The sequence below is a fragment of the Pristiophorus japonicus genome, chromosome 4 (assembly GCF_044704955.1).
Source record: "Pristiophorus japonicus isolate sPriJap1 chromosome 4, sPriJap1.hap1, whole genome shotgun sequence".
Classification (NCBI taxonomy): domain Eukaryota; kingdom Metazoa; phylum Chordata; class Chondrichthyes; family Pristiophoridae; genus Pristiophorus; species Pristiophorus japonicus.
The window spans coordinates 87,409,288-87,553,466 of NC_091980.1; the positions used below are offsets into that span (position 1 = coordinate 87,409,288).

The 144,179-nt window shown below is 44.5% G+C and overlaps 1 protein-coding gene across 3 annotated transcripts; it reads left to right on the forward strand.

Annotated features, from left to right (window-relative positions):
- Positions 1–6,627: 6,627 nt before the first annotated feature.
- nsg2 (neuronal vesicle trafficking associated 2) lies at positions 6,628–112,358 on the forward strand. 3 transcript variants are annotated; one of them, XM_070877264.1, is made up of 5 exons: positions 6,628–6,742; positions 7,776–7,942; positions 8,450–8,569; positions 99,888–99,998; positions 111,205–112,358. In XM_070877264.1, exons 2-5 carry the CDS (start codon positions 7,814–7,816, stop codon positions 111,406–111,408), a joined length of 564 nt encoding a protein of 187 aa, XP_070733365.1. In that variant the 5' UTR covers positions 6,628–6,742; positions 7,776–7,813; the 3' UTR covers positions 111,409–112,358. The 3 variants fall into 3 exon arrangements, with proteins under 3 accessions (XP_070733365.1, XP_070733366.1, XP_070733367.1); XM_070877265.1 differs by having other exon boundaries at positions 6,628–6,725; XM_070877266.1 differs by lacking the exon at positions 6,628–6,742 and adding an exon at positions 7,131–7,170.
- The last annotated feature ends 31,821 nt before the right edge of the window (positions 112,359–144,179 follow it).

Genomic DNA, 144,179 nt, shown 5'->3' on the forward strand with positions numbered 1-144,179 from the left:
ATTGTCAACTACGACACTGATTTGACTGCTCAATTACCTGAAGCATCACGAATACTGCTACCAATGCTTTGACCAATCTGCTATTCAAACTTTTCATGAAGACACACACCAATGAATGATATTTATTCCACTTTTGGTTTTTTCAAATTACATCACATGGCTATTCGCAGAAGTGGAATCATTGCCAGGAGAGCCCAGGATAATTTGGAATTAGAGACACAATACTGACTGGTCTGTTTATATCTGTAGGATAGAAATCTTTTCTACTTTGTTTTTACACCAATGATAAAGTATGCTATTGGACACAAAATAGCAGCCTTCTCTGTAAAATATAGCATTTACAACTGATTTATTTAGTGACAATGCTTTGCAAATTTAGCATTTTAAATATAAATTTTCTTAGAATTCCAATATTCAATTCCATTATAGTATAAGGTTTTGTGATCTCCATAAGTGTGAATTTATCTTTTTAAGGTCCACTTTCCACAATCTAAAACATTTGTTTTTCCTTTACATTTTATCTGTCTGAATCCTTTCAAGCAATTGTATCTATTATTAATTTTGTGTTACAAACATTTATATTGTTTTTTTTTCAAAGGCTTACAAGTTCTGTTCACTTAAAATGTATGAGATAACCAATTACAATAATATTCTGGAAATACTGATGATATGTTCTTGATACCTAGTTTCCTGTCTATTCTCACTTCCTTATAATCACATGCTAAATAGACCATTGTAAAATTATTTTTGCAACTTATAATTATTTGAAATAATGTATTGATGTTCAAAACCATACTACTCTTAAGCACCACTGTACTTGATAAGCTAGGGAAACCTTAAATACACCTTACTGATATGAATGAATTACTTTTAAAATGAAGAGAATGAAGATAACATCTAAATATCTGAGCAGCTTTTTTTATTCAACTGCTGTTTATGCAAAGTAAATTTTATAAATTCTACTTTCTGTTTGTGTAGATTGTGGTTTCATATGTAGCTTGGTAGATCAGTAGTCCAGAGGATTCCCAGTTAGTCATGATCCAGTTAAGCTGTAAGTTTGCTGGAAAATTGAACCTGGTATACATTCACCTGTGATGCAATTGTAGAATTTGAATAGCTGTTGGAACAAATGTTCTTTAAGGTGCATTGAATTTTATTGATGTGCACTATTCCAAGGCATGTATGTGTGCACAATATAATCATACAGTGACACTGATACTCAGAAACAATGGTCGGAATTTTCCCATCAAAAAACGGGTGGGTTGGAGTGTGGGGGCAGTTAAAGTGTTTTAAAAATGGGAATCCCTACCTGCCTCCGCCTCCAACGGCCCACTTTTGATTTTGCCGGAGGCAGGATGGGGGACAGGCAACTAACCCACTCCCAAGGGACGTTACCTCATTTCAGTATTGTAATAAGACTAGAAACCGCTATTACAAGTTGAGCGTGCGAAATCCGGAGTTCCGAAATTCGGAATGTTCTGGAACCCGGACACAGGAACGATCCATGGCGGGGTTGTCCAGAATCCAGAAAATGTTCTGAAATCCGGACATGCCTTGGACCTCGGCCGTTTCAGCCGCCACCCCGGACCCTCCCCGCTGCCTCCGCCTCAGCTGCCGCTGGACCCCCGTTCCCATCGTCTTGGACCTCGGCCACCGCTGGACCCCCATTCCCGTGGCCTTGAACTTCGGTCGCCACCCTGGACCCCTCTCCCGCCTTGGTTGCCGCCGGACCCGTCCTCCCCCCGGCCTTGGCTGCCACCATATCCCCCTCCCCCACCTCGGCCGCCGCCAGCCCAACCCCCCCCCCCCCCCGCCTCAGCAGGTGCCAGATCCTGCCAGCTCAGCCTTGGCTGCCGCTGGACACCCCCCACCCCACCCCCCCCCCCACCTTTACCACGGCCCAGGCATTTCCAGATTTGGGACGTCCAAAAGACATTCCAAAATCGGGGAATACTCGAAATCTGGAATGGCCTCAGTACCTAGGTTTCCGGATTTCGGATGCTCTATAGGTATCCCCATCCATTTTGATTTTAGCTGCCTGGGGACGGGTTTCACACAATTCATGAAACCCCGCAGTTAAACAGAGGCAGGAACTGCTGCATCCAGAAGGTAGGTGGCTTTATACCTACCTCCTGGATCCAGATTCCCTGCCTGCCCACCCTCCCTGATCAGAGACCCCCTCAAGAGGGCTGTCCCCCCAAAATGATGATGAAGCCAGACACAATCCTCCGGTGGCCGGCTCCAATTCTCCTATCCCCCCCTAGTGTTTCTCCAGGATCATTGGCTGGCAGGATCAACAAGAGCCCAGTATCATGAGAGGTTAACACCACTTAAAGATAGCCTCCAATGCTTAATGGGGTAGTGCATTGTGGCTGGAGCAGCTGCTGGAAGTTGTTGAAGAGATTTTGACCTTGGAAAGAAGGAGGAATGGCACAACAGGGAAGAGCGCGTTTAAGGATTTTGGACTCTGCACTCGAGGTCTTGGTAGAGGAGGTGGAAAGGAGGAGAGATGTCCTGGAACCACAGTGGTGGAGGAGGCCCTCCCGGCACATGGTCAAAAGGCAGTGAAAGCAGAATGCGCTGGAGGTCAATGCCAGGAGTCAATCCCCAAGGACCTAGCTGCAGTGCAGCACGAAGTTCAGTGACCTCACACTGCCAGCTATTCAAACAAGACAGCCACATCACCCAAACAAATTGCACAACACTCACTGACACACTTCTCTCTCTCTTGCAGGACAAGTTGGCGCACAACTGGAGGCAACAGGAACTAATATGAGGGGAACAGGTGTGCCTGCGGGTCCTAACCCCTATGGAGGAGATGGTGCTGGCCTTTATTAAGATGGCCACGCTGAGACGATGGCCAGCGGCAGGGCTGAAACCATCGAAGATGACGGTATTCTCATGCCTAATCCTCACTTTTCACATCCCACTTCACCCTCATCCCGCACTCAATTCTGATTTACAAGCTGCAGATGGTGCAAGCATGCACCTCTTATTATCCCCCTCCCCACTCCTTGGACCACAACATTACCCTTCTGCCTTTTTACTTTTAGATACCCAAGAGATGCAACCTGACCAGGCAGCGGAGGAACACCAAGAAGAGAGTGATAATGAAGTCAACACCATCAGTTCCTTTCACACTCGCATCCACCAGCTCAGATACTGACACTGTGCATATCTCAGAGGCTGGATTGGAGGCGAGAGCTGCATGTGGTGAGACACCAGGCGCGAGTGGGCTGAAGTCAGGGCAAGGATAGCGCACATGCCAGTGTGCCAGAGGATGAGGTCGCAGATGGGTTCTGCTACAAAAGACACGGATGAGGACTTTGATGGGGCAGCCTAAGAAGAATGATGAATGAAACTGTCCTCTCAGGAAGACAGCATTTGTCCTCCCACCCCTGCAACTTTGCCAGTGCTCTTGCTGTTGCCTGTCAACCAGCCTGCCCAGACTGCTGCTGCCCATGCCAAGATTGTGCAGTCGGCAGCTGGGCCTTCTAGGCCCAGAGCTGCTCAAGTTGCCCTCCAAGGCCATTTGCAGTCTTCTCCACTGAAAGTCAGCAACCTTCCACCAGCCATGCTGCACCACTGGGGTAGCACTTCATAGGAGCACTAGGACAGGCACTAAGGGAATCTGAAGGATGATTAGTTGATTTTTGTATGCGATATGGCATGATTTCATTTCTGAATTTGGTTTGGAATGTTTATTCTGTGGTGGCTTTTATTCTTGCATTGTGGCCAAGTGGATGCTGTGATGGTCAGTGACAGAGGGAAGGTAAGTTGTGGAACTGTTGGTGTATGATGAATTGGGGCTGCGGTTACTGGCATCACACTCAGATGAGTACTTTATGGACTGCCTGGCCAGAAAGAGGCTGTCTATGTTGGCTCCTCCCTCCTTCCTCCCCTTCCTCTTCTTCCTTCTCCTCCTCATGCTCCTGCTTCTCAGCTGCTCACCGTACAGCTGGTGGTAAGGGTTGTGCCCTCATTATTGTGCATCATGCAACAAACTACCACAAATCTTGACACCCACTCGGCTGAGTACTGCAGAGCTCCTCCAGAGTGGTCCAGGCATTAGAAGCGTTGTTTCAGTATGCCAATGGTCTGCTATATCACATTTCATGTGGCAGCATGACTTTCATTGCATGCATGCTGTGCACATGTGCATGGGTTGCGCACCAAAGTCATCAGCCATGTCGTCAATGGATAGTCCTTGTCGCCCAGTAGCCACCCCTTGGTTTGCCATGATGGCTCAAATGTAACTGGCACAGCAGACTCGCAGAATGAAGGCATCATAAGTGCTCTCAGGATGCTGGGCATTGACTTGCATGATTCACTACCTATGTCACACACCAGCTGGCCGTTGAGGGAGTGAAATCCCTTTCTGTTCTGGTATAAGGCAGAGTTGACATGCAGCATCTGCAAAGCTATGTGCTCACAGTCAATGGCACGCTGTACCATGGGGACGCCTGCAATCCTAGCGAAGCTGTGTGCTTGCTCCACCTGCAGGTCCCTGGCAAGAGGGAATGAAATGTAGTTAGCTCTCTTTAAATAACAAACCTCAGTGACCTCCCTTGCATAATGGACAACAAACTTTGAGATGTTGCAAATCTCTCCAGCTCCAGCCTGGAAGGAGCTAGCTATATTAAAGTTCATGGCGTGGTCACCTTCACTGTTACTGGCAATGCGGTCCTTGCCCTGCTCTGAGTTTACAGTTGTGGCTGCAGCAAGTGGCAAATTTCAGTGAGGACGTACTTTCTGAAGCGCAGACATCTGACACGTTGTTGCTCGCTGAGGTTCAGGAGAAATGCTCCCTGAGTACCCTGGGTGGATATGGCCTCCTGCTGCGAGTTCTTCTTCTCCTCTTCCCTCTTTCAGCAGCTTGTCCTGTCTGCATGGCCTCTGTTCATTCTCCAAATCATGCTGTATTCCAAGGGTAATGCCCACTAGTGCACCCATGTGTAGGAGCAACTGATTTGTGCAGAAGCCTTGAAGTCAGCAGAAATTCCTTCAGCTCCTACCACACCACTCCCTGTAGACTTTTGCAAGTTGAAACAACTATAGAAAGCACCAAACATTTGTAGAATCACCGCAACAGCCAGAAGAAATCAACCAGCAATTAACCGGTAAGTTGTTGATCGCTTTTAATGGAGATGGTCAATGGGGGTGGGTGGTCCTTCCTGCTGCTGAATGTGTTCAGCTGTGCGAGGTTCAGCGAAGGTGTTCGCTGGAGCATTGAGCTCCAAAATAGCACTGCTGATTGACGTCATAATTTGCCTGCTCTGCGTGCGCTAATGCCTGCACCAATATAGCGTCTGGCGCGATGTGCCCCACAAGTGTGTATGCACGCCATAGACGTGATTTTGGAGCTCTAAGGGTACACGTCGTGCCCAAAAAACAGGTGCTAATGAGCCCAATTTCTCACCGACCCACCTTAAAAGGCTGTTTCTTTCCAAATCTTTACATGTAGAATTAGACCTGTCTACAAGAACATTTGGGACTAACTTAAAGTGCACTTGATGAAGAGTTGGCCTCTGTGCAGGTTAAACACTAAACCGTCAATGCATTGCTTGGAATTTCAGATGTTCGCCGTACAGATGGTCAGATTAAAATTACAGATATGTATGTGATGCCAAATTGATTTATGCTTGTCACAAGTTTATATAGGACCAGGAGTAGGTTTAAACCTACTTATGTACCCCATATGCAATTTAAATTTACATAAATATATATATAATGTAAAATGTTTTTAATTTACTATCTGAAAAAATGGTGAAATTCTTGCCAGATGTGCTAATTTACAGCCATGGAGCGATGGATACGAAGGTCCAAACTCGGACAGGCCAGGGCAGGGTGAGATTGTGCTTCAGTTGTACTGCGTGTTGAGGATGAGTATGAAAAGATTGATAACTAAGGACTCCATATCCTTATACATATAAGTATGTAAAAAGTGGACTTGTGTCTGTGTGTATTAACTTTTGGCATCCCTTTCACATTTTGAAAAGGAGGGGATGGGAGGGGATTTGCAGTTCTGTTTCAAACAAAAGTAAAAATTGGTTAGATCTCAATATTCACTAGCTTCCGGGTCATTGCTGAATTCTCGTCAAGTCTTCAATTTGGCGAACCATTAGTTGCCATTATATACCCTCGATGAAAGAAATACCTTGTTCCGCTTTCAACTGGTTGAAACTGTAAGTCAGTCTCAAAATAGAAATGGGTGGCGATGCACACATTGTTATTTGGGGAGTAGAGTTTTTTTACCACTTACTTTGCCCTAGTTTATTCATATTTCATTAAACCTGTATTTCCCTCTAATTTTTCCCCAATTGTTTAATATCCCCAAAGCAGGGTAGCTCGCTGCAATGATCCTGAAACAACACACCGTGACAATTTAGAAAAGTTTTCTTTTAAACTTTTAAGGAAATATGGGCTCTCACTAAACTATAGTTTTTAAATATTGTGATTTTTAAAAATTAAAAAGACAGTAATTGTTTCGATACAGCTAGTACCAGAGTTTTGCTGGTAAATGCAGTAGGCGGCGTTGTTTGTACAATGCAGAGTGGAGCATTAAGGGCTCTGGGTTGGACGTCAGTATCCCGCAGCGCACGGAGCTTTCACTTTCAGCACCAAAGCTGTTCAGTCTGCGGCAGGAGCGCTCTCTGGTCAGAATCTACTGCAAAATCCTCCCTTACCGAAACGCCATCTTGTAACATCAGGTGCTTTTTGTAAAGGTAAAATCACCTATTCTGTAAGTATACATCAAAGGAGCATAGTAGTAAAACCACTTTACACATTTTCTCGTACGTACTTCGGACGGTCCGGTTTTCAACGGACGTCACGTTTCTCCAAAGTGAATATTCGATTGGCATTTCCAACGTGTAAGGTGTTTGAGTAATAAGTTAATCCGCGTTATAATATACTGTAACGGCTGGCTTTGACCGATCGCAGAACAACAGCATTTATTATTAGTGATTAATAATCGTCGTGTTGCAAATTAGGCAAGTATAAATGATACATCGCGGACGCCAGATCAGAGCAGGTGCTGTGCTGACGGCACGGTACCAAGGACAACAGAAAAATGGCTATGGGATATGCTCATCCACTTTGTGCATGTTTTTTTTTATTACTTTGGGAAAGGGGAGGCATGCGTGTTCTCCTTTCAATCCTATCCGAAATGTAATTCTCAACAATTCTTCAAGTTGTAAAGAATCTTAACGTGAAAGCTTTAAGGCGATGTATCGATAACAATGCAGTCATCGCAAGGAGTGCAGCTCCCCAGAAACGAAAATGCGAATGCTGCTTTCCATTTTACTTCGTAAACACCATACGAGAAACGAAATGAATTCAATAGTGCATCCTTTTTTTCGCTATTGAGATTCTATTAATATTCAATTGCACATAATCCTGATATCGATATGTATAGAATATTCCTATCGTCTTATTTTTGCTACTGGCTAACACCTATCAGTTTTGAGTCTGCTATACATCTGTGATGTTGCGGTGACCGTGAGGGTTAAATTATATTGTTTTATTTAACATATGGTGCTTTATAAATCGCTTTGGGATTTATCGCAGCACAGTATGGGCACGAAAGGGAGTCGATTAGTATTCCAAGCTCGTCCTTGCCGAGTCCTGTATGAAGAGGATGGCATTGTACTGAATTCACAGCTTGGATTAAAAAGGAGCTGCTCTTGGAAGATTTTCTTTTCTGAAGGAACCAACTCTTGTTCTTCCTGCCCTGTGTCAAAACATTGTTTCCTTTTCTGTTTTTGTTGTTGCAGGTTTTGGAAAGCACGTTAAGCAGCCACCCTCGTGAATAATGGTGAAGCTGGGGAGTAACTTGAATGAAAAAAATACCAAACAATCTTGTAGCGATGATAATTTTCACACCGTCCCCTTGATCACACCCTTGGATGTGAATCATCTGCAGTTCCCTGCTCCAGACAAGGTACTGGGCTACTTCAGGCAACTCACTGGCTGAAGCAATACGTCCGCTTTAATGACACTACAGCATTTGAGCCAAACGTATTCTTTCTTGAATAGTACTAATGTATTTCGACAAATTCACAATATGTACAAAGAATAAAACATTTCCTATGAGTTTATTTTGACTATTTAGCTATTCCGAGTAGCCACGGACGTGTTCAGTTTTTCCGGGGTTGTTGCGGGTCAATGAAAAGTTAAGTAAAGATGAATGTAAATTGACTGAAACACATAAGGTTATTAGGTGCTGACCCCAGTGAATACACAGTGGAAGAACGCGTCTGCAGAGGGGAATGGGAATGGGGTGGGGCAGGAGAGTGTGGATTAACGATACATTTTCAGAATATATTCTAATGCGCGGTGCATTTCGACAATGGCATAATTTTATATTTAATGAAATATTTTCAGTAATTGTAACGATTAACCGTACAGGTTAAAGAGACCGACACGCCCTGATTTTCTTGTCTCCTAGGTTGTGGTGAAAACGAGAACCGAATTCCAGTCGGATCAAAAGAACAAAGGGAAGCTGCGGGTACCGAAAATAGCTGAATTCACAATCAGCTTCAACGACGGGGTATCCGAAAGGCTCAAGGTAAAGCTTTAAGCACTTGTTCATTTTATTGTTAGGCGGTAAATCTGAAAATATATTTTAACGCAATATCCATTATCTCCGGCTCAGTGCGAGGATTAAGTAGACAACTAATCGAACAGTCTTATTATTATAATTCGCAATCAGAGAAATGTATTTAACACAGTGCAGTGACTTGGCTTGAGCAATCTTTTTTTTACTTTTTCAGAATCAAACACATTCGATATTTTTTAAATAAAACTGAACGATGTATCTCTCTTCCTATAATGATAGCCTTTTAACACCAACTTAAAAAAATCGCAGTCCTATTAATGAGACAATGTTCATAGTTTTGTCATGTATCAAAGTTATGCAAAATGTACTATAAAATATACAGAGTAATAATTTAAAGATATTAGCTGTCAGATAGAATCATTGATATTGCAAATGGATTGAGGTGGTTTCATATCGTCTGGAGATATAACCAATGGATTAAAATAAAATTAATATTTCACATGCAATTGGTATCTAGGAAATGTATAATAAGCATGGGAGTGTATTCAGTTATTTCTTTTCTTAGATTAAGTATGACAAAGTAGTATGAATTCTAATCAAGCACAAAGCAGGTAGGTCACACAAAGCACATTTTAAAATGATCTAGTTATGTATGCAAACTAATGCCAGTGGGGATCTGGCATCCAGTGTTCTCTTAGAAGGGCAGGAAATTACCCTGCTTGCTTCCTGTTTGCCCCAGAGGGCCAGCTTATTGGTCCTACATCCAGAAATAAATATTGTGGCAAAGCAACATGGCTAATAATAAAAAACAAAAACAAACAGAAAATTGCTTTGAGTTTCTTTTGGACCAATATTATTCTGTACTACCATTATAAGTTAGAATATATTTGTGCATATTCACCATTTTTCTGCAAATTCTACTGGTTTTCAAGTATCACTAGCCACTTTTGGAATTTAGTGTGAGTCCATTGTTTTCAAGTGATTATTATAGGCAGATAGTCTCTGAATACAGGTTTAAGTCAGAATCATTGTTATTGATACTGATATTGGTCACTATAGCCAGTTAATCATACTGTGCAAGAAGTCTCTTGAAACAGGTTTCGCTATAGCTGCATTTCACATAAATCTATTTTTTTAAGTTCAGCAATAGATTCAAGTTTTATTAGCTGCACATGGAACTTGTATTGCAGGTACATGAAGAGCCAAGATTACTGTTTCTACCTCCTTTTCAAATACCTTTATTTTGGCTAATACCAGATTAGTTAAAGCCATTCCATACAGATGAATTAGTACTCAACAGGGATTCTATTTTCAATCCAGTTTCAAGGGCATACTCAAGTTGACTGTTCCAACTACTCGATGAAGGTATTGTCCGAACTCCATGAATCAAATCACTAGATCACTCCCAGTATGAGGCTAAAGCAAGCAAGAAAAAAATCTGGACTTGGACATGATAAAAGTTGCATTTCTGAGAAGAATAAATATGGTCCGGGATAGTCTCAGACCTACCTGAGGAATCCATACTGTTTATAAATGAGTTAATATTGTCATGACAAGGAGTAGCTCTACAGTATCTTCCACAACAAAATGGAATTGCAAACATTTTCCCAAACCACCAAGAACAGGTGTTAATATTAATGAATAACTTCAGCTAATTAGAGTCCAGATATGTGATTGAACACTAGAAGGTAGATTAAAACAAAGTGGTGACTGAAACACATATCTAATGGGATATCATAATACACTTAGCTGGATGAATCCTATTTGCCTTGACATAATTTTATTAACTGTCTCAATGTGTAAAAATAATGCTATCTCATGACACTGTCATTAAAATGAATCTGATTATAGAAGCAACAAAAGTGGGAACACAGAAACAAATCATATAACAAATACTCGTGCGTAAACAATATATTTCACACAGCTAAACAAACAAACACACTGTTATAAGTTCCTTGCCAAATGTATTATATAAATTATATAATATAAATCTAAGTTGTATTTATTTAGATCCACGATTAATAATGAGAGTGCTTCATGCAGCTTGTAAAACTGCTAAGTAAAATCATGTAAAACATCATTTAGAAAACATTTGATATAAAACGGAAGATGGCGCATCAAAGTCCCTCTTTACTGAAGGCTACTGCATTAAAATTAAGTATCACTCATTCTACGAGACCATTATTCTCAGCATCTCTGCCTTAATATGCTGCTTTGTTGTAGATTTTTTATTTTCAGTACAGACTATCTGGATATATCATTTTCTCATATCTTTGCATATATTTTATTAATGAGAGTGAGATGGAAAACATAATTGCTAACTTATGCTCTGATGTCACATTGAACATGAAACCCCCTACACATTCTAAATAATATACATTTTTATACATATATATATTCCTGTTTATTTAAAATGTTATTACAAATCACTACATTCATAGGGTGCAATGAGGTGCAATAAAACCTGTATGGAGCCGTGAAATGACCAGAACGGCTACATTTTGTTAATAAATTCTTCTTTATTCTGCAGCTGACTTACTGGATAGTTTTGATTCTCACATTAACTTAATGCAAAGACAGGGATAACTTTCTTAAATGCACAGATACACTAGTTGGATTAAAATATATATAACTAAAATATCCGCATCTACTGCTCATTCATAGAATGCGAGAAAGCAACACGTCTGTGTGTCCAGATGGCACAAAGTAAATTTATGTGCCAAATTTCACACAAAGCATGGGCTATTGATTTTTTTCTGTTCTTCTTGCACACTGGATAATGCAGCTATCATAAGACATTTACCAGGCCTGTCCACTCATAGAAACCTAAGATTTGCATACTGCTCTGTTGGGGGTTCTTACTGTTTGACATAAGATTTCTTTGGGCCTGAAGCATGGTGTGACCTCATTGCATGTGCCACTGTTGGGCCCAACCTGACAAGCTCTTATGAAATCTGGTAGTAGTGGCTCCAGGTCCTTGTCTTCTGTTTTCTCTGGCTACATAGCACAGTATCAAGTGTTCCAACTCTGCTCCTGGCATCATTCCAGAGGAGTCGGTCCTGATGCAGATAGCCGCTGAGAATGTTCATGCAATGTCGTTATACAGTTAGCCATACCAGCCACAGTTTATCGGCAGAAATTGAAATTATGTGATTAATAAAAACTTGTTGAACAAAATGGAACATTTATATTTTATCTCCTCCACCATACTAAAATTCAAAATAGATTGCAGTGACATCAGTAACAATAATAGAGATGTAATAATAGTTAAAGAAAGAAGGAACGTGCATTCATATGCAATGTCTTTCACAACCTCAGGATATCATAAAGTGTTTCACAGCCAATTAAGTATTTTTGAAATGTATTCACTATTATGATGTAGGGAAACACGGCAGCCAATTTGTTCACAGCAAGGTTCCTCAAACAGCAATGAGATAAGATTACATAGGATTACATGGATTATATGGCACAGAAACAGGCTATTCAGCCTAACCAGTCCATGCAGTGTTTACGCTTCACTCGAACCTCCTCCCGTCTTTCCTCATCTAACTCTATCAACATAACCAATATAATCAGATAATGATTAGATAATCTGTTTTAGTGATGTTGGTTGAAGAATAAATATTGGCCAAGGCACTAGTAGAACTCCCTTACTCATCTTTGAATAGTGCCAGGAATCTTTTATGTCCAGCTGAAACAGGCAGGTGAGATCTTGGCTTAACATCTCATTTGAAAGAAGATAGCATTCCCACAATGCAACACTTCTTCACTAGATTACATGCTCAACTCTCTGGAATGGGGCTTGAACTTCTCGCTCAGAGAAAACAGTACTACTAGTGAGCCAGAGCTGACACTAATCAATTAATATCTCATCATCATAGGCAGTCTCTCGGAATTGAGGAAGACTTGCTTCCACTCCCAAAGTGAGTTCTTTGATGGCTGAACACTCCGATACGAGAGCCACATGTGGGACAGACATTTGTCGAGGGAAGGGGTCGGTGGGGCTGGTTTACCGCACGCTCCTTCCGCTGCCTGCGCTTGGCCTCTTCATGCTCTTAATATCTAATTAATATCTAATAATTAATATCTACATCTATACATATCTTTAATATAAAGTAGTGTGTCTGTGTGCACTTCCTGTCATATGAAGATCACATATCCTGCATCACATTCTGGTGTTACACTCCTCATAGACTAATCATGCAAATTTGGGTAAAATGTCATATTTGTATATCAAAGTCAAATCAAAACTTAAAGCCAGAAAATTCTGCTAGTCGGTTAAATAAAGAAATTGAATGAATTGCTCAAAATCCTCTTTTCAAAAATCTTTTGTCCACCTTTTTTCCTATATGGATTCAAAATAAGGCTCATAATATGATAAAGACACGAAAAATTACACATTTCACAATAACACAATTAAACCAAATCCCCCAAATTATTTTCTGTGTCTGAGTAACTTCATTACTCAGCCTTACTCAAAAGCCTGGCCTTTGACTTGATATTTTTGCCCAAAGCTATCAAGCCTTCAGCTGAAGAGAGTTGTTGCAGGATGAGTGTGTGCACTGTTCTCCGTATCCTGGGGTGCATCAATTGGATTTTGTCAGCCAACAGGAAAAGTGTTTCTTTTTAGATTTTAACGATCAATTTGGATGATTTGCCAAATTAGTTGTAAAAAGGTCGAGGACAAATTTCAATAGCTTCATTCATGCAGAAATTGACATTTTTATCTGCAAAGAGGTTGTTGGAGAGAGAGGGGAAGAGAGAAACGGACAGAAACAGCTAAAGATCACTTTAAATACAGAAAGCATTGATGGCACACCTGTATTTGCCTTTGTTCAAATTCCAAAATAATCTACTTATTTTTTTCTCAGTGGAAAAATTAGGTTATATCTTTATGTATGATAATATTTCAGCTGCGTGTTTTAGAAAATTCTTTGAACACAAATAGGAGGGTGAATTTAAGAAGGTTTTGAGTTAACGTTTCAAATAAAACCTACTAACTTTTATACTTTAGGAAGCGTATCAAACTGATAAAGGCAAAAGCTTATAGACAGCAGGATACTAAACAATTGTCCTGTCTATTGTTTCCATTTACAATTCTAAAACCAAATCACTACTTACAAAAGATTTGTTTATACATTTGCATTAAGTAAGGTAACAACTAATTTACTTTTTGATTCTGAGAGTGAAATCTCAAGATAACAATGTAAACTAAGAATTTTGAATTTTTTGTATGAGCAAACTGATTTTTTCTATTAAAAATGAGGGCCGATTTTAGCTTAGTCCACCTGGCGGGAACGGGATGGTACTACCATTAAAATTGGAGTGCTACACTTATCACCCCGTTCCCACTCTGATTCCGTCTTCCAGCATTTGCCTGGGGTCTTCACAAGGGTGACCCAGGCAGCCACCTGAATCAGGCAGGAACCTCATTAAAATGTACAAATCAGGATTCTATGATATCCATTAGACCCCGATTGCAGTTTCATGGTACAAATGGGCAGAGCATGCACAGTCACACTCTGCGCTTTTGTACCGGGTGGTGAGTGGTCCTCAAATGGATTGCTGGCTGCTGCTCACAAAACCGACCAGGAAATGTCTAATTTCTTTTTTGGTGAGGCAAGAGGAGCAGGAGTGCTCCTTTTGGCCCCCCCAAAATATCTACTGTTGTCAGCCTGTCCGAGGCCCCCCCCCTGCTGGGATTGTCTGCTGCACCCCAGGCTCCGATTGTCGGCTGGCTCAGCATGGCGAGCTGCAGTGGGGCAGCCATTCGGTGTGCTCAGCTTGCTGGCAGAATATAAATGGGGATTGGGCATCTAAATGTTTACTTGACAGCAGTTGGATTTTGTAACCTTAAAGGGAGACAGTTAACATGGTATAAAACTCCTGACATAAACTGTGCAGTTATCTGACTTACAGTGATAAATGCTGTGGGAGATTCACTAATAAAATATTAAAAAGGTACATCGGCACATACAGGCATCACACTCCAGATGACACATTTCAGATGTCACAATTTGTTACAGAAAGAAATAAGAAAGAAAGACTTGAATTTATATAGCACCTTTCATGACCACCGGACATCCCAAAGGGCTTTACGGCCAATGAAGTACTTTTTTGAAGTGTAGTCACTGTTGTAATGTAGATAATGCGGCAGCCAATTTGCGCACAACAATCACCCACAAACAGCAATGTGATAATGACCAAATAATTTGTTTTAATCATGTTGATTGAGGGATAAATATTGTCCAGAACACCGGGGCTAACTCCTCTACTCATCTTCAAAATAGTGCTATGGGATCTTTTGCATCCATCTAAGGGAGGTTTAACATCTCATCCGAAAGATGCAAAACAATATTAAATGCTGGGTGCTTCAGATCTGCAATCTGAAACTGACAAGCACATTCTAATCTGCACAGTTCCCTGATGAAACAACAATTAATTCCCAAGTAATCTCAGGCAGTGTTCATTTATAACAATTGTAGTCCGAAAGACACAGGCCAGTTTAAAGTTTCCAACTTAGTGGCAGAATAATACTTTGTGCATTACATTATGACAACATATGATTTATAATGATATATCATTTGATAAGCAATAACACAGGAGATCTGCTAGTATATATAAAAAGTCTTACATCCACTGCAAGTGTGTCTGACACACTTGAGATATCACACTTCAAAGGGTCAAATATATTAAAAAAGATAAAACAAAAGTCAGTTCTTTCTGTTCTTTTGGAAAGTGCCATTGGGCTTTACCAAGGAGCTACTAAACTATCAAAAAACAATACTCACCTCTAATTGACTTCAGGTGGTCTCTATTTACCGTAGTAGACTTATGGCCTTAATGAGACAGGCTAGATTATATCCACCTTTACTGCAGAATAATATGTTGTGTGTTACACGGTATAATGTTTCTTCCTTTATAAAACAGAAAATCCTCCAACTTACAGTCAGCAATACCAAGAGAGATTTGATAGTATAAATAAATGCGATATAAAGGGGGTGAAATTCAACTTTGATGGGAACATAAAATGGGCAGTACACACCCCACCCAATTTTCCTTTTCATTGACTTCAATGGGCAGGAAAATCAGGCAGTGAGTTTAACAGGCAGCCGATCCATTTGTTTCGCACCCCTGCCAAAGTTTCACTCCCAAATACTCTGCCAATATTCCATGGTTCAACCTTTAACTGTTTAACATTACACTGATTTCCTGTATGGATTTCTCTTAACTATAGTGTTGACGGAACCATTCTATTCCCAAGAAACTTTTGTTATTTTGAACTGAAAATTAAAATTTTTAGACTTATTCCCAAGGAATGGGTTACTGTATGGTATTATATTATATGTGTTATATACACAGCGAACTATTAGTATATATAAGAAATAGATTATATATATATCTCAATATATGCAAAATCATTTTTGCAAATAGCTAATTACCTTTTCTTATCCAGTGTCATTATAGAACATTCAGCAGGAAAGAGGCAACAGCCATGAATGTCAGATAATTATTACTACTTGATGTCAGACAAGCACATTTCTGTGTCACACATAAAAAAGTATGAATACAGAGAACTAAAACAATCCTTTTTTTGCTAGTTTCAGAGAAATTTCCTGAGCAATAGAGCATAAAGTCTGATTCACCTCAGCATCTGCTTACCAGTAATAAGCCTCTAATTGACCTTAAACTATGTCTCTTCACGATAATTAGACTATGTAGCGTTAAAGAAATACACCAGGTACATAGAGCTCTACCTTAGGAATTGAATAATGCATTGTCCATTACATGGTATGATGCTTCTATTCTTAGAAACATTGTTATCCCTGAGCAACACCATGGGAGATCAGCTAATATAGTGTCTGGTAATAAGATGTAACCATCAATATTTTTGACTATGTTGTCAAAACAAATCCCTGTTTTGTTTTCCACTGGTTAGTGATATTTTAGCTAAGCACGAAGACCTGATTACAGCAATTTTTCAGACTTATTACTCACTAGAAAAGTGTTTGAGGACTGAGGACATATTTTACATGTATGATAGAAATAGGCATTCATTATGTTCATCATATTCACAAAAACATTAGCAGTATGCGATGGAGGAAGGATTAATTGTCTATGTACATGCTTTTATATATTTGTGAAAATATATTTTCTGATGGGGTAATAAAAAAGCCTTTTGAAAATGAGAATTATAAACTGCAGTTCTAGATAGGTTCCACAATCCAAAAATATTTTATTGTGCATTCTAAGGTGTGCCCCTCAAATAATTTAAATCCTATAACAGCTTAATCTGATAGTAGAGAACCACTGTTTACATTAAAAACATCTAATTACACATTTGGATTTTCTGTTCTAATTATTTGATTCATTATTTAAATTTGAACAGAGTCCTTCCTCAACACAGAGTAATCTTTTTTGTGGCTGTAATAAGCCTGAGGCAATCCTCAGCAATGGCTGAAGTAAACTGGACTATTTTGATCAGTGGAATCAAATGGGTTATTTTGATAAAGTACTGTGTTAAGGAAAGGGAGACAAGAATTTTATGGTAACTGATTGTTGAATATAATTGTGGTACATATAATGAAACTATTTGGCAAAATCTGAGGTAAATTGTAAGTGAGCTATACTGTAGCTATAAGTGCAGAAATATTTTGGCTGCATCTATTTGTACCAACTGAAAGACAGCCATTTCTCTGATTGGCTCTACATTTTCACATGACCTATTGCTGATTGGTCCCCTTGGAGGATAAGCCGCACCCTGAAGTTCCTCTGGAATGTGTAACTGGAACTGCCCAGCCGAAGTTCTTTCCACTTTGCAATTCGATCCATTTTGACTTCAGAAGCCGCAGAGGGTAGATTTCCCCAAAAGCCACCAAGTTCCAGCCGAAGTTCATTACCCCAGCATAAGTGCATCCCTCTGCCAGCTGAAGACCCTTACCCCAGCGCAAGTGCTGCCTCCCACAGCCGAAGTCCATTATCCCAGCAGAAGTGCTGCCTCCGCCAACTAAAGTCCCTTATCCCAGCACATGTGCTGTATCCTCCATCCAAGTTCTAGCCGAAATCCCTTACCCTAGCGCAAATGCATCCCTCCCCCAGCTGAAGTCCCTTATACCAGCACATGTGCTACCTCCCACAGCCGAAGTCCCTTACCCAAGCGCAAGACTTTAACCACCCGCCCCACCCCATAGATGGGGCATTGTGTGTGGGTTGTTAACAGGTTTATTGGGTATGAAGTGAATCGTGACAGTATCGTGATTTCTGGATTTCATCCACCCCAACGATGTCCCTTATAACACACGCACCAAGCTTGCACGCACCAGGGGGAAGAATGTGATCCATCATCTCTGAGTTCCCTCTCTCCCCACCGATCTCCCCCCCCACCTGTGTCTCTCTCCACAACCCCCCCCCGCAAGCTCTCTCTTCCACCGCCGCCCCCCCTCCCAGACTCTCTCTCTCCCCACAAGCTTTCTCTCTCTCGCCCAGGCTCTCTTTCTCTCTCTCCTCACCCACCCCACCTGGCTCTCTCCCTCCTTCCCCCCCAAGCTCTTTCTGTCTCTCTCCCACCAAACTCTCTCTCTCTCCCAAGTTCTCTCTCATGCTCTCTCCCCCCGTGCCCTCTCCCTCCCTCCCCAAGCTATCTCTCTCTCTCTCTCCAAGCTCACTCTCCCCCTAGGCGCTCCCACTCTCTCTCTCTCTCTCTTTCTCTCTCCCCCCCCAAGCTCTCTCTCTCCCTACAAGCTCTCTTTCCTCCCCCTCCAAGCTCTCTCCCCGCTGCTCGCTCTCCCCGCTCTCCCTGTCGTCCCGCTCTCTCCGCCGCCCCACTTCTCGCTCTCCCTGCGGCGCCGCTCTCTCCGCTGTCCCACTCTCTCTCCCCCATCCCCTCAAGCAGACGCTTGCGCGCTACGGGGGGCTCGGGGCCCGCTCCAACCGGGATGTTCACTTTCAGCACCCCAAGAGGAGAAGGGACTGCTAGGGGAAGCATTGCAGACTCCCCTTAGGGCGCTAACCCTGATTCTGGGGGTGTTATCTCAGGAGCGCTGCTTAAGTTCTGGTGCTAGGAAACCGGCATCCTAGTGCGTAAAGGGGAGGTCAGCTGGACCACCTGAAAAGTTAAAGAAAAGCCAAGGCAGCTAAACAACAGTGTCCAGCATCTATGAGAGATGTATTAATGGAAAAATTTTAATTTTAACTGCCCACCTGCTCCTCCTCGGACATATCGCCTGGCAGCTTCTCCGTGACGCCTGCTTTCCCTGTTGGAAGCAACGCCAGGCACGACGGCAGGCGAAAGCAATCAATTTCGTGACCGCGGCTCTGCGGGGCATTGCACACTCATAGACGTCACCAAGTGCGTGGAGCTAGAGTGCGCAGCGCTAACTCTTAGCGCTGCTGGTAGACCTCCACTGAAGGTCGCAGGAGGTGCTGCCAGCATGGCACTCGGTCGGTAAAAATTTAGCGGCCCGTTAGCATCCCTCTCGGGTGCTAATGGGTGATGCTAAGCAACCACATTTTTAGCCCTATGAGTTGCAAGACCCACTAGTGTTTGAGTACATGATTTAAGCTAGAAGATAATTGGCTGGCACATTCTAACGTACAAGAAATGAACAGGAAACAAAAGGATTAATTTTTTCAGTGCCACATTGAATAACTAATACTGAGACATTCAAATTTGAGTCACAAATATTGGTAAATGATACCTTGCAGTGGGTGTATTGAACTAATATGTGGTCCACTGATAATGTTAATAGGGTTATCTAAAATGTCAAAGCTAATGCTTTGATAAAAATTATGTTTTACTTATGAACTTCATTATCAGTAGAAGATGCATAATAACTCAAGAACAATTACAGTAGGCCTAATTCATCAGTTTAATCACAGAACACATTCAAAAATAGCTATAAGTAAGCAAAAAAAAGCACAAAAAGATACCAGATTTAAAAAGGTAAAGTGAGAAGGAAATTACAGAAGCCTCTGTTCACCTGACCTCTCTGTGTGGCTGCATCTTTTCGGTTACTGCTCTCCATTACTACCTGTGATGTTTCCAACCGTGGTTTACAAGCCAACACAATCAAAATTAGTCAGAAAATGCTGGAAACAGAGAGCAAGTCAATCAGCACCTGTGGAGAGAACAGATAAGTTAACATTTTGTTTACAGATCCGTCTTCAGAACTGAAACATAAGAGGCAAACAGGTATATTAATACAATCTGAATAATGGCAGTGTGAAAAGTACATACTTAAAAATATATATATGTAAGTACCAAGCCCTTTTTGTGATTATATTAATTTGCCTGTCCGTCTCTTATGTTTCAGTTCTGAAGAAGAGTCTACACCCAAAAGGCTAACTTGTTTATTCTCTCACAGATGCTGACTGACTTATTCTGTATTTACAGCCTTATGTGTTTTTTTTCTTCAGATTTCCAGCACCCAAAGTATTTTGATAAAATTGAAAAAAACCCCTGCAAATACTGGAAATCTGAAATATAAGCAGATAATGCAAGAAATATGCATCAGGTGCATAAGTGTCTGTAAAGAGAAAATGTGGGTTAACATTTTGGATGTAAACCCTTTATCAGAGCTCATAAAGCCTGAACCTGTATTTCTTCTTTACAGATGTTGATGGACTCAAAGTGGGTTTTGAGTATTTTCTGTTTTTATTTTAGTCAATGTTAACCTTTGTATACTATTTTTCCAGGAGTAATCCTTTTGGCTTATGAAGGTTTGTAAACATGATTCTAGTACTCCTTACCCCACTTGATGGAGTGTCTCATCATTACTGATGTATATTTCTACCTGGCTACCTGTGCTACTCTTTACAGGATTTATATTGCATTTCGGTACTTCACACCTAGTACAAGTCTATTAAGAGTACATTTACTTTGACCTTTCAGAAAATCCTCTTAATCCCCCTTTTATTTCTTTTTCATCCCACATGCATTAGAATCCTCCAGCCTTGTAGCAATTTGTTCAATACATTGCAGCCCAGTTATTGTGATATGTAGGTAGCCAGATTTGGATCTCCATTCAGATATATAATGGTCAGAAAGCCACCACTTTAACAACAAGTCCAGTTTTCAGTGTAAAATCTAGCTGCCCTTTCCACCATGGAATTTCCATGTGGCTGCCCTTTTATTTTTCATTAAATGAGAATTCAATTTACTAACAATACACAATAATTCTATTGATTGTGGACAATACATTTGTGGCTAAACCACATTAATATACATCAAACTCCCAGGGACTACTCACTTCAGTCATTAACCTAAGTATGCCTGTGTGACTTGATAATGACTGGTTCAGATAATTCAGTTTTCATTTCCATGGCTACAAGCTTCATTTGAAGTGAGTAACCATTTCATCATACGTCCTGATCCATTTATGATGATCATAAGTTCTGAACCTTATTGCTGGTTGTCAGCGATGCAGTGATTGTGACCATTTTTTAAAAAGAGGACAAGTCCGACTGCGGCAACTACAGGGGAATCTCCCTGCTATCAGCCACTGGGAAAGTTGTCGCTAGAGTTCTCCTCAACCGTCTTCTCCCTGTGGCCGAGGAGTTCCTCCTGGAATCACAGTGCGGATTTCGTTTCCTACGGGGCACAACGGACATGATCTTTGCAGCACGACAGCTGCAGGAAAAATGCAGGGAGCAGCATCAGTCCTTATACATGGCCTTTTTTGATCTAACAAAGGCCTCTGACACTGTCAACCATGAGGATCTATGGAGGTTCCTCCTTTGTTTTGGATGCCCCCAAAAGTTTGTCAACATCCTTCGCCTTGTCCACGACGACATGCAGGCCGTGATCCTTACCTACGGATCCATTACAGACCCAATTCATGTCCCGACCGGGGTCAAACAGGGCTGCGTCATTGCTCCTACCCTCTTCTCAATCTTCCTCGCCACCATGCACCATCTCACTGTCAACAAGCTCCCCGATGGAGTGGAACCAAACTACAGAACCAGTGGGAAGCTGTTTAACCTCCGCTGCCTCCAGGCCAGGTCTAAGATCACTTCAACCTCTGTCGTTGAGCTGCAGTACGCGGACGACACCTGCGTCTGCGCACATTCTGAGGCTGAACTCCAGGATATAGTCAATGTTTTCACCGAGGCATATGAAAGCATGGGCCTTACGCTTAACATCTGTAAGAAAAAGGTTCTCCACCAGCTTGTCCTTGCCACACAGCATTGCCCCCCAGTCATCAAGATTCACGGTGAGGCCCTCGACAACGTGGATCATTTCCCATATCTCGGGAGCCTCTTATCAACAAAGGCAGACATTGATGCGGAGATTCAATATCGCCTCCGGCATGCCAGTGCAGTCTTCAGCCATCTGAGGAAAAGTGTGTTCGAAGACCAGGCCCTCAAATCTACCACCAATCTCATGGTCTACAGGGCTGTAGTAATACCCGCCCTCCTGTATGGATCAGAGGCATGGACGATGTATAGAAGGCACCTCAAGTCGCTGGAGATGTATCACCAACGATGTCTCCGCAAGATCCTGCAAATCCCCTGGGAGGACAGGCGCACCAACATCAGTGTCCTCATCCAGGTTAAGATCCCCAGTATTGAAGCACTGACCACACTCGATCAGCTTCGCTGGGCAGGCCACATAGTTCGCATGCCAGATACGAGACTCCCTAAGCAAATGCTCTATGCGGAGCTCCATCATGGCAAATGAGCCAAAGGTGAGCAGCGGAAACATTACAAGGACACCCTCAAAGCCTCCCTGGTAAAGTGCGACATCACCACTGACACCTGGGAGACCCTGGCCGAGGACCACCCTAGGTGGAGAAAGTGTATCCGGAAGGACGTTGAGCTCTTGGAGTCTCAACGCCAAGAGCGTGAAGAGGTCAAGCGCAGGCAATGGAAGGAGCGCGCGGCAAACCAGCCCCACCTACCCCTTCCCTCGACGAATGTCTGTCCCACTTGTAACAGGCTCTCGTATTGGACTGTTCAGCCACCAAAGAACTCAGTTTAGGAGTGGAAGCAAGTCTTCCTCGATTCCGAGGGACTATCTATGATGATCATGATGATGTGTTCCTATATAAATTGAGGTTTTTTTTCCTTTTCTCTGCTTAATATCATTGTAGTCGATCCATTTAGGTGACTGAATTTTTATCTGGTGAGATTTTGCATGGAAATGCAGAGTTGAGAAGGACATGAAAACAAGGAGGAATGTTTTCTTTATATAACAGTAATAATTAAACCAGAAACTTTGTGCATTCCTAGTTAGGCATTAGTTATGTTTTACCTTACCATGGCTATGGATTCTGGCAAAATTCTCACATCTTTTACTGTATTTGAAAGCTGGAATTTTTCTATCTCCAGTTGTTTAATATGTGAAGCAAATGTAGGGATTAACAATTTTATCTCTTCTGGGTTTTCAAAATTCATAAAATAGTGAGTTTATACTTAGAGACTCTAACCTTTGTTAAAGTATGCAATTCTACATATAGTTGAGGCTTAAAATATATTTGCAACAGTAATCTATTTAGCTATGTATAGCATTTTGTTTTGCATGAATTATAATAACTCATGGATGTATACATTAAATGGGAGAATAGTTGCTCACTCATTCTGTTCAGTTACATAAATTACTGGTAGTGTTGTGCAGGTTCAGTTGAAACAACAAAGTCCATAATTCATTGATGACATTGGTGAATAAATTTGTTTCCACTTCAAATTTAGAATGCTGTTGATCAATAATGATAATTTAAAGTGGTATATTTACAGTCTCCTGGGACTCCATCCAGGAACTGTCTTATGTGGTTTGCCTGCACACAATATCAGGCATTAAGCCAGATGATAATGTCTGGAGGATCTGGTTACATATTGTATATGGCATGTTTCATGAAGCTTACAATCTCTGATCCTTAAGTAGAATAGAGACAGCACAGTAGATTCATTTGCCGCGAGCTTTCATTTCATTTCAACCTTTCTTTTGAACAGAATAATCAGTTTCACAGTGACTCTATTATTACATCAAAGACTAATTGTTTTAGTGAGAAAATTACTACACTTAATTTACCTTTTTGAGAGGTAGTTACTAAAGCATCATGGAATTATCAAACCTTGAAACAGAATTGTTAGTTTAATTTTGTTACATTTAAATCTAAAGTTGCAAGCAGCTTCATTTAGTATTTGATAATAAGAGAAGAAATCTGTTAAGAGCTGATAGGAACGATTTTCTGGGGTATAGCACCCAGAATTCCCTGAATGGATGGTGCAGCACACCAGAAATATGAATGGAAACCTGAGATGGCAAGGGGTAATTTTAACCCTCTCAGGATGGGTGTGTCAGTGTTGGAGGGGGTGGCGGGGAGGTGGGGGTGTTAAATTTTTAAAAATGGGAAACCCAAACCCAACCTGCCGCAAATCCGCCAACTTCCAATTTAACCGGTATGATTTTGGGGTCGGCCAAGTAACATGCTTTTGAGAGGCGGGTCAGTAATTATAATATTTAAATGAGGCTCCTTGCCTCAGAATTTGTCAGCAATTTGGATTTAATGCCTCCAGCTCGGGTTTCCCGGGGATTGGGAAACTCGACAGCTAAAGGGAGTCGGAGTGATGGCAGATCCAGCATGCAGTGCTTTTCCAGCACTGCATGTGAGCCAGGAGGAGCAGGAGTGTCTCCACCCCAACCACCCCCAGCGTTCCAAGCAAACCTCCTGCAACCTCTGCCTACTCGCACTCGTCTGATACCCGCCCCTCTCCCACCCCGGTGCTCAGCTGAAATACCCCATCCCTACGCTTGGCCAACCTCCTCCCCCACTCCGTGATCGGCTGACGCCTGCCGTGATTTCTATCTCTTATCCACCCCCCCCACCCCCGTGATCTCCCTCCTGTGATTTCTCTCCTCCACAATCCGATCTCGCATTCGCGATCTTTCCCTCATGATCTTTCTCCTGCGATCTCTCCCCGTGATCTCTCCCATTATCTCCCCCACTGTGATCCCCCTGCTGTGACCTCTCACCCCTGCGACTCCTCCTCCTTGCAATCTCTTGCTCCACGATCTCTCGCACTGCGATCTTGCCCCCTCCACCACTTCCCCCACCACCCCCAACTCCCCGCGATCTCTCTCTCTCCCTCCCTCCCTTCTATTCGCCGTACTCCGAGCCTGCTGCCATCCACTCCACGAGCCTGGTCTGCAAGCAGAATGCCGATAAAATTGATTAAACACAGACAAACAGTATAGTTTGGAATCCAGGAAAGCAAGTGCCTCTTTTGTGGTGTTTAATGGAGCTTTGTAAACCACTTTGGGGTTTATCGCTAAATCTAGTATAGTGGCAGATGGTGCAAATTACTCCAGAAATCATGGACGGCTTACAATGGGCTCTAAGGGAAAACGTGAACTTTCAAATCATTTAATGGTCAATATCTGTCAAGTTAAAAGAACCAAGTTTCTGACAAATGAATGAGGTAGGCTGAGTAATAAAGGTAAACTGGTACAGTAGTGCTCAGAACATTTTTATTAAATTTAATAATTTTTCTAAATTAACAACTCAGCCACAAATGGAATTTGAGTCATTGTTCACAGATGATATAATTATTCTTTAACCCTTCCTAATGCTGTGTAGCTAAAGATGGATGAATCTTTATGGTTGTAATTTTGAGGAGAAAGGTGGGTTTGGGGCGTGGGGGCTCCGAGGCGGCCGGGAAACCTGGCAGGCCGGGTTTCCTGCAGGTCCTGCCAACTTTAACAGCAGGGCCTGATTTGCATGCGAAGCCTTGGCTTCTCGCCTGCAGCCAGCCAGATTGAGAGGCTGTAAGGCTGGCTGCAGGTGGGTACGCCTTCAGCTGCACAGAGGAGGGAGGGAGGGTTCATGTGGTGGCCAGGCCAGGATCGGGGGCGGGGAGGGGTTGGATAGAGGAGTGAGGGTCGGACCAGGTCGTTAAATGGATTGGGGGGGATGGGTAGAGGATCGGGGGTTGGGCCGGGCCATCAAATGGATTGGGGTGGGGGGAGTAGGGCAGAGGGTCAGGGAGAGGAGAGTGGATCAGGGTCGGATGATGGGGGGGGAGGTGAAGGAAAGATCGTGGCCGGCCACCGGAGGATTGTGGCGGGCCTCAGCATCATCGCTGGTGGGGGCGGTGGGGGTAGAATGTTTGGGAGGGGTGATCGGAGGCCTCGTGAGGGGGGTCACTGATCATGGGGATTTGGTGAGGTCGGGACCCTGGATCCAGGAGGCAGGTATAAAGGCACTTACCTCCTGCATCCAACAGTCCCTGCCTAGCTGTAACTGCTAGGTTTCACAAATTGCGTGAAACCTGTCCATATGCAGTTAAAAACAAAATGGAGGTGAAAAAGGAGGCTTCCAGCCTCATTATAATATTTAAATTGACGTCCCGCCCCTTGGGAGCGGTTTGGTTGCTCACCCCCATCACGCCTCCGTTAAAACTCGAAGTGGGCATGTTGGAGGGGTAATCAGGTCGGGAATCCCATTTTTAATAATTTAACTACCGCCACACTCCAAACCCACATGTTTTTTAAGGTTAAAATCCCCCTCGAATGCCATTTTTCACACAGCAAAGAACTGCAAATAGCATGGAGATGAATGACCAGAGAATCTGCTTTGGGTGATATTGCTTGAGGGATAAATGTTGACCAACACACAGGAGAGCTCCCCTGCTTTTCTTCAAATAGTGCCACGGGAACTTTTAAATCCACGTAAGAGGACAGATGGGGCCTCGGTTCAACATCTCATCCAAAAGATGACGCCTCTGTCAATACAATACTTCATTGAAATGTCAGCTTGGATTATGCACTCAAGTCCAGGAATGGGATTTGAACCCATGATCTTCTGACTTACAGGTGAGAGTTCTAGCATTGAGGCAATGCGTTACTATTGGATTAATATCTAGTGATAAATGGAAAGTAAGACTGTCTACCTTACAGGGTCATCTTCATTTCTTGAATAGGAAACATCCTTAACTAAGCCATCCTCTCAGGCATAACAGGGGCTCACATAATTTTTTTGTTATGTTAGCCTGTGTGTTATATGCCAAATAACTGCTGCTGAATCACATGGAAGATCCTTTCATACTGTGTGGGATTAGAGAGTACAAAAAAAAAGGTTGAATTTGCATTTTTGATTTTGCATTTTTGAATAGCACCTTTCCTGACCTTAGGATGTCCCAAAGTACTTCACAACCAATGAAGTACTTTTGAAATGTAGTCACTGTTGTAATATAGGAAAACAAGCAGACACTTTGGACACAGCAAGGCTCCACAAATAGTAATGACATAAATGACCAATTAGACTGTTACAGTGATGTTGGTTTAGTGATAAATGTTGGCCATAACAGCAGGAGAACACCCTGCACTTGTTTGAATAATGCCTGGGATCAGTTTAACATCTCATCTGAAAGTGTGGCATGGATCACCCTGACATCACCCATTATATGGGTTTCTCAAAACATATAATCAGTTTGCTCAACCACAATAGTTTACAGAGGATGCTTTATTTTTAGAAGAATGAAGAAAACCCTCCAAGATAAGTAATCTTTTTTGGTGAAATTTAAACTCATTGAGGTGATGAATGCCAATATTGAAGGCTGGCACATTTTTGGTATACAATGGTACGACCAAATAGAAGTTGGCAGATAAAGCTTCCACGATTCTTCCCCAACAAATTGCCTAAACTAGAGCCTCAGAGGAGCATCCCCTTGTGCTTGAGTGGAGCATAAATGCCAGCATGGACTGGTTGAACGTAATGGCCTCCTTCTGTATTGTATATTCTATGTAATTCTATTGTGTGAGTAGGAGCGGCGAGAGACTGTGGAGGGATGTGATCGGGGCCCAGGAGAGGCGTGAGTTCGGGGCCAGGGGCCCAGGGGCAGCATGGGCCAGCCCACACTGCGATATGTGTGTGCAATAGGTCCATGCAGCAGAGCAGGTCTCCAGTCGTCTTGGATAACCCTTGCCATTGGACCAAGACCTAGCTCTGTCAAGCCCGTGTGCAATGGTCATCACACGTTAAAAAAATCCATGCACAGGCATCTTCCACCCTTCAGGATGTAGTTCAGGACCTGGAATATTAGGTCCATCATTGAACACCTGTGAACTCATCCTTTTTTGGCGTGGAAGCAAGTCATCCTCATTTCGAGGGACTGCCTATGACATGTGAGTATTTTAAATTCCCACAGCAGCTGTTCTTGTGACCTCTCTTACTGGGACTGCTAAATTGTGTGTGGACTTGGTACAGTAGGCACTTCAAAGCACTGGAGAAGTACCACCAACGCTGCCTCCGCAAAATCCTGCAAATTCATTGGCAGGATAAGTGCACCAATGTCAGCGTTTTCTCTCAGGCCAACATCCCCAGCATCAAGGCATTGACCATGCTCGACCAGCTTTGATGGGCGGGCCACACTGTCCGCATGCCCGATACTAGACTCCCGAAACAAGCACTCTACTCCGAGCTACGTCATGGCAAGCGAGTCTCAGGAGGGCGGAGAAACCATTTCAAGGACACCCTCAAAGCCTCCTTGAAAAAATGTAACATCCCCACCGACTCTTGGGAATTCCTGGCCCAAGACCGCTCAAAGCATCCGAGAAGGTGCTGAACACTTCGAGTCTCTTAGTCGGGAGCACGCGGAAGCCAAGTACAAACAGCGGAAGGAGTGTACGACAAATCAAGCACCCCACCCACCCGTCCCTCCAATTACATCTGCCCCACCTGTCACAGAGACTTGATCCCGCATTGGTCTCATCAGTCACCTTAGAACTCATATTAGTGTGGAAGCAAGTCATCCTCGACTCCAGGGGACTGCCTAAGAAGAGAAGAGTAGGAACCGGTTTGAGATTGTGAAATTCCATTATATCCAGGATCCTCACAGCTATTACAGATAGGAAAGTTTCATTCCATTTTTGGAAAGTGTGAAAGTAGATCCTAGCGGTAAATAATGTAACACTCTGTTACATAATGCAGCTGTAGTTCTCCACAAAAAATTACAAACAAAACTCTTAAAAGAATCCACAGATGTTCAAGCAGCTGGCCATGTTTTCTTTATTGCAGATATAGACTGACAAAATATATAAAAGAAAGTCAGTCAGGGCTGAACAAGGAATACGTATTTTAAAATGCATATACTAAAAAATAATTTGTCGTAATGCTTAATAAGAATATCTTTAGAATTAAAGTGGTGGTAATGATTTTATTCTTGTTAATGTTCAAAATATCAATTAACTCTCACAGCACTTATTAAAAATATAGATACAATGACAAAGTGTTAATTGAAATAGGTTCAAATGGTAACTTACTGCACTGCAAATCATGCCCTGTTTTTGCTGTAGTTTGGAAACTAAATAGTTCGCCACTTATCATAGAATCATACAATCTTACAGCACAGAAGGAGGCAATTTGGCCCATTGTGCCTGTGCTGGCTCTTTGAAAAAGTTATCCAATTAGCACCACTTCACAGCTCTTTTCTCACAGTCCTGCAAATTTTTCCCTTTAAGTATATATACAATTCTCTTTTACTATTGAGAATTATTTTACATAGTACTTACAGCACAGAAACTGGCCATTTGGTTCAGCAGTTCCATGTTCGTGTTTATCCTCCTCCGACCCTTCATCTAACCCCATCAACATAGCCTTCGATTCCTTTCTCACTCATGTGTTTACCTAGCTTCCCCTTAAATGCATCAATGCTATTCGCCTCAACTACTCCTTGTGATAGCAAGTTCCACATTCTAACCACCTTTTGTGTGAAGTAGTTTCACTTGAATTCTCTTTGGATATTATGTGACTATCTTATATTTATGGCCTCTAGTTCTGGTCTTGCCTGCAAATGAAAACATCCTCTCTACGTCTGCTCTATCAAAACCTTTCATAATCTTAAAGACCTCTATCAGGTCACCCCTTCATCTCTTTACTAGAGAAAAAAACCCCAGCCTGTTGAATCTTCCCTGATAGTTAACCTAGTTCTGGTATCATTCTAGTAAATCTTTTTTGCACCTTCTCCAGTGCCTCTATATCCTTTTTATAATGGAAGCGTCTTTTTGTACTAATAAAATGGCCGCCATGTCTCTGATTGGCTCGCCATTATCACATGACCTATTGCTGATTTGGCTCCTTGGAGGATAAGCCACACCCTGAAGTTTCTCTGGAATGTGTAACTGGAACCGCCCAGCCCAAGTTCTGACTGACTTTGCAAATTGTAATTTGATCCATTCTGACTTGAGAAGCCAGAGAGGATAGATCTCTAACAACCCAGCAAATGGCACCAAGTTCCAGCCAAAGTCCGTTACCCCAGTGCAAGTGCTGCCTCCCCCTGCCGAAGTCCCTTACCCCAGCGCAAGTACATGACCTTAACCCCCCCACCCCCGCCACTATAGATGGGGCATTGTGTGGGTCACAGATTATTAACAGGTTTATTGAGTATGAAGTGAATAGTGACAGTGTCGTGACTTCTGGATTTCATTCATTCCAACGATGTCCCTGACGCACCGAGTTTTCCGAGAAACATGATCTGTCTACCACGAGTTCCCTATCTCCCCTCTATCCCGGCGCCCCCGTGTGTCTCTTTCTTCCCCGACACACCCACCCTTGTGTATTTCTCTTTCTCCTGCTCCGCCCCGCTCCACCACCTCATCGTATTGGAATGAAATACTATTATTGACTCCTGAATGCCAAATGAAAAGTGATAGTAAACTGATACTGCTTGCCAATTTCCTCGGAGCTGCTTCTGCTCTGTCAATGTAACTTGGCTGGACACGCGGTTGAAACAACATTGCAGAGTTTCCGCTGCACTTTTGGTGAAGTTAAGGTGACAGATCGGGAGCAGCTCCAAGGCGCCCACCCGCTGCCTCTCTACCCCTGCTGCCCGCTGCCTTTCTCCCCCCGCTGCCTCTCTCTCCCCGCCACCCGCCACCTCTCTCTCCCCACTGCCCACTGCCTCTCTCTCTCCTCTGCCCGCTGTTTCTCTCTCTCCCCGCCGTTTCTTTTTCTCCTCGCTGCTTCTCCCTCCCCGCCCAGTCGGAAGGGCTCGGCAGGAGGCTCAGCAGCTCGCGGCTCAGTCCGACAGCATGATAAATTGAGGAACAACCTGGCCCCACTTCTGGTTCCGGTTTCGGGCGGGAGGTGTCGGGGGCGGGGTCCGGAGGACGCAGGCGCAGAAGGAAGGGGAAAGCGTTAGTACAAATAGTCATTCCGTTTTATAATATGGAGACCAGAACTGTTACTCCAAGTGTGATCTAACCAAGGTTCTATACAAGCTTAACATAACTTCTCTGCTTTTCAATTCTATCCCTCTAGAAATAAACCCCAGTGCGTTGCTTTTTTTTAAAGTCATTATTAACCTGTGTTGTTACTTTAATGATATGTATATCTGTACCTATAGATCCCTTTGCTCCTCTACACCATTTAGTCACTTATTTTCCAAGGAGTATGGGGCCTCCTAGAATGGTTACAGCACAGAGGAGGCCCTTTGGTCCGTCGAGCCCATGCCGGCACTCTGTCCAATCATTTCTGGTAGTCCCACTCCCCCGCCCTTTCCCCATCGCCCTGCAAATTTATTTCCTTCAGGTACTTATCCAATTCCCTTTTGAAAGCCATGATTGAATCTGGCTGCACCACCCTTTGAAGCGGTGCATTCCAGATCATAACCACTCACTGCGTAAAAAAGTTTTTCTTGTTGCTTTTGGTTATTCTGCCAATCTGTGTCCTCTGGTTCTCGACCCTTCTGCCAATGGGACCACTTTCTCTATCTACTCTGTCTAAACCCCTCATGATTTTAAACACCTCTATCAAATCTCCTCTCAATCTTCTCTGTTCGAAGGAGAACAACTCCAGCTTCTCTAGTCTATCCATATAACTGAAGTCCCTCATCCCTGGAACCATTCTTGTAAATCTTTTCTGAAGAATGTGAAAGCCTTGTGCCCAGAATTGGACACAATACTCCAGTTGAGGCCGAACCATGTTTTATAAAGCTTCATCATAACTTTGTTGCTTTTGTACTTTATGCCTCTATTTATGAAGCCCAGGATCCCGTATGCTTTTTTAACCGCATTCTCAACCTGCCTTGCCAACTTCAGCAATTTGTGCACATATATGCAGGTCTCTGTTCATGCATCCCTTTAGAATTGTACCCTTTAGTTTATATTGCCTCTCCTCGTTCTTCCTACCAAAATGTATCACTTTGAACTTTTCTGTGTTAAGGTTCATCTGCCACTTCATTACACTGCGCAGTTTGTGCCAATGTAAAACCACCTGTAACAGAAAATACATTGTATAACTCGCACATAATAGCTGCTATCATTGGTGATCGGCAGGACCTGATTTGCAATGAAACTGCAATTGTCTTTCATTCATCTGCAACTGGAAACCTCCTGGTAAATGAAAGTGTGTTACTGGTTATTCTGAAAGCATCACAAATAGTGGAGTTCAAAAGACAAGAACTTCACAGTGTATGATGTGATTTGTGAGTCATATAAAAGGATATTTTATTACCAATTTTAAGTTAGTTGCTGCACAAAAATCTGAACATTATTAAATGTGTTATGTAATAATAGTATTTTAATCATTGAACTTAGATAAAAGAAATTCTGAATTTTATTATGTGGTCAAATTTCGATCGACAATTTTATGAATTGCACACATCTAATTATTATTTAAGCATAATGCTCAATATTTAGATTAATATGAAATTTCAATCCAGAACCAAAAAGCAGATTTTAATGCTTGTTTAAAAAAAACTTGCATCATTTATTTTGTGATATTTGGTAAATTTAGAAATTGAATATATATTAAATTACCCACTGGCCTGTCAGCAGGTTTATAATCTGCAATGCCAATCCAATTTCTAAATGTCAACTTGACTCATGGGAGCTCTCTAATGGAAGACAGTCTGAGCTCTAACTATTAATTTAGCTTTTTATCAACAGGGTGAGGGCTGTAGCACTTACACTGAATAGATATAATTGTAGTTCAGAAGTAATACTCAAAAACATTATGAGGTCAGTTCTCTACACCCTGCAGCAATATTTGAAATAATTTTTAAGGTCTGTTGTGTGTCTTTTTAGCTATGAGTCCACCAATAGTGCTTTGTAACATCACAAAGATATACATTTTAAGTCAATTCAAAGAGCATTCTTTTAAAAATATATTCCTTAATTATATGTCAGCTACTAAGTAAAAATATTTGGCAATGAATTTCAGGTGTTGTCCTGAAGAATACAAACAAAACATAACCGTACTCCACCTTCATTGTGACCTTTGGGAACATCTTTATTTTATAGCAAGACATGCAACATTGTGAGTACAGTATAACATAACATGAAAAATTATAATTTTCACCATAACTAATACAAAGTAGGACCAGAAAATTATGAACCACTACAGCCTCTACCAAAAAATGGATACCAAAGCATCTTCAGACATAAGCCATTCCAGTAGAGAAAGCAGTTTTCAGAAGTTTAATTGTTGTTCGAGCTGCAAGGAAGCTAGATTTTGATTCTTTATCAGTAAGATGCACACTGCACTCATAGCCTTTTGCAGTACTCACCCATGCTCAAACTGTTATCTGTAGGAAACTTCACATCCGGTGTCCTTGTTTATATCGCATTGTCTCTATACATTATATTGATGGTTCAGCAAGTTTATCTAGTAAGTTCTTGAACCACATACACCAGTAAGTTCCCAGGTTTGATTCCTGAGTGTGGTGGATTCACTGATTTAAGGTGGGACAGCAATAGGAATGCCTACTAGGCCCCAATGCCTCTAGGTTACAGAGGGTAAAGTCAACCAGAATCCTTGGCCGGGAATTCGCCAACAGAGGCGAGTTTGCTGCGGGTGGCATTGATGCAGCGTGGGAACCCCACTCTGAAGTGCAGTTCGCTCTCTCCCTTCAATCTTCCTTGGCTGGGGCTTGTTAGGCCTGCCCTGCGGGTTTCCTGGCCAATTAACTGGAAGCCAATTTGATGACATCATCTAATGATGCGTCATCAGCCGGTTTCCTTAAAGGAACCATTCCCAACCTTTTTTTGACAGTACTTCTGTCAGTCCTTTGCAGCATTAGCTACTGCAAACACTGACAAACACATGATCTTACTCAGCCTCCTCCCGAGGTCATCACCGTTATAGGTCCAACCAATTTGGTTCATTCCACATAACATTAAGAAGCAATTGAATGTACTAGGTACAAGGAAGGCTATGAGCCCATTGTGGCTGTAGCATTCAAGATTTGCACATTCAAGAACTAGCTACACCCCAGCCAAGCATTTCCAGTACAACAATAACACTGGCATCTACTCGGCAATGTGGAGAACTTCCCAGGTATGCTTTGTCTGTACAAAAAGGAAGATGTATCTTATCTGGGCAATTACCACCTTGCCAGCATCCTCCCAGTCATAAGCAAAGTGGTGGAAGCAGTTATCAGTAGTGCCATCAAATTGCATCTACTCACCAATAACCTGCTCACCGATGTTCAGTTTAGGTTTGCCAGAATCTCTCAGCTCCACCTCACCAGAGCCTTGCTGCAGACATGGACACAAGAGCTGAATGCCAGAGGAGCGGTGAGAGTAGCTCCTTTTTTTTGACTTTTCACATTCCTGTAAAACGCCTTAGGACATTTTACTACGTTAAAGATTCTATATAAATACAGGTTGTTATTGTTGTTGTTGAGATCAAGGCAGCATTTCACCGTGTATGGCACCAAGGAGCCCTAACAAAAGTGAGGTCAGTGGAGTCAAAGGAAAAACTCTCCAGTTGTTGGACCTATATCTGCCACACAGGAATATGGTTAAGTCTGTTGGAGGCAAATTATCACAGCTTCAGGGTATTGCTGCACAAGTTCTTCATGGTAGTGTCCTGTGCCCAAGCATCTTCATTAGAACATAAGAATTAGGAGCAGGAGTAGGCCATATGGCCTTCGAGCCTGCTCTGCCATTCAATAAGATCATGTTTCAATGAGATCACCTCTCATTCTTCTAAACTCCATAGAGTGTAGGCCCAATCTACTCAAGCTCTCCTCATAGGACAACCCTCTCATCTCAGGGATCAATCTAATGAACCTTTGACGCACCGCCTCTAAGGCATGCAGGTTCTTTCTCAGATAAGGAGACCAAAACTGAGCACAGTTCTCCAAGTGAGGTCTCACCAAAGCCCTGTACAATTGTACTCCAACTCCCTTATAATAAAAGCCAGCATGCCATTTGCTTTCTTAATTGCTTGCTGTACCTGTATGCTAACTTTCTGTGTATCCTGTATGAGCTTTACGCTACTTTATCAATGATTTTCCCTCTATCAGAGTTCAGGAGTGGGCCTACTTTCTGATAAATCCATGGTGTTTTGCTCCATTCACAACCCTCTGATAATGGCAGTGCCATGGTAGTCTATAGCAGGACCTGGATAATATCCAGACTTGAGCTGACAAATGGCAGGTAATTGTGCTACAGAAATGCCAGGTAATTAACATTTTGAAAAGGAGAAAGCTTAACCATCTCCTCCATAGCGCCAGCATTGCTGAATTTCCTAAGATCAACTTCTTGGTAGTTATTAATGATCAAAAACTGAACTGGATCAGCAATATCAACAACATGGCTATAAGAACTGGGCAGAAGGAAACACTCTTACAATGAGTGGCTCATTTTCTGACATCTCAAAGCTTATCCACCACCTAGAAAGCTCCAGTCAAGAGTGTGATAGAATACTAACCATACATTAGTGCAGCCTTCGGAAACTATGATTAACCTTTCACAATCATAACCAACTTTCTTTGTATCAGATGTGACTCAAGCTACTGGAAAGTTTCCCCTTCACCACCAGTGACCCCAGTTTTGCTACAGCTTCTTGATGCCATATTTGGTCACATGGTGCCTTGATATTAAGAAATGTAATCACTCAAGGAAATGTGGCAACCAATTTACACACAGCAAGGTCCCACAAACAGCAATGAACAGATCATCTGTTTTAGGTGTTGGTTGAGGGATAAATGTTGGTCAGAACACCAGGAGAACGCCCCTTCAAATAGTGCAGTGGGACCTTTAACATCCACCCGAGGGGCCTCAGTTTAACATATAATCCGAAAGACAATACCTCTGGCAATGCAGCACTCCCTCAATATTAAACTGAAGTACCAGCCTAGATTATGTGCTTAAGTCACTGGAGTGGCACTTGAACCCACAACCTTCTGACTCAGAGGCAAGAGTGCTAGCACTGAACCAAGGCTGACACCAGGGGAGTGACCCTCACCTCTCCACTGGCTTTCAGCAGCCATATTTGTATCAAAACTGTGATATGGTTTATAGCTGAGTCATCTTGGTAAAATCTAAACTGAGCCATGCTGAGCAGGTTATTGGTGAGTAGGTGTTATTCCAAAGTAAGCATAATCAGAATCTATATGTTGTGATTCGATACTGCAAATTTACTTAGTAATGCTTTTCTGCAGTTGCTGTAGAGCCCAGGAGACCAGAACGGGGAGAAAATAAAAATTAAAGGAATTAGAGGATCACATACTCTTAAAAAGATACAATACGAGTCATTCTAAAGCAATAATTTAATATTGGGTATTGAGATGGGTATTTAGATGGCAGTTATAAAGTGCTCAAGCTTTACGATCACAGTTACTTTGTTTTCCATAATTCAGTTATTGTAATATGGATTTTATTCAAGGTGCTTTATTTGTTTTCTAGCTTGAAAATGTGTGTTTTTTTACCATTATGGGTGTGTGTCACTGGTAATCAGTGATACGTTGCATGCTTGGCTTGTGTTTGTTTAATTTGTTCAAATCAGAGAGTTCCATGGTGGAGAGTGGTGGGAGTAGATAGAGAAATGAAGTGGGTACAATGAGGTGAGGTACATGTGGAAAATATTACAGCAGCAAAATAATAGGAGCAAAATTAGGGACAAATAGCAGTGTGAGGAAAGTTATAAACTATGAAAGAGACAGAAATGATGGAGAGGAAGAAAATAAACTGGAACAGAGGCAGAGTTTGGGGACGTGTAAAGATGGTAGAAAAAAAAACAGAAAATGCTGGAAATACTCAGCAGGTCAGGCAGCATCTGTGGAGAGAAACAGAGTTAACGTTTCAGGTCGATGACCTTTCATCAGAACTGGAAAAAGTTAGAGATGTAACAGGTTTTAAGCAAGTACAGAGGCAGGTGAAGGGGGGAGGGGAGGAAAGAACAAAAGGGAAGGTCTGTGATAGGGTGAAAGGCAGGAGAGATTAAATGACGAAAGGGATAATAGTACAAGAAGAAAGGAGATAACAGTGGGACAAGTAAAAAAACAAAAGATGGGTCTAGAGGAGGTATAAATGGGAATATCAGAAGCATCAGCAATAGCTGCCTTCCGAAAAAATGGGAGCAGAGGTTATGATCTGAAATTGTTGAACTCAGTGTTGGGTCCAGAAAGCTGTGAAGTGCCTAATAGAACGTTGAGTTGCTGTTCTTTGAGCTTCATTGGCACAGTGGAGGAGGTCGAGGACAAAGAGCTCAGAGTGGGAGTGGTGAAGAGAATTAAAATGACAGGCGACCGGAAGCTCGTGTCACGCTTGCAGGCTGAATGGAGGTGTTCCAGAAAGTGATCACCTGATCTGCATTCAGGCTCCCCAATGTAGAGGAGACCGCATTGTAAGCAGCGAATACAGTATTCTAAATTGAAAGAAGTACAAGTAAATCGCTGTTTCACCTGGAAGGAGTGTTTGGGGCCCTGAATGGTGGGAAGGGAGGAGGTAAAAGGGCAGGAATTGCATCTCCTGTGCTTGCACGGGAAGATGCTGTGGGAAGGGGAGTGGGTTTTCCAAAATCTGCTGTTGCTTATTAAGGGCTTATTAATGAGCTTTCAGAGAAAGCTGCAGCAATGTTCCACTGGGAGCAATTAAATGGCCTGGTGCGAGAAGCTCACTTGCTGAACTGAAGCTAACCTCTTCGGCACAGTATCTGTTTAACATGGATTTTGCTGCAATTCTTACATGAACTGGTTCAGTGTCGATGTTACTGGGAGAGGGCTGCCTGGGAGTGCGGGTTTCACCCGAGACTAAGAGCTTAAAATTGGCCAGGAGTTGCTCCGTTTTTTTTTGGAGCAACTTGATTTTTCTGGAGTATCTTAAAAATCCATATTTTGCACATTCAATTTGTGCCACTGTAAGTGAGTTAGTTAGGATTTTTTTTAGTTTAGTTTTTTTTTCCAAAAGTGGGTGTTACCAGCCACCTACGCCCATTTTGGCCATTTAGGCCATTTTGGCCAGTTAATAGTTACCCCAAACTAACTTAGGCCAGTGTATGTGGCCACTTGTGAAAATCCTTGCGTAGAGTTAAGAAATCAGCGCAGGTAAGTATATCGGAGGCCAACAGAACTTAATGACTTGACTAAAGATTGTGAATAGGATCAAACAGCTATATAGGACATCATATGACAAACTTCGCAAAGTTAATTTACTATACAACAGAAGCATTCATAGAAGTTTAAACGACAAAAATAAAAGAAGTAAAGAGACAAAACATATTTACATAATTTTTTCAAAATCTCCAAATAAAAAATAAAAGTAAGTTCAGTCCTTCAGCCCGGGAACATTACAGATTACTATAAACACTGACAGCAGCCAGTGACAATCAATCAAACCAAATGATGATCCAGAATGGGGATTGCTTCTGAAAGAATCTTCCCAACGACGCAGCAAGTCCAGATTCCAGTCCCAGGGATCTTCACTTCGGGATCAGCCTCAAGCCTGGGCTGATGAGTTCGAGGATGATTCTCCTTTTTCAGCAGGATTTGCTGGGCTGTAGCCAGATTTCTTCTCTCCTCCTCTCTTCTTCCACAAAACGGCAATGATGACCAGAGCAATCAGGGCGACGTCAGCAATCACAATTCCAACAATCAAACTGAGATTTGTTCCTTTTGGAGATCCTGGAGTCACTCGGAACGTCCCGTCCCAGTCTCGGTTCTTCACTCCTGTGTGGCCACTTGGCCTGGGATAGGGGCGGGACACACACAGAGATGTTGGGGGTGAGGAGCTACTGCACATGCGCGCACACTCCAACACGCATGTGCAGACGTCCCGGCACTGTTTTCAGCTCGGGACGCTGGCTCCGCCCCTGACTCGACAGGCTACGCTGCGCGAAGATCCGGGAGAGGCCAGACAGCGGCTAAAGTTGGGACGTCTTTTTTCGGCTTGGTAAAGTAGAAAAGCTGCGCAACTTGGGTGAGTGCACCAAAAATCGGCATGGGCCAATTTTGAGCTCTAAGAACCTATCCCACCATCTGTCACGGGTGCTTTTAGACAGCTTGTTACTCTGTGCTCACTGCTACTTTAATCAATTGAGCAATGCTCTGCCCATGGACACTTTAAGTGGTTGATTGGTCAACTGTTTAAAATTTCACTGGGCTGCTTTGCCATATATTTTATTTTCCCTCAGGAGAAATTAGAAACCTCAAGATTCTGTTTGTTTTTAACTAAATCCTCATAGATACAAAGAAACATAGAAACATAGAAAATAGGTGCAGATGTAGGCCATTCGGCCCTTCGAGCCTGCACCACCATTCAATAAGATCATGGCTGATCATCATCTCAGTACCCCTTCCCTGCTTTCTCTCCATACCCCTTGATCCCCTATTCATTCTCCACCTTAATAAAGAATTCTACCATATTATGGTCACTCTCCCCCAAGGGTCCTCACACAACATGATTGTTAATTAGTGCTTTCTCGTTACATATCATCCAATCTAGGATGGCCTGCTCTCTAGTTGGTTCCTCGACATATTGGTCTAGAAAACCATCCCTAATACACTCCAGAAAATCTTCCTCCACCGTATTGCTACCAGTTTGGTTAGCCCAATCTATATGTAGATTAAAGTCGCCCATGATAACTGCTGTACCCTTATTGCATGCATCCCTAATTTCTTGTTTGATGCTGTCGCCAACCTCACTACTACTGTTTGGTGGTCTATGCACAACTCCCGCTAGCGTTTTCTGCCCTTTGGTATTCCGCTGCTCTACCCATACAGATTCCACATCATCCAAGCTAATGTCCTCCCTTACTATTGGGGTAATTTCCTCTTTAACCAGCAACGCTACCCCACCTACTTTTCCTTTCTGTCTATCCTTCCTGAATGTTGAATACCTCTGGATGTTGAGTTCCCAGCCTTGGTCAGCCTGGAGCCATGTCTCCGTAATGCCAATTATATCATATTCGTTAATAGCTGCCTGCTCAGGTAATTCGTCCACCTTATTACGAATACTCCTCGCATTGAGGCACAGAGCCTTCAGGCTTGTCTTTTTAACACGCTTGGCCTCTTTAGAATTTTGCTGTAATGTGTCCCTGTTTGATTTTTGCCTTGGGTTTCTCTGCCCTCCACTTTTAGAAACATAGACATAGAAACATAGAAAATAGGTGCAGGAGTAGGCCATTCGGCCCTTCTAGCCTGCACCGCCATTCAATGAGTTCATGGCTGAACATGCAACTTCAGTACCCCATTCCTGCTTTCTCGCCATACCCCTTGATCCCCCTAGTAGTAAGGATTTTATCTAACTCCTTTTTGAATATATTTAGTGAATTGGCCTCAACAACTTTCTGTGGTAGAGAATTCCACAGGTTCACCACTCTCTGGGTGAAGAAGTTTCTCCTCATCTCGGTCCTAAATGGTTTACCCCTTATCCTTAGACTGTGTCCCCTGGTTCTGGACTTCCCCAACATTGGGAACATTCTTCCTGCATTTAACCTGTCTAACCCCGTCAGAATTTTAAACGTTTCTATGAGGTCCCCTCTCATTCTTCTGAACTCCAGTGAATACAAGCCCAGTTGATCCAGTCTTTCTTGATAGGTCAGTCCCGCCATCCCGGGAATCAGTCTGGTGAACCTTCGCTGCACTCCCTCAATAGCAAGAATGTCCTTCCTCAGGTTAGGAGACCAAAAACTGTACACAATGCTCCAGGTGTGGCCTCACCAATGCCCTGTACAACTGTAGCAACACCTCCCTGCCCCTGTACTCAAATCCCCTCGCTATGAAGGCCAACATGCCATTTGCTTTCTTAACCGCCTGCTGTACCTGCATGCCAACCTTCAATGACTGATGTACCATGACACCCAGGTCTCGTTGCACCTCCCCTTTTCCTAATCGGTCACCATTCAGATAATAGTCTGTCTCTCTGTTTTTACCACCAAAGTGGATAACTTTTCTTCTTTCTATCTTTTGCTTCTGCCCTCATTCTACTTCCCTCTGTCTCCCTGCATAGGTTCCCATCCCCCTGCCATATTAGTTTAACCCCTCCCCATCAGCACTAGCAAACATTCCCCCAAGGACATTGGTTCCGGTCCTACCCCGGTGCAGACTGTCTGGAACTAATCAAGAAATTAATTTAATTTAAATATGTCCCCAACATGAAATATACATCAGACAAATACACAATTTTATGAAACTGTAATTGCAATGTATCTTTTCGCCATATCCCTTGATACTATTACTGAACAAAAATCCATCAATCTCAGTCTTGAAAATTTCAATTGACTCAGCATCCCTAACTTTTAGGAAGGCGGGGCTCGGGGGGAGGCGGGGGGAGGCGCGGTGGGCCAGGGAGGGTCAAGTTCCAGATTTCCACTACCCTTTGTATGAAGAAGTGCTTTCTGATTTCGGACCTAATTGGCCCAGCTCTAATTTATCAATTATGCCCCCTTGTTCTAGATTTCCCCAAATGTAATAGTTTCTCTCTACCCTATCAAATCCCTTTATCATTTTAAACACCTCGATTAGATCACCCCTCAACCTTCTAAATCCAAAGGAATACAAATGGAGTTTAAGTATCCTGGCCTCATAATTTAACCCTTTATAGCCATTACAGAGATATGGCTGAAAGAGGGGCAGGTTTGGCAACTCAATATTCCTGGTTACAGGATGTTTAGGCAAGACAGAGGGGGGGGGATAAAAGGGCGGGGGGGTGGCAGTGGTCGCTGTACTGATTAAATCAACTATTACAGTGGTGAGGAGGGATGATATGTTAGAGGGATCATCAAGTGAGGCCATATGGATCGAATTGAAAAATAAAAAAGGGGTGATCACACTGCTGGATGTGTATTATAGACCCCCAAACAGTGGGAGGGAGATAGAGGAGCAAATATGTAGGTAAATTGCCGTGAAGTCCAAAAACCATAGGGCAGTAATAGTAGGGGATTTTAACTATCCTAACATTGATTGGGACAAATATAGTGTGAAGGGTATAGAGGGTGTGGAATTCTGAAAATGCATTCAAGAGAGCTTTTTTAGTCAGTATGTAACAAGCCCAACACGTGAGGGGGCGGTTTTGGATTTAGTTTTGGGGAATAAAGCTGGGCAGGTGGAAGGGGTATTAATGGGAGAGCACTTGAGTGCCAGTGACCATAATTTAGTCAGATTCAAGTTAGTTATGGATAAGGACAAGGATAGATCAGGAATAAAAGTCCCAAATTGGGGAAAAGCTAACTAAGTTGAGGAGTGATTTGGCCACAGTGGACTGGAAACAGCTACTTGCAGATAAAAGTGTCAGAACAGTGGGAGGCATTCAAGGAGGAGATCTGGAGAGCTCAGGCCCAACATGTGCCCTTAAAGAAAAATGGTGGGAATAACAATTCTCCAACCTCCTGGATATCTAGGGATCTACAGGAGAGGATAACGAAAAAAAAGGGAAGCTTATGTCATATACTGACGGCTAAATACTGTAGAATCTTTGTAGGAATATGGAAAGTTAAGAGGCAAAATTAAAAAGGATATTAGGAATGCGAAGAGAGAGCATGAAAAATTCTTGTCCAGTAAAATTAAGGAAAACCCAAAGATGTTCTACAAGTATATTAGGAGCAAGAGGATAAGTAAAGAAAGGGTAGGGCCTAATAGAGACCATGGGCTAGAACCTCCACTTTTGAGTTTATCACCCAAAAATGGGCACTATTTCTGATGTGGGCGTTAAAAAACGGTTTTCAGATCACCGGCTTCTCGCCCATTTTCAAAACACCTAGTTTACATTTTTGAAAATGGGCGTTACCGTGAGCAATATCAAATGGGCGATACCATTAAATTTTTTTGACCTTCTGCCATAAAGTGTGGCCGCCCTTAGCAATGGCATGGCAACGCTCGATTCCCACCATTCAGGAGGTCAAGGGCCATTACGACATGTGCAGAAGAGGAGACAGAGAGAGAGGGAGTTCAGAGGCACTGAAAGCGTGTGCGGCTGTGGTGTGTGCTTGTCTGGCTGTTGTGGGAGGCACGACGGAGATTCACCAGTAGCAAAAAGCCTACTAAGCACCAAGAACATAGTTGGCACTGAGTTTTTGCCCAACAAGTAAGGTATAACATGGAAGGGATGGAGGAGGCCCTGGAGCTGGTAGCCAGGAACAGTGGTGGCAGAGGGCTCCCAGTGGTCCCGGAGCGCCGCACTGCACCCCAAGATGCACCCCCATTGTCAACGACACGAGTGCCAGCAGCAACATCTTGCTTATGGCTCGCAGCACGATCCCACCTTAGGACCGTCCGTCCTCTCCTGTATCCGTCCAAGCAGCGTTTCGGCTGTCACCCACCACACCCCACCTGCCAATGAAGCATCGCCTGAGGACCTCCTCGGCCAGGCGGCTTGGAGTCAGGAGGGGAAGGGGAAGGGCTAGAGGTGGGGAGGAGAACCCGGGCGTGGGTGGGATGGGGGGCGGGGGATGCGGGGAGGGTTGGTTTGTACAGAAATACTGATGATTTCAGACTAATTTTCGGTTGAAATGTTTTTTATTTAACAAAACCTTGTAGTATATTGGCTTAGATAGCTGCACCATTACATGCTGCTGATTCCTAAACATCAAAGGTGAAAATTACACTTAACTTCAACTTAAACTTTAACTGTCACAAAGGTGATGCCCACCATTGATGTAACATAGAAACATAGAAAATAGGTGCAGGAGTAGGCCATTCAGCCCTTCGAGCCTGCACCACCATTCAATAAGATCATGGCTGATCATTCACCTCAGTACCCCTTTCCTGCTTTCTCTCCATACCCTTTGATCCCTTTAACCGTAAGGGCCATATCCAACTCTCTCTTGGCTCTTGGATATATGTAATGAACTGGCATCAACAACTCTCTGCGGAAGAGAATTCCACAGGTTAACAACTCTCTGAGTGAAGAAGTTTCTCCTCACCTTGGTCTTAAATGGCTTACCCCTTATCCTTAGACTGTGACCCCTGGTTCTGGACTCTCCCAACATCGGGAACATTCTTCCTGTATCGAACCTGTCCAGTCCCATCAGAATTTTATATGTTTCTAAGAGATGCCCTCTCATTCCCCCTCTCATTCTTCTAAACTCCAGTGAATACAGACCCAGTCAATCCAATCTCTCCTCTTATGTCAGTCCTGCCATCACGGGAATCAGTCTGGTGAACGTTCGCTGCACTCCCTCAAAAGCAAGAACGTCCTTCCTCAGATTAGGAGACCAAAACTGAACACAATATTCCAGGTGAGGCCTCACTAAGGCCCTGTACAGCTGCAGCAAGACTTCCCTGCTCCTATACTCAAATACCCAGCTATGAAGGCCCACATGCCATTTGCCTTCTTCACCGCCTGCTGTACCTGCATGCCAACCTTCAATGACTGGTGTACCATGACACCCAGGTCTCGTTGCACCTCCCCTTTTCCTAATCTGCCGCCATTCAGATAATATTCTACCTTTGTGTTTTTGCCCCCAAAGTGGATAACCTCACATTTATCCACATTATACGGCATCTGCCATGCATTTGCCCACTCACCTAACCTATCCAAGTCACTTCTTAGCATCCTCCTCACAGCTCACACCACCACCCAGCTTAGTGTCATCTGCAAACTTGGAGATATTACTCTCAATTCCATCAGCTAAATCATTGATGTATATTGTAAATAGCTGGGGTCCCAACACTGAGCTCTGCGGCACCCCACTAGTCACTGCCTGCCATTCTGAAAAGGACCCGTTTATCCCGACTCTCTGCTTCCTGTCTGCCAACCAGTTCTCTATCCACGTCAATACATTACCCCCAATACCACGTGCTTTAATTTTGCACACCAATCTCTTGTGTAGGACCTTGTCAAAAACCTTTTGATAGTCCAAATACACCACATCCACTGGTTCTCCCTTGTCCACTCTACTAGTTACATCCTCAGAAAATTCTCGAAGATTTGACAAGCATGATTTCCCTTTCATAAATCCGTGCTGACTTGGACCGATCCTGTCACTGCTTTCCAAATGCGCTGCTATTTCATCTTTGATAATTGATTCCAACATTTTCTCCACTACCGATGTCAGGCTAACCGGTCTATAATTCCCCATTTTCTCTCTCCCTCCTTTAAAAAGTGGTGTTACATTAGCTACCCTCCAATCCATAGGAATGGATCCAGAGTTGATAGACTGTTGGAAAATGATCACCAATCCATCTACTATTTCTATGCCCACTTCCTTAAGTACTCTGGGATGCAGACTATCAGGCCCTGGGGATTTATCAGCCTTCAATCCCATCAATTTCCCTAACACAATTTCCTGACTAATCAGGATTTCCTTCAGTTCCTCCTTCTCGCTAGACCCTCGGTCGCCTAGTATTTCCGGAACGTTATTTGTGTCTTCCTTCGTGAAGACAGAACCAAAGTATTTGTTCAATTGGTCTGCCATTTCTTTGTTCCTCATTATAAATTCACCTGATTCTGACTGCAAGGGACCTGCGTTTGTCTTCTCTAATCTTTTTCTCTTCACATATCTATAGAAGCTTTTGCAGTCAGTTTTTATGTTCCCAGCAAGCTTCCTCTCATATTCTATTTTCCCCCTCCTAATTAAACCCTTTGTCCTCCTCTGCTGAATTCTAAATTTCTCCCAGTCCTCAGGTTTGCTGCTTTTTCTGGCCAATTTATATGTCTCTTCCTTGGATTTAATACTATCCCTAATTTCCCTTGTTAGCCATAGTTGAGCCACCTTCCCCGTTTTATTTTTACTCCAGACAGAGATGTATAATTGTTGCAGTTCATCCATGTGCTTTTTAAATGTTTGCCATTGCCTATCCACCGTCAACCCTTTAAGTATCATTCGCCAGTGTATTCTAGCCAATTCACGTCTCATACGTGACATTAGCCTGACATCAGTAGTGGGGAAAATGTTGGAATCAATCATTAAGGATGAAATAGCAGCGCATTTGGAAAACAGTGACAGGATCGGACCAAGTCAGCATGGATTTATGAAAGGGAAATCATGCTTGACGAATCTTCTGGAATATTTTGAGGATGTAACTAGCAGAGTGGACAAGGGAGTACCAGTGGTTGTCGTGTATTTGGACTTTCAAAAGGCAAGGTCCCACACAAGAGATTGGTGTGCAAAGTCAAAGCGCATGGTATAGAAACATAGAAACATAGAAAATAGGTGCAGGAACAGGCCATTCAGCCCTTCTAGCCTGCACCGCCATTCAATGAGTTCATGGCTGAACATGAAACTTCAGTACCCCCTTCCTGCTTTCTCGCCATAACCCTTGATCCCCCGAGTAGTAAGGACTTCATCTAACTCCCTTTTGAATATATTTAGTGAATTGGCCTCAACTACTTTCTGTGGTAGAGAATTCCACAGGTTCACCACTCTCTGGGTGAAGAAGTTTCTCCTCATCTCGGTCCTAAATGGCTTACCCCTTATCCTCAGACTGTGACCCCTGGTTCTGGACTTCCCCAACATTGGGAACGTTCTTTCTGCATCTAACCTGTCTAAACCCGTCAGAATTTTAAACGTTTCTATGAGGTCCCCTTTCATTCTTCTGAACTCCAGTGAATACAAGCCCAGTTGATCCAATCTTTCTTGATAGGTCAGTCCCGCCATCCCGGGAATCAGTCTGGTGAACCTTCGCTGCACTCCCTCAATAGCAAGAATGTCCTTCCTCAAGTTAGGAGACCAAAACTGTACACAATACTCCAGGTGTGGCCTCACCAAGGCCCTGTACAACTGTAGCAACACCTCCCTGCCCCTGTATTCAAATCCCCTCGCTATGAAGGCCAACATGCCATTTGCTTTCTTAACCGGATATTAGGGGTAATGTACTGACATGGATAGAGAACTGATTGGCAGACAGGAAGCAGAGAGTCGGGATAAACGGGTCCTTTTCAGAATGGCAGGCAGTGACTAGTGGAGTGCTGCAGGGCTCAGTGCTGGGACCCCAGCTCTTTACAATATACATTAATGATTTAGATGAAGGAATTGAGTGTAATATCTCCAAGTTTGCAGATGACACTAAACTGGGTGGCGGTGAGAGCTGTGAGGAGGACGCTAAGAGGCTGCAGGGTGACTTGGACAGGTTAGGTGAGTGGGCAAATGCATGGCAGATGCAGTATAATGTGGATAAATATGAGGTTATCCATTTTGGGGGAAAAACACGAAGACAGAATATTATCTGAATGGCGGCAGATTAGGAAAAGGGGAGGTGCAGCGAGACCTGGGTGTCATGGTTCATCAGTCACTGAAAGTGTGCATGCAGGTACAGCAGGTGGTGAAGAAGGCAAATGGTATGTTGGTCTTCATAACTAGGGGATTTGAGTATAGGAGCAGGGAGATCTTACTTCAGTTGTACAGGGCCTTAGTGAGGTCTCACCTGGAATATTGTGTTCAGTTTTGGTCTCCTAATCTGAGGAAGGACGTTCTTGCTATTGAGGGAGTGCAGCGAAGGTTCACCAGACTGATTCCAGAGATGGCTGGACTGTCATATGAGGAGAGACTGGATCAACTGGGCCTTTATTCCACGGAGTTTAGAAGGATGAGAGAGGATCTCATAGAAACGTATGAGATTCTGATGGGACTGGACAGGTTAGATGCAGGAAGAATGTTCCCGATGTTGGGGAAGTCCAGAACCAGGGGACATAGTTCTAGGATAAGGGGTAGGCCATTTAGCATTGAGATGAGGAGAAACTTCTTCACTCAGAGAGTTGTTAACCTATGGAATTCCCTGCCGCAGAGAGTTGTTGATGCCAGTTCATTGGATATATTCAAGAGGGAGTTAGATATGGCCCTTACGGCTAAGGGGATCAAGGGGTATGGAGAGAAAGCAGGAAAGGGGTACTGAGGGAATGATCAGCCATGATCTTATTGAATGGCGGTGCAGGCTCAAAGGGCCGAATGGCCTACTCCTGCACCTATTTTCTATGTTTCTATGTTTACCATTGAAGTTATCTTTCTCTAAGTTCAGGACCCTCGTCTCTGAATTAACTATGTCGCTCTCCGTCTTATTAAAGAATTCTACCATATTATGGTCACTCTTCCCCAAGAGGCCTCGCACAACAAGATTGCTAATTAGTCCTTTCTCATTACACATCATCCAATCTATACGTAGATTAACGTTACCCATGATAACTGCTGTACCTTTATTGCATGCATGCCTAATTTCTTGTTTGATGCTATCTCCAACCTCACTACTGCTGTTTGGTGGTCTGTGCACAACTCCCACTAGCATTTTTTGCCCTTTGGTATTCTGCAGCTCTACCCATACAGATTCCACATCATCCAAGCTAATGCCCTTCCTTACTATTGCGTTAATTTCTTCTCTAACTAGCAATGCACCCCGCCTCCTTTTCTTTTCTGTCTATCCTTCCTGAATGTTGAATACCCTTGGATGTTGAGTTCCCAGCCTTGGTCACCCTGTATGACCTGTACACCCAGCAGTGAGTCAGCCTTGCAAATAACAGCAACGTTTTTTCAGGCAAAGCGATCATTGATGAGCTCCTGATGTAAGGCTCTTGCAGCTATCATGCCACCATGGGCCTTTTCATGCGGTCTACAGGGGGGCGTGGGAATGACTTCAGCGTCAGCTTGCTTGTCTGGGCCGATGTCACCGTCCGCCACCTCGTACTCCTCTTCCTCCGCTTCCTCTCTCTGGTGAGGTCAGACTCATCAGGCAATTCTTGTCTCCTCCTGATAGCCAAGTTGTTTGGCATGGAGCACACCACCACGAATTGAGCTACCTGCTCAGGGTGATATTGGAGCTCGCCTCCTGAGTGGTCCAGGCATCTAAAGCGCTGCTTCAGCACTCCAGTGGTTTTCTCCACGATATTGCGAGTTGCTCTGTGGCTCTCGTTGTATCGCCTCTCGGCCTCGGTGTAGGTGTCATGCAGGGGTGTCATCAGCCAGGTGGCGAGGCCCTATCCTTTGTCCCCAAGCATCCAGCATTGACCTTGTGGCTCATTGTTAAACAAGTTAGATATAGTGCTCTCACGCAGGATGTGAGTATCATGGATGCTTCCCGGAAATTGAGCATTCACTGCCAGTATAATTTGCTGGTGGTTGACAACCAGTTGGACATTCAGGGAGTGGAATCCCTTGCGGTTCCTGAAAACCTCTGCATCCTGAAAAGGTGCCCGCATTGCCATGTGCGTACAGTCTATTGCTCCCTGCACATTGGGGAAGTTTGCAATTCTGGAGAATCCTAAAGCCGTCTCACTCTGTGCCTCCCTGGTCATAGGGAAGCTGATCAAGTCCCTCCTGCATGCGTACAGGACCTCAGCGACCTGTCTAATGCAGCAATGTGTTGCATGCTGAGAAAGTCCGCTAATGTCGCCAACTGTGGCCTGAAAAGAACTCGAGATGTAGAACGACAGTGCTGTGGTAATTTTGACCTCGACGGACAGTGCAATTCTGATGGTGCTGGCAGGCTGCAGATCTGCCCTTATCAGCTGGCATACCTCAGTGATAACCTCTTTGTGGAAGCGCAGTCTCCGAAGGCAGGTGGTGTCGGACAAGTCAAGGTAAGAATGCTTCTCCTTGTACTTGCGGGGGGGTGTAATGTCTGGTCCTCCTCATTTGTCTGTCACTTCATACATTGGGCACATAATGCAGTGCAGCGTTCCTTCGGCGATGTCGAGTCTGCTTCATGTATTTGGTCACCAAGTGAGGGTGAGAAAGGACAGGCCCCATTGCAGTAGCTCTCTGTTTTCCACCGATTGTTCACAAACAAGGAATGTCCCGATGAACACACCTCTTCAATTCCAATCGATGACAGTGTGGTCAAGATGTTTTTAGAGATGTTCACATCAACTCCAACGACCTGCAGAGTACATCCGAACTCCGCCGAGGTTGAAGCACAGCAGCCTTTTAAAGGACGCGGCATGTGATCTACAACATGACGTTCATAACGCTGTGATTTGTTCCGGTTAGTTCCACTTTTTGTGGCCGTTTTTTTGAACGAGCGATATTGTGGGCGATATGTGTGCAAGGAGGTGAAATTGACGATGGGCGATCTCCATGGCGGCAAGTTTGGGTAAATATGCTCTTTATGACAAAAAACAGTGGGCGGGCGTTAATATTGAATCTTGGCATTAATTCCGTGTGGAAAGTAACGCTTGGCGATATTATGGGCGTTGAATTTGCCCATTCTGCTGATTCTGCCCCCAAAAAGTGAGCGGGCGGTGATATTTTTTCTTGGCATTAAGCACATAGGGTAAGTAACTCTCGGTCATAAGTTTCCAAAAAATGCCCGCCAGTTTCCATTTTGTGCCAAAATGGGCGATATATGGGCGTTATACGTCATTTCAGCGGTAAAATGGGCGTTAAGTAGGCGTTAAGCATGCAAAAAAAGTGGAAGTTCTAGTCCCATGGAATTACATAATTTGTTGTCAAAACCATTTTGAATCTCATTGTTTTTGTATATATTCAATATGACAGGTATAATATTATTTTACTTTATTCAAGACCTACTAACAGAAATCATTTTTAAAATTCCATTTGAAAAGGTAGTGTGCTATAGAAAATTTATCACAATGCTGCTGTAAAACCTATCAATGTCATGGTGCCAATGTTCTGGTAGAATTACTTGGATCGATTCTGGAAATATGCCATACTTCACATATCAATCAAGTACCACATGAATACCAGGTTTCTCAACCCTCTTCTCAATCATTCTTGCCGCAGAGTCTGTGGCTTTCGTATTGGACTGTTCAGCCACCAAAGAACTCACTTCAGGAATGGAAGCAAGTCTTCCTCGATTCCGAGGGACTACCTATGATGATAATGATGACGAATACCAGAATTGTACAGTCAAAAACATTTAATCTGAATACTACTGATGTTGTGTTAGAATCATTTATGTTCTAAAAGACTGGATGAAGAAGAGGTTTTCCAATGGTGAGGGGCGAATAAAAGGAAAAGAAAGGAAGACTTGCATGGTTTTGCTAAAAAGTCAAGGGCCGCTGCACTTTAAGCCACATTACATTTGTGAAGCATCTCCTCTCCCTCCCTCCCAAGGAAACACTCGAGAAGATTTTACTCTGCTCCACGATGGAGTTCTGCAATGTACAGTCTCTGCCCCTGTATGACAGCCCCAGGATTTCCTGCTCACTTCCCCAGTGGGCATACAAAAGCAAAATACTACGGATGCTGGAATCTGAAATAAAAACAAAAAAAGCATAAAGGGGAACCAATAGTAGTGTATTTGGATTTCTAGAAGACATTTGATAAGGTGTCATATAAAAGGTTACTGCACAAGATAAGAGCTTACGGGGTTGAGGGTAATATATTAGCATGGATAGAGGATTGGCTAACTAACAGAAAATAGAGAGTTGGGATAAATGGGTCATTTTCTGGGGAGGCAAACTGTAACTAGCGGGGTGCCACAGGGATCAGTGCTGGGGCCTCAACTATTTACAGTCAATATTAATGACTTAGATGAAGGGACCGATTATAATGTAGCCAAATTTGCTGATGATACAAAGATGGGTGGGAAAGCAAGTTGTGAAAAGGACACAAAGAATCTGCAAAGGGATATAAATAGGTTAAGTGAGTGGGCAAAAATTTGGCAGATGGAGTATAATGTGGGAAATTGTGAGGTTATTCACTTTGGTAGGAAGAATAAAAAAGCAAATTATTATTTAAATGGAGAGAGACTACAAAATGCTGTGGTACAGAGGGATCTGGGGGTCCTTGTACATGAAACACAAAAGGTAGCATGCAGGTGTAACAAGTAATTAAGAAGGCAAATGATATGTTGGCCTTTATTGCAAGAGGGATGAAGTATAAAAGTAGGGAAGTCCTGCTACAACTGTACAGGGCGTTGATGAGATCACACCTGGAGTACTGAGTACAGTTTTGGTCGCCTTATTTGAGGAGGGATATACTTGCATTGGAGGCAGTTCAGAGAAGGTTCACTAGGTTGATTCCTGAGATTAAGGTGTTTTCTTATGAAGAATGGTTGAGCAGGTTATGCCTATACTCATTGGAGATTAGAAAAATGAGAGGTGATCTTATTGAAATGTATAAGATTCTGAGGGGGCTAGACAGGGTAGAGGCAGAGAGGATAGACTGGAGAAGCTGGGGTTCTTCTTAGAGCAGAGAAGGTTGAGAGGAGATTTGATAGAGGTGCTCAAAATCATGAGAGGTCTAGACATTGTAGATAGAGAGAAACTGTTCCCATTGTGGAAGAATCACGAACCAGAGGACACAGATTTAAGGTGATTCGCAGAAGAACCAAAGGCGACACGAGGGAAAACCTCTTTACACAGCAAGTGGTCAGGATCTGGAATACATCGTCTGAAAGGGTGGTGGAGGCAGATTCAATCATGGCTTTCAAAAGGGAATTGGATGAGTACCTGAAGGAAAAAATTTCCGGGCTGCAGAGAAAGGGCAGGGGAGTGGGACTAGCTGAAGTGCTCTTGCAGAGAGCCGGTACGAGCTCGACTTTCTGTGCTGTAACCATTCTACGATTCTATGATTCTATGAGGGGGAGATAGTTAGGTCAAAATCTGGTTCTGCCTTTAAATTCCAGGAAGGGGTGGGGGTTTGGAGTTCTTTCTCACATACGGAGCAGGTGAACGGCCTCTCTCTGGAGGGAACTTGCTGGTATGTCAGAAAGTTGGATACACATATGGACCCCACACACTCGGAGCCCATACACATAGACCCCACAAACACATAGGGCTAGATTTTCAGTTTTCGGCGAAAACGGTAGTTTTACGCCAAAATTACCGTTTTCGCTGCGCTACCATTTTTAGACCTAACTTTTGGTCTTTATGTCGCATCAGTAACATCGGCATTGCACGAGGAATCGCAACGTAAGCCGCGAGTTTCGGCAACTTTAGTGCAGGGCCGGTAGCGCTGCAAAAGAGGCCTTGGTAGAGGGAAAAACAAGCCAAAAAAAATGCAAGAAACATTCCCTAAACATTCAAAAATCGCTGTAAAATAATTAAAAAATTAAAAATTTAACTTTTTTGCAGGTCTTCATACTTACCGCTGCTGGCAGGGCTGCACCGACAGGTTTGACCCTGTCGTTATTCTGGGTGGTGGAGTAAGGATCGGGAGAGTACCGAAGGTGTGACACAAACGCAATCTGCATCGTTGCACGTCGGCACACCTGCCCCGGTAGTATGTGGAAGTGCTGCCACAAAGAGGTGCCCGAGGATGCAGCTGACCAGAGTTTCACTGCGGAGAATCAAATCGCGGCGAAAATCCAGCCGCAAAGTCGACAAAAATTCAGCCCTATATAGTGTACACATGGACCACACCCCACACACACAAACCCACACACACACAGACCCCACACACAGACCCCACACATGGACCACACACACACAGAACCACACACAGAGACCCCCCCCACACAGAGACCCCCCCCACACAGAGACCCCCCCCACACAGAGACCCCCCACACACAGACCCCCCACACACAGACCCCCCACACACAGACCCCCCACACACAGACCCCCGGCACACAGACCCCATACACACACCCCACACACAGACCCACACACACACAGACCCCACAAACACAGACCCCACACACGCACCCCACACACAGACTCACACACACAGACCCCACACACAGACCCACACACACACAGACCCACACACACACAGACCCCACACACGCACCCCACACACAGACCCACACACACACAGACCCGCACTCACACAGACACAACACATACAGACCCACATTCAGGCCCACACACAGACCCACACACACAGACCCACACACGGACCCCACACATGGACCACACACACACAGGCCCACACACAGAGACCCCCCACACACAGACCCCCACACACAGACCCCCCTATACACAGACCCCCCATACACAGACCCCACACACATAGACCCCACACACACAGACCCACGCGGACCCCACACACACGGACCCCACACACAGACTCCACACACACAGATTCCAAACACACAGACCCCACACACACGGACCCCACACACACGGACCCCACACACACAGACCCACATACGGACCCCACACACACACAGCCCCACACACATAGACCCTACACACACGGACCCCACACACACAGACCCACACACGGACCCACACACGGACCCCACACACACACAGCCCCACACACACAGACCCCACACACATAGACCCCACACACACGGACCCCACACACACACACACTCACACGCACAGACCACACACAGAACCACACACACAGGCCCACAACAGACCACACACACACAGACCACACACAGACCCACACACACAGACCCCACACACACAGACCCCACACACACACGGACCCCACACACACACGGACCCCACACACACACGGACCCCACACAGACCACACACACACACATGGATCACACACACACAGCCCCTTCATTTGAAAGTAAATAATTTTTATCACTTCCAGAAGGAGAAAAAAACCTTAAACTCCAAAGAATTACTAATTAGAGTATAAAACCTTTTATTTCACCAGCCAAAGACAACTGTAATTACAATTGCAGAATACTATTAACAGAGGATCTTCACAAAGCTAACTAGACATCCACATTCTGTAGTTTGGCAAGACTGGATCAAATTATACACTGCAGAGTTGTCTACAGCAGGCAGGACAAAATTACACATTGCAGACTGTTGGGTGTCCCTTGTTCTCCAAGGGGACCAATCAGAAATCTGATGTTGCAAATTGACGCAGTCGGAATTTGGGGATTTGCATCTTTGTGTCTTTAAGTTCCGTTCTGCTTCAGCTTCAATGGCCCTTAGTTCTTTTACAATTTTACCATCATAATCTGGTTAGCTTTTAATTTCTTCGCTCATTTTATTTCATAATCCTAACACAGAACAGAAAATTTTACATATTGAAAACCTGAGCTGCTCAGTGGGCACTTACATTGATTTGTTTGGCTATACGTGAAGGTTCAACTCCATCATGCAGTTTAAAACAGGAATAACTAAAGTCCTGTGGGAAATCAAATTTCACTATTACCCTATGCCTTTGGGAATAAAACAAATAGATTACAGTATCAGCCACCAACCTGTCAGTTTGGATAAATGGGAAGCTAGAGACTATTATTGGAAAAATAATTTCAATAAATTAAGGGGGTGAAATTCCCCAGTGGAACTCTCGCCCCAGCTGTGAAATTGTGGTTACCGCCCCTCACAGGAAGTGAAATGCAATGTCGCGCACTCCACTTCCTGCTGGGGCGAGTTCGGGGGTGCTACTCGGGTACGTTCACCAGTGCTTTGTGGCTGCTCCGTGTGGCACTGACGTGTTTCAACGCACCTCCCTTTCCGTTAAAGGGGAGGGCCGCTGCGCACTCTGATGGCCTCCATTGGGACATCAGGGTGGCATGATGCTGAGGCTGCAGCCCGGCATCCAAACGGAGTGCCAGGCTACACGATGGAGGCCCGGACTCCACCTCCCCTTTAACATCCGCCCCGCACACGGATGTGGACCTGGTTTGCGACCACGAGGCTGGCGCTGACTCCGCTCGCCAAATTCCGCCACGGGAATTTTTGACTAAAATATATTTTATGAAATATATTTTTATTTTTAGTTTAAAATATAATTAGTTTCAAGGAATATAATACAGGTGCAACGCCTAAAATCCGGAACCCTCGGGATTGAGGCCCTTCTGGATTTGGGTCTTTTCCGGACTTTCGATTTGCTTTCTGACATCACGAATTCGGAAACAGGGTCGTCGGGTCTGGGATTCCGGAACATTTTATGGATTCCGGACGACCCTGTCACTGATCGTCCTGGGGTCTGGATTCTGGAACTCCGGATTCTCGACGCTGCACCTGTATAATGATCAGCTATAAAAATAAAGGCAGAGGTCACCTCTGTTCATTTTAAATTGCCTTGCTCATCTGTCTATCTGGCTGTGTGTGCCATGCGTGTCTGTAATGAGGATTGATAAAAGTGGTTGAGTGAGAGAAAGACTTAGGTGTGATCCTTGACCACACCTTGAAAACCTGGTCCTATTGTGCAGGAACAATTGCCAGTCAGATAGAAACTGGGGCTGCAAGCAGACCTGTAGATCAAGGTAGCATAATTACATTATTTTGGTGTCTATTCGGTTAAGAGGTCTGCTTGATGTGTACACTATTCCACATTACAACAATGGCATGGGGGCATTCATTAATGATTTCTGCATTAATGAATGGCAGTGGCGTGCTTAGTTCCACAAAGGATTTTAAAAAAGTTTATGATGCTCCCTAGTGCTTGATGCTATGCAAACTAAAAAAAAATGTTTGGAGTAAAGAGGAAGTATGAGATTTATCCTATGAATGGTGTATATGTATCAGATCCTATCAAGATTATAGGTATCAAACCCTTGAATAGAATATGTGGAAGCAATACTAGCACTCCAGAATGGTTTGATCCAGTTTGATGACTGTATTTATGAAAATACATATTGGAAAGTTTACTGAAGGGCATAAAGAAATGCTTCATATTTTAGATCTGATGTGCAAAAAGGGCTTGATTTTCCTTGTTAGGGAAAAATAAAACTGATGAAAGTATTGAAAATCATAAAGTAAAAGCAGATAAACTCTATGCAAAATGAGGGGAAAAAAAGGATTGTAAACTGAAACAAAAAAGCCCCCATGAAAGACATGAACCAAATATAATTTAAGGAATAACATTTTCATATTGCCATCAAATGGAGGGATTGTTGACTCAGTTGAAGTATTTGTAAAGAAAATAGAGCAAAGTTCCTCCGAAGCATCATTTGGTAAAGCCTCTGTGAGCCATACAGATCAGAAGGTTCTAAAATTGATTCCTGATCTGTGTTGAGTTAGACAATCTCAGCCCGGGGGTCAACAGCAGTAATATAAATGGCCTCAGCTCCTCTGGGCTAGGGACAGCTGTGGTTTGTGTTCTTGACTACAACCTGGGAACTCATCATCGTCATCATCATAGGCAGTCCCTCGGAATCGAGGAAGACTTGCTTCCACTCTAAAAATGAGTCCTTAGGTGGTTGAACAGTCCAATACGAGAATCACAGTCCCTGTCACAGGTGGGATAGATAGTCGTTGAGGGAAAGGATGGGTGGGGCAGGTTTGCTGCACGCTCTTTCCGCTGCCTGTACTTGATTTCTGCACGGTCTCGGAAATGAGACTCGAGGTGCTCAGCGCCCTCTCGGATGCACTTCCTCCACTTAAGAGCGAGCTGTCAGGGAGGCTTTGAGGGTGTACTTGTAACATTTCCTCTGCCCACCTTTGGCTCGCTTGCCGTGAAGGAGTTCCGAGTAGAGCGCTTGCTTTGGGAGCCTCATGACTGGCATGCGAACAATGTGGCCTGCCCAGCGGAGCTGATCAAGTGTGGTCAATGCTTCAATGCTGGGGATGTTGGCCTGGTCGAGGACACTAACATTGGTGCGTCTGTCCTCCCAGGGGATTTGTAGGATCTTGCGGAGACATAGTTGGTGGTATTTCTCCAGCGACTTGAGGTGTCTACTGTACATGGTCCATGTCTCTGAGCCATACAGAAGGGCGGATATTACTACAGCCCTGTAGACCATGAGCTTGGTGGTGGATTTGAGGGCCTGACCTTCAAACACTCTTTTCCCCAGGTGGTCGAAGGCTGCGCTGGCACACTGGAGGCGGTGTTGATTATCATCGTCAATGTCTGCTCTTGTTGATAAGAGGCTCCCGAGGTATGGGAAATGGTCCACGTTGTCCAGGACGGCGCTGTGAATCTTGATGACTGGGGGGGGTGGGGAGGTAGTGCTGTGCGGCGAGGACAGGCTGGTGGAGGATCTTTGTCTTATGGATGTTTAGCGTAAGGCCCATGCTTTCGTGCGCCTCAGTAAATACGTTGACTAGGACTTGGAGTTCACCCTCTGTATGTCCGCAGTCACAGGCGTCGTCTGTGTACCTTAGCTCGACGGCAGACATTGGGGTGGTCTTGGACCTGGCCTGGAGTCTGCGAAGGTTGAACAGGTTTCACCTGGTTCTGTAGTTTAGTTCCACTCCAGCAGAGAGCTTGTTGACTATGAGGTGGAGCATTGCGGCGAGGAAGATTGAGAAGAGGGTTGGGGTGATGACACAGCCCTGTTTGACCCCAGTCTGGATGTGGATTGGGCCTGTAATGGATCCATTGGTAAGGTTCACGGCCTGCATGTCGTCGTGCAGCAGGCGGAGGATGGTGCTGAACATTTGGGGGCATTCAAAACGGTTGTGTGTGGAAACTGCATGTGTGTGGACTTTGGGAAAGGACAGGAGCTGTCTTAACTATGATGTGCCGTTGCTTGAATAACCATAATGTCTAGGTTTACATTTGAAAAATGGGACACTTGAGTAAAATTCCAGAGGGAAACTGGTGGGCATTGACAGATGCCAGAGTCATTAGGAAAGAAAGATCTTTCATTTAAATAGTGCCATATTAACATCACTCAGGACATCCTAAAAGCTTCACAGTCACTGAATTACTTTTTGAAGTGCAGTGGCATTGCAAGGTCCAGTAAACAGCAAATGGTGGTGATGGTTGAGAGAGGAATGTGGGCCTTGACCCTTGGAAAGTTTCCCTGCTCTTTTTAGTAATGGTGCCGTGGAATCTTTTGCATCCACCTGAATCACTAGAACAGGCAGATGGGCTATCGTACATCTCTTGTAAAGAATGGAACCTCTGACAATGCAGCAGCCCCTTAGTCCTCACCACTTAGACCGCCCATGTTTAAATTGGGCAATCGTTTAAATCAGACAAATAGTGTAAAATATTTTTATTACCATTATTGTCAATTACAAAGTTGCTGCATACAGCATGTTAAGCACAATGGCTATTTCGGCAGAAACAGGTATTCTGTCTGTACTTTAACCTCATTGATGTGCGATCAGTTAACCTCGAACTAGTGTCAGGTTATAGCTTGTACTACTCAGCGTCATCATTATCATAGGCAGTCCCTCGGAATCGAGGAAGACTTACTTCCATTCTTAGAATGAGTCCTTAGGTGGCTGAACAGTCCAATACGAGAGCCACAGTCCCTGCCACAGGTGGACAGACAGTTGTGGACGGTGGGACAGGTTTGCCGCACGTTCTTTCCGCTGCCTGCGCTTGTCTTCTGCATGCAATCGGCGATGAGACTCGAGGCGCTCAGCGCTCTCCCGGATGCACTTCCTCCACTTAGGGCGGTCTTTGGCCAGGGATTCCCAGCTTTCAGAGGGGATGTTGCACTTTATCAGGGAGGCTTTGAGTGTGTCCTTGTAACGTTTCCTCTATCCATCTTTGGCTCGTTTGCCATGAAGGAGTTCCGAGTAGAGCGTTTGCTTTGGGAGCCTTGTGTCTTGCATATGGACAATGTGGCTTGCCCAGTGGAGCTGATCAAGTGTGGTCAGTGCTTCAATGCTGGGGTTGTTGGCCTGGACAAGGACACTGATGTTGGTGCGTCTGTCCTCCCAGGGGATTTGTAGGATCTTGCGGAGGCATCGTTGGTGGTATTTCTCCAGCGATTTTAAGTGTCTACTGTACATAGTCCATGTCTCTGAGCCATACAGGAGGGCAGGTATTACTACAACCCTGTAGACCATGAGCTTGGTGGCAGATTTGAGGGCCTGGTCTTCGAACACTCTTTTCCTCAGGTGGCCGAAGGCTGCACTGGCGCACTGGAGGCGGTGTTGAATCTCCTCATCGATGTCTGCTTTTGTTGATAAAAGGCTCCTGAGGAATGGGAAATGGTCCACGTTGTCCAGGGTCGCGCCGTGGATCTTGATGACTGGGGGGCAGTGCTGTGCGGCGAGGACAGGCTGGTGGAGGACCTTTGTCTTACGGATGTTTAGCGTAAGGCCCATGCTTTCGTATGCCTCAGTAAATACGTCGGCTATGTCCTGGAGTTCAGTCTCTGAATGTGCGCAGACGCAGGCGTCGTCCGCGTACTGCAGCTCAACGACAGCGGTTGGGGTGGTCTTGGACCTGGCCTGGAGGTGGCGAAGGTTGAGCAGCCTCCCACTGGTTCTGTAGTTGCCAGGGTCGGCAAAGACACACCCCTCTGGGGAGTCGTGATTGGCAGAGAGGGGGTAGGGAAACCCTACTCCTTACAAAATGTCTACAGCATGAACTTCTTGTCACCAACACCTTGTTCCACCAGAGGAACAAATACAAGGCATCGTGGCAACTCCCTCGCTCCAAACACTGGCACCTGCTCAACTATGTCATCATCCGAGCCAGGGATCGCAAGGATGTGCGCATCACCCGCGCCATGACAGGAGCTGACGACTGCTGGACGGACCACCGCCTAATCCGATCCATCATCAACATAGCCCCGAAGCAGAGGAGGCAGCAGAAGCAGTGCTGCAAAAAAGTCAATGCCGGGGCACTTAAAGACCCAGCTAAGAGAGCCCTATACAGCCAGCACCTCACAGCTAACCTGGCATGCCTTGATGACCCTAAGACGCAGAATGCCCACAGCGCTTGGTCTGCCCTCCAGGCGTCCATAACCAGTGCCTGTGAAGAGACGCTTGGTCACTCAACCAGAAATCACCAGGACTGGTTTGATGAGAATCATCAGAACATCCAAGAACTAATAGATCGTAAGCGCAGAGCATTTCGGAGCCTTAAGCAACAACCCAACTTGGGAGCAGCAAAGCAACATTACAGGCGGCTCCAGGCTGACATCCGACAAAAAACCAGGGACCTAAAAAACAGGTGGTGGATGGAGAAAGCACAGGAGAACAACTAGCCGACAGCCATGATGTGCGAGGATTCTTCATCGCAGTCAAGGCCATCTACGGTCCAAACTCCCAAGGCCCCACCCCACTGCTGGCCAAGAACGGGGAAACACTCATCAAGGACACCGAGGCAGTCAGGGCCCGCTGGAAGGAGCACTTCAAAGATCTCCTCACTCGAGACTCTGCCTTTGACTCGAGTGTTCTTGACTGCATCCCACAGCATGTGACCCGCCACAACCTCAGTGATACCCGAACCCCGCACGAGGTAGGAAAAGCCATAAGACAGCTCAAGAACAACAAGGCTACGGGAGCGGATGGAATCCCTGCTGAGGCACGAAAGTATGATGGAGAGTCGCTGTTGGCGTGGATACATGACCTCATCTCTTTTATCTGGAGGGAGGAGAACATGCCGGGAGATCTCAGAGATGTAGTGATCGTGACCATCTTTAAAAAAGGGGACAAATCCGACTGCGGCAACTACAGAGGAATCTCCCTGCTATCAGCCACTGGGAAAGTCATCGCTAGAGTCCTCCTCAACCTGTGGCTGAGGAGCTCCTCCCGGAGTCACAGTGCGGATTTTGTCCCCTATGGGGCACAACGGACATGATCTTTGCAGCGCGACAGCTGCAGGAAAAATGCAGGGAGCAGCACCAGCCCTTATACATGGCCTTCTTCGACCTTACAAAAGCCTTTGACACTGTCAACCGTGATGGTCTATGGAGCATCCTCCTCCGTTTCGGATGCCCCCAAAAGTTTGTCAACATCCTTCGCCTGCTCCACGATGACATGCAGGCTGTGATCCTTTCCAACGGATTCATTACAGACCCAATCCACGTTCGGACTGGGGTCAAACAGGGCTGCGTCATTGCCCCAATCCTCTTCTCAATCTTTCTTGCTGCCATGCTCCACCTCACAGTCAACAAGCTCCTCGCTGGAGTGGAACAAAACTACTATTCAGCACTGACTGCAGTAACAAACATGTTCATTGAGTAGTTCGCACCTTGTATACTTCATCTCCTCTAAGTGGAAAGGGATTTATTGAATCACTTAAATTTGCCTTGAATTATGATACAGTGAATTTGCATGTCTAGTGAAATCACTACATTTAATAGTTTGGGGTAGACAAAAATATTGAACATAACTAAATTCATATAAATCATCCAACATGTTATGTATGTAACCTATATGTAACACCACTGCAATACTGTATATACTTAAGCAATGCACACCTTGACCACAGGGGTGAACTTGTGGGAGACACTCCTTAACTGGTCATCCAGGGATATAAAGGGAGGTCCCACGCAGGGTCATCACTTCTTGGTCCTGTGAATAAAGGTTCAGGTCATAGAGTGACCTTGTCCATAGAATGTGCCTCGTGTGGGTTTTGTGCCATTGAGCAAGGATATTACATTGGCGATGAGAAACAGGAATCAATGACCCACCGGTACCACAGAGGAATGGTTCTGTGTTGGTGAGGACTGGGATGATTTCATTGAGAGGCTCCAGCAAAGCTTTGTCACGAAAGAATGGCTGGGAGATGCAGCGGCCGACAAGCGAAGGGCCCATCTGCTGACCAGCTGCGGACCTAAGACGTATGCGCTCATGAAGGACCTACTAACACCCGAAAGGCCGGCAGACAAAACCTTTGAAGAGCTCAGCAAACTAATTGGTGAGCACCTCGCACCGGCGAGCAGCATACACATGGCCCGACACAGATTCTATACCCACCGACGTCGTGAAGGACAGAGCATACCGGACTTCGTTGCGGACCTCCGGCGTTTGGCCAGCCTCTGTAAATTCACAGACGCCTGCAGGGGGGAGATGTTAAGGGACTTCTTTATTGAGGGCATCGGTCATGCGGGGATTTTCCGAAAGTTAATTGAGACCAAGGACTTAACTTTGGAAGCGGCGACGTTGATGACTCAGACTTTCATGACGGGGAAGGAGGAAACCAAAATAATATACACGCACAATTCTGCCTCCAACGCGGCGGGGGACCAGGGAGCCAATATCATAAACGTGACTCAGAGCTCCGCAGGCAGGCAAGGGTAGTTCGACACACCCCAGGCAACAATAGACTCCAGAGTAGGTTTTCAACAGAGACAATGGCAGGCTGAACGGACATTTACGCCATCACAGTGGACAATGCGGTCCAGGATGGGGTTATTGACACCCACTAACAGGGTACTCAAGGGCAGTCAAAGGGACATTCAGCGAGGAATGTCGGGTCATAGCACCTTTGCTCACAACAATGGGAATCTCAGCTCATGCTGGAGGTGTGGGGGCAAACACTTTGCCAGGACTTGCAGGTTTCAACAATTTGTCTGCAGAAATTGCAATCTCAGTGGCCATTTAGCTCGAATGTGCAGGAAGCCAGTAACCAGGCTAATTTACGAGGCGGATGGGCCAGAAGAGGGGTCTGTGAGGCAGGATGACTCTTGGGGCAAATCAATGGACACTGAAGTTCAGCGGGTTCATGTGGCAAACATTCACAGCTCATATACCAAAATGCCACCAATGATGATGAAGGTTTTATTAAACGGCATCACTGTACGCATGGAGCTGGACACGGGGGCCAGCCAGTCACTCATGAGCGTTCAACAATTCGAAAAGCTATGGCCATTCAAAGCCAGTAGACCCAAACTAGAATGCATTGAGACACAACTACGGACGTATACCAAAGAAATCATTCCAGTACTAGGCAGTGCAATGTTGGCGGTCACGCACAATGGATCAGTGAACCGGCTGCCGCTCTGGATTGTCCCGGGCAATGGTCCCGCACTGTTGGGGAGGAGCTGGTTAGCTGAGATGAACTGGAAATGGGGGGATGTGCACGCAATGTCATCTGTGGAGCGAAGTTCGTGCTCACAAGTCCTAGAAAAGTTTGAGTCACTATTCCAACCTGGCGTCGGGACGTTCAAACGTACCAAAGTAGTGATCGGCATCACCCCGGACACCAGACCAGTGCACCATAAAACCAGAGCGGTGCCGTATGTGATGCGGGAGAAAATTGAGAGCGAATTGGACCATTTGCTGAGAGAGGGCATCATCTCGCCCGTTGAATTCAGTGACTGGGCGAGCCCCATTGTTCCCGTCCTAAAAGCGGATGGTTCTGTCAGGATCTGTGCCGACTACAAGGCCACTATCAATTGGGTGTACCTACAAGACCAATACCCGCTCCCGAGAGCGGAAGATCTTTTTGCCACGCTGGCAGGCGGCAAGCTGTTTACCAAGTTGGATCTCACTTCAGCCTACATGACCCAAGAACTGGCCGACGAATCTAAACTACTGACCACCATCACTACGCACAAGGGACTGTTCGTTTACAACAGGTGCCCATTTGGCATTCGTTCAGCAACCGCGATTTTTCAAAGAAACATGGAAAGCCTGCTCAAATCCATTCCTGGAACAATCGTATTTCAGGACGACATCCTCATCACGGGTCGTGACACCGAGGAACACCTCCACAACCTGGAGGAGGTGCTATGCCGACTGGACCGGGTAAGCCTGCGACTCAAGAAGTCTAAATGTGTGTTTTTGGCTCCTGAGGTTGAGTTTCTGGGCAGGAGGGTTGCTACAGATGGGATTCGGCCCACCGAATCCAAAACAGAGGCGATTCGACGAGCGCCCAGGCCCGGCAACACATCGGAGTTGCGTTCATTTCTGAGACTCTTAAACTATTTCGGGAACTTTCTGCCGAACTTAAGTACGTTGTTGGAGCCGCTTCACGTGCTCCTGTGTAAGGGTTGTGATTGGTTTTGGGGGGACTGTCAAGAACGGGCTTTCAATCGGGCGTGGAACCTACTTTGTTCAAATAAGTTATTGACCCTGTACGACCCCTGTAAGAAATTGGTTCTGACATGTGATGTATTGTCCTATGGGGTTGGGTGCATATTGCAGCAGAGTAATGCTGAGGACCAACTACAACCTGTGGCTTATGCTTCCAGGTCGCTCTCTCAAGCAGAACGGGGATATGGGATGGTCGAGAAGGAGGCACTTGCATGTGTCTATGGTGTAAAAAAAAATGCATCAGTACCTTTTTGGCAGAAGGTTCGAATTAGAAACGGACCACACGCCGTTAACATCCCTGTTGTCAGACATCAAGGCTGTCAATGCCAACGCGTCAACCCGCATACAGCGATGGGCTCTCACGCTGGCTGCTTATGACTACTCCATCCGGCACCGGCCTGGCACCGAAAATTGCGCTGACATGCTCAGCAGGCTTCCACTGGCCACCACCGAGGGGGCAGCGGAACAAAGCGCTGAGATGGTCATGGCCATTGATGCCTTTGACAGCGCAGGCTCCCCCATCACAGCCCGCCAGATCAAAATCTGGACCAACAGAGATCCCCTCCTATCCCTGATTAAGAAATGTGTCCTGACTGGGGATTGGGCGCCCGCACACGGAGCATGCCCCGAGGAGGTCAGACCGTTTCACAGGTGGATGGATGAGCTCTCCATCCAAGCTGACTGCCTACTATGGGGCAGCCGGTTGCTCATGCCTCAGAGGGGCAGGGAGGCATTCATCAGGGAACTCCACAGCGAGCATCCAGGCATCGTGCTGATGAAGGCCATTGCCCAGTCACATGTTTGGTGGCTGGGAATTGATTCACACCTGGAACACTGTGTTCGCAGGTGCACACATGTGCCCAGCTGGGTAATGCCCCCAGGGAGGCCCCGCTCAGCCCGTGGCCCTGGCCCACCAGGCCATGGTCACATATTCATGTAGACTATGCGGGCCCATTCATGGGAAAAATGTTTCTCATTGTGGTAGACGCGTACTCGAAATGGATCGAGTGCATCATTTTGAATTCATGCGCGACATCCACCACTGTGGAGAGTCTACGTGTGGTCTTTGCAACCCATGGCTTGCCGGACATCCTTGTTAGCGATAATGGCCCATGTTTCACGAGCTACAAATTCTGGGAATTCATGTCGGGCAATGGTATCAACCATGTCAGGACAGCACCATTCAAGCCGGCCTCCAATGACCAGGCGGAACGTGCGGTCCAAATCATTAAACAAGGCGTGCTCAGGATTCAAGGACCCTCCCTTCAATGCTGCCTATCGCGCCTCCTGCTGGCCTATAGATCCCGACCGCACTTGCTCATGGGGGTCCCGCCCGCTGAGCTACTTATGAAACGAACACTCAAAATTCGGTTGTCCCTCATTCACCCAGACCTGACCGACATAGTTGAGGGCAAGCATCAGTCCCAAAACGAGTACCATGACCGAAATTCAAGGGGGAGATGTATAGAAAAAAATGACCTCGTATTTGTCCTCAATCACGCCATGGGGCCCAAATGATTGAGGGTACTGTAATAGACAAAGAGGGGAACAGGGTCATCATGGTTAAACTTAACAATGGGCAGATATGCCGTAAGCATCTGGATCAAGTAAAAAAAAGGTTCAGCATGGACACTGAGGAACCCGAGGAAGATCATGAGATGGTGCTCACACCACCGCCAGTGAACGAGCAACAAGAACATTCAGCAACATGCATAGTCCCGGCAGTCAGCCCAGACAGGCCAGAATCACCACAGGTGACAGACACTCATGCCAAAGCTCAACAACCAGAGCCTCAACTGCGGCGCTCCACGAGGGAGCATAGACTACCTGAAAGACTTAACCTATGATCCCAATAAGACTTTGGGGTGGGGAGGTGATGTCATGTATGTAACCTCTATGTAACACCACTGCAATACTGTATATACTTAAGCAATGCAGACCTTGACCACAGGGGATGAACTTGTGGGAGACACTGCTTACCTGGTCATCCAGGGATATAAAGGGAGGTCCCACACAGGGTCATCACTTCTTGGTCCTGTGAATAAAGGTTCAGGTCATACTGTGACCTTGTCTATAGAATGTGCCTCGTGTGGGTTTTGTGCCATTGAGTAAGGATATTACACAACATGTACAGAGGGAAAGCTACGCCAGCCAAATGTGCCCGTTATAAACAGTTCGGACTGAAGTTTGAGTCCAGAATAAGTACTCAAGTTCAAGAGTGTGTATAAATCCACAACCTTCTGACTCAGTGGTGAGAATATTTACAACTGAATGTTGCAAGAGAGGAGGTGCGGGGGAGGGGTTGCAGAATTTTATGGCTCTGGAGGACAGGAAGCCAGGGGTAGCAGAGGTCTAGATTTTCTTTTGTGGGGCCTGCAGAAGCACTGTTACTCCTCCAGGTCACTAAGGAATGTTTTTTAACTTACCGTAGTGAGCCTCGCTGGCTGCCCGACAGGTTTCTTCAGGAGCTGATTAAAATTCCATTGGGATCCCATGTATATCAGGATATTCTGATTTACATTGATTAATGAGGTTTTTTCCGGAGTCATGAAGGAGTCTCATTTGCCACCAAACCAGTGGCATTAAAATTGCAGATTGGTGGGAACAGGAAATGGAGCTGCTCAATTTTAACTGCTCCCCTGCTCCATTCCCACTGAACAGGGAGTGTTAAAATCGCACCTTATGTGTGGCTAACGGCACAGCAAACATTTTCTTGAAATTAATTTTCAATGCAGCCACTGGAGAACATTGAAGGTTTGCTTCAGTACACATAGTAAGGGTATTTTCTCTTATCACACTGGCCATGCTGCTAGGTGTTGCTAGGTCTCGAACAAAGCTGTCCACTTGATTGGCACCCCATCCACCACTTTAAACATTCATTCCCTCCACCATCGGTGTACCGTGGCTGCAGTGTGTACCATCTACAAGATGCACTGCAGCAACTCGCCAAGTCTTCTTTGGCAGCACCTCCCTAACCCACGACCTCTACCACCTAGAAGGACAAAGGCAACAGGCATATGGGAACACCATCACCTGCAAATTCCCCTCCAAGTCACACACCATCCCGACTTGGAAGTATATCGCTGGGTCAAAGGCCTGGAACTCTCTCCCTAACAGCACTGTGGGTGTACCTTCACCACAAGGCCTGCAGCAGTTCACGAAGGCAGCTCACCACCATCTTTTCAAGGGCCATTAAGGATGGGCAATAAATGCTGGCCTTGACAGTGACGCCCACATCCCAGGAACGCATTTTTAAAAAGGCAGTACAGAGGGAGTAGTCCAATTGAGAGAGACTAGTTAGTCATCTATCTTAGTGCTAGAGTTCTTTAATTTTTCTTTCAATAATTGACCAAAGTTAATGTGAGGCTTTGATACAGCAGACCCCTATTACAATGCAAGGGCACCAAATAAATTAAAATATATATATATATTCTTAGTGGATTATTGAGTTCTCAGAGGACAAGAGTTTTAATGATTTGATGGAAAGAGACGCTTTATTTTTCAATTGTTTTTCCTTTTGAAAGTGGTAACTCATGGGCTGGGATTCACTGCTGCGATCCTGCACACCACATGTAGATAGTGGAGGGGAGTGGGGGGCAGGGCCTGGGACCCCAGAGAATTTCCTTCCTGTCTGCCCCACTTACAGTTGTTTTGTGGGGCAGACTGGGTGAAAGTGGCTGTAGGCCCCGGGAGGTGACGATAATGATCTTGATGTCCCCTCATAGAGGGAGAGGGCTTTGTAGCAGCCTCCTGTCCTGCCACACTCGGCTGCAACACTTTCCCATTGAAAGCCTTTCAAAGAGCCAGCAGTCATAATGGGCTGAATGGTTTCCTTTTGTGCTGTATGATTCTATGATTGGCCTTCATTGGGGCAGCTGGTGTAATCGTCAGGGCTCTTCTGCCCAGTTAAGGTCCGTGCTGCAGCACTGTCGATATTTGGCATTTGGCACTGTGAATCCTGCTGGGAGTCCACCTTGCGTCTCGAGGGAGTTCCAACCAAGGGAAATTAATTGAGGTTCGAGTGGATTTGGAGGGACAGGTGGAAGTCCTGTCCCACTGGAATTCCAGTCAGAAGAAGGTAATCCCTACCAGGGTTTTATGGGTGCTTCCATCACTCTAGTAGTTTGCCCAAGTAACAATCTTCATAGCCTAGAAATTGCTGGCAACATAAAGAATTACACTGGATGGAAATTGAGCATTATGTGCGAGCAACTTTGGGAGTCTGACATTAACCACAATATCTGTTCTGAAATGGCTATTACACTGTTGAGCTTGCTGTAATATAGAACTTGTGTCACGCTTTAGCTTTGTCGAACTCATTACTTCCAGGATTATCGCCCATTTCTGACTATATGAAATGGGTGTTGCAGGTGAGGCAGAATCTTACATATCAGGATTAAGAAATAAACTGCTGCGAATGAGAAATATATAAAGAACAGCAAAGGGTGACAAAACAGATAATAAGAGCTATAAAAAGGAATGGAAAGAAACTTTCAAAGGATATCAAAATCAAAATATATTTTTTTTACAATTATAGTAGGAAGAAGAGGGTGGTCAGGAATAATGTTGGTCTTTTGAAAACTGATAACGATGATATTGTCACTGATAATAAGCAAAAGCTGGACATGTTGAATAATTACTTTGTGTCAGTATTTACAGTGGCGGAAGCATGCCGGAAATCCCAAGGAAACTAATATTGAATCAGGGTCAAGGACGCAACAAAATTAATGTAAGCAAAATAACAGTAATAAAGAAAATAATGACACTAAAGAGTGAAATTGTGAATCACATTCTCTGGAGCAGTAACTCCAATTTTGCGGCCCGTGCGGGACTTCTGCACCGGCCACAGGAAGTTCTGACTCGCTTTAGGTACCGACCCCAAATGGGGCATTATCGAATTTCGGCCCCAAAGAGTCGGGATAATAAGCAGGTACTCTAATTGGCAGGATGTGACTAGTGGTGTCCCACAGGGATCTGTTTTGGGGCCTCAACAATTCACTTTATTTATTAACGACTTAGATGATGTGATAAAACGCTATGTATCCAAGTTTGACGATGACACAAGATAGGCGGCATTGTAGGCAGTGAAGATGAAAGCATAACATTACAAAAAGATACTGATAGATTGTGAATGGGCAAAACTGTAGCAAATGGATTTCAGTATAGGCAAATATAAGGCCATCCACTTTCTAAATGGTGAAAAGCTAAAAATAGTGGAGTTCCAAAGAGACTTGGGGGTCCAGGTACATAGATCATTAGAATGTCATGAACAGGTACAGACTAGAATACAAGGGGGTTGAAGTTATGCTGTAGCTATACAAAATCCTGGTTAGACCACACCTGGTGTACTGTGAGCAGTTCTAGGCACCACACCGTGGAAGGATATATTGGCGTTGGAGGGAGAGCAGCATAGAGGTACCAGAATGATACCCAGACTCCAAGGCTGACATTATGAGGAGAGATTACACAAACTAGGGTTGTATTCCCTGGAATTTAGAATGTTATGTCTGATTGAAGTTTTCCAGATATCAAGAGGAACAGATAGGGTAAATAGAGATAAACTGATTCCGCTGGTTGGGAATTCTAGGACTAGGGGGGTCATAGTCTAAAATTAGAGCCAGGCCTTTCAGGAGTGAAATTAGGAAACACTTCTATGCACAAAGAATAGTAGAAGTTTGGAACTCTATTCTGCAAACAGCAATTGATGCTAGGTCAATTGTTAATTTTAAATCTGAGATTGATAGATTTTTGTTAACCAAAGGTATTAAGGGATATGGGGCAAAGGCGGGTATATGGAGTTAGGTTGTTGATCAGCCATGATCTCATTGTCTGGCGGAACAAGCTCCTATGTTCCTAATAAAAGGGGGTTCTACTTCATCAATGTACAGCAGATCTTTGACCACCAGTACTGCATCATTTTGAGTAAATCATCTGTACCAGGCTTATGATGATGAAAAGAGACTCCTCAGAGACCAAAGGTCTTCAGTGACACCCTTATGGAAGCCATAGATAGATGTGAAGTGCAGATACAGTAAGGTCAATGCAACCACTAGGATGATTATTGAATATATCACTTGCAGCGCTTCAGATTCCTGGATGGATTTGGGGTAGCCTAGCAATATTGGCCTCCCCATCTGTCTCCAAGATCATTGTTGCAAGCTGCATAAGTTTGTTATGCAAACCTTGGAAGAGGACGAGGAATCAAATCCAAGCAAGAGGTAAACGCTGACCACTAGGCATTAGCTTCTGAAGTAGCAGTCCAGCCAGAAAGATTCTTGCTCCAGGTGCTTACTCAAGATATATTTAGCGAAGTGCCTGAGCTGGCCTTTTAGGAATCAGTCTTGGCTCAGTGACAGCATTCTTGCCTCTGACTCGGAAGGTCGTGGGTTGAAGCTTCACTCCAGAGACTTGAACACATAATCAAGGCTGATAATTCAGTGCAGTAGTGGGGGAGTGCTGCACTGTCAGAAGTGTTTTTCAGAGGAGACGTTAAACCGAGGCCCCATCTGCCCTCTTAGGTAGGTGTAAAAGATCGGTTGACACTATTTCGAAGAAGAGCAAGGGAGTTCTCCCTGGCCAATATTTATCCCTCAACTAACATCACTGACACAGATTATCTGGCAATTTATCCATTGCTGTTTGTGTGCAAATTGGCTTCCACATTTCTTATGATTTAGGGTGTCCTGCAGTATAAATGCAAGTTATTTTTATTCTTTAAAGAAACCTCCTGTTCACAGGGATGTAGCTCTTATTGTGTACAATCACAAAATATCTGGATAAAGTTCAAATTCAGTGCAACTAATTTATTGCCCTACTCTGTATGATGTGTCAGGGATGCTGCCCCCTTTTCCCATATTGCTAGCATATTCAGTGCACCCCAATCCCTAACTTATAACTTCTGCGCACTTCACCTCTACAAGAATTACATGTGACTTCAGGATTTCAGTGACAGCAGGTTGTCATTCAGACAGGCCTGTACCAACATGTGCTGGTTGATGAAATAGAAACATAGAAAATAGGAGCAGGAGTAGGCCATTTGGCCCTTCGAGCCTGCACCACCATTCAATATGATCATGGCTGTTCATGCAACTTCAGTACCCTATTTCTGCTTTCTCTCCATACTCCTTGATCCCTTTAGCTGTAAGGGCCACATCTAACTCCCTTTTGAATATATCTAACAAACTGGCCTCAATAACTTTCTGTGATAGAGAATTTCACAGGTTCACAATTCTCTGAGTGAAGAAGTTTCTCCTCATCTCGTCCTAAATGGCTTACCCCTTATCCTTAGACTGTGACCCCTGGTCTAGATTTCCCCAACATCGGGAACATTCTTCCTGAACTAACCTGTCCAATCCCATCAGAATTGTATATGTTTCGATGAGATCCCCTCTCATTCTTCTAAATTCCAGTGAATATAAGCCTAGTCGATCCAGTCTTTCTTCACATGTCAGTCCTGCCATCCCAGGAATCAGTCTGTTGAACATTCGCTGCACTCCCTCAATAGCAAGGATGTCCTTCCTCAGATTAGGAGACCAAAACGGCACACAATGCTCAAGGTGTGACCTCACCAAGGCCATGTACAACTGCAGTAAGACCTCCCTGCTCCTATACTCAAATCCCCTCGCTATGAAGGCCAGCATGCCATTTGCTTTCTTTACTGCCTGCTGCACCTGCAAGCCTACCTTCAATGACTGATGTACCATGACACCCAGGTCTCGTTGCACCTCCCCTTTTACTAATCTGTCACCATTCAGATAATAATCTGCCTTCCTGTTTTTGCCACCAAAGTGGATAACTTCACATTTATCCACATTATACTGCATCTGCCATGCATTTGCCCATTCACCTAACCTGTCTAAGTCCCTCTGCAGCCTCCTAGCATCCTCCTCACAGCTCACACTGCCACCCAGCTTAATGTCATCTGCAAACTTGGAGATATTATATTCAATTCCTTTGTCTAAATCATTAATGTATACTGTAAATAGCTGGGGTCCCAGCACTGAACCCTGCGGCGCCCCACTAGTCACTGCTTGCCATTCTGAAAAGGACCCGTTTATTCCCACTCTTTGCTTCCTGTCTGCCAACCAGTTCTCTATTCACGTCAATACATTACCCTCAATACCATGTGCCTTAATTTTGCACACTAATCTCTTGTGTGGGACCTTGTCAAAAGCCTTTTAAAGCCTTTTAAAAGTCCAATACACCACATCCACTGGTTCTCCCTTCAACTGATTCAGTAATGTCTGCTGGTCCCCTGGTTGGCCTGATTTCTGGCACATCTGCTGTCATATACACATGGATGCTTATCGGCCGGATATGACATCACCCTGAGATACTGCAGTTTCACCTGTGCCAATTCCAGCTATGCAAATGTTGCTGGCACTCCCACTGCAACTCCGCAAATCTGTCTAGGAATAAATCTCTGGGCAAAAACAAGGCCTGTGACTTCCTGCTTCAAATTTCTCTCAATCCAATCTGAAAATAAACAAGAGAGCCTTTTGTAGATTGGAGTCCAAGGCCTGTTTAGTAGCAGTCTGATTATTTGCGAGAGATGATGCCACTGGATTTAGGACCTGTGCTACTGAAGATTGTGCAGCAGATGCCCTTGGAGTTGTCGCATTATCCTTGGTAGACTGCAGTGCAGACAGACATTCATCTATGACTGCACAAGGCTGTCTCGTGGACTCCTCCACACTCCCAGTCCAGCCTTGTATTTTGAACAGACTCAAGTGACTGCTCCATTTATAAGTAGACACTGTGAGCTCAGAATTCGAAGACACTTCAGCAGAATTGTGATGTCTCTCCAGGAACAAGTGCCTGCTCCTCATCTGCCAGCATCACTTGCTGCTTCTCAATCATGAACTGTGACTCACTTGCTGAAACCTCCACTTACTTACCCTTTGCATGTGGCTCATTGCTATCCTTTGAATTACATTTATAGCACTATTTCAATTATTGTTTTCATAGTGCTCAATGTACTATTTTCCAGGACTTACACTTTTCATGGGCATTTACTGCACAATTTCTCAGTGCTTATATTTTGCACAGCACTAATTGTAGTATTATTTTCAAGCTAGAAGTTTCAAATGGTCACTAGCACGGATCAAATCTACTGCTTCCAATATCTCAGTTGACCATTCTTTACACGTGACTCTATTCATAGAGGTGGAGAAATTGGGTGCATTTGCCTCTCCTGTTAGCGCCCCCTTAAAGGGAAGGGCCATCGCTGCAGGCTTTGCAGTATGAAGGGGACTTACCTGGACCCCCAAGGGAGCGGCGAACCCGCGCGATCAGTCTGGCACTCAAGCAGACCGTCGGGCTGAACGATCGTGAGCAGGAACCCGGGAGAAAAACAAGAAATGTAAGGTTTTTTTTACTTACCTCAACCACCTCCCTTAATCATTGTCCCTGTAATGGCTGGCCGCCTGCTCCATGCCTCCTCTGGCCTGTAGGAGACGCTAACGGGAGGCGCAAATGCACCCAATTTACTCCCATGCCTCTCCTTGTGGTCCAACTCCAGGTTATACTTTAAAAACAAGTTTTGTTTTGAGCACTATTGAAAACATTTACTATGTTGATGACAAACTAAAAATCTGGTTGAACAAAAGCAACTGTTACTAAATGGAGGCTATAATCTATTGAATAGATTGTATGTGGGCAGTCACAGAAATCAGCAGATAAATAGAAAATTGTGAGATCGAACAAGATATTTAATGCACACAGGTGGCTGAAGAAAGAGGAAAATAATGTTATTTTTAACAGATCACCATTCTGTGGTATTGGATAATGGTATTTATTTTCTCATATCTGCGCACTGCTTACCCTCTGGTACTGCTCTCAAAAGACTATTCTTGTGCAAGTCTTGACAGTAAATATCAGTGGACCATTTGAGCACTGCAGACATTCTAGCCAAGTTTAATCCTCTCCTCATCCCAAATTCACACATATGTTCTCTCAGCAGATATTGCTGAATAGTGGGAAACCTGGCTGATTTTCTTTCCCTACCCCAGGGTCACTGAAGCCATTTGTAGCACTTTGAGATGAGCTACTTCAGCACAGATTGGGGATTAAACCTAGCACCTACCTGATCAGCAACTCACTGGTTAATTTCATGGGGGCCGAAATTAGTGAAACACAAGTTCTGCCCATTTTCCGGTGGTCCCCGGGTGGTGGGTCATTTTTTTACCACCCGGTATACTGGGGCCAAGTGGGCAGGAATTTCATTCCACTTTTCTCAGCAGTAAGCGGAGCGGAGTGTAACGGACGTTTGCGGAGGATGGTGTGTGGCAGAGGAGAATCTTCGGCTCCTGAGTTGTGTGCATGCGCCCCTCCGAGAGGCACCGACAGGAAGCCAGAGACTACTGGCTTGAGATCATTGTGTGTGGGGGGGGAAGAGATCGCTGTGGCGGGGGGCGGGGAGGTGGGGGGGGAGAGGGAAGAGATCGCTGTGGGGTGGGGGGAGTGGCGGGGGGAGAGGTCACTGTGGGGTGGCCTGAGATCGCTGTGTGGGGGGAAGAGATCGCTGTGGGGGGGGGGGGGGGTGGTGGTGAGAGGAAAGATCGCTGTGGGGGGGAGGTCGGGGAGCGATCTCTGTGAGGGAAGAGATCGCTGTGGGGGGGAAGAGATCACTGTGAGGGGAAGGGATCGCTGTGGGGGGTGGGGTGTGGGGGAGGACAGAGACTGGGGCGGGGGGGAGAGACTGGGTTGGGGGTGAGAGAGAGACTGAGGTGTGAGAGAGACTGGGGTGTGGGATAGACTGGGGGTGAGGGAGACTAATACAATTTTTTATTATAGTTCATTAATAAAGGTGTAAATAAGGCTTTCTTAGACCATTTATATTCCTGCCTAACACCAGAAAATACTACAATCCATTTAAAAATACATCAAACTGTGGAGAACTATAAAGATGTGTGTAATATCAAACAAACCTGTCAGCCCTTTGTACATACCGGCCACTTAAGAATCACTTAAAAGCACCTTCTCCAGGACGGTTTGCAGTTCCGGCAGTATTTTGGCGGTATGTCATGAATTTTGCACTTTTGGGCAGTATGTCAACAGTCTGCATGGGCGGGTGGTGTGCATACCGCCCGGCGGTATGTCACTGATGAATTTTCCGCCGGACGGTATGTTGGCGGTATGTAGGTGTTTTTTCACCAATATTGCATTTTTGGGCGGTAAGCGGGCGGTAGTGGGAGGTATGTCGATGAATTTCGGGCCCCTTGAGCAGCAATTAATTTTTACTCTTAATTTATCTCTATTCTTTTCTGACTGCTATTTCTGTTGCCAACCTTCCTGATACACGGCCATCCTGTTGATGCTGCTTTTTATTTTTGCAAATAAAAAAAGGTGATAATTATACAGTGACAATAGTATTCCTCAGAAAAGTATGCAGCTGGACTGATTTTCAGCACAATCATTATTAAATAAGTCATTTATTTTTAAGGTAGTCCTTGTACAGTTCTGTGTAAATTTGGATTATGTTATTTATTAGGAGAGCATTGCAAATACTTCCTTTTCAAAGAGTGTCACAATAAAAAAGCAGTCATGAATAGCATCAGAAAATATTAGAACTGTGCCAGCAAAAAAAATATAAAATGTCGATACTTCTGCTTACCATCTTCTGATGAGCTTTAAATAGTGACGAGATATTCCACCATAACAGTATATCCTACCATACAGTGAAAACTATGAGTGATAATTCAAAATCAGATCAATATGCTGTTACTGAAAAGATCAATAGAGTAGAGTCCTAGCTTCCACTTTGTTGATTTGGATGAATTAGAAAGGAGGATAAGAAAATAATAACACATTATAGCAGAACTGATACAGCGACTGCAAGAGGAGCTTAATATTTCTGTTGAATTGTATGGGAAGCAATACATGGGGTGCTTATAGTTATCAAAACATATGCACATGTTATCACACATAAAGTGTGTGCAAGTCTCAGTATACTTGTTACAATTGCAAGCTACTAGAGGGTGAGTTTTGGGGTAGTCCAATAATTAGTTGGTTGTCCAGTTTTTGAACAGGTATGTGCATGGAAATTTTGCTTAAAAAGTGGCACCAAGCAGGAACAGAAAATGCAAGAAAGATGTGCATTTATGCATGGTGTTTCACAACCTTAGGATATCCCAAAGTGCTTTACAGCCAATTACATATTTATATGAAGTGTAGTCACTGTTGTAATGTAGGAAATAAAGTAACCAATTAGAACACAGCAAGCTCTCACAAATAGCAATGTGATAATGACCAGATAATCTGTTTTTAGGTGTTGGTTGAGGGATAAATATTGACCAGGACTTTGAGGAGAACGCCCCTGCTTTTCTTCAAATAGTGCTGTGAGATCTTTTATGTTCACCTGAGGAGGCAGACAAGGTCTCGGACAGTGCTGCACTCCCTCAGTACTGCACTGGTCAGCCTAGATGTTGTGCTTAAGTCCCTGGAGTTGGATTATGAAAGAAAGTATGCATGCTCGGGTGATCACTGGCCAGTATAGGCAGATTGTCTGACGCCACCAAATCATGTTACAAGGCTGTTTGCATGTATCTGGCAGTGACCATGAGGTACTAGGGATGAAATTGCCCTTTCCGATAAGGCTTCTGGTCACCAGAAAGTGGCGGCCACAGCACAGCGCGGAATGGCCGGCGAGTCTCCTCAGGGTCAGAGGTGTCCTGGATCACTCCACCCATTTTCCCATGCGGCGTGCACATGCCGACCCCTTACCAACCGGCGACCACACCTTCCCAAAATTTCCCCGCGGGAAATTACCCTTTTGTAGAATTGCCCCGCGGGAGTGGCGCCGCCACCGGCTGGTGCCCCGACAGATTTTTGTGTCGGTGCACTCCTTGATGGTCGGAGGTGCAGCCGCCCTTAAAGGGGAGGTGGCACTGCCAGTGATGCCATTTTATCTTTTATTGTCAGCCGACTGCCAGGTCGGGTCGACAATTATGCCCCTGGGTTCGGCCGTGTTATGTATGAATAAAGAGTCTGACTGGATACTGTGAACTCAAAGTAAAGTGTGAATATAGTCTTTTATTGCAGGTCTGCAGAGTGCCTCTCCGACCTGTGAGGCCTCCTTAAGTACAGTTGCTCCCAAGGGATTGTGGGATCCCTTGGGATGCCAGGGGTTGAGCCCTCTGGTGGCTACACAAGGTATATACAGGTTTGCATATATAACAACATTCCCCCGCAAAGTCAATAGTGTAACTATTTACAAGGTGAGTCGATCTGAGGCCTTTCTTTCCCTGGTTGATCGTCTCGGTGCAAATGTTGGTTTTGGTGAATCGTTTGCTGGGCCCTCGCTGGGCTGCTGTGCAGCAGGCCTTGCTGGGCTGCCTGATGTGGTGAGTCCTGCTGGGCTGCTACGGGTGATGGGTTCTGCTTCGTGATCAACCACGGTGTCGGTTGCCAGTGGTGCGTATGTTGGGGATCAAAGAAGGTAGGGTCCAATGTGGGTTGCTCTGGATAGTTCGTGAATCTGAGTTTGATTTGGTCCAAGTGTTTCAGGTGAATGAGTCCATTTGAAAGTTTGACCCGAAACATCCCTCTTTGGCCACAATAGTGCCGGGAAGCCACTTGGGATCTTGTCCATAGTTCAACACAAATACAGGATCATTGATTTCAATCTCGCGTGACACATTTGCGCTATCATGATATGTACTTTGTTGAAGCCGCCTGTTCTTTACCTGTTCATGTAGATCAGGGCGGCCTAATGCGAGCCTTGTCTTAAGTGCCCTTTTCATGAGCAGTTCAGTGGGTGGAATCCCAGTGAGCGAGTGGGGTCTCGTGCGGTAGCTAAGCGGGACTTGGGATAGGTGTATCTGTAGTGAGCCTTCAGTTACCCTCCTCAAGCTCTGCTTGTTGGTTTGCACTGCTCTCTCTGCCTGACCATTTGATGCTGGTTTGAATGGGGCAGATACAACATGTTTGATCTCATTACGGGTCATGAACTCTTTGAACTCGGCACTGGTGAAACATGACCCGTTGTCACTCACAAGGACTTCAGCAGGCCGTGCATGGCAAACATGACCCGCAGGCTTTCAGTAGCGGCAGCGGACGTGGTTGCCAACATTATCTCACATTCAATCCATTTGGAGAACGCATCTACAACCACTAGGAACATCATACCCAAAAATGGGCCTGCATAGTCGACATGGACCCTGGGCCACGGTTTGAAGAGCCAAGACCATAAACTTAGTGGTGCCTCCCTGGGTGCATTGCTTAACTGTGAGCATGTGTTACATTTGTGCACGCAGGACTCTTAAGTCCGCATCGATACAGGGCCACCACAGGTGGGATTTGGCTATCGCTTTCATCATTACAATGCCTGGGCGGGTACTGTGGAGATCACTGATGAAGGTGTCTCTGCCCTTCTTGGGGACCACTACCTGATTGCCCCACAGAAGGCAGTCTGCCTGTATAGACATTTCATCTCTGCGCCGCTGTTACGGCTTTATCGCTTCCTGCATTTCCACTGGGACACTGGACCAGATCCCATGAAGCACACAATTTTTTACTCGGGACAGTAAGGGATCCTGGCTCGTCCAGGTTCTAATCTGTCGGGCTGTGACGGGTGATTGCTCACTCTCGAATGCTTCCATTACCATGACTAAATCTGCAGGCTGTGCCATTTCCACCCCCGTGGTGGGCAATGGAAGCCTACAGAGAGTATCGGCACAGTTTTCTGTGCCTGGCCTGTGGCAGATGGCGTAGCTGTATGCGGATAACGTGAGCGCCCATCTCTGGATGCGGGTCGATGCATTCATATTTAATCCCCTTACTTTTGGAAAAAAGCGATATCAATGGCTTATGGTCAGTTTCCAATTCAAATTTGAGCCCAAACAAATATTGATACATTTTCTTTACCCCATAAACACATGCTAACGCTTCTTTTTCAATCATGCTGTAGGTTCTCTCAGCCTTAGACAGACTTCTGCATGCATAAGCAACCGGTTGCAATTTCCCAGATTCATTAGCTTGTTGCAATACACATCCGACCCCGTTCGATGATGCATCACATGTTAGAACCAAACGCTTACATGGATCATACAACACAAGCAAGTTGTTTGAGCACAACAATTTTCTCGTTTTTACAAAGGCATTTTCTTGGCTTTTGCCCCATACCCATTCGTCTCCTTTACGCAGTAAGATGTGCAGTGGTTCTAACAGTGTGGTGAAACACGGTAAGAAGTTACCAAAGTAGTTCAGGAGTCCTAGAAACGACCGCAGCTCCGTCACGTTTAGTGGCCTCGGTGCGTTCTCGATCGCCTCAGTCTTCGAATTGGTGGGCCTGATGCTGTCCGCCGTGATTCTCCTCCCCAGGAACTCCACTTCGGGTGCCAGGAAAACGTACTTCGAGCGTTTTAACCTGAGCCGACTAAGAACCTGCTCCAGGTTGTGCAGATGCTCGACTGAGTCCCGACCTGTAACCAAGATGTCATCCTGGAAGACCACGGTACGCGTTACCGACTTCAGTAAGCTTTCCATGCTTCTCTGGAATATCGCCACAGCTGATCGAATCCCTAGCGGGCATCTGTTGTAAATGAAGAGACCTTTATGCGTGTTGATGCAGGTGAGGCCTTTCACTGATTTATCCAGCTCCTGCCAGCATCACAAAAAGGTCGTCAGCTTTTGGTAGTGGATATTGATCCTGCAGGGAGAAACGATTGATCGTTACTTTGTAATCACCACAGATTCTGACGGTGCCATCACCCTTGAGGACTGGAACAATCGGACTGGCCCACTCGTTGAATTAGATCGGCGAAATGATGCCCTCTCATTGCGGCTGGTCCAGCTCGATCTCCAACCTCTCTCAGCATGTACGGCACTGCACTCACCTTGTGATGGATGGGTCGCGCCTCCAGAATTAGGTGGACCTGCACTTTTGCACCTTGGAACTTCCCGATGCCTGGTTCGAACAGCAAAGGGAACTTGTTTAAGACCTGGGCACACGAAGTGTCATCAGCGGACGAGAGCGCTCGGACGTAATCCCAGTTCTAGCGTATCTTTCCCAGCCAGCTCCTGCCAAGCAGCGTGGGACCATCGCCCGGTACCACCTAGAGTTGTAGCTTGTGCACCGCTCCATCATAGGAGACCTTTACAGTAGCACTGCCAATTACGGGAATCAGTTCCTTTGTGTAAGTTCTCAGTTTCGTGCGAATGGGGCTCAGGACCGGCCTTGAGGCCTTGCTGCACCACAATTTATCGAAAGTCTTTTTGCTCATAATGGACTGGCTCGCGCCCGTGTCCCGCTCCATTGACACCGGGAGTCCATTTAATTCAACCTTCAGCATTATCGGGGGGCATTTTGTGGTAAATGTGTGCACCCCTTATACCTCTGCCTCCTTGGTCTGAGGCTCTGATTCATCATGATCCGTCGTGGATCTGTCCTCCTCTGAAACAAGGTGGTTTGCAGGATTAGAAGGGTTCGCAGCTCGCCTGTACATACATTAGAGGTCTCCCATTGTTCCACAGCCCTTGCAAACGTACCCCTTGAAGCAGCATGAATGGAAACAATGATCCCCCTCGCAGCACTAACAAGGTGTTAATGGCCTTGCATTCATCACCCTTGATGGTGGACTCTGAGACATCTGCAGACATGCAGCTGCAGGCATGTGCTTTGCTATTTGAAAACAATGTCACTTTGTTCACAGTACTTGTAGCAGCACTCGTGTGCTGAGAGATTTGCTTAGTATTGTCACCGGTGGCAATGAACGCCTGGGCTATCGCTATGGCTTTACTCAAGGTTGGGGTCTCTACAGTCAAAAGTTTCCGAAGTATCACTTCATGGCCAATGCCTAGTATGAAGAAGTCTCTGAGCATGTGCTCCAAATGTCCTTCAAATTCGCAATGTCATGCAAAGCGTCTCAGCTCGATGTCATAGTTCGCCACTTCCTGGCCTTCAGACCTTTTGTAGGTGTAGAAACGGTATCTCGCCATCAGAATGCTTTCCTTCGGGTTCAGATGCTCCCGGACCAGTCTGCACAAATCATCGTATGATTTCTCTGTGGGTTTCGCTGGAGCAAACAGATTTTTCATGAGGCCATACATTGGTGCCCTGCAGACGGTGAGGAGAATCGCCCTTCGTTTGGCAGCGTTCGCTTCTCCTTCCAGCTCGTTGGCCACAATGTATTGGTCGAGTCGCTCCACGAAGGTTTCCCAATCATCTCCCTCCGAAAATTTCTCCAGGATGCCCACTGTTCTCTGCATCGTTGAGTTCATCATCTGTATCTTGTCGCCAGTTGTTATGTATGAATAAAGAGTCTGATTGGATACTGTGAGCTCAAAGTAAAGTGTGACCGTAGTCTTTTATTGCAGGTCTCCAGAGTGTCTCTCTGGCCTTTGAGGCCTCCTTAAGTACAGGTGCTCCCAAGGGATTGCGGGATCCCTTGGGACTCCAGGGGATGAGCCCTCTGGTGGCTACACAAGGTATATACAGGTTTACATATATAACAGGCTGGGTATGCCAACAAGCAGCCTGGCACCCTCTCTTGGCTGCTAGGTCGCTGGCCCGGTCGAAACGCTCCCTGGTGGCTCAGTGAACCTATGTGAAAAATATGCAGAGTTCGCAGCGGCCCTCTTTAACTGAAGGGGAGAAGTATTGTGCCGTGTCGGCCCGATGCTGATGACTGGTCGGGGCGGCAGGCCCGCTGCATAGGCATTTCCGTACCGCAGTTGCCACAACACCCGCCTCGACTGATAAAAAGCTTAAAAGTGCCGAAAATTAACGGCATCGCCGCCACATGGGCTGCGGGGGAGAAAAACTTCAAAAAACAAAGGGTGCGCCCTCGTTTCTACCCCACTGCCTTCACAGGATCTGGGTCAGCAGAAAGTCAGATGGAGAGCTGGGACATTTGCAGCTAGGAGACCTGTAGCTACCACACAGAATATGCCTGGCATAGCCAGTGACAGTACTGGACAGTGGTGGCCTCCAATCTAACTCAATCTCCTTGCAGACATGCTGCAATGCTGACCTACAGGGATGGTACCATAGAGTTGCAAAGTGGCTCACCCTCTTGCAACGATTTTAAGCAGCATAGCCTCCACTTTAACAATCATTGAACAGGGCTATACTCTCATATCTGCACATAGGTTATTTTTTATCTTTTGGCTGTTGCTTCTTCGTCCCCTCCCCCGTTAGTCATAGAGAAAATTACAAATGGGTTGAGGCATCTTTTGAGCCTTTCTAATGCCAAAGGATGCATTTGACAGGTGATCTTACAGTATGTCCACTCCTTTTATATGTAACTATTGATGAACAACTTTTCTGTCCATTCCTTATTACAGTCAAACCGGTGTTATGTAGGAAAATACCCTTTGCTTGTGTATCCCCAGCACATATATATTGAAAATAAACTTACCCTTCTCTCAAAAAACATGGAAGCAATGTACTAATGAGTGCTTAAAATTGACAGTACTTACTAATAGAACTACCTTTCCCTTTCAAAATCCTTATATTTTTCAATAAATTTATACTTGGCCAATTAATGATGATCTAAAGGGACTGTATTTAGGAACAGTCCAGTCCAGGAGAGGGCAAAGATTTCAAATGTGACCTCCGTTACAATGATTTCTCAAAAGCGTTTCCATAAGATATAGTCATTTAATTAGCTTTACAGGTAATAATAATAATGTAGCAGGAACTTACCTCCATAATATAAAGAGTTTATTTGCCCAGCTTCTACTCATGCCAGAGACCTGCTCAACTAATGCCTGTACAATGTTTGTGGATTATAGATTGCCAGATTTAGTACTGTAAGCACGGGAAATTACTAGAGTCGATAATTAAGGATAGAGTGACTGAACACCTTGAAAATTTTCAGCTGATCAGAGGGAGCCAACATGGATTTGTAAAGGATGGGTCATGCCTGATGAATGCGATCAAATTTTTTGAAGAGGTGACTAAAGTAGTGGATAGGGGAATGTCTATGGATGTTATTTATATGGACTTCCAGAAGGCATAAGAGAGTTAACTAAGGTTGAAGCTCATTGAACTGAAGGCAAATTAAGAAATTGGCTGAGTGGCAGGAGATAGAGAATAGGGATAATGGGTAGGTATTCAAGTTGGCAGGATGTGACTAGTGGTGTCCCAAGAGAATCTGTTTTGGAGCCTCAACTTTTCCTACATAACACCGGTTTGACTGTAATAAGGAATGGACAGAAAAGTTGTTCATCAATAGTTACATATAAAAGGAATGGACATACTGTAAGATCACCTGTCAAATGCATCCTTTGGCATTAGAAAGGCTCAAAAGGTGCCTCAACCCATTTGTAATCCTCTCTATGACTAAGGGGGGAGGGGACTAAGAAGCAACAGCCAAAAGATAAAAAATAACCTATGTGCAGGTATTTGTTAATGACTTAGATGATAGGATAGAAAGTCACATATCCAAGTTTGCCGATGACACAAAGATATGCGGCAGTGTATATGGAAGCATAAAATTACAAAGAGATATTAATAGAATGTGAATAGTCAAAACTGTGGCAAATGGATTTCAATGTAGGCAAATGAGAGGTCATCCACTTTGGATCTAAAAAGGATAGAACAGAGTACTTTCTAAATGGTGAAAAGCTAGAAACAGTGGCGGTCCAAAGAGACTAGGGGGTCCATGTACATAGCTCATTAAAATGTCATGGACAGGTACATAAAATAATCAAGAAGGCTAATGGAATGCTGGCCTTTATATCTAGAATACAAGGGGGTTGAAGTTATGCTACAACTATACAATACCCTGGTTAGAACACATCTGGAGTACTGTGAGCAGTTCTGGGTACCACATCTTAGGAAGGATATATTAGTTTTGGAAGGAGAGCAGCGTAGATTTACCACAATGATACCTGGACTCACAGGGTTAAATTACGAGAAGAGATTACACAAACAAGGGTTGTATTCCCTGGAATTTAGAATGCTAAGGGGTGATTTGATTGAAGTTGTCAAGATATTAAGGGGAACTGATAGGGTAGATACAACAAAACTTTGTCTGCTGATTGGGGAATCCAGGACGAGGGGGCATAGTCTAAAAGTTAGAGCAAGACCTTTCAGGAGTGAAATTAGGAAACACTTCTACAGACAAAGGATAGTAGGAGTTTGGAACACTCTTCCGCACACTGCAATTGATGCTAAGTCAATTGTTACTTTTAAATCTGAATTTGATAGATTTTTGTTAACCAAAGGTATTCAGGAATATGGACCAAAGGCGGTATGTGGATGTAGATCACAGAAATGCCATGATTTCTGTTATGTACGTAATAACTCGATAGACTGAATACTGTAAACTAACACAGGTACAAACCTGGCTCTGCTTTATTAGGGCCCAAAGTGACTACATTACATAATGGCTTGCCTTTTATACCTGGGCCGCACACACGAGTTGAACGTCTCAGTTCAACTCCAGCCTTGGGCGAGCGTTCTGAGTCTGTTATGACTGGGGGCTGGGTGGCCGATCTGATGGGAGTGGCAATGACCATGTCAGGGATTGAAAGTCCAGATTCATTGATAACAGCGGAGTCCTCTGATGACTGAGGGTAGATTGGTTGGTCACTGATTGTGTCTTCCTCAGACTGTTCCGGTTCATCCGTGTGCCCCAGCTTTATCTGATCAACATGTTTTCTGCATGTTTGCCTATTCTTGAGCTTGACGATAAACACTCTGTTACCCTCCCTGGCCGTAACAGTACCGGCGATCCACTTGGGACCTTGACCATAATTTAGTACATACACAGGATCGTTAACAGAAATGTCGCGTGACACAGCAGCGCGATCCTGATACCACTGCTGACTTTGACGTCTGTATTCAACATGATCGTTCAAGTCAGGGTGGACAAGAGAGAGCTTGGTCTTGAGACCTCTCTGCAGCAATAGTTCAGCAGGGGGAACCCTGGTAAGCGTGTGGGGTCTTGTCCTGTAACTAAGCAATATGCATGACAAGCGAGTCTGCAGTGAACCTTGAGTTACACGTTTCATACTCTGCTTGATGGTTTGGACAGCATGCTCTGCTTGACCATTAGATGCGGGTTTGAATGGTGCTGACCTCACATGTTTGATACCATTGAGTTTCATGAACTCTTGAAACCCCAGACTAGTGAAGCAAGGTCTGTTGTCGCTTACAACGATGTCGGGCAGACTATGAGTGGCAATATGACACGAAGGCTCTCAATGGTAGCTGTGGATGTACTGGATGACATGATTATACACTCTATCCATTTGGAATATGCATCCACCACAACTAAAAACATCTTTCCCAAGAAGGAACCTTCAAAGTCGATGTGGATCCTGGACCATGGTTTAGATGGCCACGATCACAGACTCAGCGGCAATTCCGCTGGTGCTTTACTTAGCTGCATGCAAGTGTTGCACTGATGCACACATGATTTCAGATCAGAGTCAATTCCAGGCCACCATACATGAGATCTGGCAATGGCTTTCATCATGACAATACTGAGATGAGTGCTATGTAGGTCATGTACAAATTTCTCTCTGCCTTTCTTAGGCATAACAACACGATTACCCCACAGTAAACAATCTGACTGAATGGATAGTTCTTCTTTGCGATGGTTGTAAGGTTGGGTCTCATCACCCATTTGCTTGGGTATGGCAGACCAATCACCACTAAGGACACAACATTTCACGACCGATGATATCACGTCCTGGCTGGTCTAGGTCTTAACTTGTTAAGCAATGACAGGGGTTCCTTCACTTTCAAAAGCATCCATAATTAACAGTAGGTCTGCAGGTTGTGGCATCTCCACCTCCGATGCGGGCAACGGCAGAAGGCTCAGTGCATCGGCACAATTCTCAGTGCCAGGTCTATGGTGAATGACATAATCATAGGCAGATAATGTCAGTGCCCACCTCTCGATATGGGACGATGCATTGGTATTGATAGCTTTGTTTTCCAAAAACAATGAAATGAGTGGCTTGTGATCTGTTTCCAGTTCAAACTGAAGACTAAACAGGTACTGATGCATCTTTTTAGCCCCATACACACAGGCTAATCCTTCCTTTTCTACCATGCTGTAGGCTCTTTCCATCTTTGACAAACTTTTAGAAGCATACGCAACAGGTTGTAGTTTACCCGACTCATTAGCTTGTTGGAGCACGCATCCAACTCCATATGACGAAGCATCACAGGCCAATACTAGATGCTTACATGGATCATAATGTACCAGCAGCTTATTAGAGCAAAGCAAATTAATAGCTTTCTCAAAAGCTCTATCTTGAGATGCACCCCAAACCCAGTTGTTGCCTTTTCTTAGCAGCATGTGCAGTGGCTCTAATGAAGTGCTCAATCTAGGTAGGAAATTACCGAAGTAGTTGAGTAGACCAAGGAACGAATATAACTCCATCACATTCTGAGGCTTGGGTGCATTTTTGATGGCCTTGGTTTTCGTGTCTGTAAGCCTAATGCCGTCAGCAGCAATTTTCCTCCCCAGGAATTCGACTTCTGGTGCTATGAAGATGCACTTCGAACATTTCAGTCTGAGTCCCACTTTGTCCAGATGATGTAGAACCTCTTACAGGTTGTTCAGATGTTCGGCGGTGTCACGACCTGTGACCAGGATGTCATCTTGGAACACGACGGTTCTAGGGATGGACTTCAGTAAACTCTCCATGTTTCTCTGAAATATGGCTGCAGCCAAGCGAATTCTGAAAGGACACCTATATCTCGGATTGCATATCCGGATCTGCGCTATACTGGTCATCATCCTCCACGTGGTGTGTCGCAGCACGTTTGCTCAGTTGCAGACACATGCGCTGGAGATGCCCCAGTCTCGAACAGCCTTTGCAAATGTACTGTTTAAAGTGACACTGATGAGGCCGATGATTGCCCCCACAACGCCAACACGGTGAAATCAGATTCATTCCCGTAGGCGGACTTTGGGCAGTCACAGGTTTCGCATACGCAATCGAGTAGGCCCTGCCATATGCAGCTCTGCCAAATGACGATACAATCTTGTTTACAGTACTTGCCGAGTTCCGATTTTTCGATGATATCTGCTTTAAGTTTTTGTCTGTCGTCATGCATGCCTTTGATGGCTTTGTTCAAATCGAGTGTCTCCGCCGCCAGTAGCTTGTGCAGGATCATTTCGTGGTTGATGCCAATTAGAAAGAAGTCCCGCAGCATGTCTCCCAATGCGTTTTTGAACTTACACGGTCCAGCTAGACGTCTTACGTTGGCAACAAATTCCGACACATCCTGGCCCTCAGAATGAACGTGCGTGTAGAAACGATGTCGTGAGATGATGATGCCTTCTTCTGGTTTGAGATGGTCACATACCAGAGCATACAATTCCTCATAGTCCTTGTCTATTGGACTTGCAGACGAGAGAAAATTCTTTGAGTCCATAGATTTTCGGACTGCAAACCGTGAAGAAGACCACCCTGTGCCTAACTGCGTCAGTGGGTTCCTCCATTTTGTTGGCCACGAAGTACTCATCCAAGCGAGCTACAAAATCTGCTCAGTCCTCTCCCTCCACGAATCTCTCCAGAATTCCAATTGTGCTCATTTTTGCATGCGAAGGTTCTTAAGTTACCTCGTCGCCAAATGTTATTTATGTAATAACTCGATAGACTGAATACTGTAAACTAACACAGGTACAAACCTGGCTTTGCTTTATTAGGGCCAAAAGTGATTACATTACATGATGGCTTGCCTTTTATACCTGGGCCGCACACACGTGCGTACAGCCCAATGACCTCCGACACTGGCGCCACCTGGTGGCTAGTAACCTCAAGCATATATACATAACAATTTCATTGAATGGCGAAACAGGCTCGAGGAGCTAAATAGCCTACTCTTGTTCCTATGTTGCAAAGGGGATCAAGTATAAAAGCAGGGAAGTCTTGCTACAGCTATATAGGGTATTGGTGAGGCCACACCTGGAATACTGCGTGCAGTTTTGGTTTCCATCTTTACAAAAGAATATACTTGCTTTGGAGGCAGTTCAGAGAAGGTTCACTAGATTGATTCCGGGGATGAGGGGGTTGACTTATGAGGAAAAGTTGAGTAGGTTAGGCCTCTACTCATTGGAATTCAGAAGAATGAGAGGTGATCTTCTTGAAACGTGTAAGATTATAAGGGGGCTTGACAAGGTGGATGCAGAAAGGCTGTTTCCACTGACGGGGGAGACTAGACCTAGAGGGCATGATCTTAGAATAAGGGGCCGCCCATTTAAAACAGAGATGAGGAGAAATTTCTTCTCTCCGAGGGTTGTAAATCTGTTGAATTCGCTGTCTCAGAGAGCTGTGGAAGCTGGGACATTGAATAAATTTAAGACAGAAATAGACAGTTTCTTAAACGATAAGGGGATAAAGGGTTATGGGGACCGGGCAGGGAAGTAGAGCTGAGTCCATGATCAGATCAGCCATGATCTTATTGAATGGTGGAGCAGGCTCGAGGGGCCCTATGGCCTACTCCTGCTCCTTTTTCTTATGTTATGTTCCTAAATACAGGGAGAAAATCTACAGACACCAGTCTGCTGGAATATGAACTAAACAAGAGTAATATAAAAACAGCTGTCCTTCCACAGCTACTTATGCATTCGAGTATTTGTTAACTACTCTCTGGGAGACATTCAGGGTTTATTTCCCTTTGATATATTTTTACTCCTTAGGAAAGAGATTTTGTCTGGCATTATCTAACTTTTTTCTGACCCAGTTCTTTATTTCCTGAGTCTCCAGTTTGAGAGCCAAAGGCTGTTCACATCTCTTGGGCGACTTATTTTCCTTGATAACAAACTTGGATAAACAGGAGAGCATTGAACATTGCAATTTGAGATAAAAGTCAATAACATTTTGTAATGTAAGATGACAATTGTTGTAACATTAATAATATTTATTATTATTTACTTTGTTCAATACTCTAGTAATCAATGAGGGAGATTGACTTATTGATGTCTCTGTACCGTTGTGTTTCCAATAACCACAGGATCTTATCTTCGTAGTTGATAATTGCTGAGCTACTAATGCATAAAAATAAACCCTCAGGTAAAAATTTCAGAGAATCATGATTGCAATAATAGTTAAAGCAGCATTTCATCTTTGGCACTCCTAGAGCAGAGCTTCACAAACAGAGGTGCACATCGGTAGCATTACTACCGATTTTTCTTCTGTGAATGGGTAGAAAATCTTGGTGGACGTGTACCTGAATTGGCAATACCTGTTCCTGGCATGTAAAGTGCTCACTGGGATTGCTGAAAATATACCCCCAGATTTTTTTTAACCATGGTATCCAACCGCTTTGTTATTTGTACTGCAACAGGAAAGAAAAATACAAGAGGAATTTTTTTAGGGCATTATAAAACTTTGTGTCAGGGCCTGCAGTGACCTGGCACCAATCCAGTGTTTGAATTTTCTCTGGAATGTTATGTTTTGTTGGTAAGGAAGATAGTAATATTTTTAATGAAGCCGTTTGCACCATATGATGTGCTGAATCAGATAATATAATCCCATCGTATTTACTTCTTCCACTCAAAACATAAAAGCTTTGCGCTATCTCCTGCCCTGTATTGTGACTGTATTATGATAAGCCCAGGCTATATTGATTACCTCAACTTCAGTGGTTAGAAAGAAGTGGAATTTGTTGAGAAGGGTACACATGCTTTTTAAATTACTTTATTATCCTTTATTATTTTTACATTCTTGTAATGGTGATTAGGGAACGGGACAAACCTCCAAGACTAGGGTTGACATTCCCGCACCTAGCATTACGGGATTTTTTACAAAATAGCAGTGTCGAAATTCAGGGTCTCAGAAAGACCCGTTACTGCCCATTTGCGGCGGCCATGCGGCGGAATCCTGTGGCTGCCGCTTTGTGGTCAACTGGCTGCTCCAACCCAAATTCAGGTTGGGGATTTTTTGGCCTAGACCCAATTCCGTCCCGATGCTGATGACCACCGCAAACACATCATCAGAATGCGCACCGCCGCTTTCTCTCGCCTGAAAAATACACCAACCGAAATTTAGGTAAAAAAATTGTTGCCCTGCCACGCGGTGCCTCCGACAGCTTTTTCTGTTGGTGCACCTTCTCCTCACTGTGTGCGACCCGACAGCGCGGCGGCCATTCAAGGGGAGGGCCCACTGCCGCGGTCGCCATGTCTTTATTTTTGCCGGCCAACTTTCCAATCAGCCGGCAAAATAGTGCCCACAGGTTCAGCCGGGCCGCCAACGGGCAGCCTGGCACGTCCTCTTGGGTGCCAGGCCGCTGGCCCAGCCGAAACCCTCACTGCTGGCCCAGTGGCCGAAGATACAAAATTACGGATTCTGTCCCCTTTAATGGAGGGGAGAGAGCGTGGTGACTCACATGAGCTGTGACATCACCACCGCTCCACCACTGAGTGACAGTGGCGGAGTCCCAATCCCGCCCCAAATTCAGCCCCTCAACCTGCCTTACCGCCGAACACCCGCCCCCACTATGACAGACTTCCAGTCCAATGAAAAAATAACATCAAAGACCTGAAAATTGATCGAACGGCCGCCTCCATTCTCCCGGCAGTAAAAGTAGGTAGGAAATCATAGGTGTGCCTGAATTTTGGCCCCAGCATGTCATTTCAAATTTTGCTAGTATGCACATAATTTTTTTAAATATCCTTTGTAAATTTATGGGTATTGGATTTTAAAAGCACTAAATTTCAAACTAACATGCTTGTATCATCAAATTCACTACATTATAAGTGCACTAGTAGAGACGTTTAATGTAAGGCCCTGGCTATGGTAGTTGGGATGCATTGTCTGATAATTAAAGTAAAACCCTTCATTGGAAATGAGCTGCCCCTTCCATGACCTGTAAGTGGTAATACGATATTTATAAATGCCATAGACTTGCTCCCCATTACTTTCAGTTTAATTTCTTCCTCTCTCCATTACAAGGCTGACTCTCACATCTTCCTTGAGGGCCCAATTTTGGCCATGATTTGCATCAATTTTTTTGGAGTAAGTTGTTTTTTCTGGCGTAAATTAAAAAATGCCATTTCCCCCTGAATATTTGCTCCAGAGTAAGTCAGTTAGGTACAATTTTTTTTAGTTCAGTTTTTTTTTCAAAAGGGGGCGTTCCCAGACACTTACGCCAGTTTTGGCCAGCTAAAACTTACTCCAAATCGACTTAGCTCAGCGTATGTGGCCAGCTCTGAAAAACCTTGCGGGCAGTTAAGAAATCGGCACAGGTTAGCACATTTAAAGCATCAAGAATTACAAAGCACTAAACAAAGCACAAAAATAAGCATTCAATAACAAATAAAAAATAGAAGGAAGCTGAGGACCTGCATCAAGACTTACAAAGCACTAAAGAAACCACAAAAAGCAATAAGCAATCAATCAATAAAAATAAAAAATAGAAGTCCTACCTTTATGCCAGAATCGGATTTTTTTTAAAGCTCCCCCCACATCAAAACACTTTTTCTCCCCCCCCCGCCCCACCCCGCCATCAAAACACTCTTTCTCCCCCCCTCCTGCCCCGCCATCAAAACACTCCTCCCCCCCCATCAAAACACTCTTTCTCCCCCCACCATCAAAACACTCTTTTTCCCCCCCCCCGCAAAACACTCTTTCTCCCCCCCCCCCCCCAATCAAAACCCTCAAGCACAACCAATAAATAAAAAATAAAACTGAAGTCCTACCTCGGTGCGGGACACCACTCGGCCGGGGATAGGGTGCGGCGAGATCGGGGCATCCCTTCGGCTGGGGATAGGGGCTGCGAGCATCGGGTCCTGCTCACAGCCCACAGGACACGCTGGGAGGGCAGGAGCATGCGCACAGACTTCACTTTTTTCGGCGCTGGCCTGTTGCTCTGCCCCCCACTTCACAATGCACGCCACGCTGGGACACAGGGGACTCAGAAGAGGGGCCAGGATGGGGTGACCTTTTCCGGCGCCGTTTCCAGCGTGCAAAGTCAGCGCACTTAAGGTAATTGCGCCGAAAAAAGGTGTTGGACAAAATTGAGCCCTTAGTTTCCAAACTTATACTCAGGGTTGACCCAGAGATAGCCTTAGGTAACTCACCCTCTGTTAAATGCACAGGATGAGAAGAGGTGCTGCCACATCTACTACACAGCACTATCCCTCCATTATCCTTAAACAGAGCATTCTCAAGTTGAAACCACCTGCAAGTTGTCATGGAGCTGCGAACACTCTGCTTTTGGCACTGTGGCATGGTAACACCATTGTTCACCCAAATCACTCCAACAATAACTCATTTACTGACATGAAGAGATATATGCACCATTCTGGTACCAACAGCTTTGTCTGGTTCAATCTTTATCAAAATATCAGCTTTACTGAACACACCACACAGAACATGAGAGCACACACAGAAGTAAATTTTTGTACCACAGTGATTCCGACAGGCTCACCATTCCTGAGCATTCCAGCTCAAGTGTACTGATTAAAGTTTGGATGTTATCCTGCAGTTTTAAGAGCTATTTCAATATGTTGGGTGGAAAGTCTATTCACCCTGCTAGATATGGTGACCCTGACTTTGGTGATTTTGCTGAAATGTGTATGAGATGGTGCTGGTTCTATCTATTGGAAAAGTGAAGAACCAATTCAAGATGTTTATCTCTACCTTCACTGAGGAATAAGGCATGCCCCTCCTGTATGCAAACATCTGAACCTTTACAGGAAGATACCAAAAGCTTGCTTGATGAGCACGCTATTTTTGGCATGTGATTTGTTGTTCTGCTTCTGTATGGACGTTGAGCACGTGAATTAATAGCCAGGGTTGCAGTGATTATAACCTACATCCCAGTAGCCAGTCTTCAGTCTTTCTCTCATCCTCAAATACATTGAACAAGTTCAAGCACCTTAAGGTAAAAGAACTATAGCTACTGTCAGTGAAAATGAGTATTAGGACTCGCAGCAATCATAGGCATGCGTTGTGCAATATCTGGGCATTGATCGAATGGAGCTCTGTGTGGTTAATATGATGGTTTGGTGTATCTATTAGCCTTCTGATACAGAGCTTGAGTCATATCCCTGAGTCAACAACTATCTGCATAATAACTGACTTTGATATACAGAGGAGATCTGTTAAATAATTAATGATTTTGGCAAGTAATGTTAGTCACTTAACCATTCTATTCTTTTTATCAGTTTAAACTGCAATATCAAATTTGGTCGGAAGTTAATAATGGAATACAAACTGGATATTTTATGCATTTCACCCTGAAATCCTCACTGGATAACAGAACTTTCTCACACATTTATGCAAAGAGAAAAAGATGGGTCTTAGTGTTCTTGTGTGGGTCAGTCATCTTTAATTCTCTCTGTGAGGGTTGCTTTTGTAGAGAGATGTCTTCAATGGCTGTGAAGATGTTTAAAAATAAATATTAGATGATATGGAGATGCTTGAATATTTACACTGAACCTAGCATAGTGTAATATGGCAATGAGCCACTTCTTGGAGATAGTCTTGTTTCGATACTACGCTATTAAAAGGAGAGCGATTCTGCTCCTTCTGGCCCCACAAAAAATTCTCCTCAAAAAAGCTCTTGACCGTTTTTGGAGTGGCCTCCATGGTCACTTTAAGAACCGTTGGTTGGGCTGCTGACCACCTGGTACCAGGTGGTGTGCGGTGCACAACTGATGTAGAACCTCGATTTGCAAATGCAGCCAATCTTCTCGGTGGGGGGTGGGGGGGGGGGCACTTGTTATATCTCCTGCCTGAAAGTTGCATCAGGTGAGCCTTGGGCGTCCATGAGATGGCTGAGGTGCTCCTCCTTCCTCAATTTTTCACTGCCGGCCGTCTCATTTTCAGATGAGAAAAAGGTGGCCGACAGTTGAAAATTGCCCCTCATATATTGGTAAGACATTAGGGGGCCGAATTTGCCCTTTTCTATGAGACCTCTGGCCGCCTGAAAGCTGCAGTCATGGGTCGGTGCGGAATGTCCACCAAGTCGCTGCGGAGGGGCCGCCATTTTGAAAATTACCCTTCCTCAGGTTTGGAGCGGTGTCCGGGAGCGCTCCGCCTATTTTCCCGCAGCTGCATGCACGTGCCGATCCCTTACGGACTGGCGGGGATCCCTTTGTGAAATTGCCCCTGGGAAAAGTGCCCCTTTCCTGGAATTGCCCCATGGGAGCGGCACCGCTACCGAATGGTGCCCCCAACAGCTTTTACTGTCGATACACTCTCTGTAGCTGGGCGGTGCGACCACCCTTCAAGGGGAGGTGTTGCTGCCGGCAACACCATCTTAATTTTTTTTGTTGGCCGACTGTCAGGTCAGGCCGACAATTATGGCTGCCAACAGGGAGCCTGGCACTCCCACTGGCCTGGCCAAAATCCTCCCTGGTGGCCCAGTGTTTGCCACTAAAGTGGCTGCAGAGTTCGCAGCGACCCTCCTCTTTAACTGAAGGGGAGAGATCTTGTGATGCGCCAGTGCGATGACATCATCAGTGTGGCCCTGATGATTGACAGCATCGGCTTCTCCGCCCCGCCCCAACTTTCGCCCCACTCGTGACGGCCACTCCGCCCTGACCCCACCTCCGCCCCCATGATGAGACCACTTCCGCCCCACTCCAAAAAAAATCCCCGAAGTGCTGAATTTCAACGGTTGGGCCATCCCATGTATTGGGGCGGCCAGAACACATCAAAAACGGTAGGTGTGCCTCGTTTTGCGCGGTAGGCAGTTTCGGCCCCTAGGAATCTCTGGTAAGATCAAAATAAATAGAAGTTTTTTCTTGCATTCACCAAACTTTCCTGATGACAAAATATCCCAATACTGTGCAATTATTGTTTAGCAAGAATTCTTTAGACAATACCTTGTATTGTAGTGACAAATAAACAGCCCCTGAATAACAGAAATTGGGGTCGTTTCGCCCGGACGCGATGCTGCTAACAACTCCTGCTAAATTCCGTGAGAGCTTAGCAGCGGCGGTAACTGGTAGCGGCCCACTCTGCTGCTCCAGCGGTGGCAACGTCATCACTGTGCGCAGCGCGCCATTTTCGCCCTGGAGCAAAAATTGGCCCGTGTCCCCTGAAGCCGGGCGATGACAGCGGCAGCTTCAGGGGTAGGAGGCTCATGGGGTGCTACTTAAAGGGGAGGTGTCAGCCATCTTGGAAATTAATGTCATCATTTTTCGACCGCCCCATTGGAGTTTTGAACACAGGGTCCATGCCGCGAATTAGCAGCCTGGCACTCTGTCCCCTGGTGGTCCAGGTAGGACCCCGCAGAGTTGGCAGCTTGGGTCCTCCCCTTTAATGGAGGGGAGAGCCCCTCATACGCGTCAGTGCCACGTGACGCAGCGTTGTGGCTTGCTCACTCTGCTTCTGCCCCGTTAACTCCCCAGAAAATAAATGGAGCATGTTCTTTTGCACTCCACTTCCTCTCGGGGGCGGTAACCCCAATTTTGAGAGGGGGGGCGGGACTTCCGTCCCTGGCACAAAAGGTCCCACCTCGCAGGTGTTACCGGCCCCAAGTGGGGCGCAACGTAATTTTCCCCCAATGCTTCTAATGATTCACATTCTACATAAAAATAAACCTTGCTGAACGAACAATATATTTTTAACATGTTTTTCTTTTCAGTTTGTTGCCTTTGACGGATATGGAGACATTGGTGGCTATGATCTTTAGTCCCATTTGATAAATAAATTGTTATTTACCCATCAGATATGGATCAAACCACAGAGCTCACTTCTTGGCAGTAACAGCATAAAGTGGTTGACAGGTTGTGCTAAGCCACAAATGTCATCAGTGTCAGCTGGTAGTTCCTAAAGGATGCTGACCTCTTAGATCGTTGCTGCTGACCTTTCACAACTAGCGTTAAAGTGTGGGGAAAAAACAGACTGAGGCACATTTTGTCTGTTCCTATTTTATTTCTAAAGTGCATCTCATGGTAAATAGTGATATTTGTTGTGTATATTTGATGTGTTTTTCTCAGTTACTGTCCAATAATGTTGTCAGAGAGAATCTATGAATGTGTTGGAAATGGAGCCTCCACAGTCATCTTCCAAAAAACGAAAGTGTCAGTGATGTTGTTGTCTGTGCTCTGTGAAAAATACTTCGGTTATCACTGCCAATGAGAACAATGTGTTAAAAATTAACAACAGTTCAATTTTGAAATACTGAATAACATCAATAAATTATAAATCCGGATCAAATACCATGCAAAGTATAGGAAATCATTTTGAAGTGTTTCTTTTTGGACATCCAGGTTACACAAAGCATTTCAATTTGGAAATAATTGGCTGTTTTCTAACGAAAGCATGTACACTCACATGGGTGTACTTTCTTAGCTCAGTAAATATTATTCTTGTCTATATTTTTAAATGTAGAAACAAAGAATTTTATTTAAAACACTCATGTTTGTTAATGAGCACGAACAGACCAAGAGAGAGCATTTTGCAGTTCCACACAGACACTGCAGTAATCAGAGCATGACAAATTAAATATGTATATAGATCACCAAAGAACATTCTACCTTCAGACAGGGAAACGGTTCTAGTCTCCATTTGTTTATATGTGAGAAATAGTTCTCACCCTCCCAACCCTCACCCTCAGGCCCTGTAAGCGGCCCACTTATACTCACATTTTACAACTGCTCCGTGGCCATTCGTGGCCTATCTGTTCAAAGATGAAACATATCAACTTGAAGCTGAAATAATGGGTGGGTCTTCTAAAATGTCTGCTGCACTATCCCAAAATTTTGGGGGTGGAGCTTGTAGCAAATCACCTAAACACAAATGTAGAATTTGTTTTTGAGCATTGCTGACAGAGATCCAGAATGGAGCCAGTTTGTAGATGCTTATTGCCACAGAAATCTCTTCTTCTGGACCAGCTAGGTTTAATTTGCTTGATGGTGGTGTGTTCCACTATTAGGTTTCCTTTTTTCCCTCCAGTTTTTTTCAACCTGTCCTGAAGACAGTTACTTTTTGCTGTGGTATGGTTCCATAGACATCAGTGGCCTTGCCCGATTGTCCCTTTTTCATATGTAAGCCAGTAATAAGGATTGATTTTAACCCCTTGCCTCTGCTGAAAAGGGGGCCTGGAGGGGTTAAATATCTGCAGCATGCCACTCGCCTACATGCCACACTCATTCCATTTTATCAGGCCCATTAGGGCAGCATCAGACTTGCCCCAGGCAGACAAGGGCCTCGTTTAAAGGCAAAAGTTGGTGTCTGATCTTATTCAAGCCTTGACGAGATTTCTACACGCAGTCATGCATATGGTGCTAGCCTTGTTAGGGAAGCTGGTGCCACACAGGAGCAAGTATGGTAGAGGGTCAAGAAGGTAAGTTAATTACTTTTTTTAACATTTCCTTGTGGCCAGCAGGAGCAGAACTACTCCACTGGGCCACACAAGAAAATCTTGGGCCTCTCCTGTCTTGTTTTTTTTAATTTTATTTATTCGTTCCAGGACATGGGCATTGCTGGCAAGGCCAGCATTTATTGCACATCCCTAATTGCCCTTGAGAAGGTGGTGGTGAGCCGCTTTCTTGAACCGCAGCATTCCGTGTGGTGAAGGTACTCCCACAGTGCTGTTAGTGAGGGAGTTCCAGGATTGATCTCCAATAACCACAACCATCTTCCTTTGTGTTACGTATGATTCCAGCCAGTTGAGAGTTTTTCCCCCGATGCCCATTGGCTTAAATTTTACTCGGGCTCCTTGATGCCACACTTAGTCAAATGCTGCCTTGATGTCACTCTCACCTCATCTCTGGAATTCAACTCTTTTGTCCATGTTTGGACCAAGGCTGTAATGAGGTCTGGAGCCGAGTGGTCCTGGCGGAACCCAAACTGAACATTGGTGAGCAGGTTATTGGTGAGTAAGTGTCATTTGATAGCACTGTTGATGACATCTTCCATCACTTTACTGATTATTGAGAGTAGACTGATGGGGCAATGTAGTCCTGTGTTACAGCTTCCCAGGTTGGTACCTCATTTTTAGGTTTCTGGTGCTGCTTCTGGCATGCTCTTCTACACTCCTCATTGAACCAAGGTTGGTCCCCTGGCTGGATTGGATTTGTTCTGCTTTTTGTGGACAGTACATACCTGGGCAGTTTTCCACATTGTCGGGTAGATGCCAGCTGTACGGGAACAGCTTGGCTAGAGGTGCGGCTAGTTCTGGAGCACAAGTCTTCAGCACGACAGCCGGGATGTTATTGGGGCCAATAGCCTTTGCTATATCCAGTGCGCTCAGTCGCTTCTTGATTTCATGTGGAGTGAATCGAACTGGCTGAAGACTGGTTTCTGTGATGGTGAGAACCTCAGGAGGAGGCCGATATGGATCATCCACTCGGCACTTCTGACTGAAGATGGTTGCAAACGCTTCAGCCCTGTCTTTTGCACTTGCATGCTGAGCTCCGTCATCATTGATGCTGGGGATGTTCATGTAGCCTCCTCCTCCTATTAGTTGTTTAATTGTCCACCACCATTCACAACTGGATGTGGCAAGACTGCAAAGCTTTGATTTGATCCGTTGATTGTGGGATTGTTTAGCTTTGTTTATGGGATGCTGCTTCTGCTGCTTAGCATGTATTGCAGCTTCCCCAGGTTGTTACCTCATTTTTAGGTACACCTGGTGCTGCTCCTGACATGCTCTCCTACACTCCTCATTGAACCAAGGTTGGTCCCTGGCTTGATGGTAATGGTAGAATGACGGATAGGCCGGGCCATGAGGTTACAGATTGTGGTGATTCCTTATTCCCCCCCTACCCCCCCGCCCCATCCTGATCACAAAAGGATTCGGCCCCCTCGTCGACCCACTTATCTCACTGCCAGGGACCTTTCCCATGGGTTCCTGGTGACAGCTTCCTGCCACGCCGAAGCCACGGGCTTCCATGTCCCCATGTTTGGGCGGGAATCAGTCCTGGAGAATGGTAATGAAGCCCAGGAGTCACAGTGGTGTGTCGGAGCAAGTCTACTGCTCAACCCGCCGGCCCCATGCTCATTTCTTTCCCCGGGTTAACATCGGGCTATGGAATCTATTTTAGAAGGGGATTAGTGTAGTGCTTCCCACAGTATTAGAAGCTGAATGATTGTTTCCACTCTACAGTATTTTTTGAAAATTAAGGTGACATTATTGACAATATTTACCATAAGTCCAGGATCATGAGTTGGTGTACACTCTCTTTGAACTTTGGCCTCACTTAGATTTTCCCTAAATTATGGTACTGGACCACCTGATTAAATGGTGGAATCTGTGCAAGCATTGACATCTCAAGCTTCAGCCATACATGAAATTCTAGAATTAGGTGATAATTGGAGATTAGGTATGTCCAAAGTTTCCTAAAAATGTGACCAGTGGCATTTTAGTGAATAAATGACTCGGTGCACTTTTGTCAAAATTGATATATATATCCTCAGTTTGAAGTATGCAAAACCTTTACATGCCTCACAGCAAAATTCATTTACTAGAAATAATCATCTTATGAAAAGCTCTTCCATAGCATCTTGCTGCTTACTGATGCAGATGGGAATAAACAGTCTGGTGTAACTTGGCCATCAAAACCTCAAATATTGTAATATAAGAAAATTAACATTATAAACAGCCTGCCACTGGGCATGATTGGATTCCAGTAAATGTTAGTAATGAAATATTTCGTCAAGAAGCCTCAGATTACTGTTGGATTGTTATTTGGCACTTGGGAGAGCTCTGTATTGAACAATCTATAAAATGTAAGTATATGAGTCATGAAAACTGTTAAAATGTTAAATGGAATTGTAAGATGTTTATGAACATAACCAATATTATTATTAAGAATTTATAAGTTGATCATTTGGACTTCGCTTTTTCTTGTGTTACAGGTTACCATTCTCATTTTTCTTGCTCTTGCATTCCTTGCCTGTATCGTGTTCCTCGTGGTATACAAAGCCTTCACCTATGATCACAGTTGCCCAGATGGATTTGTGTACAAGGTAAGGGTTGGAAGAAAAAGAGAGACTCTTTCCAGCAGCACATTGAATTTGTGGAATAAACTAATCTTACTTTCAAATTTATAACTGATAGAGTTTGAAGTAATCAGCAACAGCTTGTTATTCGTCAACATTTTATCGTAACTTACGTCATTTGCTGTCCCAAATGTGGCATAGAATAGGTGTAAAAATGTGAATATTTATTAGAGCAGCTTGTATCATTACTGATATTGATCACCAGAGTAAATTAGAAGGGATGTGTGGGCAAGGTTCCAGGCAAGAGGGTGTTACTTTCATTGGAAGCAGAAATCTATTTGTACGTTTTTCAACACAAAGCAGATTTTCAGTGAGTCAAATGTAATCATGGATTTGGTTATATATTTAAAGAGTTGTGCTACAAATTGGATTTTGTTTATAAAAATTTTTTAAAGTTTTGAAAGTAAGTTTGAATGCCAAAAACTGTCGGCCTGGAAACTCCTAGGTTCTCAATGGTGTAGCGTGAGAGCGGTGGGACAAGATTTATGTTCACTAAAATCCAAGAAGGCTGACCCCATCAGAATCCCCCAAATCAGCTAACTTCCATAGAGCTGGTGGGATAAAGGTGTGAGTCCCGTCAGTAGGGAACCAGATACGCTGTGAGAGCGTGGAAAATTCATGAAGGAATGGACAAGGGAAGATAGTCCTTATTTAAAGAGCTGTATGCAGTTAAAGGACTGAGAAGGTTCTTAGAAGAGAGAGTGAAATAGCTTCTGCAATAGAAGGGAAAAGGCATGCATTTGTCTTCTCAAGGTTGATGTGGAAGTGCTACTGTCCAAATGAGAGCACTGAGGGATGCCATTGTTTGAATTCCAAGGAAAAAACCATCACATGCAGTGGCACTGTTCATTTGGACGGAGTGGCTATGGCTTTTAGTAGGATTGCTGAGAAAGATGATGTAGAACAAGATACTGCTGTCCCTCTACCTTTGGCAGCAATGGTGACTTCTCACCCACATTGTCATTCACCCTTGCCCTTTCATTCTGCAGCTTAGAAACAATCGCTGAAGTGTAGATGAGGAAGGGATACATAGTGAGACATAGTGCACAAGGAGGCCAGAAGTAGAGTCTGATATAGTTGAGCAGAGGGGTAACACATGCCATCCCTAGCTGTAGAGCACATGGATGATGACCTCAGAGATTCTGGCCTAAGGATCCTAGCAGAACATCAGACACATATGACCACTCCAAAAATGTAGGGCTGAAGGCTGGATTGTGGTGGAGTTCACTGCCCTGATGTGTACCATCATCCGGGATGAGGTTCAACTCATTGCAGAGCAGTCTGGAGTAAGTGGCATCCACAGAAGCATCTGCAAACCTTCCATTGTTTCATGAGAGATCTAGGCAAGCCAGTGAAGTCAATGTGGAGGCACTGAATGAAGGCTTGCTGGTCGTAGGCGATTGTCTGGAGAAGTTAGTCAGCTGGATTACAAAGCATACAGGGCAGCATCTAGAGACTAGAGGATATCTGGTTGACTCTCAGGGATTTAAGGATCTTACTGGTTTCATGAGGTTTGTTCTCCCGTTGACCATTGGTAACCAGAATCCTGTTCCCAGAACCATTGAGGAAGCTGGTGTGCATGCCTCAGAGGCTGCTTCCTCTCATGTTAACACAAAGAAGCACTTCATCAACTCCCACAGAAGCTTCCATGCTGCATGATCAAGCTTTGATGAGTTGACACTTCCAAATAATAGTGCTATATTCACATGTGATGTTGAGCCAAATAAATCTGTCTAGAAGTCATTGCCATCGTCACCTGCATCCTGTACTTCATGGGCTGGATCTACAGCATAAGCCATGTTATCATCAGGCTTTGTGGTATCATCCATGGACATCTATCTGATGATGCTGGTACAGCAAGTGATCAGGAAGGCCAATGGAATATTGGACTTTATTGCAAAGGGGATGGAGTATAAAAACAGGGAAGTCTTGTAAAGTTATACAGGGTATTAGTGAGGCCACACCTGGAATACTGCATACAGTTTTGGTTTCTATATTTAAGAAAGGATATACTTGCTTTGGAGGCAGTTCAGAGAAGTTTCACTCGATTGATTCCGGAGATGAGGGGGTTGACTTATGAGGAAAGGTTGAGTAGGTTGGGCCTCTACTCATTGGAATTCAGAAGAATGAGAGGTGATCTTATCAAAACATATAAGATTATGAGGGGGCTTGACAAGGTGGATGTAGAAAGGATGTTTCTACTGATAAGGGAGACTAGAACTAGGGGGCATAATCTTAGAATAAGGGGCCGCCCATTTAAAACTGAGATGAGGAGGAATTTCTTCTGTTGTAAATCTGTGGAATTTGCTGCCTCAGAGAGCTGTGGAAGCTTGATCATTGACTATATTTAAGTCAGAGATAGACAGTTTCTTAACCGATAAGGGAATAAGGGGTTATAATGATAACATAAGAACATAAGAAATAGGAGCAGGAGTAGGCCATTTGGCCCCTCGAACCTGCTCCGCCATTTAACAAGATCATGGCTGATCTGATCATGGACTCAGCTCCATTTCCCTGCCCGCTCCCCATAACCCTTTATTCCCCTATCGCCCAAAAATCTGTCTATCTCCACCTTAAATATATTCAATGACACAGCCTCCACAGCTCTCTGGGGCAAGGAATTCCACAAATTTACAACCCTCTGAGAAAAGAAATTCCTCCTCATCTCAGTTTTAAATGGGCGGCCTCTTATTCTGAGACTATGTACCCTAGTTCTAGTTTCCCCTATGCATAGAAATATCCTCTCAGCATCCACCTTGTTGAGCCTCATTATCTTATATGTTTCGATAAGATCACCTCTCATCCTTCCGAACTCGAATGAGTACAGGCCCAACCTACTCAATCTATCTTCATACATCAACCCTCTCATCTCTGGAATCAACCGAGTGAACTTTCTCTGCAAGTATATCCTTCCTTAAATACGGAGACCAAAACTGAATGCAGTACTCGAGGTGTGGCCTCACCAATACCCTGTACAGTTGTAGCAGGACTTCTTTGCTTTTATATTCCATCTCCCTTGCAATAAAGACCAATATTCTATTTGCCTTCCTGATTACTTGCTGTACCTGCATACTAACTTTTTGTGTTTCATGCACAAGTACCCCCAGGTCGTTCTGTACTGCAGCACTTTGCAATTTTTCTCCATTTAAATAGCAATTTGCTTTTCTATTTTTTCTGCCAAAGTGGATAACCTCACATTTTCCCACATTATACTTCATCCGCCAATTTTTTGCCCACTCACTTAGCCTATCTATATCCCTTTGCAGATTTTTTGTGTCTTTCTCATAATTTGCTTTCTCATCCATCTTTGTATCATCAGCAAACTTGGCTACATTGCACTCGGTCCCTTCATCCAAGTCATTAATATAGATTGTAAATAGTTGAGACCCCAGCATCAATCCCTGCATGGTAAGGTAATATCTCTTCCTGACTACAAAGTTGTAAAGCACACAACATGCTACCTTAGTTTGTGAAACAGTGTTGAGCACGCCTGGACCTATCCAGACATTGGAATCATCCTTTGAGCATCCCAATGGCTTGCACAATTCTTACCCTTGTCCTCATGTGTGCTTCACTGTAGTGCTTCTCTACAGCGCTGGTGGTCCTACAAAGAGGTATCATGAGCCATGGAAATAGTAGGTATGCCTTGTCACCCAGCAGCCACCCTAACTCTTACCTCTGCTGTTGAAATAAAGCTTGGACTGACAAAGTATGAAAGCATTATGACAGCTCCCAGCATGTTATGAATTCATGTGTCAGGAACTGTGCCTATCGCCGTAAATGAGCTGCATATTTACGGAATGGTAATTTTTGCAGTTTTAATAAATATGGGGGTTTACATTTGGGGCAGACCATGACACATGGGAAGTCTTGCTACAGTCGTACAGGGTATTGGTGAGGCCACACCTGGAATACTGCATGTAGTTTTGGTTTCCATATTTACGAAAGGATAAACTTGCTTTGGAGGCAGTTCAGAGATGGTTCACTAGGTTGATTCTGGGGATGATAGGGTTGACTTATGAGGAAAGGTTGAGTAGGTTGGGCCTCTATTCATTGGAATTCAGAAGAATGAGAGGTGATCTTATCGAAACGTGTAAGGTTATGAGGGGGCTTGACAAGGTGGATGCAGAGAGGATGGTTCCACTGATGGGGAGACTAGAACTAGAGGGCATGATCTTAGAATAAGGGGCCGCCCATTTAAAACAGAGATGAGGAGAAATTTCTTCTCTCAGAGGGTTGTAAATCTGTGGAATTCGCTGCCTCAGAGAGTTGTGGAAGCTGGGACATGGAATAAATTTAAGACAGAAATAGACAGTTTTTTAAACGATAAGGGGTTAAGAGGTTATGGGGAGCGGGCAGGGAAGTGGAGCTGAGTCCATGATCAGGTCAGCAATGATCTTATTGAATGGCAGAGCAGGCTCAAGGAGCTGTATGGCCTATCTCTGCTCCTATTTGTTATGTTCTTATGTTCTTATTAACCCTGACAATCTTGGGGAATTTGGCAACTCTGAGAAATTTGACTGGGAGCACTGTTAAAATTGTATAAACTGAAATGCCCTGGCAAAGAGGGCAGGTGAATTGTCTTATAGAGGAGTGCATATCTGGAAAAAGTCCCTTGAGACTCCCTGGGATCAGCTTGTGGCATAAAAGTTGAGAGCTATGGTCACTTTCCCTGCCACAATCAGAGCCGTACATGCTGTGGAAGTTGGTTGCAGATCTGCGTGCAGCAACAAATAGAGTTATTGTAAAGTATCATGACTGAAGCACAGCCTCCTGAGACAGACTCCTGGGAAAGGGCTTGAAAAGTGTGCCTGAGTCTACACATTCTGTTGGATGGGAGTTGCTAGAATAGACTGGTTGTCCTGTGGTGCTGCCTGGTTAATCTGGCCTCCCTCACAGTCTCCTCCTGCTCCTTTCCCTGCAGCATGTAGATCATGTAAAGTGGGATTTCCAATGGGAAACCCATTGTGCAGCCTTCAGATCTTAACTCAGTAATGCTCTTTAAATACAATGCTTTCCATGGACTATGCAAAATGTAGAGGAAAGCTTTCTGAGTATAACAGTGATTTTCTTGCAGCCAATACCTGAAGTGAGCCCCAAGATATGATCAAAAGTCTGCACAAGGAATGTCAGTTCAGCAGTTTTCCTTTAATTGGTACTTCCACCTTGTTGAACAGTGGTGCACATTCTCACTGGTGGATGGGAAGACAGAAGTCATGGAATTTGCAACGGGTGATTCTCATCTCCTCCTAATTCTGTAATTTGCACACTGCGATTGCAGGTGTTTCTTCAGCAGTCTTTGAAACTCAATGGAATTTATACTGGGATGCTTCTGCAGCAGAGACCCGGTATACATTGGGGCTGTCAAAACTTCCTGCCCCGCAAAGGTGCAATTGGCAACTTATGTACTCCCCAACCCAGCAATTTCCAAATTTGCAGCTTGTCCATCCCAAGCTCTCACACAAACTTACAGCTCTCTTGTTGCTTATCCATACCTTAGTAGGGTGTGAATTAAAGATGTAACCTACAATTGAAAACTTTGTCATACTGACATCTAACAATGGCATCACACCGCAATTCATTGTAACACTATATGGTTGCATGGTTAGCTACTGACAACCGTGATCATATTGAATGGTGGTGCAGGCTCAAAGGGCCGAATGGCCTACTCTGCTCCTATTTTCTATGTTTCTATGACACCTAGGTTGGCTTACAGGTTGGCTACATGTCTGTCACTGTACATGTGCTCCTTCAATTTACAGCATCCAAAGGCTACTTTTCTGTATAACAAGATGATGCATAATTCAAGCCACAATCTTGAACTGGAGAAATGCCTCCCAGGTATATTGTTAGGGGTAAAGGCACAGCTCTAACATGTCTGATTAACTTTGGGATGGACTATAGACCCATCATCATCATCATCATAGGCAGTCCCTTGGAATTGAGAAAGACTTGCTTCCACTCCTGAAATGAGTTCTTTGGTGGCTGAACAGTCCTATATGAGAGTCACAGACTCTGTCATAGGTGGGACAGACATTCGCCGAGGGAAGGGTTGGGTGGGACTGGTTTGCCACATGCTCCTTCCGTAGTCTGCGCTTGACCTCTTCACACTCTCGGCGTTGAGATTCGAAGAGCTCAACGCCCTCCCGAATGCACTTTCTCCACCTAGGGCGGTCTTCGGCCAGGGATTCCCAGGTGTCAGTGGTGATGTTGCACTTTACCAGGGAGACTTTGAGGGTGTCCTTGTAACGTTTCCGCTGTCCACCTTTGGCTTGTTTGCCGCGAAGGAGTTCCGCATGAAGCATTTGCTTAGGGAGTCTCGTGTCTGGCATGCGGACCATGTGGCCTGCTCAGCGAAGCTGATCAAGTGTGGTCAGTGCTTCAATGCTGGGGATGTTAGACTGGATGAGGTCATGGTCTACAGGGCTGTAGTAATACTTGCCCTCCTGTATGGATCAGAGGCATGAACGATGTACAAAAGACACCTCAAGTCGCTGGAGATATATCATCAACGATGTCTCCACAAGATCCTGCAAATCCCCTGGGAAGACAGGCGCACCAACTATAGACCCACATATATGAGTAAAAGCGGATTCCATCAGCCCGCCTCTAATACTAACAGACATGCCTTTCATCATTCCTTCCTCCGCAAGGCTCCCGAGGACAAGAGAAATTTCCAGAATAATGCCCATCATAACATTTCATGTTAATCAAAGAGTAATATTACCTGTAATAAAACATGAGCCTGAACGATGCCTGAAAATCTGACTTCTGGCATTTTCTTACCCATTCCTGTTCTGGTTGTACCAATATGTGAGCGGTGCTTTGCAAAAATTATCCTATATTTCTTTCTTAAATAGACAGACTGTCATTAAGCTACACAATGGTCGACAGCCACTGTGCCTGTAGGAAAACAGACACTGATAAAACAATTCCCTTTGATTGCATTGATGGCAAGGAACAAGTCTGCAGATGAGCAGAGACAGGCAATGTTATGGAGGTGGAAATAGGCGCCCTTGACTCTATTCCCACTAAACTACTGACCACCCAACTTCCTTTTCTGGCTCCCATGTTAGCTGACATTGTTAATGGTTCTCTCTCCTCAGGTACTCTCCCTCTCTCCTTCAAACCTGCCGTAATCATCACTCTCCTCAAAAAAACAACCCTTGACCCCACCGTTCTTGCAAACTACTGCCCCATCTCCAACCTCCCTTTCCTCTCCAAAATCCTTGAACATGTTATCGCCTCCCAAATCATGCCAATCTTTCCCGGAACTCCATGTTTGAATCCCTCCAATCAGGTTTCGGCCCCTGCCACAGTACCGAAATGGCTCTCATCAAAGTCACAAATTGCATCCTATGTTACAGTGACAAAGGTAAACTGTCCCTCCACGTCCTTCTTGACCTGTCGCAGCCTTTGACATGGTTGACCACTCCATCCTCCTCCAACGCCTCTCCACCGTCGTCCAGCTGTATGGGACTGCACTCGCCTGGTTCCATTCTTATCTATCTTATCGTAGCCAGAAAACCACCGACAATGGCTTCTTTTCCCACCTCTGCATCGTTAACCACTGGTGTCCCCCAAGGATCTATCCTTGGCCCACCCCCTTTTTTGCAACTACATGCTGCCCCTCGGCGACATCATCCGAAAACATCGCAGCAGTTTCCACATGTACGCTGATGACCTTACCACCACTTCTCTCAATCCCTCCATTGGCTCTAAATTGTCAGACTGCTTGTCCAACATCCAGTACTGGATGATCAGAAATTTTCTCCAATTAAATATTGGGAAGACCGAAGCTATTGTTTACGGTCCTCGCCACAAACACCATTCCCTAGCCACTGACTCCATCCCTCTCTCTAGCATCTGTCTGAGGCTGAATCAGACTGTTCGCAACCTTGGTGTCATATTTGACCTGAAATGAGCTTTTGACCACAATTCCGCGCCTATTTCCACCTCCATAACATTGCCTGTCTCTGCCCCTGCCTCTGCTCATCTGCTGCTGAAACCCTCGTCCATACCATTGTTAACTCTAAACTTGACTATTCCAACGCACTTCTGGCTGGCCTCTCACATTCTACCCTAGGTAAACTTGAGGTCATCCAAACCCAGCTGCCCATGTCCTAACTCGCACCAAGTCCCAATCACCCATCACCTCTGTGCTCACTGACCTACTTGGCACTTGGTTAAGCTATGCCTCCATTTTAAAATTCACATCCTTATTTTCAGATCCCTCCATGCTCTTGCCCATTCCTATCTCTGTAATCTCCTCCAGCCCCGCAACCCCCCTTGATATCTGTGTTCCTCTAATTCTGCCCTCTTGAGCATCCCTGATTTTGATCGCTTGAGCATTGGTGGCCGTGCCTTCAGTTGCCTAGGCCCTCGATCCGGAATTCCCTCTCTAAACCTCTCCGCCTCTCTACCTCTTTTTCCTCCTTTAAGACGTTCCTTAAAACCTACCTCTTTGACCAAGCTTTTAGTCATCTGCCCTAATTTCTTGTGTGGCTTGGTGTCCATTTTATTTGTCTTATAACACTCCTGTGAGGCACCTTGGGACATTTTACTACGTTAAAGGTGTTATTTAAATACAAGTTGTTGTTGTATTGGTTTGCCAATGTGCTTTTTCCACCTTTGAAGTTAATGGGAGAACGTGGTGGTCATATCACTTATTTACCACTAAGTAGTTTACCATAACTGGAGTCAGATGTGAAATCTGCGCACCATATCCTGTACATAGTGGTGAACAAAGACATGTTTTTATGCATAAGGGATTTGGAATATTTTTGGAAAAACCTGAACTGTATCAGTAAAATTATCATCATTTTAAAATTCACTTTGCCATATATCCTGATTTGTTAATATAATGTGTATATATTTGATGTTTAACATTTTATTCCAGTATTGTATAATTGAACAAGGATCACAGCTGCCTAACTGCCTGATTATTAGCTAAAATGATTTTTAATTCAATAGTTTACCTCATGCTGATTCAGAACAATTATATGCTACACTTCCCATATGCTTAATCACATTTAATTCTTGTTGATTTTACATCATTGAATTATCTAATTCCAAATTAAGCTAGCCTGAAAATTCAGCAACGTTATTTAGTTGAATTAAATGATGTTGTCACCCTCAATGGCCTCCAGGACTACATAGGAAAATCAAAAGAATATTGGGTGCAGTTTTCCCAAGTGTGTAAAGTTGCACTTATGGATGGCAAAGTGAGTAATAAAAACTATTTCTCACAAAATTCTATTTCCTTTTGGCAAAAACTGAGTGGACTTTCTAACCCATAGTGTCCTTTTCTTTGATCAGCATCAGGATGCAATAATTTTGCCTGACAAATTATTAAAAATAAAACTATTTTATGTCACATGCATTGGGAGTACAGGGATGCAGTCACCTAGTTGTCATGGTACGGAGGTCACAAATTCAAATCCCACCATGGTGAGTTGTGAAATTGGATTAAATACATCTGCTAATTTGTGGGCTAGTACCAAAAAAATACCCATGTAAGCTGTCACATTGTTGTAAAAACCCAATTGGTTCACTGATGTCCTTCAACAAAGGGAGCCTGCCACCCCTACCTATGAAACTCAGGAATCGGACACTATTGCGAGAGCACTATCATCACAAGAATCACAATGGTTCAAAGAGAAGGCCCACCATCACTTTTCAGGGCAACTGAGCAATGCAATATTGTGGTCTTGCTAGTGTCACCCACATCCCAAAATCATATTTAAATAAAGGACTGCAAAGTACAATCCTAGCTGCAATGACCCTTGGAGATGAGCTTTGATGGGAGCAAATGTACATCCCTCTACTCTATGGCATAGCCTTTTGGTGTTCCAACATGATACCTAGTACAAATTCTGCCAACTGAAGTCACCATTTTACATTGTCACCATTTTACATGCAGAACATGTAGCTTTGACAAAAAAAATTGGAATATCCTAGTACTATTCGTGGTTGGGCAAGAAATCCCCTACAATAGGGCTCTCCATTTAGATGGGCGCATTGTAATTTGTTCTATATTCTTGTTGGTTTTGTTCTCTGCACTCATGTCACAGATGCAGGATTGAGAGTGCCCTAGCTCATTCCATGCTGGCAGAGAGGAAACTTTGATAACTTCAATCTACATGGCCACCCGATCCTTTTTATCCCCTTTTCTCACCAGTTTTCTCTCCTGAAAATATTAACTCCTTGCTGAGGTGTAGTTCCACGGGTATCAGGTATTCTCTGACACCTCACCCAATTGCCCCTTATGTGACAATGAGTGTTAGCAAGCAATTCAGATGTGGGAGTCATTACAATCAAATTTATTGCTGTCATTACTCAGTGACCAGACATGCACATTTCCAGCAAGGAATGCTGGATAGCAATTAAGGGTGAGATTCCTGGCTGATTTTCTCCTCCCTAATCTAAAGGCACTGAGGGCAAATGTAGCATCCCTTTCTCTGTCTGGGCTGACATCAGCTGGCTGAGGGATTGAATGTAGAACCTGCCTGGTCTGGATGATTCAGCTATTCACTGAACAAACTCACTGAACTATCAAGGAAGTCAGGGCATTTTATTATGGCTGTATATTTACTACTATTTTAACTTAGACCTAAAAGAAAGAACTAGCTGTCCAAGGCAATTTTTGAACAATATATTGTTTGAAATTTTATATAAGACAATATAGAACATGAAAACATACAAGAGGAGTGCAAATCAAAGGTACATACAGTAATAACGACACTGCCAGTTGGCCATCAGCTACGTGAAATCGTAACTCTTGGGTAAAAATGAACTATGCATCGTCCATATTCTGAATCATCAATGCTTATACTGTAAAGATAAGTACAAAACATGGCACTCAAGCACAGTAGAGAAGCTTTTGATAGCTAGCTGACTTGAGTCATGTTGTCTTTGCACCTTCTCTTGTTGCAATACATATATGATTGCCTCGTATAATCAGTCAAAATATTTAACAAGGGGCTCCACTCTCAGCTCAAACTTGATTTTCTTCATGGCTACAGCATCCCAACAGGCAGTATTTTAACTCGATTGGAGGGCTGAGGAAGTACAGATCCATAAATTTATTTTACTTCAAGCCTAGTTATTTATTTTGGAATTTAAAAAAAACTAAGCTAGCAATGCTAATTTAATTTTTTTTTTCTCCTGGCAGCATAAACGCTGTATACCAGCATCTCTTGAAGCCTACTACTCAGCACAAGACTCTACTTCCAGAGGGCGATTCTACACAGTCATCAGCCATTACAGCCTGGCTAAACAAACCACCTCCCGCTCAGTTTCTCCATGGCTGCCTGCTGTATCCGCTGAGAAACCAGCAGAACATGATTCAAAGTCCTCAAGCAGTGATAGTCACTGAGCAACTTACCAAGGGTGACGTTTTTCAAAACATAAAACCAAGTGAAAGGTGTTAAGGTTGCTAATAATGGACTGTTGTAGCAGTTCCAAAAAGAAGCAGTATTTGGATTATACAATAGTTGTTTCTTTTGTCCCTTGTCCTTGTTGATTTGTTATTGATTCTGAAGTTTTTTTGTACAAAGGCATGTTTGATGTTGCTGCACTTCACATTATAAACTAATTTTTAAATAGGCAACTTGAAGAAATCTGTCTTCAATGACTTTGTTCTTATTGTTTAATTGAATTTCAAAAATAACCTTCACAAAGTGTTCAATGAGCTCTCTCCCGAAGACAGAGGCGGTGCACATTCATTCATTCTTTGAAATAGAACATTTCCCGCATGAGCAGTTTATGTGCATGAAATTTTGCACGTTTAGCTGACGTGTACAGTTATAATCATATGATGTTGTCACCCTCAATGGCTGCACTTTTCTAGAAGTTAAACAGATAAGATAAGCGTATGTAATACAGCCGTTGATTGAAGAGCAGTTGATAACATATTTCTCCTATGCCTGCAGACACTTAGGTGTTCTGTAGTTCCTGCAGACTAGAGTAATGCTTATGCTTGGAAAGGGATCGAGTGATTAACTGCTGTACATATGAATTCCTGATATTAAGGGATGCAGTATGGGGATTTATACATTAGATTTCACACGAATTATCAGATTTGTAGCTGAAGCTTGGTAGAGAATTGTAATGATTAGTATTTAACACAGGTGCAGAACCATCTTTCTCATATTTTCACATGTAATATTTCATTGTCAATCGTGTTGATTTTCAGCTAATGTAAAAAAATTAATAATTTATAACTCCTTGTGGTGTATTTTTGTCACTATCTAGCAGAAACTAAAATATTTTTGGTTGTGTTTCTTGGGATTTTTCCGATAAAGAAATAAAGCTAGATGTGTCTGACATTTTCAATCGTTTTTTTTAAATTTTTGTTGGATTTCCTGCTGATCACAAATAAAACAAAACAAGCAAACATTTTACTATCCACTTTTATTAGCTATAACCTTTACTGAGTTAATGGTCCTTTATATGCACAATGGTATGATCACTATCTGCATTGTTACAAAGCCATTTGTTTTATACCTGTATATAACTGTAGTTACACCAATCTGTTGAATCCCCCTCCATAAAACCTTGCATTGGTGGAATATGCAACATTATCAAAGTCTAGCAATACATCAAATGGAAGGGGCTGTTGTTAGTGCTGAAAAAACTAGTTACTCTTAATTTCCACATCAGTTCATTTCTGGCCTTAGGACTGCAGAAGAACATAATGAGTAGAGACTGTGCTAGATCATGTTCTTGATGAACCCATAATAATCCCTTCTATCTGTCCTTCCTCACCAAAACTACAAATGTCAATAATAACCACTCTTCTTAAAATGCAGTTAACAAATATAATTTATTTGTGCTTGTAAAATAAACAGAAAAAATGTTTTCAAATAATTTGATTACAGTATTAAGGAAAAAGTAATACCAAAATCTGACCTATTCTACTTGATACGTCCTTACTACACAGTATAAATGCACACGAGGCCCATGCTTGAGAGAAGGTCAGTCTATGACCTGTCCTTTATTCCTTAGCACTCAAGTGATGAAGGTGGGTGGAGCTTCCCCTTTTATACCTGAAGGTCCAGGTTAGGAGTGTCTCCCACCTAGTGGTCAGTGTTCTCACGGTGTACAACTTAGGTCAGTTTATACATGGGTTACAATGCTGGTTGAATACATGACACTACTGAATTTAACATTTTATCAAAACAAAGTAATGCTTTTGAATAGATGGTGGAATTATGGGTGTACAATTTAAAATCTAAACACTAAAAGCATATGAGAGGCATTTGTTCAAAGACAAAATATGGTTTGCAATTTTTTCTAGTGTTGTACTTCCAATTCATCTCTCCCACTCCACTTGTTGTGGAAAGCAGTTGGGCAGTTCTATCTTCAGGCTGAATGTTTTATATTGCATATTCGATTTATTGGCCTATGGTGTTAGGACCACCTTCAATCACGGAGCACCTGCTGACAATATTGTTTCTTTAGTGGACCTGCAGATTTCATTAAGTAGTTCCGACAATGCTTCCATCCCTTGGACCTCAATAATTGCATTCATCATATATGCACTTTCTTCTCAGCTCTTCCTCTCTCTGTGGGGAATTGTGGGATGGTAGACAGTCACAAACAGTTTTTCTGTTGTGAACAACATCTCCAATTAGTAGTGTAGCTCTGTAACCCCAAAATATTTCATTGCCAACACTTGCTTTTGTTACAGATTGTGCCATTAAGTAAATGTTCCTCTGGGTTCCTTTGGGCCCAAGTTTCGGGACGCGCCTAAAACAGCGCAGCCCGGACCTGGACGCCCGTTTTTCGCGCCAGAAAGTGTGCCTAAAAAAAACTTCCCTATTCTCCAGCTCCCTGTAGGTCTTCTGCAGCCGGGTGCAGCGCAGCACGAGCTGTTGGGGGCGGAGCCAGGTCCCTGCGCTGAAAACAGTGCCGGGACCTCTGCACATGCGCGCTACAGTGGGCGCGCATGTGCAGTAGCTCCAGGTGCCCAAAACTGTGTGGGAGGGGCCTGAAGCACGCAGCCCCTAGCCCTGGCCCAATGGCCTTACTGGGGCTGCGTGAATAAGGCTCCTCCCACGCCCAGCTCCTGCTTCCTCCCGACCCGACTCGACCCCCGCTCCCCCCTCCCCCCCGGCGACCCGACCTCCGCGATTCTCTCCACCACCCCCCCCCGGACCTCCGCGACTCTCTCTTTCCCCCCCCCGGACCTCCGCGACTCTCCTCCCCCCCCCGCCGGACCTCCGTGACCCCCCCCGAGACCCGACGCCACCTACCTGTAAATCTAGCCCGAGGTTTTGGGCCCGGCCATTCAGCCTCCTTCTCTCCCTCCCCCCCCCCCTCCTTCCCTCCCTCTCTCCTTCCCTCCCTCCCTCCTTCCCTCCCTCCCTCCTCTCTCCTCTCTCTCCCTCCCTCCTCTCTCCTTCCCTCCCTCCCTCCTCTCTCCTCCCCTCTCTCCCACCCTCCTCTCTCCTCTCTCCTTCCCTACATCCTCTCTCCTTCCCTCCCTCCCTATATCCTCTCTCCTTCCCTCCCTCTCTACATCCTCTCTCCTTCTCCCCCTCTCCCCCCCTCCCCCCTTTCCTCCCTTCTCCCCCCTTCTCCCCTTCTCCCCCTCTCCCCCCATTCTCCCCCTCCCCCTCTCCCTTCTCCCCCCCACCTCCCTTCTCTCCCCCACCTCCCTTCTCCCCCTCCCACCCCCCTTCTCCACCTCCCCCCTTCTCCCCCTCCACCCTTCTTCCCCTCCCCCCCTCCTGTCGCTGTCAGAAACACAGACACTGACAGACAGAGAGTGAGAGACACACACACAGACAGACAGATAGAGACACTGACAGAGACACACTGGGGGGACCGTCCCAGCACACTGTTGGAGGACTCTCGGTGCTGCAGTCGGTAAGTAGAAAATGTTTTATTTATTGATTTTTAAATTTTTTAAAAATTTTTATTAATTTTTTTTGATTGATTTATTGGTTGATTTATTGATGTATTTATCATTTATTATTGATGATGGCTCTTTATTTGTAAAACTGAAGTGTTTAATGTTTGTAAACTTCCCTTTAAACCCCCTCCCCCATCATTCCCTACGCCTGATTTGTAACCTACGCCTGATTTTCTAAAGTGTAGACAAGGTTTTTTCGAACGTACAAAAATCTTCACTTACTCCATTCTAAGTTAGTTTGGAGTAAGTTTTCACTGCCGAAACTTTGAAAACAGGCGTAAGTGGCCGGACACGCCCCCTTTTGAAAAAAAAATTCTGTTCCAAAGTGAAACTGTTCTAACTGACTAGAACTGGAGCAAACTAAATGCCGAGAATTTGAATTTCTAAGATACTCCGTTCTACACCAGTTGCTCGAAAAAATCAGGAGCAACTGAGGCCGAAACTTGGGCCCATAGTGTGGGACCATTAAAATTAGACCCATGTATCATTAACATCTTACTCAAGTTTTTTTCTATATATAATGGGTGGCATAATAAGATGCAGCTGGAAACAAGCACAATCAGGGTCTGGTGGCGGACTGGCTTCTCGAAAGGGCTTGGGAATTGTCTTGCGTAAGAGGTGGCAATTTGAGAGGGGGAGGGGTGGCATTGTGCAAAAAAGCCAAAAATAACAAACATTTACCCCACATAAAATATTTTGTTCTTAATTCGCTCAACTCTATATTATCAAAATAAACATTGCAAATTGCGGAAAGAAGAACATTCCAACATAAGAAAATGCATTTCATCCAACCAATACTCACAATTATGTGTACAATTTGTTGATTGTCAATGTTTATCATGAAGTATTTTTACATGCACCTCATCATGACACCCTCAAATGTCCTTCAGTTAGGGAACATCAAATGGCCATGCTGATTCTGTTAATTTTAAGAAACATCGCTCAGAAGTTACCTGAGTTAGAGACAAATGAGGGGATGGAAACTGGGCAGAGGGACCATTAAATTGGAGTGACCTAGTGCCTTGATCCTGCCGACTGCAATTTTATATTGCACATGCCAAGGACAGCCGCCCAAAGCTAGCAGGGCCCTTGTTTAAATTGCAGCTGGGGTTCTGATGACAAACATTGACTGCAATATTAACCTAAGGCCTGTGTGGGGAAGCCCTTGTGGAGCTGGGGACTGCTGAGGCACAGCAAGCTAAGGTTTTAGAAAGTTTTTGTAGTTTCCTTGTGGGCGAGGAGCAGGCATGCTCAATATTTTGCCTTAGTTTCAACCAGTTAAGAGCTAAATTGCCCATTGAAGGCAAACCACAAAATTTAGCGACCCTCATGCAGTTTATCTCCCACAGCTTCACAGTAGGAGGAGTATACCCATCATTGGCAAGCTTCATAATTTCTAATTCCGTGGATCAAATAGAGTCATCTCTGTAAATAGCTATCTATGCTTCAAGAATAGACTAGATATACTAGACAAGACAGTATCCATGATTAGGTTGAAGCATTCAATTTGATGCTTGTCCCATTTTGTCGAGCTTCGGAGCAGATAATTTCGTCGGCATTTCTTTCTTGGAGCAAATTCAATTTCTTGTAGACTCTTTTCAGCTACAGAGTCGGCATCTTGGTCATCCAGAAATTGATCTGCTTGCTCAAAAAAGGCATGAGCACATTTGTCCGCGAAGATGTGGCAAATGAATCTGCCTCTCAGCCCATGGTGCAGCCCGTGGATCCTAGTTCAGTAATTCACTTGAAGTACAATATCTGCTTTTCACAGATAATTCAGAAGCTAGGGGAAGGCTTCCTAAGTAGAAAAGTGAAAAAAGTTTTGCAATATCTGCAGTGAGTCCCAGCATATGGTCAAAAGTCTCCACAGGCAATTTCAGTTGAACAGTGCCCCTTTAACCAAGTATTTCTACCTTGATGAATGGGTTCAGGTAAAGTGCACCTTGTAAACAGTGCTGAACCTTTTCACGGGTGGATGCTCAGGTGGACGTCATGGAATTTCAGATGGGTGACGTCATCCCATCCTAATTCCACCATTTGTATTGTGAGTGCAGGTGCTTATTCAGCATGTTCATGCTGGGGTGCTTCTCCAATGGAAACCTGGTGTACATTCCTGTCCTCGTAAAGATATAATTGCTCACTGATGGCCTCCTCCAACCCAGGAATGTCAAGGCCATGTATAGTCTGTCATATATTCACAGAGCACAGCACACACAGCTTTCTAACATGGCAGGCAGTTCTGTTCGAAGTTTCCGGAACATGCCTGGTTCTGTTTAACATTAACTCTGTAGTTGCAGTACACAATACGTCCACATCCACAGTGTGGAGCTACAAACATTGCAAGCTCACAGACATTACACTTCTCCCTCCTTAATGAAGAAGTTATTATAACAAACATCATACATAACTTGCATGTTTATACATAACACAGGATATAGACTTATTTTTTCCATATTTACAAATCTAACTTAACTACTTGTTTTCTGTTTCGAAGAGGATACCTTCGCTCTTGAACAGAACCTTCCAAACATGGTGTCGAATTCACACTCATTCGAGGCTCATCCTGAGGAATGTTTTCCTCCATGGAATTTCTTTGAATTTTATTTGAACTCACTCTAACTTCAGGCTCTTTGTTTTCCTGACTCGGACTCAGACTTAAATTCTGATTCTCTCTTGGATTTGTTTCCAGTACACTAGATGTAGGATATGCTATTGGTATATCAAAACTATCTGATGAGTCAGAAATAATTGAATCATTCCCACCTTCAACTTCTTCCATGTCTGTAGGTAAAATACGATCAATATGAACAAACCTAACCTGTCCATTATCAAAAATCTTTCCCAAATATGTGCGAGGATCACATATCTTCACCATTCTTCCTAGTAACCACTTTAACCATTTATGGTGATGGTTCTTCACTCTCACCTTCTGGTTTAATTTCACACTTCTCTCTTTTACTCTACCTCTATCATGATTCTCTTTCTGTCTTAATTGTGTCTCTTCTACGGACTGTGCCAAATTTGGTTTTGACATCGAGAATCTGGTTCGTGGCTGTCGTTTGAGAAACAACTCTGCTGGTGTTCTACCAGTAGTTGTGTGAAGAGCATTCGATATGTATTTAGAAAATTAGCCAATTTGTGATCCAATGACAACTGTTGTTTCCTTGGATTTGGATCTAACATTTGTTTTATGAGGGCACGTTTTACAATTTGTACAGTGCGCTCTGCTGCACCATTCGAGGTAGGGTGGTATGGTGGAACCTTGGTATGATTCACACATTTTTGCTCGTGAACTGTCCAAATTCTTCTGAATGAAATTATGGTCCATTATCTGAAACAATTTCTTCTGGGAGGCCAAATGAAGAAAATAAACTTCGCAAACTGTCTAATGTTTTACTTGTTGTTATTTTCCATATTGGAAACACCTCAACCCACTTCAAATGGCTATCAATCACAATGAACAATTGTCCTGCTAACTCAGCAAAATCAATATGTAGCCTTTGCCACATCCTGGGAGGCCATTTCCATGGCTGTAATGGTACTGATGGTGGTTGCTTGCTTACCGAGTGACATGTCGTATACTGACTCACGATGTACTCTATATCTTTATCAAGACCTGGCCACCATATGTAACTGCGTGCAAAACTCTTCGTCAAGCACATTCCCAGGTGCTGTTCATGGAGGTCTCCTAATAATTTGGACCTGAATTTATTTGGTATAACGAAATAAATGATACATCCCACATGATACAACCTTTATCGACTGATAATTCATTCCTTCGAATGAAGACTGGATGAATATCTTTGTCTGTTACCTGGTTTGGCCAGCCATTTGCAATATAATCATACACTTTTGACATCACTGGGTCATGTTTGGTTGCTCTACCAATCTCTTCAGCTGTGACTGGCAGTTCATCAACGTATGAAAAATAAAACACTTCTTCTCTATCCAGTGTAACTTGTGATGGGGAAGGCAATCTAGACATTGCATCAGCATTACTGTGATCAGCTGATCATCTGTATTCAATATCATATGTATATGCTGACAAAATCAAAGCCCATCTCTGCATTCGGGCTGCAGCTAATGTTAGAACTGGGGACTTTGGATGGAGGATTGCTGTTAGGGGCTTATGGTCTGTAACGATGGTAAACTTATGACCATACAAGTATTTGTGAAACTTCTTGACCCCAAAAATTAATGCCAAAGCTTCCCTTTCAATTTGCACATAATTACTCTCACTGGCACTGAGAGTGCGTGAAGCAAAATCAATTGGTCTCTCCTCCCTACTACGTGATACATGAGACATCACTGCCCCAACTCCATATGGAGAGGCATCACATGCTAGCTTAATCTCCTTAGATATGTTATAGTGAACTAACATGTTTCTCTCTACCAATTTGCTTTTACACTCCTTGAATGCTGTATCGCATTCTTTTTACCACTTCCAATGAACCTGTTTTTTCAATAGTTCATTCAGTGGATGTAATATTGTAGCCAAATTTGTTAGGAACTTCCCATAATAATTCAAAAGACCCAAGAATGAACAAAGTTCAGTGACATTCCTGGGAGTGGGTGCATTTCTGATTGCATCCAGCTTTCCCATGGTTGGATGTAAACCATCTTTGTCTACTCTGTACCCTAAGTACTCGACTGAGTTTTTAAATAACTCACACTTACGAGCAGACACACGTACTCTGCACTTCTCTAGCCATTTGAGGACTTCATTCTATATGTTATTATGAATTTGCCTATTTGGTGCTGAAGTTAGTATGTCATCCAAATAACATACTACCCCTTCAATACCTTGCAAAATCTGGTTCATCACCCCTTGGAATATGGCAGGGGTGGAAGACACACCAAACGGTAGCCTATTAAATTGATATAGGCCTAGATGAGTATTTATAGTCAAACATGACTTGGACTCCTCATCTAGTTCAAGCTATAAGTAGGCATTCGTAAGATCCAGTTTTGAGAAGATCTGACCACCTGTCAGTGTTGTGAACAAATCTTCTATATTTGGGAATGTATTGGGGAGATTACCCTCTAGAACCTGGTTTACCATTGCTTTATAATCACCACACAATCTTACCTTACCATCAGACTTAGGTACAACAACAATGGGTGTTGCCCAATTACATCGATCTATCTTACAAATAATGTTCTCAGTCTCTTGTCTTTTGAGTTCTTGCTCAATTTTCTCCTTGAGTGCAAATGGTACGGAACGTGGTTTGTAGTAAATCTGTACCCTGACACTCGCCTTGAAGCCTTGAATCGGACTGCCCGTTTCGCAGAACACCTTCGGATACTTCTTGATAACCTCATCCGTTGATCAAAATCTCGCTTACACATGGAAAATCTCACTCCAATCCAGCTTCAGTGATCTCAACCAATTTCTTCCAAGTAAGGCAGGCTTGTCTCCTTTCACTACTATTAGAGGCAAGTTCTGAAATTGATCCTTATATTTCACCGGTACGGTGATACGACCTACCAGAGGAATGTTCTCTCCCGAGTAGCCTTGCAGCTCTATCTTGGCTTTCTCCAATGGGAAATCCCGCAATTTGTCGAGGTATAGCGACTCCGGTACTACACTCACGGATGCACCCGTGTCGATTTCCATTGGTATCTTGAATCCTGCAACCTCTGTGTGGATTTTGATACTTTTTGAATCGCTGTCCGTTAACCTCGTGCTCGTGATGACATGTAACTCTAACATCTCGTCATGTTGTTCTTCCATGCTATGTAGTCTCTGGGGATTTCTACCCATTGCTTTGAAAGCTGGACTCATAGCTTTGGAAGCTGGTTTACCCTTCAGTCGGCATGCCTTCGCAAGATGCCCAGTCTTTCTGCAGAAGAAACACTCTGCCTTCACATATGGACAACTTTAAGCAATGTGTTACATAGAAACATAGAAACATAGAAAATAGGTGCAGGAGTAGACCATTCGGCCCTTCTAGCCTGCACCGCCATTCAATGAGTTCATGGCTGAACATTCAACTTCAGTACCCCATTCCTGCTTTCTCGCCATACCCCTTGATCCCCCTAGCAGTAAGGACCTCATCTAACTCCTTTTTGAATATATTTAGTGAATTGGCCTCAACAACTTTCTGTGGTAGAGAATTCCACAGGTTCACCACTCTCTGGGTGAAGAAGTTCCTCCGCATCTCGGTCCTAAATGGCTTACCCCTTATCCTTAGACTGTGACCCCTGGTTCTGGACTTCCCCAACATTGGGAACATTCTTCCTGCATCTAACCTGTCTAACCCCGTCAGAATTTTATATGTTTCTATGAGGTCCCCTCTCATTCTTCTGAACTCCAGTGAATACAAGCCCAGTTGATCCAGTCTTTCTTGATAGGTCAGTCCCGCCATCCCGGGAATCAGTCTGGTGAACCTTCGCTGCACTCCCTCAATAGCAAGAATGTCCTTCCTCAGGTTAGGAGACCAAAACTGTACACAATACTCCAGGTGTGGCCTCACCAATGACCTGTACAACTGTAGCAACACCTCCCTGCCCCTGTACTCAAATCCCCTTGCTATGAAGGCCAACATGCCATTTGCTTTCTTAACCGCCTGCTGCACCTGCATGCCAACCTTCAATGACTGATGTACCATGACACCCAGGTCTCTTTGCACCTCCCCTTTTCCTAATCTGTCACCATTCAGATAATAGTCTGTCTCTCTGTTTTTACCACCAAAGTGGATAACCTCACATTTATCCACATTATACTTCATCTGCCATGCATTTGCCCACTCACCTAACCTATCCAAGTCGCTCTGCAGCCTCACAGCATCCTCCTCGCAGCTCACACTGCCACCCAACTTAGTGTCATCCGCAAATTTGGAGATACTACATTTAATCCCCTCATCTAAATCATTAATGTACAGTGTAAACAGCTGGGGCCCCAGCACAGAACCTTGCGGTACCCCACTAGTCACTGCCTGCCATTCTGAAAAGTACCCATTTACTCCTACTCTTTGCTTCCTGTCTGACAACCAGTTCTCAATCCATGTCAGTACACTACCCCCAATCCCATGTGCTCTAACTTTGCACATCAATCTCTTGTGTGGGACCTTGTCGAACGCCTTCTGAAAGTCCAAATATACCACATCAACTGGTTCTCCCTTATCCACTCTACTGGAAACATCCTCAAAAAATTCCAGAAGATTTGTCAAGCATGATTTCCCTTTCACAAATCCATGCTGACTTGGACCTATCATGTCACCTCTTTCCAAATGCACTGCTATGACATCCTTAATAATTGATTCCATCATTTTACCCACTACCGATGTCAGGCTGACCGGTCTATAATTCCCTGTTTTCTCTCTCCCTCCTTTTTTAAAAAGTGGGGTTACATTGCCTACCCTCCACTCCATAGGAACTGATCCAGAGTCAATGGAATGTTGGAAAATGACTGTCAACGCATCCACTATTTCCAAGGCCACCTCCTTAAGTACTCTGGGATGCAGTCCATCAGGCCCTGGGGATTTATCGGCCTTCAATCCCATCAATTTCCCCAACACAATTTCCCGGCTAATAAGGATTTCCCTCAGTTCCTCCTCCTTACTAGACCCCCCGACCCCTTCTATAACCGGAAGGTTGTTCGTGTCCTCCTTTGTGAATACCGAACCAAAGTACTTGTTCAATTGGTCCGCCATTTCTTTGTTCCCCGTTATGACTTCCCCTGATTCTGACTGCAGGGGACCTACATTTGTCTTTACTAACCTTTTTCTCTTTACATATCTATAGAAACTTTTGCAATCCGTCTTAATGTTCCCTGCAAGCTTCTTCTCATACTCCATTTTCCCTGCCCTAATCAAACCCTTTGTCCTCCTCTGCTGAGTTCTAAATTTCTCCCAGTCCCCAGGTTCGCTGCTATTTCTGGCCAATTTGTATGCCACTTCCTTGGCTTTAATACTATCCCTGATTTCCCTTGATAGCCACGGTTGAGCCACCTTCCCTTTTTTATTTCTATGCCAGACAGGAATGTACAATTGTTGTAGTTCATCCATGCGGTCTCTAAATGTCTGCCATTGCCCATCCACAGTCAACCCCTTAAGTATCATTCGCCAATCCATCTCAGCCAATTCACGCCTCATACCTTCAAAGTTAGCCTTCTTTAAGTTCTGGATGTGTTGTCCCAGGCATCAATAGCACGACTTCGATGCTCTGTTAGAATTTCCAGTTTCTGAGACTTTGGGTCCCCGCCGCCTTTTACTTTGAATCTGCAGGCGATTCATCTTGGTTGATTGACGACCGTAATTATTATGAAATTCTGGGGAATATTGTTCGGCCATGCCCATCGACCTCGCTGTCTGATAAGCAATCTCAAAAGTCAAGTCATCTGTCATCAATAACTTTCTTCTGATCGCATCATTTTTCACCCCACAAACAAAACGATCCCGCAATGCTCAGTTTTGAAAGTTTCCGAAATTACAGTGATTAGATAGCTTTTTTAATGCTACAAAATAATCACTGATACCATCATCAGACTTTTGATTCTGTATCCTGAAATGATAGCTTTCAGCAATTTCCAACGGTTTGGGGTTATAGTGCTGCTCCAGCTTCGTTAAAATCTCTTTAAGCGTTATGTCGTTTGGTTCGTCAGGCACAAGCAGATTTACCAGAGTTTCAAACAATTCCGGTCCAGCTTCCGATAAGCAGATGGCTCGCTTCCGTTCCAATATCACCTGATTCTGAACTGCATTCTCTGGAACTTCGATTATGTTATTTGCAGTGAAATACATTTCTAGCCGATCCACAAATGCTTTAAAACATTCCCGGTCGTGTCTATATTCACCCAAATGTCCCATTACACCTGCGGGTGCTGCCATTTTAATTTCTAGTTGTTCACACAGTGTATTGTATTTTACCTCGGATTTTTGTAGCTTTTTCCAAAAACAGAAGCTTCCAAAGTCTTTCTGTTGGCTGGCTGAATCCTTCACCAACAAAATTTCAGCTTTAAATCATCCGAAAAATCCCATCTCATCGCCAAATGTGATTTGTTCACAGAGCACAGCACACACAGCTTTCTAACATGGCAGGCAGCTCTGTCGGAAGCTTCCAGAACATGCCTGGTTCTGTTTATTATTAACTCTGTAGTTGCAATACACAATACGTCCACATCCACAGTGTGGAGCTACAAACATTACAAGCTTACAGACATTACACAGTCCAGCTAAGCATGTTCCCTTAAATGATCCTGTGTAACTAATACAATGATGTTACATTCTCTGAGGGTGTTATCATCCATTGGTTTACACAAACTATCACTTGTGTATTAGCACGAGATCATAGGGTACAATTACAACTTTGCATCATAGTGCAAGACTGGTAGAAATACAACCAGATTAGTGCTGAGCTGCACAAATCAAGCTCAGTGCACCTTGTAGCAAATGTTACAAATGTTACTTTGTTCCTTCAAACAGAAGGCATGGTACAAATTTCAGTGAAAAACTGCACGGCTTTTGATTTGGAGTCAGAATTGATTAATGAGAAAGTGATTAATAAGAATTTATTTTATAAGGCAAAAGCGTGCTTGATTTTAAAAAAAATCTTCGAGTAAATCTACTCAAATAAATTGAATTAAAATATGATAGTTATATTGCAAAATGGCACCATTGATATTGGTTCAGAATAATTCTATTAGCCTAGAAATTATAATTGGCAATATTATGACAATCTTTTTCTGTTGATTTAGTGTTAGCACTAAACCATTTCAAATAAGCAGATTAATGCCTCAGTTAAAGTAGCAGACAGGAATGCCATATAAATGTGTTAAGCATTCGCTTGATAATATTGTCAACAAAAATTTCTAGGCTAGTCAGCTGTTATTTAAATTGAGGAATATTTATAGAATGCATTGCAAACTATCAAATGTTAAAATACTGACACAAGTAAACTAAAGCAAATAAATTGGGTGCATCTTTTTAAAGCAATTACATTAAGTCGAACACACAGGCTAGAATTTTCTTTACCTAGGCGGGTCAGATGTGTGGGGGCCACGTGGCGGGTCGGAACTGCTTTCTTCTTATAATCCTGCTCCTTATAGCAACTTTCAGTCTATTAAGGCAAGCCTGCACGCTTCCTGGCCCTATTAAATGGTGCGCGTCTGATGATGCCACCAATGACTCATTTTCAGCGGAGATATTTAAAGCAGCCTTGGCCACATTGCATTTAAAGGTTCATCTACGAGTGTGCAGAGAGGATATATCACCATCTACTTATTGCTCAGACATGCAAAAGATGGCTTCAGAAAGACAGAGGGCTGTACCCAGATTCTCAGATTATTCCCTACATATTCTTGTGGAGGGAGCCAGAGCAGGGAGGGTGGTCCTCTTTCCTGTTGATGGGCGAAAGAGACCTCCCCAGGAGACAAAAAGAGCCTGGCTCCAAATTGCAGTGAAGGTAAACAGCGGGGATGTGGTGAGAAGGACCTGGGTGCAGTGCCAGAAGCACTTCAATGATGTGATGAGATCAGGAAAGGTGAGTGCAAAGCCACACTTCATCCTGCTGTGCCTATCATCACATCCCCATCACTCTCCCTTCCCAAGCATAGTCCTGCACATCATTACACCAGCATACCTTGCATGTCTACCTATCCTTCTCTATGTACATACTCACATCCCCCTCTGACTAACCACCCCTCACACTCACCGTCATCCTAATGTAATCAAACCAACTAACAAGGAGGGCCATTTGGCATTGGCACTTTGGCATTGGCACCACACTCCCTCATAGTCACCCTCTAAAGATGTAACCCACACACTCATGCCATCAGGCAAACTTCTATTCTTTCTCTCCTTGCAGGAGAAATGAGCGCACAGCAACTAGGAGAGGGGAAGAACTGGAGGGGGGCCTCCATCCTTTGCCACTTTGATAGCAGCAGAGAAGGTCATGAAGCAGGTGCAAAATTCACAAGAAACCCCCCCTGTGTTTGGGCTCATTCGAAAGGAAATTTAATTTGGGACTATCTACCAAAAAGTTTGGAACTCCAAAGTGCTTATGGAAGAAGCTACGAACTTTAATAGAATTTTGGATTTTAAAAGACAGACTTAAGGCTGTGGGCGGACCTAAGGAGCTAGCAGGAGACAGTCTAATTAAATGAAGCTACCTGGGTATGAGGACTAAATTAACCTGTTTGGAGGGATGAGTATTTGAAAATCCTTCCCCCACAAGAGACATTAACATCACAAAATCACCCAGAGGTAGCTACCCATCAACATGGATCTGGACAACCATTTCAGCATATACATCACAAAGAGGTCCAATCTAGCCTGTATGCGAAAGACAAAGCACAAAAGGACATTGCAATTACCAAACTAATATTTTCATCAGGAAACAGTTTTTGAACATCAACTCACCCAAAACATATCAACTTTTAATGAGCCCACCAAAATATTACAAAGGAGAACCAAGCCCGCCAAAATTATACAAACGATTTTGAACAGATTTGGCGCCAAGATTAGAACACTAAAATCGTATAACTGGCCCCCTGTTTCAACAGAGAGTATGCCATACTACACCAGATTGCTAGGTAGCTACAAGGCTGCTACTACCTCAGATGACACTTTGACTGACAGACTAGTACCACACTACGCTGTGTCATCAAAAAAAGGAGAGAAACCAACTCGACAGTTGTAAACTGACTTCTCCAGCCTCAAAGTCCTGAAGTCCTGAATGAAGGAAGAACATCACCATCGCGGCAGCGACCGACCACAGTCAACGTGGTATCAACGGAAAACCAACCGCAATCTACTGTTAACTGTCAAAAGGATTAGTAAGCATAGTCCCTGCATGCCCTGGAGTCCAACCTAGCTAGAATTAGGTATTGGGAGGTGGGAGGTATAATTTTACTGTAACCCCTTTTGACTGTGTAGTGTATTATAAGTTTGACCTTGTACCTTTCCTTGTATTGTCCTTTATTAGAGTGATTGTAAGTTTGGCCTTGTATTTTCTTACTAGAGTAATAAGCTGGTATTAACTTGACTGTAATAAAACCAAAGTTCTTTTGCATCAAACCAGTGTTCTTTACACTTTTGTCACACCCCTCAAATAAATCCAGAGTACAGAACCCAAGGGAATGGGAGCGATTCGAACCGCTCAAGTTGGTCAGAAGGGAACCTGACCCCCTCATAGAGACCACCCCCTTACAGTCATCCTGGAGATCTCAGAAGTTGCAGAGTTGTTGGTGGTGGGAGATGAAGAGAGGGGGATCTCTCAGAAACCTGGTCATAGAATTACATCTCATACAGCAATCTCTCACATGGGGACTGTGTCAGCAGCCAGTGAATGTTCATCATGTGCATAATGGTATCGTTACCCGTTCTTAATACAACATTTCTAAATCATCTCTTTACTGTCCCACAGGTTCATCAAGAGCCACCCCCACTGTCCAGCTGCAGGAGGAAGACGACTCCTCATAAGAGCCTCCAGCCTCTGAGGGTGCACCATCACCAGCCATAAGCACACCCAGCATCAGCGCAGACATGCACACCTCGGTGGGTCCTACGCGACATAGAATAGTGTTGTCACCTGGTGTCTCACAAGTCACAAGTGAGCAAGAGCAGATGGTAGAGACAAGGACAGCAGTGGAGACTCCTCGCCGAAGGGTGCAGGGTGCTCCCAGCTCTGCACAGCTGCAGGAAGAGGGCAATGCTGGCGGTGCAGGAAGAAGTGCCAGAGGCTATTACAGATTTTGCATCCGCGATGTCTGCCAATGTGCAGAGAATGAAGAAAACCATCTCCAACATGAGCAACACAGTATTGTAGACAATGAGCGAGGTATCCTCTTCCATGGAAAGGATGGCCACGAGCATGGAGCAGCAAATGCGCCACTCACTGGAGCACATGCTAGCTGTGGACAACAGATGGCTATCTATGGAGAATAGATGGCAGAGGCTCATAGACCTCCTCTCTAGGAAGGATGTAAATGTAGACTTGGATCCTCATGGCCCCAGTGCTGTGCAGCAAGGTGTTCTTTAGCTCCATGCAAGCAGGGAAGTGCGGGTGGCCCATGAGAAGGATGATGGTGAGAGGGGACATGGAAGTGGGGGCTCCTCTCTAAATGCTCACACTTCTCCCTCATTGCCCACCCATCTCAGTCAGTCTCAGATGCTTCCTTGGATCACGATGGCTGAGTCTGCCTCTGCACAGTCACAGGAAGAGAAGACTTTGGTGTGATCTTCACAGGCTCCAAAACCCAGAAGACGTCCGCCAAAGGTGTCTACAGAGTCACAGCAGGGAAGTGAGCAGCCTGCCTCTATCTCTGCTGAAGCCACAGGGGTTGCACCTCGTAGAAGCACACGCAAACGGAAAATGACACAGAAGTTGATGCAGAAGAGCAGGCACATGTTTAAAGAAGTGTTTTTGTTAAGGTTCCATTAATGTTATGACATACAAAACTATTTATTTTTACCACTTTCTGGTCATTCCCATTTTAGTCTGCTACTTTGGAAGTGGCTAATTGAGTTGGAGTGAATGGTGAGACATAGCATTACCACCAGCAATGGGGGTCAGTGTGAAAGGAATGGCTTCGTCATTGTAGGGATGCTTTATGGCGTTGTTGTGGGGGGGTGAACCTAGCATAGCATGTGGCAGCCATATGGGTGTAATGCAGAAAGTTAAGTACACCTATCTATGATGAGACCATCCCAGACCTTCTGGGCAGAAATGTGCTCCGGTGCTGGTGGCATCTGAACCTTAGGTACCTCCTGCTCCTCCCTGTCTTACAGCTGATGCTCCTCCTCCTCCTCCTCCCCGAAGATGCTGTGTGCTCTGTGCCTTGCTCCTCACGCAGCACTAATCCTCATTGCTGCGCTGTGTTGTGCAGCACGCAGCAGACTACGACAATTCTGGAGACCCTGGCTGGTGCATACTGAAGGACTCCTCCAGATATGTCAAGGCATCTGAACAACATCTTCAGCATGCCAATTGTTTGCTCTATGACACATCTGGTGGACATGTGGCTGTCATTATAACGCTCTTCAGCCTCAATGCTTGGCCTCCTCAAGAGTGTCATGAGCCATGTCTTCAGTGGATAGCCCTTGTCTCCAAGCAGCCATCCAGTTCATCAGTTTGGCGGTGCAAAGAGCTGAATGAGTGTGGACTACCATAGGATGAAAGAGCCATGACGGCTGCCAGGGAATTTGGCGCACACATGCATGATGATCTTCCTGTGGTTGCACATTGAGGAAGTGGAAGACCTTTCAGTTCACAAACACTCCTGGGTGATATGGGAGATGCCCTGATGGCCACATGTGTGTAGTCGATGGTGCCCTGCACCCGTGAGATGTCAGCCAGAGCGGCAAAGCCGAGCTCCCGCTCAGTAACTGGCATAAACAGTGGAAAAGTTGATATAATTGGCTGATTTGTCAAACATGGCATTGGTGACCTGTGTGATGCATCTGTGGGCGGCTGACTGCGAGTTGCCACAAAGTTCTGCTGTAGATCCCTGGGAGGAGCCTGAAGCAAAGAAATTGAGGCCGCTGTCGACTTTGCTAGCCACTGGTAAGGCGTGTTCACCCACTCCTCTGGGCTGCATGTCTTGCTCTAGCAAGCTGCAAATGTCTGTGATGACCTGGCACAATAGCCTAAACCTTCTTTGGCACTGCTCTCAGTCATGTTGAGGAAGCTCATCCTCTACCTGTATACCCTGTGTTGGAGGTATCGTGTGCGGTGCAGCCCTGCACTGATGCCCTTTTTCCTGTGGAGCATCAGCTCATTGAGGAGAAGGTTGTTGGTGTTGTTGTTGGTGCTGCTGGTGTGCCTGCTGCTGCTGGTGTTGGGGCTCATCTTAGTCCGATTCTGAGGACCAGGGTGAGACAGTATAAACGGCACCCATGCTCATGTCATGGATGATAGGACAAGTAGAGATCAGAGGACCGATCTATCAATGATGTGATAGTTAGTAGCAATGAGGTGAGAGTGGCTTCTGAAGTTGCAGAAAATACTTGCAAACTCTAAACACCTAAATCTGTGCTCAAAGTGCACTCAGCAAGGGCCTTTCTCTTAAGCAAGTAATGAGGTGTCATGTGGGAGTATTTATTTGGATTTCCATGCTCTGCATTAATGACCTCAATCAATGGCCACTGAGCTTCTGCCTCAGGTTGACAGACTTGGTTCCCGAGCTGCGTGATTCCCGTGGTCATCCACTGAAATTCAAAAGGTCTGATTAAAAACACTGTTAAGGGTCTCACAACAAGGATTTAATGAGCTAAATGAAGTCTTCTTCCTCTGCCGTTCGGGTCCGTGCCGCGCTGGCAAACGGGCTCCAGTTAAACATGCGAGGAGGCGAGATGACGACAGATTCCTATCGCCCTCCCTTTTTCTGCAACTTTTACTGCTGTGCTGACTCGCCTCCAATCCTGCATGCACGGCAGCGGGAAAATTCCAACCACAGTGTTTGATATGGAATTGGCAGCGCTGCTAAGAGCTGAATCAATCTGATTCAGAAAGCAAAAACAATAGACATGTCATTAAGCTTTGAATAATAAGAGTCTTTACAGTTTTCAAAACACCTGCGCATTCCACTGGGGGGCATATTTCCTGACAGTCCATGCTACTCTGGTAGCGTAGGTGAGCACCATGTGAATGGCGGTCAGCAAATCTGATGGGTGGGTATTGGCTTACTATGTGCTTTGGTCCTTGGCATATTCCTAAAGATGTCCATCTTCCCCCTTATCCCTTCTGAGGTACTGTGAAAATCATTGAGCTTGGCCACCACCTCTTGTGGGTTTCCTGAACAGCTGACATCTGGGGAGGGTGCCCTAGAGTGTAAAACAGTGTTACCCTCCTCATACCCATCTCATGCAGTAACAGTAACCTGGTATCAGACAGGGGGATGGATGCTGTGTCACTCTCAATTGTCAAGAGGCTACGTTTCATGCTTTCACATTTTATTTGTCTTCCATTGGTTTTTGGCAGACGCATAGGAACAGCATCAACATCCTGGGGTTACCATTGACCAGAAACTCAAGTGGACCAGCCACATAAATGCTATAGAGGTTGGATATTCTGTAATGGGTGTCTCACCTCCTGACTCCCCAAAGCATTTCCACCACCTACAAGGCACAAGTCAGGAGTGTGATGGAATACTCTCCACTTGCCTGGATGGGTGCAGCTCCAATATCATTCAAGTAGCTCAACACCATCCAAGTCGAAGTAGTTTGCCTGAGTAGCACTCAGCTATTAGTCTAAACGTCCATATTCTCCACCATTGGCCTACCTGAGCCACATGCAAATTGGCATAGGGACAGACAGATTAGAAGATTAAATGCGTGGCTCAAAGAATAGTGTAGGAAGCATGTGCTTTGCTTCATTGGGCACTGGTGCCAGTACTGGGTAAAAAGGGAGCAGTTCTGTTGGGATGGGCTCCATTTAAATCAGGTTGGGACCAGTGTCCTGGCAATTTAAATAACTAGGGCAGTAGATAAGGCTTTAAACTAATGAAGGTATGGTGGGGGGGTGGAGGGGAAGAGGATTCAGGAAAGGACAAATTCAAAAGTATTGAGAGAAATGTCCAGACTGTAGTGCAGGGTAGCGATTTGGGTGAAAATAAGCAAAGTGGGCCAGGAAGAGATAGAGAGCTTAACAAAGGTAATAGGGCATTAGCGACAAAAGTGACATCAGGGAAAAATATAAAAAGTTAAAGCTGAAGGGATTATAACTGAATGCGTGAAGCATTTGCAACAAAATAGATGAATTAATAGCACAGATAGAAATAAATGGGTGTGATCTAATAACTATTACGGAGACATGGAGGCAGGGTGACCAAGGTTGGGAGCTAAATATTCCAGGATACTTGACTTTTAAAGGAGATGGGAAAAATGCAAGGGGAAGGGGCCAGTAACCCTGATAATAAAGGATGGGATAAAAACAGAAGAGAGAAAGGAACTTAGCTCGGAAAATCAATATGTGGAATCACATTGGATGGAATGCTCAATCAGTTAGCATGACATCAATAGTAGGGTAAATGCTCAAATATATTATTAGGGATGTTGTAGCAAGACACTTAGAAAATCATAATATGTTTGGGCAGAGTCAACACAGATTTATGAAAGGGAAATCGTGTTTGACAAATCTGTTAGAGATGTTAACGTTGCAACTAGCAGGGAACCAATGGATGTATTGTATTTGGATTTTCAAAAAGCATTAGATAAGGTGCCACACAAGAGGTTATTAAACAAAATTAGGGCTCATTGGTTTGGGAATAATATATTGGCATGAATTAAGGCTTGGTTAATGGAGAGAAACTAGACAGTAGGAATAAGCAGGTCATTTTTGGGTTGTCAGGCTGTTACTAGTGGGGTACTGCAAGAATCAGTGCTTGGACTTCAGCTATTTACAATCTATATCAATGACTTAGATGAGGGGACCAAGTGTAATGTATCTAAGGTTGCTGATGATACAAAACTAGGTGAGAAAGTAAGGTATGAGGAGTATCCAATGAGGCTGCAAAGAGATATAGACAGGTTAGGTGAGTGGGTAAGAACGTGGCAGATGGAGTATAATGTGGGGAAATGTGAAATTATCCACTTCGGTAGGAATTTTTTTTAAATGATAAGAGTTTGGGAAATGTTGGTATTCAGAGGGACCTGGGTGTCCTTGTATATGAAGCACAGAAAGTTAACATGTTGGTACAGCAAGCAATTGGGAAAGCAAATAGTATGTTAGCCTTTATTACAAAAGGATTGGAATATAAAAATAAAGAAGTCTTACTACAATTATATAGGGCTTTGATGAGACTACACCTGAAGTACTGTGTACAGTTTTGATCTCCTTACCTAAGGAAGGTTATACTTGTCTTGGAGGGAGTGCAGCAAAGGTTCTCTAGACTGATTCCTGGGATGCGGGGGGGGGGGGGGGGGCGCGGATTATCCTATGAGGAGAGATCTATATTCTCTAGAATTTAGAAGAATGAGAGGTGATCTCATTGAAAAGTATACAATTATTAAAGGCTTGACAGGGTAAATGCTGGGAGGATATTTCCCCTGGCTGGGGAGTCTAGAACTAGGGGTCACAGTCTCAGAATAAGGGATTGACCATTTAGAACTGAGAAGAGGCAAAATTTCTTCACTCAAAGGGTTGTGAACCTTTCAAATTTTCTATTCTAGACAACTGTGGATGCTCAGTCGTTAAGTGTATTCAAGATAGAGGTCGATAGATTTTTGGATACTAAGCGAAGCAAGTGATATTGGGATAGAGTGGGAAGGTGGAGTTGAGGTTGAAGATCAGCCATCATCTTATTGAATGGCAGAGCAGGCTTGAAGGACCGAATTACCTACTCCTGCTACTATTTCTTATGTTCTTATGTTCTTATGAATGCAGTGTGTACTAGGGATGGGCAATAATGACGACCTTGCCAGCAACACCCACGATATAGTTTGAGTAAAACAAACTCATTTGTCACCACATACTTTATAAGATGTATTAGAGTGTGGATAAAGATAAAAAATGAACTTCTTCTGTGAAACCCCAAACTCTTGAACAGTAACTAAAAATCAAGATAATTGATATTCTTAAAAATAATAGCACACACATATACACCTGAAATTATGGCCACTGGAAAACCACAGGTACATTTCTGCGGGCTTTTATAAATTCTGTGGGTGCAGCGACCTCCACATGTACCATGAATTTACAATCTGTGACCTCTTTGCTATGTGCCCTGGATGAAGTTTACTCTGACCTTGCACACTTCCCCAGCAGCGAGTCTCTTTGCAGCTTCATTCACTGTGTGTGGGTGCAACAATGATTTAACTGGCCTGCGAATCAACGTTGGACACAAGATTTTACCACCAATACTTGTTCCATGCCATCAATTTGTGGAATAATATCACAGGCTTGTTTCTGTTTCATGCTGTCATTCCTCGTTTTAAGTCCATCAACATTCCTTTATTAGAGAAACGCATTTCCTGTTTCATTTCGGTTGAGTTAGTTTGCAGTTTAGTTCAGTTTTAATGGAGCTCTGGACAATGATACTTACTTTTTTAAAGCAAGATTCATAATCGTACTTGTTATTACCCAGTGCCAATAAAAACAAGTCATGCTTTTTATATTTATTTTCTTTCTATTATGTGAGTGATGTCAAACTGTGCAGGTTTCTAATGTCCTATGCCAGAACAGTTGTGTTGTTTAAACAATATTGTTTAAACAGAAATCACTGAAGCCTTCATTCTTCAGATGAACATACTAATTTGCTTCAAGAGTAATAAATATCCTTCAGTAGGAGCTTAGAATGAGGAGAAAACATGATACAAGCAACTTCTTTGAATTCAAAGTCACTTAATTCAAATCGTTTGATCATCAAAAATGTTTTGAGCTGACAACTTTCCTATGTTATTTATGTTGCTTAATTCAAATTAGTGGGTTATTCAATTTTTTAGGGAAAGAAACAACTTTGAATTGAGTAGACTTTAATACTGTCCCTGTTTACACTGTTTAATTTATTCTGAATCAAGACTAATGCAGGTTCGTTCCCAGTGGTGTGAATGCTGTTGATGCAAGAATTCTGAGATAAAGCTGGTCTAAAACAAACCTCACTCAGTGAGCTATGGGTACAGCAGTAACATTGCTCCCTAATCTTGTCAGAACACTTATCCTGTTATGATTTGGCATATCTTGTGGATAAAAGATTGTTATGGGTGAATGGGAGGACATTTGTCGATTGTGCCAAAATATACAGACTTGCCAAAATAGAAATCACGTTTCATTGGCTGATCTGTGTGTATAGTATTATGAGGTAGACTCGGCTGCCTATTGTAACTGCATTGAAAATATGAGATCGCTGTTCCTTATCTTGTCAATAACCCGGTGTCAACCCACTGCCTCATGCCTTTCCCAAATGTCGGGTCTGTCGCAGCAGGGAAGGCAATTTAGGTCATTATGACCTTGTTAACAGGGGATTAACAACTATTTTGAGCTCACCTTCAGAGTTTACCAGTTTACCCACGGGGTCCCCGCTGCTTGGGGATCACGTCTGGTAAGCAGGGCGGAAGTTGAAAGGCCATGGAATCATCTCATTACTTGACAGCTGGAAATGTGCTAAAAGCTTCCATCTTACAGCTGTTTACTTTCCCAGCTCAGAAGCTGCTGCTGACTACATTTGGAAGACAGATTGAGCTTTATGCAGGTTGCAAGAGTTTGGAGCAAACTCTCTATCCAGTGTCACCTCATTGGAACAACCTTGCTCACCATTGACAGATTGCTTCTGTCATCTCAAGTTCATAAGAACATAAGAAATAGGAGCAGGAGTAGGCCATACGGCCCCTCGAGCCTGCTCCGCCATTTAATACAATCATGGCTGATCTGATCATGGACTCATGTCACTTCTCTGCCCGCTCTCTGTAACCCCTTATTCCCTTATTGTTTAAGAAATTGTCTATTTATTCTTAAATTTATTCAATGTCCCAGCTTCCACAGCTCTCTGAGGCAGCGAATTCCACAGATCCACAACCTTCTGAGAGAAGAAGTTTCTCCTCATCTCAGTTTTAAATGGGCGGCCCCTTATTCTAAGATCATGCCCTCTAGTTCTAGTCTCCCCCATCAGTGGAAACATCCTCTCCGCATCCACCTTGTCAAGTCCCCTCATAATCTTATACATTTCGATAAGATCACCTCTCATTCTTCTGAATTCCAATGAGTAGAGGCCCAACCTACTCAATCTTTCCTCATAGGTCAACCCCCTCATCACCGGAATCAACCTTGTGGTACCTTCTCTGAACTGCCTCCAAAGCAAGTATATCCTTTCGTAAATATGGAAACCAAAACTACATGCAGTATTCCAGGTGTGGCCTCACCAATACCCTGTACAACTGTAGCAAGACTTCCCTGCTTTTATATTCCATCCCCTTTGCAATAAAGGCCAAGATTCCGTTGGCCTTCCTGATCACATGCTGTACCTGCATACTAACCTTTTGTGTTTCATGTACAAATACCCCTAGGTCCCGCTGTACTGCAGCACTTTGCAATCTTTCTCCATTTAAATAATAAACTGCTCTTTGATTTTTTTCTGCCAACATTATACTTGATCTGCCAAATTTTCACCCACTCACTTAGCCTGTCTATGTTCTTTTGCAGATTTTTTGTGTCCTCCTCACACATTGCTTTTCCTCCCATCTTTGCATCATCAGCAAACTTGGCTATGTTACACTCAGTCCCTTCCTCCAAGTCATTAATATAGATTGTAAATAGTTGGGGTCCCAGCACTGATCACTGTGGCACCCCACTGGTTACCGATTGCCAACCCGAGAATGAACCATTTATCCCGACTCTCTGTTTTCTGTTCGTTAGCCAATCCTCTATCCATGCTAATATATTACCCCCAACCCTGTGAACTTTTATCTGCCATCTATAACATCAGAATGGGTACGATTCAGACTCTCTTACCTTGGTTCTCAGAATCCAACCATGATCTGCCCCAACACCAGCAGCAACAGGCACACCTGCAGCACCAAAAACACTAACCTCCTCCACAATCAACTGATGCTGCACAGGACAGAGGGCATCAGCACCCGGCCACATTGCTGCCTGGGATGCCAGGGATGGCCTCATCAGAGTCAGATTTACTTTACTTGCTGCACACCCTGGCTGCCACATGACGCGCCAGGTTGGCACCACCCCAACACCAGCACCATAAAGCATCCCTGCAATGCCCAAGCCATTCCTTTCACTCTCCTCAGCATTGCGGTGGAGTGGGGGAGTGGGGGGGTGGTACCATTATGTCTCACCATTCACTGCAACTCATTAAGCCACTTCCAAAGATGCATACAAATCTGTCCAAGAACACAAAGTGTTGAAAATAAAGATTTCAATGTTTGACAGCACAAACTTCACATGAACATTGGCTAAAACACACAAGTGCCTACCCTTGTGTGTTGCTAGTTGCTATGATTGGACAGGTGCTGGGCAGGCTTAACAAGCCCAATCAGAGGAATATAATTTCAGGCTGGAGCCAGCAGTGAGGCTGGGATCTGCCACCGATTTTGCCCACCATGGAACCGCCAAGGTTGGTAAAGTCCAGCCCTGAGTCGCCAGGTGAAAACTAGAGGTAAATCTCTCCAAATCTGTTTCTGGTGGTGTTGGTTGAGGGACGAATGTTGGCCAGGACATGGGGAGAACTCCAAGCTATTGAATAGTGCCATGCAATTCTTAACATTCACCTGAACCACAGGAACAGGAAGACCAGGTCTCAGCTTAATATCTCATCCAACTGACACCACCTCCGATAATGTAGCACCATTTATGTGTTCTTTAACTTGGAGTGAGCATTTAAAGTTCATAGATATGTGAAGCAAGGAAACATATAGGGCTTTGGGGAGAGAGTAAATCAGTAGGATTAGTTTTGGATGACACTAGCAAAGAGCCAGCACAGGCACGATGGGTCAAAAAACCTCCTGTGTGATAATGTTCTTTGGGTGTCTGATCCTTATGACTTAGCAGCAAGAGTGCTACCAAGTGAGTTAAGCTGCCATTTGTTAAGAGTCAGGAGCAGTGTTCGTAATGCAGGTATATTGAGGGTTACGTTCCTAAGTCAACTGTCAGCTGCTGTCCCTTTAACAAACTTTCAGCTGGAAACTTTCTGCCCCTACACAATAATCCCAGGTGGGTAAGTTTTTTTTTTGGAATGCAGGCGAGCCCTCAGCACAAGGCTAGCTTTGAGTATGTTATGACAGGAAAGAAAAAACATCTTATATGAGATGGTCACTGCTTTCTTTTCTGTTGTGTGTACGTGGATTTACTATTGTAGTTTTTCCATTCAAGATTTACCATTTTATGAGTGTGCAGTGGGTATTTCTGATTGGAAAATTGAATGGTGATCCATTATGCCAGCTCTCTGCTCATTTTTTCCCATTGCAATTCTCATTTTAAAGTGGTACAAAAAGTATCCACTAGTTTGCAGGCAGATGTAAATTAGTGCATCATTTTCCATAATTTCTATTCATTTAATGCTGTTTTCTTTACTCACTCAGATAAACTACATTCAGAGTTGTTAGTTGCTGTGCTCCCAACATAAATCAGTTTAAAAAGGCTGGTACTGAAATTACAACATTGCAAGGATATTTCCTTGTTGATGCAGATGTATTTGAAGAGCCCTTGTGGCTAATGATGGAGTGCTGCATTTTTTTCCTACTGCTGCCATTGTCCCACATGGATTTCACACTGAGAATTCCCCTATATTTCTGCTTTTTAGACGAAGAAGAGAAGGAACGACATAGGGTTGTGAGGCTGCACATGAGGCCATTAGCTCCCACCTGCCAGGATTCCCACATTGTAAGTTAGAGGCCAAGATGCACATATCTCCATTTAATTAGAGATCAGTGTCTACGATCACTTCTATTCACCAGGGAATAGTAGTGCTACGTCTATAAGAAGACTTGTAGCCAAACTCCACCACAGTCATGGCAATGTCAGTAACTCTTAAATTTACTGCTGTATTCAACTTTTTATCACAGGCAGTGATAGTGAAATGGAAGAAATATTGGGGGGAAAATTCCAGTAAGTGGCAACCTTCTGACGAATGCCTCCGACCCAAAAATCTTTTGCGAAAATACCTGGTGGTCACGGAGGCGCCTTCGATTCCGGTCGGAGGTCTTCATTCGATGCGCAGTGTACGGGGAGAGGACTTCTCTGTATGTACGGAAATGCTGGAGTCACGTGGGCCTGGACCACCAATCACTCTGCAGTATTCTCATTGATAATAATGGGAACTCCGTTTTACGAGTTCCCATTACTATCAATGAGAATAACCCCCTAAAACAAGAAATACAACATAATAAATTTAAAAAAGCACCTCACATATTTAAAATTAATTGAAATTAATTCATCGCTGTCTCTCTCTCTCGCTCTCGCACACCCTCTCTCTCGCACACTCTCTCGCACAGCCTCTATCTCTCTCTCTCTCTCGCTCACACACCCCGTCTCTCGCACACCCTATCACTCACTCTCTCTGTCTCTCTCACACACCCGCTCTCTCTCTCTCGCACACCCGGTCTTTCTCTCTCTCTCTCATGCCCTTTCTCACTTTCACTCTCTCCCTTTCTCGCATACCCTCTCTCGTTCCCACACCCTGTCTCTCTTTATCGCACACGCTGTATCTTTCTCTCTCGCACACCACCTCTCTCTCTCTCTCGCACACTGCCTCTATCTCTTTCTCGCACACCTTCTATCTCTCTCTCTCTCTCTCCCACACACAGTCTCTATCTCTATTTCTCGCACACGCTCGCTCTCTTTATCTCTCACACACCCTCTCTTTCTCTCGCAAACCACCTCTCTCTCACTCACACTGTCTCTATCTCTCTCTCTCGCACACCTTCTATCTCTCTCTCTCTCTCTTCCACACACAGTCTCTATCTCTCTCTCTTGCACACCCTCTCTCTCACTCGTGCACTCTCTCTCTCTCACACACCCTGTATTTCATTCTCACACACACCCTGTCTCTCTCAGTCTCTCGCACACCCTGATTATCTTTGATTTTATATATATATATATAATACAGAGAGAAAGAGCAATAGAGTGATCAGGAAGGCCAATGAAATCTTGGCCTTTATTGCAAAGGGGATTAAGTATAAAAGCGGGGAAGTCTTGCTACAGTTATACAGGGTATTGGTGAGACCACACCTGGAATACTGCGTGCAGTTTTGTTTTCCATATTTACGAAAGGATATACTTGCTTTGGAGGCAGTTCAGAGAAGGTTCACTAGGTTGATTCCGGAGATGAGGGGGTTGACTAATGAGGAAAGGTTGAATAGGTTGGGTCTGTACTCATTGGAATTCAGAAGAATGAGAGGTGATCTTATCGAAACGTATAAGATTGTGAGGGGGCTTGACAAGGTGGATGCAGAGAGGATGTTTCCACTGATGGGGGAGACGGCTCATCACTTCCAGGCGGTAATGCTCCATGCCCTGCCGATACAGGCACTGAATGTTCCGGCGGGTTGCTGGAAGCTGACCACCCGGGTGCAAGTGCTTTCAGCCGCCATTGCTGCCCCTTCTGGGTGCTAAGAGGGGCAGGAGAAGACCGATTTTTCACCCCTTTCACTCTTAAGTTCCAAAACCTTCGACTTGACCCTTATTGGTGACAGTGATTATACTTTATTCAGTGTACGCGAGATTTGATAAACAAGATTATCTGAGCAGGAGTTACTAAGGCATAATCAAGTGTTATATTACCCGTTATGTCCTGGGTAGAAAGGTTGTGATCTCCACGGGTGAATCCCCATCGGACTGTTAGCCCGATAGACTCTGTGTACAGTCGGTGTCGTGCAAGTGTTTCCTCCACCAGTTCATCCCTCCTGGCCTGTCTGTGGATAGTCCCAAGCTTTTCAGCCGAATAATTCTACAACCCTTGTGTGCATTATACCCCTTCTTCGCAGTCAAGTACACAGGGGTCAGTGAACCCAATCATGGAATTACACCTGAATTTCACTACCCAATTACAGGGATGCATCGTACTCATTGATCTTGGCTGCCCCTGTTAGGCCATCACCCTCATGAGCCCCTCCTTCTCCCGACACCATCTGTGTTTCACTTCCTAACAGTGTCTAACTCAAACGAGACATGATGTTCTTGTCCACCATTTATCTCCCCTGGGAAGTGAACAGTTATGATTTTGTTGTGGCTTCGCTATGACTTAGCCTTTGTAAGGGTCTCCGGAATCTTGCCAAGCTGGCCGTGTTGTATTACAGGAAGCTATTCTTTTATGAGATAATGCTGAAATGATCTTTTACATTTTGAGTCAAGAAGGACCCACGAGCCTTTAGTTTTCCTCCATCTTACTTCCCAAACCAGGGTTACCTAGAGCATGTCACAACAGGTTTACAAGTGCAACAATTGTAAAGTCCTGTCCCTGCAGTACAGATTCACGCGAGGAACATAATGAAGTCAAGGTCACTCAGCACCTGCACCTTTATTACACAGCTCTCGAATGCCACACTTGCCTGAGACCTGTCCTTATATACCTGTCTGGGACAGGTATCCAGTGTCTCCTGCAAGTGCACCCCTGGTGGTAAGGTAAGATAGTGGTTACAGGTCATCTCTAGTTACAGTCATGTATAGCATGGTAAGATACAGTTATGTACAGTAGTGTGAAATACATGACATCACCCTCCCCCAAGGTCTTATTGCCTTTATAGGTTCAGTCTCTCAGGTGGTCTACGCTCTCGCGTGGAGCATCTGAGTTGTGGTTCAGTTGTTTGCCTTGGTGCCTGTTTTTCTTTCGGGGTGATTGCTGGTATCTCGCCTGGGCTGTCTATTTCGTTCAGTATGATTGTTGGTGTCTCGCCTGGGCTGTCTGTAGGGATTGTCCTTTCCTCAGGTTGTTCCCTCTGTCTGTCCACCAGGTGTGGTGTGAGTTCCACATTGTAGTCTGCTTCTGGTTCAGCAGTGTTGTTGGTAAATCTACTTTTGACTCGGCCTACATGCCTCCGGCAGGTTTGGCCATTGTCCATTTGTATCACCAGTAGCCTGTTTCCTTCCTTGCCTGTTACTGTCCCTGTAAGCCATTTGCGACCCTTGCCATAATTTAGCACAAACACTTTGTCCCCTATCTCATTCCGCCTCCCCCTTGAATTTCGGTCATGGTATTCGGTTAGCTTTGCCTCAACGATTTCATGCATGTCTGGGAGGATCAATGAGAGCCTTGTCTTTAAGGTCCGTTTCATCAATAGTTGTGCTGGGGGGATCCCAGTCAATGAATGTGGATGAGATCTGTATGCTAGCAGCAGTTGCAACAGGCGGCCCTGCAGCGTGGGACCTTGGATTTTGAGCATGCCTGGTTTAATGATCTGCACTGCTTGCTCCGCCTGGCCGTTGGAGGCCGGCTTGAACGGTGCCGTCCTAACGTGATTTATGCCGTGGTCACTCATAAAATCTTGGAATTCTGCGCTGGTGAATCATGGATCATTATCACTGACCAATATGTCAGGAATGCCGTGTATTGCGAACATGGTTCCAAGGCTCTCCACAGTGGTGGAGGTGGTGCTCGAGTTTAAAATGGTGCATTCGATCCACTTTGAAAATGCATCTACAACTACGAGGAACATTTTGCCCATGAATGGGCCCGCATAGTCTACGTGCACCCGCGACCGCGGTTTGTGGAACAGGGCCAAGGGCTCAGGGGGGCCTCCCTGGGGGCATTACTGAGTTAGGCACAAATGGTGCACCGTCGGACGCAGAGCTCCAAGTCCGCGTCAATGCCAGGCCACCAGACGTGGGATCTGGCTATGGCCTTCATGAGAACGATCCCCGGGTGCTCGCGGTGGAGCTCCCGGACAAATGCCTCTCTGCCTCGCAGAGGCATAACTACTCGGCTGCCCCACATCAGGCAGTCTGCTTGTAGTGACAGCTCATGCATGCGCCTATGGAAAGGTTTGATCTCCTCGGGGCAGGCATCGCAAGCCTCTGCCCAGTCAACAGTTAAGACACATCTTTTTACTTGGGATAACATGGGGTCGCTGGTCGTCCAGGCTCTGATTTGGCGAGCCGTCATGGGCAAACCTGTGGACTCAAAGGCATTGATTGCCATGACTATCTCACAGTCCTGTTCATCAGACCCTTCCGTAGTCGCCAGGGGTAGCCTGCTAAGTGCGTCGGCACAGTTGTCTGTGCCTGGTCTGTGCCTTATGGTGTAATTGTAAGAGGCCAGCATGAATGCCCACTGTTGAATGCGCGCCGAGGCGTTGGCGTTTATTGCTTTGCTCTCAGATAGTAGGGACGTGAGGGGCTTTGGTCAGTTTCTAACGCGAACTTGGCCCCAAAAAGGTATTGGTGCATCTTTTTGACGCCGTACACGCACGCGAGCGCCTCCTTCTCCACTATTCGGTACCCGTGCTCCGCCCGCGAAAGTGACCTGGAGGCATAAGCTATGGGTTGTAATTTACCCGCACTATTGACATATTGTAAAACGCACCCGACCCCGTATGCTGTCGCATCACATATAAGAACTAGCTTTTTACCTGGATCAAAGAAAGCCAAAACCTTGTTGGAACACAGAAGGTTGCATGCCTTATTGAAGGCGTGTTCCTGGGCGTCCCCCCAAAACCAATCGCACCCCTTTCTGAGTAGCACGTGGAGAGGCTCCAGTAGCATGCTTAAGTTCTGCATAAAGTTCCCAAAGTAATTGAGTAGCCCGAGAAAGGCGTACAGTCCTGAGACATTCCGGGGTCTGGGTGCCAGGAGAATCGCTTCGGTTTTGGACTATGTTGGGCGGATTCCATCAGCGGCAATCCTTCTGCTCAAAAATTCAACCTCAGGCGTGAGAAACAGGCACTTGGATTTCTTAACTCTTAGGCCTACCCGATCCAACTGCTTTAGTACTTCCTCCAAATTGTGGAGATGGGAGTCGGTGTCCCTGCCTGTGATAAGTATGTCGTCTTGAAATACAACCGTCCCCGGGATGGACTTGAGCAGACTCTCCATGTTGCACTAGCATATAGCAGCTGCTGACCTGATGCCGAATGGGCATCGATTGAACATAAAAAGGCCTCGATGTGTGTTGATGGTGGTGAATAGCTTGGACTCGTCGGTCAATTCTTGCGTCATATACGCAGATGTGAGATCTAGTTTCGAGAAAAGTTTTCCTCCAGCCAATGTGGCAAATAAGTCCTCCGCTCTGGGCAGCGGGTATTGGTCCAGTAGGGAGACTCTGTTTATGGTAGATTTGTAGTCCCCACAGATTCGTACGGATCCATCAGGCTTCATGACTGGGACGATGGGACTTGCCCAGTCGCTAAATTCCACGGGTGAGATAATGCCTTCCCGCAGAAGCCTGTCCAGTTCATGTTCAATCTTTTCCCTCATCACATAGGGCACAGCTCTGGCCTTGTGATGGACCAGTCTAGCTTCCTGTGTGATGTAGATTTTGACTTTAGCCCCTTTGAAGGTGCCCACACCTGGCTGAAAGAGATGTTCAAATCAACTTAAAACTGTTGAGCAGGAGGTCCGTTCCTCTGACGACATGGCGTGAACATCATCCCATTTCCAGTTTAGTTTTGCCAGCCAGCTTCTCCCGAGCAGTGCTGGGAGATCTCCGGGGACAATCCACAGGGGAAGTTGGTTCACTGTTCCTTTGTATGTGACTGAGAGCATGGCATTGCCAAGGACTGGGATGATTTCTTTGGTATAGGTCCTTAGTTTGGTGTCGACCCTTGTGAGCTTTGGTCTGTCTCTTTTGCGCGGCCACAGCTGTTCAAATTGTTGAGTGCTCATGAGAGATTGACTCGCTCCCGTATCCA

Bases quoted from the DNA above. Each gene is read 5' to 3' on its own strand.
- nsg2 (XM_070877264.1), top strand. From the start codon at position 7,814: ATGGTGAAGCTGGGGAGTAACTTGAATGAAAAAAATACCAAACAATCT. The intron at 7,943-8,449 runs GTACTGGGCTAC...CTTGTCTCCTAG, and splicing joins AGTTCCCTGCTCCAGACAAG to GTTGTGGTGAAAACGAGAAC. The intron at 8,570-99,887 runs GTAAAGCTTTAA...CTTGTGTTACAG, and splicing joins GGGTATCCGAAAGGCTCAAG to GTTACCATTCTCATTTTTCT.